Here is a 144,179-nt window from a genome sequence, read left to right as displayed (position 1 = left end):
GTTCTATTAGTCCATCTATACTAACCTCCAGCAGGTTGCAAATTCAATATAATTTTTTTCTGCCTCTAGCTCTGAAAAAATATTTTGGCTTCTAGCAGTGTGTGGGACTTGTTCTATTAGTCCATCTATACTAACCTCCATCAGTTTGCAAATTCAATATAATTTTTTTCTGCATCTAGCTCTGAAAAAATATTTCGGCTTGTAGCAGTGTGTGGGACTTGTTCTATTAGTCCATCTATACTAACCTCCAGCAGGTTGCAAATTCAATATAATTTTTTTCTGCATCTAGCTCTGAAAATATATTTTGGCTTCTAGCAGTGTGTGGGACTTGTTCTATTAGTCCATCTATGCTAACGTCCAGCAGATTGCAAATTCAATATAATTTTTTTCTGCATCTGGCTCTGAAAAAATATTTCGGCTTGGGCTTGTAGCAGTGTGTGGGACTTGTTCTATTAGTCCATCTATACTAACCTCCACCAGGTTGCAAATTCAAAATAATTTTTATCTGCATCTAGCTCTGAAAAAATATTTGGGCTTCGGCTTGTAGCAGTGTGTGGGACTTGTGCTATTAGTCAATCTATACTAACCTCCACCAGGTTGCAAATTCAAAATAATTTTTATCAGCATCTAGCTCTGAAAAAATATTTGGGCTTCGGCTTGTAGCAGTGTGTGGGACTTGTTCTATTAGTCCATCTATACTAATCTCCACCAGGTTGCAAATTCAAAATAATTTTTAGCTGCATCTTGCCTGTAAACTAATTTTGGGCATATTAGCTGTGTGTGGTACTCATTCTATTAGGCCATCTATACTAAGCTCCACCAGCTTTCAAATTACTAATAATTTTTAGCTGCATCTTGCCTGGAAAATAATTTTGGGCATAGTAGCAGTGTGTGGTACTCATTGTATTAGGCCATCTATACCAAGCTCCACCAGCTTTGAAATTAATAATAATTTTTAGCTGCATCTAGCCCGGAAAATTTTTTTTCTTCCCAATAGTGGTAGCAATAGAAATATGGGGCGCTCTCCTGGCTAACAAAAATATACGCTTCCTAACAAAAAACACCAGCCTAGCGCACTGCATTAATAAGATGGCATCATCGTCTCTCCCGTCTACGCCGGCTAGCATTCCTGTGCCTAAAACACAATGCATGGGTCCGCGCTAGCCACGATGCTGAGGGGTCTAAAGCTGCTGCTAACGCTTTATCACAATTCAATTGGCAGATTTTCACAGAGCTCCTGCCCAACGCCCACCCATCGGGCAACAGTTGCCCACCCTCCCTATGGGATCTAGTGGCGCATAGTTGATGCCATTAATCAGAGCGTCAGTTGCCCCGTTGACGTGGCAAGCATACGGTAAGGCATGGGAAGAGTGGACACGACTAGTAGCAGGCAGACGGGTTGACCAATGTGAACAAGCCAGATTACAAGTCACCATAGAATTTCTCCACCAGCTAATGATGAGGGGTATATCAGGGGCGTCAGCGCAGCGGTGTCTGACCGGAGTAGCATTTCACTTCCAACTACTGAATTGGGGACATGTGACAAAGAGTTTCATCATCAGACAATCCATAAAAGGGTGGAAAAGGGGTCAGCCAAGTCAGGAGTGTAGACGTCCCGTCCCGTGTCACTAAAACTGATTTCTCACATCATATCCCTAACACCATTAACATGACACTCACAATTTGAAGCAACACTACTGTCTACTGCATTTGCGATCGCCTTCTTCGGGGCGCTATGCATAAGCGAATTAGTCCCTCAATCCAAAATTACCACCAGTGGAGGCTTATTACACCAGGACGTAGTCATAGCCAATAATGCAATACGTCTACGCATACGCCTATCGAAAACGGTTCCAGCGGGCAGGGGCACTTGGGTACTTCTACAACCCACAAACGGTACACTGAGTCGGGTAACAATAGTAAAAACATATATAACCATCAGATCACAAAGTAATTTCTTCCTATCACACATTGATGGAACACCATTATCAAGATACCAGTTCCTAGCTATATTTAATAAATGCATAACATCGGCAGGGAACCACCCCAAAGATTACGGGACACACTCATTCCACATAGACGAGGCCACGGAAGCAGCAAGAGCAGGTCTGTCAGAAACGGAAGTTCAGAGGATAGGGAGATGGCGATCCACATGTTTGGTAAGATACATAAGACCGGACTTGTTATCCTAACGTGGTTTGTTTCTTTTACAGGTGACGCTAAGCCAACAGTGTGGGTGATAGGCCACTCGCATATATATTGGGCAGAAAAAAGGGCGAATGTCCGCCCAGGCGGGAGGAAATTAGAGTTTCATAACACATATTTCAACTGGAGAGGTATTAGAGGCCTGCTATGGCCACAGGTACTAATGGAGGTAATCAAGGTAGGGAGAGAGGCAAGAGGTCCGGTCATCTTAGTTATACAGGCCCGGGGAAATTACCAAGGTCATCACAAGAGTGCATAACTAATGGCAATAATGAAACTAGACACTGAGCGCTTCAGAGAATTTTTCACAAAACTAACTATAGTATGGTCAGAGATTGTGCCGATAGCGGTATGGCAAGGTGCGCGAGACATCACGGCCATCGAACGGACAAGGCGGGTAATAAATATTCGGATGACAAAATTTAGAAGAGACAGAGGCGGTGTAGTGATACAACACCGACAACTGGAGGGAGATAACTCAGGCCTCATACGGCCCGACGGTGTTCACTTAATGGATATTGGACTGGACATATTCCTGTCAGGACTGCAGGACGGAGTGGAACAAGCGTTAAGAGTGATTGATGGGGGTCAGAGTCCTGCATACGAGTACGCATGATCCTCCGTGGCCTAGAAATAGAAAGGACATGTTGGAGAGTTACACTTGTTGGCCAACTTGCCGGTGTGGAGACCCAGGGCATGCTGCAACAAGCTGAATTATTTTAGAAATAAAATGCCTTTCTAATGGAATGAGTATAAAGAGTTAATAAAGCTGTGACCGATCCTCACCCATCCAGTTGTAAGAGTTACATTATTGTATTGTCAAGGAAAGGGGGGCGGTAGGGGGGCTGAGCGTCTGGGTTTGGTTGGGGGTCCCCACAGTCTGCCTAGGCTAGATGCATTTAAAAATTCTTATTAGATACACAGGCGGTGCAGCTTGCTACGCAGCTGGGCTACAACGCCCAAAGTATTGCCTAGGCTAGATGCAGTTAAAAATTCTACGCTGACTAGCAGACACTGAAGCTTTGGAGCAGACCTCTGAGTAAACAGCTCTTCAGACTCAACCATCTGTGTTACCCCAAGCCATAGTGTATGTAGTTTCTTACAGTTAAAAGGGGGGGGAGCGACCCAACCCACCTGGAATTGACGATGCCAACGTCACGTAAAACACAGCAAGGGGACTCCAAAAAGAGTCTCCAGTTTTTCCAAAAATTGTGGCACAGACACCACTTAAGTGGCATCAATTGCCCAAGAGTTGCTTAAAACGGTTGGTGAGGTGATTTTACCAAATCCTCAAGCTTTTAGTCTCCCCAGGATGACACAGGGGTAGAAAAGTCCTTGCGGATCCATGATTTGTTCATGTTTATGAACGTGAGTCTGTCTACATTCTCAGTGGAAAGCCGCGTGCGCTTATCTGTCAGCACACCACCAGCAGCGCTGAACACACATTCAGAGAGAACGCTGGCTGCAGGGCATGACAAGATCTCCAAGGCGTGAGTGGCGAGCTCCGGCCATTTTTCCTGATTGGAAGCCCAAAATGAGCAAGGGTCCAGTGACACAGTCATAGCTTCGATGTTCACTTGGAGATACTCCTGTACCATCCTCTCTAGGCGTTGACTATGTGTCAGACTTCTTGTCTCCTGTGGCCTTGCAAAGGATGGTCTAAAAAAAGTGGTGAAACGATTCCACAAAATTGCTGTTACCAGCAGATACTGTGTTACTGTTATGGTTTGAGTGATGAAGACTCGACAGTCCCGCGGTTTGCAAGTTAGAACTGTGAGATTCACTACGTGCACCACTGGTGTTTTGTGGAAAAGCACATGTAAGATTCTGCAACAGCCTCTGCAGATACTCCTGCATGCGTGAATCCCTTTCTATGGCAGGAATTATTTCGGCAAATTTACTTTTGTACCGGGGATCTAAGAGTGTGGCAACCCAGTAGTCGGGATTACTTCGAATTCTGACAATCCGAGGGTCATGTTGCAGGTAGTGCAGCAAGAAGGCACTCATGTGTCTTGCGCATCTAGGAGGATGTTGTGTGCATCAAGTCCTTGTTGTGTTGGTAGTGAGGTAAGAATCATGCTTCCTTCCTCTGCCCTCTCCCCCCAACCTCGCACAACAGAAATGTGATCAAGGTCTCCCTCATCTGATGAGTCTTACATGCCCATCGCCAGTTCGTCCTCCACTTCTTCCTCGGCTCCTGCACCTTCCTCAACAGTTTAGCTGCTACCATGCGCCCTGGGTAATCCCTCTCCCCCACCCTCCCATGCCTGCCGCCTTGGTGCTGCCGACCGTCTGGACTTTGGAGATGTTATCCCTTCCGCATATGACTCCTCCTCTACTTCCTCCACCTCCTCTTGTCCCACCACCTGACTCTGAATTCTGTTTAACGTGTGCTCCAGCATGTAAATCACAAAAATAGTCATGCTGATAATGGCATAGTCGTCAGCACTAAACATCTTCTTCGCCATTTCAAAACTGTGCAGAAGGGTGTGTGGTGCCCCTGAGGGTTCAGTCGCCACAGAGGTACTGCATCTCACTCTCAGGTAAGGAAGGAGTATGTCTCGGGACCCTAACACCTGCATCCAACACATACCCGCAGTGGGGGTAGGGCGAGATTGCTCCTAAGAGAAAGCACAGTCCCAGGTCCCTAGCTGGTGGGAGGGTCCTATGTAGTGGGTGTGGGTGGAGAAAGCAGGTTAGGGGAGCACATGACAGGGAGAGTATAAATAGGAAGCCATCTTAGAAAGAGCAAGCTAGTCAGAGGAGGAGAAGTGACAGGAGCAGAGGCTCTGCATGAGCTCTGCTCCAGAGGCGGGCCTAGCCTGGGAGGCCCAGGACTGAAGGAGAGAAGAGAGGAGTGGGAGCAGGAAGGCTCCAGGAACCGAAGGGACCCTAGGGGTACGGGCCGTGCAGAAGGCCACCCGTACGCCCGCTGCTACCAGGAGGTAGAGGGGTCAGGCCAGATAAGGGGAACCGGTACCTCAACTAGCGGAGAAACAGCAAGGCTCAACTAGAAACCGGAGGCTGCAGCATTTCATGTACTGCAGGCCAAAGTCCACACCAGTCTCACTAAGAAGGTAGCCACATAGGACCCAGGAGATGGAACACACGTCGCCCGCCAAGGCCCGAGGGTACCGGATAGAAGTGTCACTGGGTGTGAGGTGCAGGGAGAAGGCCAGAGAAAGGACACACAGAAGGGGGTCCTGCTAAGTACTCTGGAGCTATCTGGGGGTGGACTGAGCCCCTCACTGAGTACACACAGCACGACGGGGAGATTGCTCTGGTACCTGTAATCTGGACTGCAACAACTGTGAGTAAAGATCTTGGGACTGCATCACACGGACTCTGTGTTCATTACTGACTCCCTGCACTACAACCACCATCATCCACCCACACTGCCCTGAAGCTACACTCTTCCTGTGGGGAGTAATAATACCATTGCTGAAAAACCACCAACTTCAGAGGACTGTTCCGCAGCGGCGGGCCCCTTTGGCCGCACTCCACAGGTGGCGTAGTCGGACATTATAAAACCCATATATACAAATTACCCTTGGATTGACCGCCCTGGGTCACGGACCGGGTCACCGCCACAGTGACTACAACCCCCAGCGTCTACCGGCCCGGCTCCGGGGCCCCACGGCCCAGGGGGCGCGTCAACTTTATAGGTCCCTGATCTGAGACCACTCCTGCAGCGTGATTTGCCCCACCTCTGGATCTCGTTGGCCCAGGCTATACGCCAGAACATATTGCACCAGGGCTTATCGGTGCTGCCACAGTCGCTGCAACATGTGCAGAGTTGAATTCCACCGTGTCGGCACATCGCATTTCAGCCGGTGAACTGGCAGGCCCAACGACTTCTGTAGAGATGTAAGTCATTGAGCTGCGGGATGCGAACGGCGGAAGTGAGCACACAGCGACCGTGCCCTCTGCAGAAGGCCATCTATTCCGGGATAGTGGGCTTAAAATTGCTGGACAACCAGGTTCAACACGTGAGCCATACAAGGCACGTGTGTGACATTGCCCCGGCGAAGGGCCGCACCCAGGTTTGCAGCATTGTCGCACACGGCCTTCCCTGGTTGCAGGTCCAGTGGAGACAACCATTCATGAAACTGGGTCTCCAGAGCTGACCACAACTCCTCAGCTGTGTGACTCACATTTCCCAGACATTTCAAAGTAAACACCGCCTGATGCCGTTGAGCCCTGCTGCCAGCATAGTAAGGAGGTGTGCAGGATTCCTTCTGCACAGTTAGAAAGCGGGTGGCATTACCAGACAGGCTTTGGGTGCAGGTGGAGGACCGAGAGGAGGTTGAGGAGGTAGAAGCAGTGGAGGAACTTCGAGATAAAGAGGATTGACGGACAACTCGTGTGGACAACAAGACTTGGACAGCAGCCCCTTGTCCTGCTGTCACCATAGTTACCCAGTGCCCAGTCAGTGACATGTAACGCCCCTGTCCATGCCTACTCGTCCAAGTGTCTGTGGTGAAATGCACCCTGTCACACACAGAATTTCTCAAAGAAGCGGTGATGTTGTGTGCGACATGCTGGTGTAGCGCAGGCACAGCTTTCTTTGAGAAGTAGTGCCGACTGGGCATCTGGTACTGGGGCACTGCGACGGACATAAGGTCTCGAAAATCCTCTGTGTCCACCAGGCGGAAAGGCAGCATTTCTGTAGCCAAGAGCTTGCAGATGGTGAAATTCAACCTCTTAGCTTTCTCATGGCTAGGAGGAAATGGTCTTTTACTTGTCCACATCTGAGGGACCGAGGGCTGGCTGTTGTGTTTAGACGGGGTTGAGTAGGGTGTCCCCGGCAAACTGCGGGTCTGTGAGGAAGATGCAAAGGTGGTGCTCTCGATGTCGGAGAGCGCTCAACACCAGCAGGTGTTTTCACTTCCAAATGAACTGACGACCTGCCAATCACACTGGCTGTTGCGGGTAAAGAGGTGTCAGGTCTGCATCCAAAAACATGTGTGACTGCTGTCCCCCCAGTCACAGAGGATGAAGAAGCTGCGGATGCACAAGATGGGGCAGACGGTGGTTGGCCCGGCCCGCTAGGCCTCATTGTAGCACAGTGAGCTTCCCACTGTAACTTATGCTTCATATCCATGTGACGGTTCATGCATGAAGTACTCAAACTATGGATTTTTTGGCCTCTACTTAGCTTTTGGTGACAAATGTTACAGATAACATGAGTTGGGTCATCCTTATCGACCTCAAAAAATGCCCAGGCTATGCAAGGCTTAGAGCCCATGCGACCCAAAGAGCCACCACGACTTGTGGTCAGAGGCAGAGTTGTGGTTGAGGATGCAGTTGTTGACGTGCTTCCAGTACTCCGTCTCTGTCCAGGAAGGCGCAACCAAACCTCGTCGTCAATAGCATCCTCCTCCACCTCCTCTGCTGACCTCATCGACTGGCTGACTGTGGGTTCACAGTAAGTGGAATCTCCAACCTCGTCATCATCACCCTGTGTGTTCTCACACCCGTTGTCCTCAGAGCCAACCTCTTCCTGCCCTGACCGAAAAGTCAAGTTGTCGCTCCAATCAGGTATGTGAGTCTCATCATCGTCTTCCTGATTGTCTCCACCAACAGGAGTTACAGTTTTGGAACGAGGGTCTACATTATGCTCAGAACCTTTTTCATCTGGGCCTGGATCCGACTCATAAACATTCTGGGCATCAGTGCAGATCATTTCCTCGTCTGGATTCACAGATGCTCTGGAGAAGACCTCTGATTCCCAGGCTATAGTATGAGTAAACAGCTCTGCAGATTCAACCATCTGTGTTACCCCATACTCAGACGGGCAGCTGGAGACTTGGGAGCTGTGAGGAAGCAAGTGCGATTGGGGCAACGCCTCTGAGGACTGGAGTATTTGTGATGTTGAAGTTGAGGTGGAGGAGAGCCAACTTGAAGGAGCACTTGATATCCATTGAAGCACCTGCTGTTTTTGTGCCTCATCTGGAATTTGTAGCGATGGGCGTGTCCGTAAGAAAGGGATCGTATAACATTGTCCATGAAAAGAAGTAGACATCTTAGTTTGGCTGGAAGATGATCTTTCTTCTGCAGATGTTACTCCCCCCCCACCGCGGGGGGGGCTCGACCTACCAACGGACAGGCACCAGTATTGGGAGAGGGGGCTCGCCGTCAGGGTCCACCGCGGCTCTGGCACAAACCCGGCGACACGGAGGTCGCATGGGCAGGAACGGACTGGCCGTGTCGGCTTCGCACTCCAGCGTAGTCCCTCTGCCCGCTCGCGCCTGTAACCTCAAAGGGATGCGCAAGCTGCTTTTCTTCCCAGGGCTGTTCCCCGCCCAGCAGGAACGTGGGCGAGCTCAGGTCGGCCTTCCACTGTACTCCCTTATCTCCCTCGCCCTCTTTCCTTCTTCCGTTCTCCATCTAACCACTCGGCTCTGTGGTGTCCGCTCTCCCTCCAGCTCTCTCCTTCTCACAGGTGGACTACCGCGTGTATTCACACTGTGGCAAATCTTTTGGGCCCAGGAATAAGAAGTTGTCGAGGTAATGGATAATATGTGCCCCCTTAGAAACGTCCATTACAACCCATTTGAGGAAGCAACTAAACGCCTCAAATAGTGAACAGGATCTGGAGCACCCCATGGGCAAACAGCGATCTATATAGTATGCTCCTTCCCAGAAGCAGCCCAATAGGTGAACACTATTCGGAGGCACAGGTAGTAAGTAACCGGAACGCCGCATCAATGTCTGTTTTGGCCATTAGGGTGACCCTTCCCAACTTCTTGATCCGCCTGATTGCCTTGCCAAAGGATGTACAGTATATACTACTGTACTTGGTTCCGCGTCGATGTTGTCGTTTACTGACCTGCCCCTTGAATATGACAAATGGTGGATTAGTCCGAATGTATTGGGTTCCGTTTTTGGCACACCTCACAACGGGGATACCACTACGTCTTGTAAGGAAAGTGTTCTGAATGGAACCGCCATTCTACCTAAAGATATTTCATTTTTTAATTTTTTTGTCACGACGTCTGGGTGTTGGTAGGCTGATTTTAGATTTTTACTCCAGCCTTTATTGACTTTAGAAGGGCATGACATGCCTATATCTGTGTCTCCCCCTCCTTTTACTCCTCCACCTCACTTTTCCATGTGTTAGTTGTCTTCTGAGCAGTTTGTCAGCTTTTGGACACCTTTGAAGGTGTTTTCTATGTGTTTCTATGTGTTTTTGTTTGCCTGCCATTGGTTTTAACGGTGTTCGAAGGTGTTCGATGAACAGTTCGACGAACAGTTCGGCGAACATACGGGTGTTCGACGAACCGAACCGAACTCGAACACTACGGGGGTGGCTCAACACTAGTCCCAACCCCATTTATAAGGCAAGAAATCCCACTTATTAAACCTGACAGGGCACACCTGTGAAGTGAAAACCATTTCCGGTGACTACCTCTTGAAGCTCATCAAGAGAATGCCAAGAGTGTGCAAAGTAGTCATCAAAGCCAAAGGTGGCTACTTTGAAGAACCTAGAATATAAGACATATTTTCAGTTGTTTCACACTTTTTTGTTAAGTATATAATTCCACATGTGTTAATTCCTAGTTTTGATGCCTTCAGTGTGAATGTAGAATTTTCATAGTCATGAAAATACAGAAAAATCTTTAAATGAGAAGGTGTGTCGAAAGTTTTGGTCTGTACTGTATATTTGTACACCGTTTTTGAAGGAACTCAGCAGGTAGATTGTTCCAAACATCTTGGAGAACTAACCACAGATCTGTGGAAGTAAGTTTGTACAAATTCTTCTGTCTTGTCATGTAATCCCAGACAGACTTGATGATGAGATCAGGGTTTTGTGAGTACATATCACATGCCCACTAAGCTTCTTTTTTACTCAGCATAAACTGCCCTGTGGTGCATGTTTTAAATTCGCCACATGTCAATTTCTCTTGCGAGTTCACTGATTTTTTTGTGCAGATTTTACCCATAGACTTGCACTAGATGAGAAAAATCAGCAGGTAAAAAATGCACATGCATTTTTAGTGCGCTTCCCGCAGTGGAAATGCATCAAAGGCTCATTTAATCCGCACATAGGATCATAGAATCATAGAATGTTAGAGTTGGAAGGGACCTCCAGGGTCATCGTGTCCAACCTCCTGCTCAAAGCAGGATTCGCTAAATCATCTCAGAAAGATGTTGGTCCAGCCTCAGTTTGAACACTTCCATTGAAGGAGAACTCACCACCTCTCATGGCATCCTGTTCCACTCACTTATCACTCTTACTGTCAAAAAGTTTTTGCTAATATCTAAACTGTATGTTCTCCCTTTCAGTTTCTTCCATTGCTTCTCTTGTTTCCATGTGCAAATGAGAATAAGGATGATCACTCTATACTGTGACATCCCTTCAGATATTTGTAGACAGCTATTAAGTCTCCTCTTAGGTTTTTTTTTTGTAAGCTAAACATTCCAAGATCCTTTAACTGTTCCTCGTGGCACATAGTTTGCAGTTTGCTCACCATCCTGGTAGCTCTTCTGTGAACTTGCTCAAATTTTTTTATGTCTTTTTTAAAATGTGTTGCTCAGAACTGGACACAGTATTCCAGATGACGTCTGACCCAAAGAGGAGTAGAGGTGGATAATTACTTTATGTGATCTAGACTATTTGCTTCTCTTAATACAACCCAGATCTGTGTTTGCCTTTTTTTGCTGCTGCATCACACTGCTGACTCATGTGCAATCTGTGATCTATTAGTATACCCAAGTCTTTTTCACATGTGCTGTTGCTTATTTCTATTCCTCCCATTCTATTTTTCTTGCCCAGATGTAGAATCTTGCATTTCTCCTTGTTAAATACCATTCTATTATCTGCCCATTGTTCAAGCTTATGTGGATCCTTCTGAATTATTTTCTGTCTTCTCTAGTGTTAGCTATCCCTCCTAGCTTTGCGTCATCTGCAAATTGGATTAGTTTACCTTCAGTTCCCTTATCTAGATCATTTATAATAATGTTGAACAAGACTGGGGCCAGGACACAGCCTTGTGGTACCCAACTTGAAACACTCTTCCAATTGGATGTGCAATCATTTATTACCACTCTTTCAGTACAATCACTGAGACAGATATGAATCCACCTAACAGTAGCCTTTTCAATCCCATACTTGGTAATTTTTTCAATAAGGATAGTATGAGATTCTTTATCAAATGCTTGGCTGAAGTTGAGATATACTATATCTACCACATTTCCCTGATCCACCCAGTCAGTGATTCCATCATAGAAGGAAATTTGCTTAGTCTGGCATGACTTGTTTGCTACAATCTCATGCTGGCTCTGGTTAATTACTATATTCTTATCCAAATACTTACATACATGTTGTTTAATAATTTGTTCAAAGATCTTTCCTGGTACTGAAGTAAGACTCACTGGCCTGTAATTTCCTGGCTCCATCTTCTTTCTTTTTTGAAAATAGGGACAACATTTGTCCTTCTCCAATCTTCTGGGACTTCTTCTGTTCTCCAGGAATTTTCAAAGATTCTGGCTAGTGGTTCTGCAATTTCCTTTGCTTTCTCTTTCAGTTCCCTAGGATGTAATTCATCTGGACCAGGAGATTTAAATTCATTTAAATTAGCAAAGTGTTCCCTCACCATCTCTCTGTTTATAGATAGTGTGGATTATTTTATTCCTTCTATAGTACAGTGAAGATCAGTTGATGTTACATTTGCTTTCTTAGAGAACACAGATGTAAAATAGTAATTTAAAAGTTTTGACCACGTCATCCTTTTCATCCTGTAAAAATCCTATGACATCTTTGACTTATCTTTTTCTTTTGACATTCCCCCAAAATACTTTTTTATTGCTTTTGGTCTCCCTTGCAAGCCTTACTTCATTACGGGCTTTAGCTCTTCTAATGCTTGCCCTGCATTTCCTGCAGACAGCATTATATTCTTCTTTATCTTTGCTCCCCTTTCCATTTGTTATATATATTTTTTCCTTTTTAGAAAGTGTATAAGTTGTGTGTTCATCCATCCTGTTCTCTTTAAATGCTTCCAATTCTTCCTTCTTCTTGGGATTGTTACTGATTGTGCACTGAGAATTCCATTTAGCAAAATCTCCCATCCTTCTTGGACATTTTTGTCCTTTAGACCATCAAGCCATTGGACCTTCCCTGCCCTTTTTCTGAGTTCATTAAAATCTGCGTTTCTGAAGTCCAACCTTAAAGTCTGAGTCCTCACAGGTCTTCCTGCTCTTGTAATCCAAAAAATTTGAGGATAGCATGATCGCTGCCTCCTAAATTCCTAGCCATCTTTACTTCTTCAACCATTTCCTCCCTGTTGATAAGAATTAGGTCCAAGATGGCAGATCCTCTTTTTCTCTATTCTCCCTTTTGAAAGATAAAGTTGTCAGTGAGAGAAGATAAGAATTTTCTGGACCCATTACTGTTGCCTGAGAGATTCCCAATAAATATCTGGATAGTTAAATTCTCCCATGATCACTATGTTGTACTTTTTTGAGAACAAAGACATGTGATGTAAAAGGAGTTCATCCATATCTTCAGTCTGTTCATGTGGTCTATAATAAACACCTACAATAGTGTCCTTTATGTTCTTCTCTCCTCATATTCTTACCCAAACATTTTCTACAGTGCTACCATTCTCTGAAGCTTGGATCTCTGTGAAGATATACGCTTTTTTAACATACAATGCAACACTTCCTCCCCTCTTGTTAAGCCTGTTTATTATAAATAAGTTGCAGCCTTCAAGGTTTGTATTCCAATCAGATCTCTGTTCCTGTGTTAGCAGCTCCAATTCTCCTTGTTTGTTTCCCATGTTCTGTTCATTTGTATAGACACATTTCAGTTTGTAGTCGGTTTCTCTTGCTCCTCTATTTTCATTCAGAATGTGTTGTCTTTGTTTCTTATTTCCACTTCTAATATCAAATACCTTTTCCTGGCCGTATATTTCTCATCCTGCATTGAATTAGTTTAAAACTCTCCTGATGAGTGTAGCAAAGCGTCTATTAAATATGCATTTCCTTTTTTTCGTAAGATGCAACACATCTCTAGCAAAGAGTCCATCATACAGGTCATTCACTCCATGGACAAAAACCCCAAAATATTGCTGATGACACCATCAATGTAGCCAATGTTTCACCTGTACAATCCTGTTCAATCTCCTTGTTCCATGTCCATTCACTGTGAGGATGGATGAGAAGACGAACTGGGCTCCAAATTCCTTCACTTTCCTGCCTAGGTTTTCAAAGTCTCTGCATATAGTTTCCAGGTAATTTTTGCTGTGTCATTTGTTCTTATGTGTATTAGCAGGCATGGGTAGTCGTCTGTAGCACTGAAGAGTCTTCATACCCTATCAGACTCATCTTTGATTAGGGCACCTGGAAGACAGCACACTTCTCGTGATATGATGTCCGGTTGGCAGATAGCGAATTTTGTTCCTCTCAGAAAGGAATACTCCAAGACCACCACTCTCCTTTTCTTCTTCACCACAGCGTTACTTTTTCTCTCTTCAAGAGGCTTCTGATTGCTTACTGGAATGTTCTTTGTAGGTAAAGCACTTTTTTGATGTACATCTTCGTAGTTGTCCTGCGTGAGAGCCTGGTAGCGGTTCTTCAGCGATAAGGGTGCTGACTGCCTCCTCATCATTCTGCTTCTTTGTGTCACATGCTTCTGCAGGTACATTGAAAGGTGCTTCTGACGCACCCCCTGGGCCGTGTGGGCACGTGTGTGGGATACCCGGAGCCGGGTCTCTGGGGGTTGTAGTCTCCGTGGTGGTGACCCGGTCACGTGGCTCAGGGTGGTCAAACCAGTGGCAGTCTATTTGTAAGGTTTTAAGTTAATTGTCCGACTACGCCACCCGTGGATTGCGGTCAGGGTGTACCGCCGCTGCGAGGCAGACCGCTGAGGCTGGTGTTGTATGCGCAGCAGAGAATGGGATGACTCCCCACGGGAGGAGTATAGCCTCAGGGCAATGAGTGTGGATGATGGGAGTGATGGTGCATGAGCGCAACAGGAACGACTCAGAGTCTTTGCAGTGCAGTTCAGGGTCTTTACTGATGATAATAAGGCAGACCCTCCCGGGAGTATTGGCTAGAATAAGAGGCCTGGTCAGTCTGTGAGCAAACAGGAGTTCCCCTGACCAGGTGGAGTTGTAGGCCTCCCCGTCTGTCTGCACTCTTCCTGGCCACCTTGCTATAAGCGGGTGATAGTAGCCCACATCCCTGAGTGTACCGTGTAGTGCTCACCCATATGGCTGGTGACTTGGGGCCTTCTGTTAGCCTCCGCTCCTCGATGGCGGTGCTGGTCCCTTGCTTGTGACTGAGCCTCCAGGCTTCTATGGCCAGAGGACCTGGAATCCCCTGCCGGCTGGGTTCTGCTGTTGTACTTAGAGATCCTTACAGCCTCGGACTCCGGTGTCTGGTACTTAGATTCTTCTGCCAGGGCGAGCTCTGCTTAGCTCCAGCCCCTGGCACTCAGCTCCTGCTCCTACAGAGCTCCTGCTGTTTCTTTCCCTGTGTCTGCTTGTTCTCCCCTAACCCCGCCCCAGACCCAGTTTATAAGGGCAGATTCCTCCCCTCCCAGGACTGGGCAGCAGGTGTTGCATGCTTAAGGGCTCCTGACCAGGAAACCTCCCACTTGCTCTCAGACGTAATATTTCTATTACTGTGGTAACCAGACCCCTGGGGTGCCACATTCCCCCCTAGTAAATTTTAGTACTCCGTGACTAAACACATTTTTAAAACATAATATAACAGGGTATAAACAACAACAGGAAAAAGTACATTTTGTCTTTAAGGTCACGGCATTTCCGTAACCATGTGTCCATATCACCCAAGGTGAAGTTTTTAGAACAGAGTAGGGGACCTGTCTAAAGCAAACCCTAAACGTTGGCCCTGGGCGTGGCTGCAAGCCTGAGGCTAGCTACTTTGGGCCACAAGGAGGCCACGCCAGACAGGTTTTTCTTCCGTGGCCGTTTTCGCAAGAAGCACCAAGTGTAACTATCTATAATGTAGTTCCGGTTACTCAGCGTCCATAACCTGTCAGTCCAAATAAACCTGAAGGGTAACTAGAGAAACATAATTAATAAACAGGCAACAAACATAAACCATTTTCAACATTTGCAGTTTACAGGTAAATTCACATTACAGTTTAGATTCTCCAGCGAGCGGGCATCTGTCCTCTAGTGCTCCTGGTGGATCTAGGTAACCCACTATCTGGTTCTGCACTACAGGGTGTAGGAGGTGTTGTTGGTAGGCCTGGCAGCTTTCTGCGTACTCTTTGGCTTACTAGGGGCACAGCAGGCTCACTACTAGCAGAGGGTTGATTCTCCTGGGCTGCTGGTATGGATTCTTCTGCCTCTTGGGCCGACAATGGCTGTGATTTCTCCTCCATCCTTACTGATTATGCAGACTTTTGGATTATCATTAGTGTTGAGCGATACCTTCCGATATCAGGAAATATCGTATCGGATTGGATCGGGCCGATAACCAAAACGTATCGGATATCGCCGATTCCGATACCGGAAACCAATGCAAGTCAATGGGACACAAATATCGGAATGAAAATAAACCCTTTCTTTCCTTGTAGGTTAATTCTACATGAAGTAAAACAACTAAGAATAATGTAGAATGTATTACGCGAAAAGCCGGCAATTCATTAGCGGCATACACAGGTACCCGACAATTTACAAAAGAAAGAATAGAGCTTCACACATAGATTAGATAGATAGAAACATGTCAGTCACATATATATGAAGTACAGTGACAGTGTTGCTTACTGTACTTGTCATTTAGTGTAAAGGATTTATTAAAAAAAATAATAGTGTTTTCATGCACCGTCTCTTTAAAAAAGCGGGCCGGCAATTCAGCAGCGGTACCCGACAATTTACAACAGAAAGAATAGAGTATCACACATAGATTAGATAGATAGAAACATGTCAGTCACATATATATGAAGTACAGTGACAGTGTTGATTACTGTACTTGTCATTTAGTGTAAAGGATTTATTAAAAAAAATAATAGTGTTTTCATGCACCGTCTCTTTAAAAAAGCCGGCTGGCAATTCAGCAGCGGTACCCGACAATTTAGAATAGAAGAAATAGAAAATCACACATAGATTAGATAGATAAAAACATGTCAGTCACATATATATGAAGTACAGTGATAGTGTTGATTACTGTACTTGTCATTTAGTGTTAAAATAAAGAATTTATTTTAAAAAAAATTGGCGTGGGGTTCCCCGTAATTTTAGGCTCTAGCAGAGGTTAAGCAGACGGCTGGGGCAGATGTTTGAAGCCTGGGAAGGGGGTAATACCCACGGAGCTTCCCAGGCTACTAATATCAGCCCCCAGCTGAATACCTAGCCTTTACTAGCTATTAAAATGGGGGACCCCCCCCAAAAAATGGCGTGGGGTCCCCCCTAATTTAATAGCTAGCAAAGGCTAGGCAGACAGCTGGGGGCTGATTTTAATAGCCCAGGAAGGGTTCCATGAATATTGGCCCCCTCCCAGGCTAGAAACACCAGCCGTCAGCCACCCCAGAAATGGCGCATCCATAGGATGCGCCAATTCTGGCACTTAGCCTCGCTCTTCCCACTGCCCTGTAGCGGTGGCAGTGGGGTAATAGGGTTGGGGTTGATGTCAGCTTATAATGCCAGCTGACATCAAGCCCAGGTTAGTAATGGAGAGGCGTCTATAAGACACCCCCATTACTAACCCCATAGTCAAAGTTAAAAAAAAACACAAACACTGTCAGTGACGTGCATGAGGTTAGCTGAGTTCATTGGACATGAGTTCACCTCATGCACGTCACTGACAGCGTGGGAGAATTCTCACGCTGAAGCGCTGAGTGCAGGAGAATTTTCCCACGCTGTCAGTGACGTGCATGAGGTGAGCCGAGTTCATTGGACATGACCTCGGCTCATCTTTATGCCGTCACAGCGAGACACTGAGGAGCGCAAGCATGCCTGCGCTTCTCAGTGTCTGTGGGATGACAGGCTGGATGGCAGCGTTCTGCTGCGGTCCAGCCTGTCATCTCGATGTAGCAGAGCTGAAGCTGTCGTGGGAACCATGGAAAGGTAAGGATGAGGTTGCTTTATTATTTTTATTTTATGGCAGGAGATCGTTGGCTTCAGCTGGAATGGGCGTGATGGTAAGTATGGTTTAATTTAGAACAATAAAGAATTGTGTGTTTATTTCAATTAAGGGACTTTTTTCTGGGTGTTGTGTTTTTTTTAAATTCTTTACTAGAAATTCATGGTGGTCATGTCTAATATTGGCGTGACCCCATGAATTTCGGGCTTAGGGCCAGCTGATAATGCCAAGCTGGCCCTAACTCCTTTATTACCCAGTGAGGCACCGCACCAGGGCCCTGGATGAGTTGGGGACAGCGCCAGAAGATGGCGCTTCTATGAACGCGCCATTTTCCGGGGTGGTTGCGGACTGCAATTTGCAGCGGAGGTGGCCCAGAAAGCTTGGGCCTCCCAGCACTGCGGATTACAGCCCCCAGCTGCCTAGTTGTACCTGGCTGGACACAAAAAGAGGGCGAAGCCCCACGTCAATTTTTTTTTAATTATTTCATTACATAATTAAAAAAAGGGCTTCCCTATATTGTTGTGTCCAGCCAGGTACAAATAGGCAGCTGGTGGTTGGGGGCAGCCCGTTCCTGCCTGCTGTACCTGGCTGGACACAAATATAGTGCGAAGCCCCACGTCAATTTTTTTAAATTATTTCATGAAATAATTAAAAAAAAAGGGCTTCCCTATATTGTTGTGTCCGGCCAGGTACAAATAGGCAGCTGGGAGTTGGGGGCAGCCCGTTCCTGGATGCTGTACCTGGCTGGCATACAAAAATATGGCAAAGCCCACGTCAAAATTTTTGGGAAAAATTAATTAAAAAATAAATAATAATTTAGGGACTGCATCTTTATTAACCCCTCAAGTGTCATTTAGTGTTAATATAAAGGATTTATTGAAAATAAAATTGGCGTGGGATCCCCCATAATTTTAGTCTCTAGCGGAGGTTAAGCAGACGGCTGGGGCAGATGTTTGAAGCCTGGGAAGGGGGTAATACACACGGAGCTTCCCAGGCTACTAATATCAGCCCCCAGCTGAATACCTAGCCTTTACTAGCTATTAAAATGGGAGACCCCCCAAAAAAATGACGTGGGGTCCCCCCTATTTTAATAGCTAGCAAAGGCTAGGCAGACAGCTAGGGGCTGATATTAATAACCCAGGAAGGGTACCATGAATATTGGCCCCCTCCCAGGCTAGAAACACCAGCCGTCAGCCGCCCCAGAAATGGCGCATCCATAGGATGCGCCAATTCTGGCACTTAGCCTCGCTCTTCCACGCTGCCCTGGTGCGGTGGCAGGGGGTAATAGGGTTGGGGTTCATGTCAGTGCCAGCTGCCATGAAGCCCAGGTTAGTAATGAGGGGCGTCTATAAGACACCCCCATTACTAACCTACAAAGAGTTAAAAATAAAAAACACACACTACACCCAGAAAAAAAAAAATGTATTTGAAATAAAACACAACATTTTATTTAATTCTTAGTTTACTAAAAAAAAAAAAAGTTACCTGTCCACGTTCCTGCGCTGATCTCCCATGCACAGCTGTCACATCTGGAGATGGTGACAGCTGTGCATGGCTGCTGTAAGTTCACACTGCCGGGAACACGTCCGCTCCCGGCAGCGGGAGCCACTGACTGAGGTCACCGGAGTGCATTCAGTCAGCCCAGCTCCGGAGACCTCCTTTACGGCACTGCTGTACCGTGGGAATTTCTCACGGTACAGCGGGGCCGTAAAGCAGCTAACCGGAGCAGCGCTGCCTGTTCTCCGGCGAACCCGCTTATGCAATGACGGGGCTGCTTTACGGCCCCGTCATTCTAGCGGCGGCGGCGGTTCAGAGCGGTCACATTCTATGTGGCTGCTCTAAACTGGAGATCTTCGTGGGAGACTCGTGGACTACTACGGAGGGGTAAGGATAAGGTTGTGGTTTATTATTTTACATTTTATTACAGGAGATCGATGGCTTCGGGGAATTAGGTGTCTAGGTGAGTATAGGTGTAGTTTTTTATTTTTTACTTTATTTTAGGTGGCGATCGGCGGGGACAGGTAATGTATAAACTAATTTATTTTTGGTAACCACTGGCCACCAATGACATGTATTTAAAATTTATTGGGGACCAAAAACAAAAAAAAATATGGGGGCCTAAATAAAACATGTATAGGGGCAAAAATATAAACCTATGGGGGCCAAAATAACATATGGGGCAGTTTAAATAGCAGGATCAGGCTGATGGGAACTACTGCTCCCATCAAGCTGATCCTGCTGGCACGAGTGGACGGGGGACAGACATAGGCCGATGGGAGTAGTAGTGTCACATCGGCCTATATCTGCCTGCACGCACACACCCGCAGACATCGCACACACACCGCACACACACCGCACACACCCGCACACATCGCACACACCCGTAGACACCGCACACACACCGCGCACACCCGCACAGACACCCACACACACCAATCATGACCGGTCTGGGAGGTGAGGCTGACCTGTGCGGCTGTGGGAAAGTTCATGTGAGTTCATGCAATGCAGTCAAGCATGAACTCACATGAACCCTCTGAGGGCACCGCGGCTACTTCAAATGAACAGCTGATCAGCATCACCTGATACCTCAGCTGTTCATTTGAAATAACCGGCGGGAAAGCGCAGCACAGAACGGGAAATCCGGCGGTGAAGTCTTTTCACTGCCAGCTTCCCCGCCCGGGTCCTTCGCTCCCCGCTCCTTGGTGCTGCGCTCCCTGCCCGGTCCTAATTTCCGATCGGGATGGGAGGTGGCGGGGGGAGCGGAGGATCGGGGTGGGAGGCTGCGGGGAAGCAGTATGGGGCTGTGTGATTGTTTAAAAGCCGGCGGCTTTTTACCGCCCGCCGGCTTTTAAATAATCAGGAGAATTCTCCCACGCTGGGATGGCATTCTGATGACAGGCTGGATCGCAGCTGAGCGCTGCCATCCAGCTTGTCATCCTTCAGAGACACTGCAGAGCGCAGGCATTATGAGAACTTCCGATTCCGGTATTCGATATTCTAAAAGTATCGGAATTAAGTATCGGAATTCCGATACCGCGAATATCGGCCGATACCCGATATTTCAGTATCGGAATGCTCAACACTAATTATCATGGCTTGAGGGCAGTACTGTGTACGGGTCCTTCTCCCACTGGTCGTCCAACTTGTGGAGCCGCCTCTTTCTCTTCAAGACCTGCTCTCCAGGTACTAGGGGAACAGCGGGAGCATGCTGGTTATAAGTCTTCTCTTGCCTTTCTCTTGCTTGAGACAGACTCCGCTCGACGCTCTCCTGTACTTTCCGATACTGCTGCTGCCATTCTGTATCCCAGTCTGCCGCTGGCGAGGTGTCCTCAGGTGTCAGGACTCCCATATCCAGGTCAATAGGCAGCTTACCAGGTCTTGCTCTCATTAGGTAAGCCGGGGTACAGTTGGTGGAACCTACAGGGATGTGATTATATAAGTCCACCAGATCAGGCAGTTTTTCAGGCCAGAGACTGCATTCTTCCAGGGGCAACGTTTTTAGCAAGTCTATCACCACCTGGTTCATTTTCTCACATAGTCCGTTGGTCTGAGGGTGATAGGGCGTTGTTCTTATCTTCCTGCAGCCATACAGATTGCAGAACTCTTGGAAGACCTCCGCTTCGAAGGCTGGTCCTTGGTCCGTCAGCACTTGCTCCGGATACCCGTGTGGACGGCAGCAGTGCTGCTGGAAGGCTCTAGCTGCTGTTTGAGCCGTTAAGTCCTTGACAGGGACCACCACCAGGAACCGGGAGTAGTGATCTACGATTGTGAGGGCGTAGACGTACCCAGATTTGCTTGGAGCCAGTTTCACATGGTAGAGAGCTACCAGCTCCAGTGGCTGCCTGGTGATGATGGGCTGCAGAGGAGTCTTCTGGCTGGCACGGTCCTTCTTTCTTAGTTTGCACGGGCCACAGTCCCTGCACCACCTCTCGATAGCTCGTCTCATGCCTACCCAGTAGAACCGTCCACGCAACAGGAACTCCAGCTTCTTCCATCCGAAGTGTCCTGCTCCGTCGTGGTATGCCTCCAGAACCATAGCCGCATCTCGTCTTGGGACCACTACCTGCCAGGTCAGCTCATGTGTTCGAGAGTTGACCATTCTCCGGCACAGCTTCTCCTTGTAAAGAAACAGCTTACTTTTCTCTTTCCACAGTTGCTTGGTCTCCTCCGGAGTGTCTGGATCAAGACGGGCATCAGCCTGTGTCAGCATTTCCTTCACCAGACGGACTGCGGGATCACTGTCTTGTGTCTCCGCCCAGCTGTAGTGGGGTAAGGGATTGAACGTAGCAGAGCGCCTGTCCCTTACACGGTGGGAATACAGGGTAATCCCATGAGGGTGGAACACAGGGAGTTCGACTTCTTCCAGTTCTTCTGGATCTTCCCCTACGTCCGGTAAGTTTGGCATTCTGGACAGGGCATCCGCGTTGGCATTTGAGCGTCCCGCCCGGTATTTGATGGTGAATTCATAGTTGCACAGGCGGGCCATCCATCTCTGCTCCAGGGCACCAAGTCTTGCAGTGTCCAGGTGTGTCAACGGGTTGTTATCCGTGTACACGGTGAACTTGGAAGAGGCAAGGTAATGCTTGAAACGTTCGGTCACTGCCCACACCACTGCCAGGAACTCTAGCTTGAATGAGCTATAATTCTCAGGGTTTCTCTCCATGGGCCGTAGTTTTCGGCTGGCGTAAGCGATTACCCATTCTTTCCCCTGCTGGATCTGGGACAGTACGGCTCCTAGCCCGATGTTGCTCGAGTTCGTGTGGAGGATAAAGGGCTGGCCGTAGTCAGGGTACGCCAGGATTTCATCCCCCGTGAGGGCCATCTTCAGCTGGCGGAAGGACTCCTCTTCCAGCTTTTCCCACTTGAAGGGCGGCTTCTGGTTTTTGGCCTTCCTGGATTGACCTATCAGGAGGTCCTGCATAGGAGCTGCCATTTTGGTGAAACCGGGAATGAATCTTCGGTAGTAGCCTACCAACCCGAGGAACTGCCGCACTTCCTTTATGCTGGAGGGTCTTGGCCAGTCTTTAATCACGGTGATCTTATCGGGGTCGGGAGCCACTCCGTCAGCACTCACCACGTGTCCCAGGTACTGTACCTTTGGTTTCAGCAGGTGACACTTGGAGGGTTTCACCTTTAGGCCGTAGCTTGCCAGGGCGTCAAACACTTCTGCCAGGTGTTTCAGATGGTCCTCGTAGGTTTTGGAATAAACGATGAGATCGTCCAGGTATAACAGGACCGTCTCGAAATTCCGGTGTCCCAGACAGCATTACATCAACCGCTGGAAGGTTCCTGGTGCGTTGCAGAGCCCGAACGGCATACAGTTGAATTCGCTGAGACCCATCGGGGTGGTGAATGCAGTCTTCTCCTTGTCCGCCTCTGCTACCGGAACCTGCCAGTACCCGCTAGTAAGATCCAAAGTGGAGAAGAAGTTAGCAGATTTTAATGCAGCTAAAGATTCTTCTATTCTAGGTAACGGGTACGCATCTTTGTGTGTGATACGGTTGACCTTTCTGTAGTCTACACACATTCTCATTGTGTTGTCCTTCTTTTTCACTAGAACTAGTGGAGCTGCCCAGGGGCTACAGCTGTCCCTGATTACCCCAGCCTCCTTCATGTCCCACAACATCCCCTTTGCATGCTGATAGTGGGCAGGGGGTACAGGTCGGTATCTTTCCTTTATGGGTGGATGGTCTCCTGTGGGGATGTGATGTTCTACCCCCTTTACTCGCCCGAAGTCTAGCGGGTGTTTACTAAAGACTCTTTCGTACTCCTGAACCACCCGGTAGACTCCCTGTTTTTGGTGTGAGGGAGTGGAGTCAGTACCCAAATGCAGTTGCTGACACCAGTCCTCCATTTGTTTCTTAGAGCCGTTACCTTCCTCTGGTTGAGATGGAGGCAAGGGTTCTACGGCCTTCACAGAATTTTGGTTTATGGTGAACAATATGGCTAGCGTGGCATACCGGGGCAGGTGTACTTCTCTCTCCCCGATATTTACGATGCGGACAGGTACCCTCCCATGGCGTACATCGACCACTCCCCGTGCTGTCAAAATGGTGGGCCTACTGTCTGAGTAGACGGGCTCTACCATTGCTTGGTAGTCTCTACCTCTTAGACCAATAGCTGCCCGGCACCATATCATCATCTCACTTTTCGGGGGCATGGCAATAGGGAACGGGTCACTCACACATTCTCACGCTACCAATCTCACCAACAGATAATTCCACCTGTTGCCGTTTCATCAGTGCCCGGATCTCTTTTTGGAGGACACGCTGCTGGCTGGAACTGGCGTTCATGGCAACCTGCTGTAAAATGAGAATTATCTCTGCAAGACAATTTTCAATCACGTTAGTACCCAAGGTTATTTTAGGGTGACTCTCACGACGGTCAATGTCCACAATGATCAGTCCTTGTGCCGCTAGTTCGACTTTACCGATCTTAATGGTCACCTCTATGAATCCCACCTGCGGCACGGGCTGACCATTGCTGGCGATGATACTCAGGTCGTCATCTGGGTAGCGGGTTATGTCCGAGTCATTCCAGTACCGCTTAAACAGCACGTACGGGATGGTAGTCATCTGTGACCCAGTGTCTAGTAGGGCACTCATAGGAATGCCATCCAGTACCACAGGCAAGACTGGACGTCCCCCTATATATTTATCACGCCACTTTGAAGGGCCTGATGATCTTATGCCTGGGGGTTGGCCCTCTGCCCCAGGTCATGCCCGTTTAAATGACAGTACCTTGCCATATGTCCGGGTTGATTGCAGCAGCGGCAGATGGGTTGTCCGTCCTCGTTGGATCTGTCGCTGGGTCTTCTTCTGGACGATGGGATCCTGCTCTGTTGGTACCACGGGACGTCCTCCGGACTGGTGGCCAGCTTGATCCTACCTGGAGGAGAGACCTGTAAAGACTGCACAGTTCGGGTTAGCGCGGCCACGCTTTTAGTTAGCTTTTGGACCTGATGGTGCAGGTCTGTAGCCGGGTTGTTGTCCAAAGCCTGCGCACCAGCTCCTATAGGCTCTGCAGACAAGGGCGCCGCCTCCTGGTGATAGGTAATAGCAGGGCGCCGGTGGGTTACAGCACTACCCGTTGCCGGTTCTCTGAGCACCCGGATGGCCCTGTCTTTTAACTTTGCAAAGTCTAAACCAGTGTTCTGCAAGGCCATTGCACGTAACTGGGTTCGGTGGGCGTTGGACAGCAGACCCTCAATGAATTGCTCAGTTAATACTTCATCTGCATTCCGCACACTGTCAGGGTCTGCCTGTTTAATGGCTCCCAGGGCCTCTTGCAAACTCAAAGCATAGTCTCTTATACTGTCTTGGGCCCGCTGCTTGCACCCATAAAATCTAATTTTGATCTCGGCTGAGGTGCGGGTATCAAAAGTGTCCTTCAGCCGGGCTAAGCTCTCCTTTACGGTCTCCTTGTCCCGGACTGACCAGGACTTTACTTCGCGTTGGGCTGCGCCGGTGAGCTGGCCTATTAATATGCTCACTTTCTGGCCCTCCGTCAGGGGGTATACCTTAAATAGGCTGTACAGTCTCTCTTTAAAGTCGCTTAGGGTATGCGACTCCCCTGAGTATTGGGGCAGCCAGGCCGCTCCGGGGATGTAAGGCATTGTAAATGGCATTACTGCGGCGGTGGCCGCGCTGGTGGTAGAGGGTCCCTCCGTGTCCGTCATCTTCCTCCCCCCTAGTTAAGTGTGGCCTACCTTCCGACGATCCTCTTCTGTAGGCCGCGGCTCCGCTGGTGCGGCTCCGGACGAGGACCTTGCGTTGCGTACTGGTGACGTCAGCGTCGCTCTCTCTCCCTTCCAGGACCTTGCGCAGCGTCGGTGCGTAGGGCGGAGCTTCAGGTCTCGCGCGCTTTCGGCGTCCACGCCCCTCTTCTTCCCGCGTGGCGTCCCGAAGATGGCACCCGATGGTGGGAAAACGACTGCGTATGGCGGGAAAACAGCTGCGGATGGCGGGAAAACGGCTGAAGATCGCGGGAAACTTCACCACGGCAGGTATGACAGGCTTTTAAAGGCGCGCAGTACCCGGTGGTTGCGGGCTAGAAATCCTGCCGACTACGCCAAAGTTGACGCATCCCCTGGGCCGTGTGGGCACGTGTGTGGGATACCCGGAGCCGGGTCTCCGGGGTTATAGTCTCCGTGGCGGTGACCCGGTCCCGTGGCTCAGGGTGGTCAAACCAGTGGCAGTCTATTTGTAAGGTTTTAGGTTAATTGTCCGACTACGCCACCCGTGGATTGCAGTCAGGGTGTACCGCCGCTGAGGCTGGTGTTGTATGCGCAACAGAGAATGGGATGACTCCCCACGGGAGGAGTATAGCCTTAGGGCAATGAGTGTGAATGATGGGAGTAATGGTGCACGAGCGCAACAGGAACGACTCAGAGTCTTTGCAGTGCAGTTCAGGGTCTTTACTGATGATAATAAGGCAGACCCTCCCGGGAGTACTGGCTAGCATAAGAGGCCTGGTCAGTCTGTGAGCAAACAGGAGTTCCCCTGACCAAGTGGAGTTGTAGGCCTCCCCGTCTGTCTGCACTCTTCCTGGCTACTTTGCTATAAGCGGGTGATAGTAGCCCACGTCCCTGAGTGTACCGTGTAGTGCTCACCCGTATGGCTGGTGACTTGGGGCCTTCTGTTAGCCTCCACTCCTCGATGGCGGTGCTGGTCCCTTGCTTGTGACTGAGCCTCCGGGCTTCTATGGCCAGAGGACCTGGAATCCCCTGCCGGCTGGGTTCTGCTGTTGGACTTAGAGATCCTTACAGCCTCGGACTCCGGTGTCCGGTACTTAGATTCTTCTGCCAGGGCGAGCTCTGCTTAGCTCCAACCCCTGGCACTCAGCTCCTGCTCCTACAGAGCTCCTGCTGTTTCTTTCCCTGTGTCTGCTTGTTCTCCCCTAACCCCGCCCCAGACCTAGTTTATAAGGGCAGATTCCTCCCCTCCCAGGACTGGCAGGAGGTGTTGCATGCTTAAGGGCTCCTGACCAGGAAAACTCCCACTTGCTTTCAGACGTAATATTTCTATTACTGTGGTAACCAGACCCCTGGGGTGCCACATTTTTCTTCGAACATTCTGAATAGTTATGTCTAATCTGTCATTAGCTTCTGTTGTTGAATTGTTGTAAAGACTCACAGCGACTCTTCACTCTTCCAAGAATGCACCGGAAATATGCAAATTACCTTCCTCGAGCTTCAATTCCTGGTTTGTCGATTTCCTTCAAGCAGCTCGATTCAGCTACACCCAAAGATCTTCAGACGCACAGCGACTCTTCACTCTTCCCAGATTGCACGTGACATATGAAAATTACCTTCCTCGAGCTTCAATTCCTGACTGTATCAAAGTCAAAGCCAAATTCCACAACATATTAAAAACAAAGCAGCTTTGTTTAAAACATGACACATCAATCAAAGACAAACAATGCAGCGTCTTTTTCCGCAACTTTAAATTCCATTCTTACTTCATTCTCTTCTACCAATAAAGATATCTCGCACTTGCGCAGTGGGATCACTGGCTGTTCAACAGGGTACAATGAGGCGCGCCTGCTCAGCTTTCCGATTCCACTGCACAGCCGCAAGACTACGAGAACTACGCGATGACAGAAAGACGTCATCTACGTACATGCACTTATAAGAGGCGGCGTTTGAAGAGACTGGGGGTGGCATTTGAAGGGACCAGAGCGACATTGATCACAATGTAGAGACACCCATCGGACCGGACCAGACCGTGCAATTTACATACAGCGCGGGACAAGTATAAAACACTTTTTCTGAGGTATAAAGGGGCACATCTGAGGATATTAAGGGGTTGCAGGAACCTCATTCTTATGATCTTAAAGGTGATGGGCAGGGTTTATAAGGCAAAAAACTTTTGACAGGTTCCCTTTAATAGTCACTCATAGAAAAACACACACATTCCCACATGTAGACACTACACTCATACATACAATAACAACAAATATAGAAACACATACACACACTATATACTATACATACAATTGTTATTTTGTCCCTCTTGTCATATTTTAAAGTGGTAACCTCCCTTAGTATGCCTGGAGGAAAGGCAGTACAGCAGCCATGGATTTCTTGCCGGTTTCCTCCACTGGGTTTTTCCTGTCCTGAGTTTTTTTTAGATACCAAAGGCCCAAAACTGGATAGTACAGCGATTTGACCCGTGGAACTGCGAAACCACACTGGGATGTTGGGCCTACACAAGACTATTTTCAACAGACATATTTTTGTGTCACAACAGTCAGGAGACACTACTGTTTTTACGGAAAAAACTACCAAAAGCTGAATAATAGAGATTTTTTACCGTGGGATGGCAAAACCACAGTTATTGTTTACTGGGGTATACCACACTTTTTTAAATAGAGATATTTGCGGCTGAACAGTGAGCGACACACTCAAACTGTTTTTTTTTTTTTGATACAAATGGCCCAAAATGGATAATACAGAGGTTTGAACCATGGAAGTGCAAAACAACACTTCTGTTTCTCTAGCCTACACCAGACTATTTTCAACAGTTATATTTGTGTCTGAAAAATCAGAGACACGCTTTTTTTTTGGGGGGGGACACACACCAAAAGGTTAATAAGACGGGTATTTGTACAGTGTGAAGGAGGAAAATAAAAGGAGGATTTAGATGAAAAAAAAGGATTTTTCCTGGCCCCCGACACCTGGTGCTAAGTCCAGCAATTTGAGCAACAGGAGCACACAGGACTGTAATGCAACGTTTGCTGGTATAACCACTGTGTCTCCTATACAGCCTGCCTGCCTGGTATCTGGGATGGATATTAGTCCTGAAAAGGACTGTTTGTTTGTTCTGGCAGCCTTTACAGACCCTACACTAACTATTTCGCAGTTTATATCTCTCCCTAAATCAGCAGCGCTGTCCCTACACTGTCTAATCCGGAGCGACTGTGTCCAAGATGGCGGTGCCCGGTTTTAAATACTCGAGGTGACGCTGTGCGGCCAGCCAATCACTGTAATGCCCACAACCAACATGGCTGCAGCATTACAGTGACTGGCTGGCAATCCCTGCATGTTCATTTTTTCTCTGTAAAGAGCGCCAAACATGCAGGTCGGAGACCCGAGCTCCCGCCCGAGTAACCCGGAAATGATCGGTGCTCGCCGAACATCCCGAGTAGCGTGATGCTCGGGCGAGTACCGAGCAGTGTTGAGCATGCTCGCTCAACACTACTATTAAATAACAATCATAAGATGACCGCTGTCACTCAATGCAAAATATATTCAAAACTTATGAACGGGGAAGCACCTAGTAAGAATTACAAACATTATGATGGAGACAGGTCTCCTACAGAAATATCTGGAAAAAGATGAGTATAAATATAATATTAATTAAACATTCCATACAAAAACACACTGTCTCTTATTTACATGTATATTTAGCATTAGAGTTCAATCAAAAGATTTGCAGGACGATGGCTTAGTGGTCAAATCAGTAGTCCATGGCGGCTGCATCAGAGGACTGTAAAGCTCCTTCTACTGACAGCCTCCTTGGCCCCTCTTCTGCTTAGTAGGCCTCCTCGATGTCATGCATGTCACATAGTGATGTCCTGGGGTCTACTAATCAGAAGAGGTGCCAGAGATGCTGTAAGAAGTAGGAGATTCACAGTATTCTGGTTCGGCTGCCATGGAGTAATGACTCAGCCGCTGAACCAGGATCCTGCTAATCTTTTTCCGCAACTTTAAATTCCATTCTTACTTCATTCTCTTCTACCAATAAAGATGTCTCGCACTTGCGCAGTGGGATCACTGGCTGTTCAACAGGGTACAATGAGGCGCGCCTGCTCAGCTTTCCGATTCCACTGCACAGCCGCAAGACTACGGGAACTACTCGATGACAGAGAGACGTCATCTACGTACATGTGTAGCACCCTGAGGACTCGGCTGCTACAGGGGTATTGCACCTCAACCCAGAGGTGTGATATTCCACTCCCGGGTAAGGATGGAGTGTGGAACTGAGCTCAGTAGGCTGCATGCACTACATACATCCCATTTCCGGGGGACAGATCAATGTTACTCCCACTAGAGAAATATGTGCAGGTACGACAGTGTCTGTCCCTGGCTGGAGTGGGAGGGGGGTGGAACATCCCAGTAGTGTAGGGGCAGATAGGGGGAGCAGTCTGGGTAATGCTAGGAGCTCATTGGGTGCTGGTCACCTGAGCTCACACATAGAGGGAGTATATAAGGTGGGAACCATCTTAGAACAGGGTCTTTTGTAGAGGTTTGGTCAGACAGACAACAGCCAGTCTTTTGCAGAGGCAGAGGAAGAAAGCAGAGGAGAAGAGCAGCCCCAGGCCAAGAGAGAGAGAGGAGAAAGAAGGACCCAGAGGGGGAGAAGAGGGAACCCCAAGAGCCCAAATACAACCAGAAGGGTGAAGGGTTGGCACAAGGGTACCGGATCCCAAGCTGGTGGAGGGCACTAATCCTCAGCCAGAGACCGGAGGTCGTGGGCAGGATCTGCCACGACCCCTCACTAAATCCACCCGGAAGGCAAACCGAGCATAGGGTCAGGGAACCCAGAGACAAGGGTTTTACCAACAAGAGGCCCGAGGGAGCCGGACATAGGTGGATCCCTGGTGGGGAAGGCCAGAGAGAAGGAACGTCAGAAAGGGAGCTCAGGACCACGCTCCAGAATTACTTGGGAGTTGGCCGAGTCCAGGACCTGGTGGACGCAGCACGGCTCGGGCGGTCACTCAAGGCAGGAGTGACCAGCACAACAGCAGTAAGTAAAAACCCTGAACTGCACAGCCCGACTCTGAGTCTCATTACCATCCTCACTGCACCTCCACAACCACCATCCTCTACAACTGACCCCCTGAGGCTATACCCCTCCCGTTGGGGGTTATACTACCAGAGCTGCACACACACCACCAGCCTCAGCGGACCCTGCTGTAGCGGCGGCCGTATGGACCGCAAATCAACGGGTGGCGTAGTCGACATAAAAGAACATCTAGTAACATCTGTAAGGACTGCCACACACTGAGCTTGACACCCTGGGCACGGACCGGGTCACCGCCACTCGGAGACTACAACCCCCACCTGATCCGGCTCCGGGTTACCCCCCAAACAGCACTGGCCCAGGGGGCGCGTCAACTTTGGCGTAGTCGGCAGGATCACGAGCCCGCAACAACCGGGTACTGCGTGCCTGAAGAAAAGTACACCGTTACCTCAAAAAGAAGTCTCCCGCCGGTTCCGGAGGGTCCCCGCCATCGGGCCCCATCACAAGTTGTTTCCCGCCGGTTGCCCGCCATTTGCAGCTTTTTCCCGCCATCCATGGAGTTTCCCGCCACTGGGAGACGATTCCCGCCATTTCCGAAGATTTCCCGCCTTGGAAGAGCGCACGCCATTATGGGCGTGCCAGAGGGTGGCAAGAGGCCACCTCCCATCGTGGGCCAGGTCGAAGAATGGCGCCAAAAGCGGAATCCGCGCCCACCAACAGAGACTGTGATGCTGGAAGTGTCCATCAGCGTGAAAGAACTGCCCCTGGAACTGACAATCACCAAGTTGCCCCGGGACCACCCTCAATGTGGGCGGAGACAGAACAAAAGAGCAAAGATGGGTGCCGCCTGGAGCAGTCTGGAGAGAGCGCACCCGGAGACAAGACGTCTGGAGAAGAGTCCAGAGAAAACACACCCGGAGATGGAAGGAGAGACAGGCAGCACCGACCCAGTGGTCAGGAGCCTGCTACAAGCCACAACCCCACTAGGCCTAGTGGAGGTCCTGGCACAGCTCCCCCGAGACCGGGAGTGTGCACAGACCGCGCTGGAGGGCCTCGCACGGAGGATGGCCCAGGTGCAGCGAGAGACATTGGCGGAGTGGAGCCGAGAGATGGCCCAGCAGACCGAAACCCGTCAGCGGAGCACGCCACCCGAGACGAGGAGACAGACCGCCTCTGAGGATGGTGCAGGAGGACTCAAGGCCGGAGACGGCGCCGAGAAGGGAGCTGAACGAACGGAGGCAGGTAAAGGGGACGTCTCTACCCCGAGCCGGGAAACCGCGTGCCTGCCCCAGCTCCCCGTCGCAGAGCCCGAAGTTCCCCCTGCCGTGCCCTTCGCTGCATCGTCACCGCCGCAGACTAGGCCTCAACCGGAAACCGCGGCCGCGATCCCTGTGACGTCACGCGCTTCGACCCTGAGCGCAGCCAAGCAGTAGACACCACTGGCCTGGTCGCAAGGCCTAGTACACCCGGGCGCCGCAATTCCAACAGCGCCCCCTACCTCCGCGGAGCCACCGGCCTGGTCGCAGGGCCGAGTAACCACGGGCGCCGCCGTTCTTACGGTGCCCTTTTCCTTTAGGGTGCCCCAAGCCTGGTCGCAAGGCCTGGTCAACCCGGGCACCGCTACCACCACAGCGCCCATAACATCTAGAGTGCCGCACCTGGGTGAAGACCTGTTCGCCCAGCATACGTGCCCGGATGGGCAGCCCTTCATATGGCCCCAGGAGTACTATGAATTGGGACTCCAAAGGGCGAGGCCCCTGTGTGAGCCCCTGATTCTGGCTCCGAAGCCCGCTAGGAGGACCCAGCCCCCGCTAGAGGAGGCACAGTTTGAGTGGGACCCCACCGGAGAAGACCTCATGGGGTTCACTCAGGAGACTCGGGCAGCCGCAGCGGAGCGTGCAGAGTGCTGCCGGCAGCAGCTCGAAGTCTTCGAGAGGGAGCGGAGAGAGAGACGGGTCCGGGAACAGCAAGCACAGATAAGGAGCGCGGAGCAGAAGAGCCGGACCAGGAGAGACCCCCGTGCAGCGCATGGTCCCCGTACCACCGGGACTGTGATTAAGTTCAACCTACAGCATGGGTGGGGCTTTATTAGAGACCATTATACCCCCGGCGACGTCTTTGTCACCCGCAGAGACGTAGAAAGCCATCTGCCGGAGGGACACAGAGGTTGTGACCTTTATGTAGGGGACGAGGTCACCTTCACCCGGCACAAGTGTGCCAAAGGACCCTACGCCCTCCATGTACATCGCCTGACGGAGGAGGAGCTGCGGTGTGAGGAGGAGCAAGAGGACCCGGACGGGTCTGAAACCAACCAACAAGAAAAAGCAGGAGGACGCCGTCATTGAAGTACGGTAGAGAGAGACTGTAAATAGTTGCCCGTAGGGGTACCAGAACTGTTACTGTTATAGTCCCCGTTGGGACCAGCAAATTGAACTGTTACCCGTGTGTCCCTATTTCCATTACCTGGCCGAGGACTGAGAGCGGACATTTTCCCCCTTGTATATAGTTGCGCCTCCTAAGGCGCCCCCTTCTGGTTTTATAAAGGAACTGTTTTCTTCTAAAGACTGTCGCACCTTACCCGGTCACAAGTTGCACAGTGGCCGGAGGAACAAGAAAGTTTATGATGAGAAAGTGATTGCTGCTAATGTATATATATAATGTTTGATATGTTTTATATGTTGATGTTTTATGAAAAAAAAAAAGAAAATTGTATGTTTTGATGTTTTATTCTCTTACAGCCCGAGGACGTGCTGTGGTTTACCAGGGGGGAATGTAGCACCCTGAGGACTCGGCTGCTACAGGGGTATTGCACCTCAACCCAGAGGTGTGATATTCCACTCCCGGGTAAGGATGGAGTGTGGAACTGAGCTCAGTAGGCTGCATGCACTACATACATCCCATTTCCGGGGGACAGATCAATGGTACTCCCACTAGAGAAATGTGCAGGTACGACAGTGTCTGTCCCTGGCTGGAGTGGGAGGGGGGTGGAACATCCCAGTAGTGTAGGGGCAGATAGGGGGAGCAGTCTGGGTAATGCTTGGAGCTCATTGGGTGCTGGTCACCTGAGCTCACACATAGAGGGAGTATATAAGGTGGGAACCATCTTAGAACAGGGTCTTTTGTAGAGGTTTGGTCAGACAGATAACAGCCAGTCTTTTGCAGAGGCAGAGGAAGAAAGCAGAGGAGAAGAGCAGCCCCAGGCCAAGAGAGAGAGAGGAGAAAGAAGGACCCAGAGGGGGAGAAGAGGGAACCCCAAGAGCCCAAATACAACCAGAAGGGTGAAGGGTTGGCACAAGGGTACCGGATCCCAAGCTGGTGGAGGGCACTAATCCTCAGCCAGAGACCGGAGGTCGTGGGCAGGATCTGCCACGACCCCTCACTAAATCCACCTGGAAGGCAAACCGAGCATAGGGTCAGGGAACCCAGAGACAAGGGTTTTACCAACAAGAGGCCCGAGGGAGCGGGACATAGGTGGATCCCTGGTGGGGAAGGCCAGAGAGAAGGAACGTCAGAAAGGGAGCTCAGGACCACGCTCCAGAATTACTTGGGGGTTGGCCGAGTCCAGGACCTGGTGGACGCAGCACGGCTCGGGCGGTCACTCAAGGCCGGAGTGACCAGCACAACAGCAGTAAGTAAAAACCCTGAACTGCACAGCCCGACTCTGAGTCTCATTACCATCCTCACTGCACCTCCACAACCACCATCCTCTACAACTGACCCCCTGAGGCTATACCCCTCCCGTTGGGGGTTATACTACCAGAGCTGCACACACACCACCAGCCTCAGCGGACCCTGCTGTAGCGGCGGCCGTATGGACCGCAAATCAACGGGTGGCGTAGTCGACATAAAAGAACATCTAGTAACATCTGTAAGGACTGCCACACACTGAGCTTGACACCCTGGGCACGGACCGGGTCACCGCCACTCGGAGACTACAACCCCCACCTGATCCGGCTCCGGGTTACCCCCCAAACAGCACTGGCCCAGGGGGCGCGTCACATGCACTTATAAGAGGCGGCGTTTGAAGAGACGGGGGGTGGCATTTGAAGGGACCAGAGCGACATTGATCACAATGTAGAGACACCCATCGGACCGGACCAGACCGTGAAATTTACATACAGCGCGGGGCAAGTATAAAACACTTTTTCTGAGGTATAAAGGGGCACATCTGAGGATATTAAGGGGTTGCAGGAACCTCATTCTTATGATCTTAAAGGTGATGGGCAGGGTTTATAAGGCAAAAAACTTTTGACAGGTTCCCTTTAATAGTCACTCATAGAAAAACACACACATTCCCACATGTACCACTGTATGTAGACACTACACTCATACATACAATAACAACAAATATAGAAACACATACGCACACTATATACTATACACACAATTGTTATTTTGTCACTCTTGTCATATTTTATAGTGGTAACCTCCCTTAGCATGCCTGGAGGAAGGGCAGTACAGCAGCCATGGATTTCTTGCTGGTTTCCTCCACTGTGTTTTTCCTGTCCTGAGTGTTGCTGCACGCACTTCCTGAATGATAGGAGGTAACCAGCACATATAAAATATATAACAAACTTCACATTTTTTTAAATCTCTGTGAAGTGTCTGAGTATTTCATACCTTTATGTATGGAAGCAGAGTTAAGTCTTAGATGTGAGACTTGATTAAAATGGTGCATCTACTTTTTTTCCCTGAATAATAATCCAGAGAAGTTTGGTACTTAAATCGAGCAGGTCAGACCCACAGATGGGATCGACTTGAGTACCGAGTATAATGGAAGTCAATGGGAAACTCGAGCATTTCCCTGAAAGATCCTACAGGAGGGCTGGGGTAGCAGGAAAATCTCTGAAATGGATGGAAACAGCGCTCAAATGGAATGGGAACAGCATAGGGAAAACACCTGGGCACATCCCTGACTCCCAGGTCGCTGTTGGGAACAATGTTGTATGAGTATTACTCCACTTTTATGGACTGACAATAAAACATATAAAACCAAAGCTAAAGTGTATTTTACAGGAAAAAATGATAGGAAACATTCTTTCCTGCATAATTGCGTGACACCCCAGGGGTCTGGTTGCCACAGTAATAGAGATATTATGTCTGAGAGCAAGTGGGAGGTTTCTCTGGTCAGGATCCCTAAGCATGCTACACGGTCCGCCCAGACCTGGGAGGGGAGGAATCTGCCCTTATAAACTGGGTCTGGGGCGGGATTAGACAGAGTCAGAGCCTGGAGTTCAGTTCCAGACACAGGGAAAGTGAGAACAGGAGCTCTGTAGGAGCAGTAGCTGAAGTCCAGGGGCTGGAGCTGAGCAGAGCTCGCCCTGGACGAAGACACTAAAACCGGACACAGGAGTCCGAGGCTGTGGGGACTGATATACACCCAGCAGCAGAAACCAGCCGGCAGGGGATTCCAGGTCCTCTGGCCATAGAAGCCCGGAGGCTCAGTCACAAAGAAGGGACCAGCGCCGCCATCCAGGAGCGGAGGCTAACAGAAGGCCCCAAGTCACCAGCCATACGGGTGAGCACCACACGGTATACTCAGGGACGTGGGCTACTTGTAACCGCTGACAGCAAGGTAGCCAGGAAGAGTGCAGATAAACGGGGAGGCCTACAACTCCACCTGGCCAGGGGAACTCCTGCTTGCTCGCAGACTGACCAGGCCCCTTATACTAGCCAGTACTCCCGGGGAGGGTCTGCCTTGTACCATCAGTAAAGACCCTAAACTGCACCTCCCGTCTCTGTGATTCCTTGCCGCTCCTGCACCATTAGCACTGGGACCCTCAGACCATCACTCCCATCATCTTCCACATTAGCTGCCCTGAGGCAATACTTCTCCCGTGGGGAGTCATCCCATACTCGGCTGCGCAAACAACATCAGCCTCAGCGGTCTGCAGCGCAGCGGCGGTCCCCACTGACCGCAATCCACAGGTGGCGTAGTCGGACACTTATTACAATACAAATAGACTGCTACTGGTTTGATCACCCTGGGCACGGACCGGGTCACCGCCACGGAGAACTACAACCCCTAGCGATCCGGCTCCGGGTATTCCCCCTGCACAGCAGCACAGCATAGGCCCAGGGGGCGAGTCAACTTTGGCGTAGTCGGCAGGATTTCGTGCCCGCAACCACTGGGTACTGCGTGCCTGAAAAAGAGACTTTTATACTTACCTGTGGTGAAGTTTCCTGCCGTCCGGAGTCGTTTCCCGCCATCCGGAGCCGATTCCCGCCATTAGACGCCATCTTGGACCGTTTCCCGCCATCTTCTGCCTTCTTCCCGCCATCCGCAGCTGCTTCCCGCCTTCGGACGCCATCTTTGGAACGCCGAGCAGGAAGAAGAGGGGCGTGGACGCCGAAAGCGCGCGAAACCCGAAGCTCCGCCCCACGCTCCGCCCCACACAGTGACGCTGCGCAAGGTCCTGGAAGGGAGGAAGAGCGACGCTGACGTCATCGGAGCGCTACGCCAGGTCCTCAACCCTGACGATCGACTGCGGAGCCGCGGCCTACGGAAGAAGAGCATCGCAAGGTAGGCCACGGTCCACTAGGGGGGAGGAGGATGCCGGATACCGAGGGGAGCTCCACTGCCACAGCCACCGCCAGCGCAACCGCTGCAGCAGTTATGCCATTCACCATGCCGTATATCCCGGGGGCAACCTGGCTACCCTAGTACTCAGGGGAGTCACATACTCTAAATGACTTTAGAGAAAGACTGGATAGCCTCTTCCAGGTGTACCCCCTCCCAGAAGAGCAAAAAGTGAGCATCCTGGTGGCCCAATTAATCGGGGCAGCCCAAAGGGAGGTAAAGTCCTGGCCACCTGGGAGGAAGAGGACTGTCAGAGACATACTAACCCGGCTGAAAGACACATTTGACACCCGCACCTCAGCCGAAATAAAACTAAGATTTTATGGGTGCAAACAACGGGCACATGAGAGTATAAGAGACTATGCTCTAAACCTACAAGAGGCCCTGAGAGCCATTAAGCAGGCAGACCCTGACAGTGTGGGAAATGAAGATAAGCTGTTGACTGAACAATTTATTGAGGGTCTACTGTGCAATGCCCACCGAACCCAGTTGTGGGCAATGGCCTTACAGGACCCTGACCTGGACTTTGCACAGTTCAAGGACAGAGCCATCCGGGTGCTCCGAGAACCGGCACCAGGTGGCGCTGTGACCCACAGGCGCCCTGCTATCACTTACCACCAGGAGACGGCGCCCTCGTCTGCAGGGCCTGTGGGAGCTGATGCGCAGGCTTTAAACAGTGACCTGGCTACAGACCTGCACCATCAGGTCCAAGAGCTGACTAAGAGCGTTGCCGCGCTAACCAGAACTGTGCAGTCTTTACAGGTCTCTTCTCCAGGAAAGATCCAGCTGGCATCCGGACCGGAGGACGTCCCGTGGCGCCGACTGAGGAGGACCCCACCGGCCAGAGGAAGACCCAGCGACAGATACAACGAGGACGGACGACCCATCTGCCGCCGCTGCAATCAACCCGGACATGTGGCAAGGTACTGTCATTTAAACGGGCACAACCTGGGGTAGAGGGCCAACCCCCAGGCATAAGACCATCAGGCCCATCAAACTGGCGTGATAAATACGTAGGGGGACGTCCAATCTTGCCTGTGGTACTGGATGGCATTCCTATGAGTGCCCTACTAGACACTGGGTCACAGGTGACCACCATCCCGTACGTGCTCTTTAAGCAGTACTGGAATGACTCGGACATAACCCGCTACCCAGATGACGACCTGAGTATCATCGCCAGCAATGGTCAGCCCGTGCCGCAGGTGGGATTCAAAGAGGTGACCATTAAGATCGGTAAAGTCGAACTGGCGGCACAAGGACTGATTATAGTGGACATAGACCGTCATGAGAGTCACCCTAGAATAACCTTGGGAACTAATGTGATTGAAAATTGTCTTGCAGAGGTGATTCTCATTTTACAGCAGGTTGCCAAGAACGCCAGTTCCGGCCAGCAGCGTGTGCTCCAAAAAGAGATCCGGGCACTGATGAAGCGGCAACAGGTGGAACTATCTGGTGGTGAGATAGGTAGCGTGAGAATGTGTGACCTGTTCCCTATTGCCATGCCCCCAAAAAGTGAGATGACAATTTGGTGCCGGGCAGCTATTGGTCTAAGAGGTAGAGACTACCAAGCAATGGTAGAACCCGTCTACTCAGACAGTAGGCCCACCATTTTGACAGCACGGGGGGTGGTCGATGTACGCCATGGGAGGGTGCCCGTTCGCATCATAAATATCGGGGAGAGAGAAGTACACCTGCCCCGGTATGCCACGCTTGCCAAATTGTTCACCATAAACCAGAATTCTGTACAGGCCGTGGAACCCTTGCCTCCATCTCAACCAGAGGAAGGTAACGGCTCTAAGAAACCAATGGAGGACTGGTGTCAGCAACTGCATTTGGGTACTGACTCCACTCCCTCACACCAGAAACAGGGAGTCTATCGGGTGGTTCGAGAGTACGAGAGAGTGTTTATTAAATACCCGCTAGACTTCGGGCAAGTAAAGGGGGTAGAACACCACATCCCCACGGGAGACCATCCTCCCATAAAGGAGAGATACCGACCCGTACCCCCGGCACACTACCAGCACGCCAAAGGGATGCTTAGAGACATGAAGGAGGCTGGGGTAATCAGGGACAGGTGTAGCCCCTGGGCAGCTCCACTAGTCTTAGTGAAAAAGAAAGACAACACCATGAGAATGTGTGTAGACTACAGGAAGGTCAACCGTATCACACACAAAGATGCGTACCCGTTACCAAGGATAGAAGAGTCCTTAGCTGCATTAAAATCTGCTAACTTCTTCTCTACTTTGGATCTCACTAGCGGGTACTGGCAGGTTCCTGTAGCAGAGGCGGACCGGGAGAAGACCGCATTCACCACCCCGATGGGTCTCAGCGAATTTAACTGTATGCCGTTCGGGCTCTGCAATGCACCAGGAACCTTCCAACGGTTGATGGAATGCTGTCTGGGACACCGGAACTTCGAGACGGTCCTGTTATACCTGGACGATGTCATCGTCTATTCCAAGACCTACGAGGACCACCTGAAACACCTGGCAGAAGTGTTTGAAGCTCTGGCAAATTACGGCCTAAAGGTGAAACCCTCCAAGTGTCACCTCCTGAAACCAAAGGTGCAGTACCTGGGACACGTGGTGAGTGCTGACGGAGTGGCTCCCGACCCTGATAAGATCACCGTGATTAAGGACTGGCCAAGACCCTCCAGCATAAAGGAAGTGCGGCAGTTCCTCGGGTTGGTAGGCTACTACCGAAGATTCATTCCCGGTTTCACCAAAATGGCAGCCCCTATGCAGGACCTCCTGATAGGTCAATCTCGGAAAGCCAAAAACCAGAAGCCGCCCTTTAGGTGGGAAAAGCTGGAAGAGGAGTCCTTCTGCCAGCTGAAGATGGCCCTCACGGGGGATGAAATCCTGGCATATCCAGACTACAGCCAGCCCTTTATCCTCCACACGGACGCAAGCAACATCGGGCTAGGAGCCGTACTGTCCCAGATCCAGCAAGGGAAAGAACGGGTAATCGCTTACGCCAGCCGAAAGCTACGGCCCACGGAGAGGAACCCTGAGAATTATAGCTCATTCAAGCTGGAGTTCCTGGCAGTAGTGTGGGCAGTGACCGAACGCTTCAAGCATTACCTTGCCTCCTCCAAATTCACCGTGTACACGGATAACAACCCGTTGACACACCTGGACACTGCAAGGCTCGGTGCCCTGGAACAGAGATGGATGGCCCGCCTGTCCAACTTTGAATTCACCATCAAATACCGGGCAGGACGCTCAAATGCCAACGCGGATGCCCTGTCTAGAATGCCGAACTTACCGGACGTAGGGGAAGATCCAGAAGATCTGGAAGAAGTTGAGCTCCCTGCGTTCCACCGTCATGGGATTACCCTGTATTCCCACCGTGTGAAGGACAGGCGCTCCGTGACGTTCAATCCCTTGCCCCACTACAACTGTGCGGAGACGCAAGACAGTGATCCCGCAGTCCGTTCGGTGAAGGAAATGCTGACCCAGGCCGTTGCCCGTCTTGACCCAGACGCTCCGGAGGAGACCAAGCAACTGTGGAAGGAGAAAAGTAAGCTGTTCCTCTACAGGGAGAAGCTGTGCCGGAGAATGGTTAACTCTCGAACACATGAGTTGACCTGGCAGGTAGTGGTCCCAAGACGAGACGCGGCTATGGTTCTGGAGGCATACCACAACGGAGCAGGGCATTTCGGATGGAAGAAGCTGGAGTTCTTGTTGCGTGAACGGTTCTACTGGGTAGGCATGAGAGGAGCCATCGAGAGGTGGTGCAGAGACTGTGGCCCGTGCCACCTGAGAAGAAAAGACCGAGCCAGCCAGAAGACTCCCCTGCAGCCCATCATCACCAGACAGCCACTGGAACTGGTAGCCCTGGACCATGTGAAACTGGGTATGTCTACGCCCTCACAATCGTAGATCATTACTCCCGGTTCCTGGTGGTGGTCCCGGTCAAGGACTTAACGGCTCAAACCGCAGCTAGAGCCTTCCAGCAGCACTTCTGCCGTCCACACGGGTACCCGGACCAAGTGTTGACAGACCAAGGACCAGCCTTCGAAGCGGAGGTCTTCCAGGAGTTCTGCAACCTGTATGGCTGCAAGAAGATAAGAACAACGCCCTATCACCCTCAAACCAATGGACTCTGCGAGAAGATGAACCAGGTGGTGATAGATCTGCTAAAAACATTGCCCCTGGAAGAACGCAGTCTGTGGCCTGAGAAACTGCCCGATCTGGTGGACCTGTATAACCACATCCCTGTAGGTTCCACCAACTGTACCCCGGCTTACCTAATGAGAGCAAGACCTGGTAAGCTGCCTATTGACCTGGATATGGGAGTCCTGACGCCTGAGGACACCTCGCCAGAGGCAGACTGGGATACAGAACGGCAGCAGCAGTATCGGAAAGTACAGGAGAGCGTCGAGCGAAGTCTGTCTCAAGCTAGAGAAAGGCAAGAGAAGGCTTATAACCAGTATGCTCCCGCTGTTCCCCTGGTACCTGGAGAGCAGGTCTTGAAGAGGAAGAGGCGGCTCCACAAGTTGGACGACCAGTGGGAGAAGGACCCGTACACTGTACTGCCATCAAGCCATGAGAACCCAAAAATCTGCGTAATTAGTAAGGATGGAGGAGAAACCACAGCCATTGTCTCCAGAGACCACCTGAAGAAGTGTCCCGAGCAGCTGCAAAGCCCTGAAGAAGATCAAGAAAACCCTCAACCCGCAGAGGAAAGGGAAGAAATGATCAGTACCGTACTCGGAGACTTTCCCCGGTCTTGGACACAAGTAAACGGCGCTGTCGTGGTACCCGTCCTCACCTTTCTCCAGCCAGCCCCGCAAGTGCCTACAGAGGAACCAGTAGAGCTGGAAGAGCAGCCGGCCCAAGAGGCAGAAGAGTCCACACCAGCAGTACATGAGGATCAACCCTCTGCTAGTAGTGAGCCTGCCGTGCCCCTAGTGAGCCAAAGAGTGCGCAGACAGCTGCCCAGCTTACCCATAACACCTCCTACACCCTGTAGTGCAGGACCAGTTAGTGAGCTCCTTAGGTCCACTAGAGTCACTAGAGGTCAGATGCCCACTCGCTGGAGAATCTAAACCAATGCACTGTAAAGTTGACTGTTTATTGAAAAATGTTTATGGTTTATGTTTGTTGCCTGTTACTAATTATGTTTCTCAGTTACCCTGCAGATTTATTTGGACTAACAGGTTATGGACACTGGATAACCGGAACAGTTTTGTAGATAGTTGCACCTTGGTGCCTCTTGCGAAGACGGTCGCAGAAGAGAAAACCTGTCTGGCGTGGCCTACTTGCGGTCCAAAGTAGTTAGCTCTACCCTTGCAGCCACGCCCAAGGGCAACGCAAGGGGTTTGCTTTGGACAGGTCCCCTATTCTGTGCCAAGACTTCGCCTTGTTGGGTGACATGGACACCCCCTTTGTTTCATAAACTTCACCTTGGGTGATATGGACACCCGGTCACGGAAACGCCGTGACCTCTACAGACTAAAGCTTCTTGTAAATATGTTGTCTTATTATTGTTACACCCTGTATTTATGTTTCTTTAAAAATGTGTTTAGTCCCGGAGTACTAAAATTTACTAGGGGGGAATGTGACACCCCAGGGGTCTGGTTGCCACAGTAATAGAGATATTATGTCTGAGAGCAAGTGGGAGGTTTCTCTGGTCAGGATCCCTAAGCATGCAACACGGTCCGCCCAGACCTGGGAGGGGAGGAATCTGTCCTTATAAACTGGGTCTGGGGCGGGATTAGACAGAGTCAGAGCCTGGAGTTCAGTTCCAGACACAGGGAAAGTGAGAACAGGAGCTCTGTAGGAGCAGTAGCTGAAGTCCAGGGGCTGGAGCTGAGCAGAGCTCGCCCTGGACGAAGACACTAAAACCGGACACAGGAGTCCGAGGTTGTGGGGACTGATATACACCCAGAAGCAGAAACCAGCCGGCAGGGGATTCCAGGTCCTCTGGTCATAGAAGCCCGGAGGCTCAGTCACAAAGAAGGGACCAGCGCCGCCATCCAGGAGCGGAGGCTAACAGAAGGCCCCAAGTCACCAGCCATACGGGTGAGCACCACACGGTATACTCAGGGACGTGGGCTACTTGTAACCGCTGACAGCAAGGTAGCCAGGAAGAGTGCAGATAAACTGGGAGGCCTACAACTCCACCTGGCCAGGGGAACTCCTGCTTGCTCGCAGACTGACCAGGCCCCTTATACTAGCCAGTACTCCCGGGAGGGTCTGCCTTGTACCATCAGTAAAGACCCTAAACTGCACCTCCCGTCTCTGTGATTCCTTGCCGCTCCTGCACCATTAGCACTGGGACCCTCAGACCATCACTCCCATCATCTTCCACATTAGCTGCCCTGAGGCAATACTTCTCCTGTGGGGAGTCATCCCATACTCGGCTGCGCAAACAACATCAGCCTCAGCGGTCTGCAGCGCAGCGGCGGTCCCCACTGACCGCAATCCACGGGTGGCGTAGTCGGACACTTATTACAATACAAATAGACTGCCACTGGTTTGACCACCCTGGGCACGGACCGGGTCACCGCCACGGAGAACTACAACCCCTAGCGATCCGGCTCCGGGGAATTCCCCCTGCACAGCAGCACAGCATAGGCCCAGGGGGCGAGTCAACTTTATATCAGGCAAAATTAAAAAGAGAAAGAAAATGTATTTTCCATCCATTAATAGCCGGGCCATCTCTCACTATATTTCCCTGTCACTTATGACTACAGTAGATGACATAGTAGAGAGGTTGTTCCTCTGGTTGTTGCTTAATAATTAGGACCTTTTTCATATTTTTTGTCTGGGTGTTTTACACCCATCGGTAGTCACTGGTAAATGTAATTTTAAAATTTTACTACCTTATCTGGGCATGTGCTGTGTGTGACATGGTCAGACACATCTTGTTTAATTTATGAAGGAGGGACTCTGAAACTCACAAAGCCAATGTGGACAATGCAAGAACTGCCAAAAATTATAAGGAAGAGGGATTCCGATACACTCTGCATTAGACATAAAGGAGGGCCTCGTACACATTCTGTTAAAATTGTTAGGTAGTGGGACTCCTAGACTCATAAAGCCTATGCACTAAGTAGAAGACCCCTAGAAGACACTTAGAGGAGAGCATCAGAAAAGATTTTTTTCCCATTTTTGAGGAGTGGGACTCCTAGATTAGCAAAGCCTGCGCATTATGTGCAAGGGCTGAAAAGCATTTACCCCTGGTGGGTATACATGTATATATGTAAGAGAATTGTATAGGTAGGGCTTATACACATCCTGTAAAAATTATGAAGGAGGGCATCATGCACACCCAGGAGAAATTAAGAGCGAGGGTTGCATGATGACCATCTAAAAATTATGAGTGAATGCCACCTGATGATCCTTTAAAAATTTTGAGTGAGTGCCACCTGATGACCCTCTAAAAATTTTGAATGAGGAACACCTGATGACCCTCTAAAAATATTGAGTGAGGGCCGCATGATGACCCTCTAAAAATTTGGAGCGAGAGATGCATGATCACCCTCTAAAAATTATGAACGAGGTCCACATGATGACCCTCTAAAAATTTGGAGAGAGGGTCTCATGCCTTGCACATTTTAAATTAGGTATATAATATACACTACCGTTCAAAAGTTTGGGGTCACCCAGACAATTTTTTTTTTCCATGAAAACTCATACTTTTATTTATCAAATGAGTTGCAAAATGATTAGAAAATATAGTCCAGAGATTGACAAGGTTAGAAATAATGATTTTTATTAGAAAGAATTATTTTCTCCTTCAAACTTTGCTTTCGTCAAAGAATGCTCCCTTTGCAGCAATTACAGCATTGCAGACCTTTGGCATTCTAGCTGTTAATTTGCTGAGGTAATCTTGAGAAATTTCATCCCATGCTTCCTGAAGCCCCTCCCACAAGTTGGATTGGCTTGATGGGCACTTTTTGCAAACCGTACGGTTAAGCTGCTCTCACAACAGCTCAATGGGGTTGAGATGTCGTGACTGCGCTGGCCACTCCATTACAGATAGAATACCAGCCACCTGCTTCTTCCCTAAATAGTTCATACATAATTTGGAGGTGTGCTTTGGGTCATTGTCCTGTTATAGGAGGAAATTGATTCCAATCAAGCGCTGTCCACAGGGTATGTCATGGCGTTGCAAAATGGAGTGATAGCCTCCCTTATTTAAAATCCCATTTACCTTGTACAAATCTCCCACTTTACCAGCACCAAAGCAACCCCAGACCATCACATTACCTCCACCATGCTTGACAGATGGTGTCAGGCACTCTTCCAGCATCTTTTCAGTTGTTCTGCGTCTCACAAATGTTCTTCTGTGTGATCCAAACACCTCAAACTTTGATTCCTCTGTCCATAAAACTTTTTCCAATCTTCCTCTGTCCAATGTCTGTGTTCTTTTTCCCATATTAATCCTTTCCTTTTATTAGCCAGTCTCAGATATGGCTTTTTCTTTGCCACTTTGCCATGAAGGCCAGCATCCCGGAGTCGCCTCTTCTCTGTAGACGTTGACACTGGCGTTTTGCGTGTACTATTTAATGAAGCTGTCAGTTGAGGAGCTGTGAGGCAACGATTTCTCAAACTACAGACTCTAATGTACTTGTGTTGTTGCTCAATTGTGCAGTGGGGCCTCCCACTTCTCTTTCTATTCTGGTTAGAGCCTTTTTGTGCTCTCCTCTGAAGGGAGTATTACACACCGTTGTAGGAAATCTTCAGTTTCTTGGCAATTTCTCACATGGAATATCCTCCATTTCTAAGAACAAGAAGAGACTGTCGAATTTCACATGAAAGTTCTCTTTTTCTGGCCATTTTGAGAGTTTCATAGAACAAGCAAATGTAATGCTCCAGATTCTCAACTAGCTCAAAGGAAGGTCAATTTTATAGCTTCTCAAATCAGCCAAACTGTTTTCAGCTGGGCTAAGATACTTGTGCAAGGGTTTTCTATGGTTTTCTAAACTTCCATTACCCTTCTTACACAGTTAGCAAACACAATGTACCATTAAAACTCTGGAGTGGTGGTTGTTGGAAATGGGCCTTTATACACCTATGTAGATATTGCAATAAAAACAAGACATTTGCAGCTAGAATAGTCACTTACCACACTAACAATGTATAGAGTGTATTTCTGATTCCTTTAATGTTAGCTTCATTGAAAAAAAATTTGCTTTTCTTTCAAAAATAATGAAATTTCTAAATGACCCCAAACTTTTGAATGGTAATGTATTATTATTATTTATTGTTATAGCGCCATTTATTCCATGGCGCTTTACATGTGAAAAAGGGGTATACATACAAAAACAATTACAATAATCTTGAACAAAGCATGATGGCGACTGGAAGAGGAGGAGCAAGGACTCTGCCCGCGAGTGCTCACAGTCTACAAGGGATGGGTGAGGTTAGAGCTGGTCGTGCAGTGGTATGGTTGGGCTAGGGTTACTGTAGGTTGCAGTGTTGTCGGAAGAGGTGGGTCTTCAGGTTCCTTTTGAATGTTTTCACGGTAGGCGAGAGTCTGATATGTTGGGGCAGAGAGTTCCAGAGTAGGTGGGATGCATGGGGAAAATCTTGTATGCGATTGTGGGAAGAGGAGATAAGAGGCAAGTAGAGAAGGAGATCTTGTGAGGATCAGAGGCTGCATGCAGGTATGTATCGGGAGACTAGGTCACAGATGTATGGAGTTGACAGGTTGTGGATGGCTTTGTATGCCATGGCTAGGGTTTTGAACTGGAGTCTCTAGACAATGGGGAGCCAGTGAAGAGATTGACAGAGAGGAGAGGCGGGGTAATAGCAGGGGGACAGGTGTATTAGTCGGGCAGCAGAGTTTAGAATAGATTGGAGGGGTGCGAGAGTGTTGGAAAGGAGGCCACAGAGCAGGAGGTTGCAGTAGTCGAGGCGGGAGATGATGAGGGCATGCACTAGTATTTTTGCAGATTCGTGGTTGAGGAATGTGCGGATCTGGGAGATATTTTTGAGTTGGAGTCGGCAGGAAGTGGAAAGGACTTGGATATGTGGTTTGAAGGAGAGATCAGAGTCCAGGGTTACCCCAAGGCAGCGAGCTTGCGGGACTGGCGAGAGTGAACAGCCATTGACATTTATAGATAGGTCAGGTGGGGGGGGGTGAATGAGATGGTAGAAAGATGATGAATTCATTTTTATCCATGTTAAGTTTTAAAAATCTAGCAGAGAAGAAGGATGAAATAGCAGATAGACATTGTGGGATTTTGGTTAGTAGGGGAGAGATATCGGGTCCGGAGAGGTAGATTTGTGTGTCATCAGGATAGAGGTGATAATGAAAGCCGTGAGACTCTATGAGCTGTCCCAGGCCAAAGGTGTAGATGGAGAAGAGTAGGGGTCCTAGAACTGAACCTTGGGAGACACCAACAGATAGGGGGCGAGATGATGTTGATGTTGTTGCATTGCACAAGATCGCCCTCCATGAAGAAGTATTGGACAAGATTTTTTCTTTATCATGGTTGTGGAACAAAGAAATACGAACATCGGCCTCTAGGAGATTCCACTGCTGTAGCCTGGAGCAGAGCAGATCTTAGCAGGGATCGTTGCTGCATCGCTGTGTGGTCGCTGGTGAGATGTCAAACAGTCAGATTTTCCCAATGACGCAGCAACAATACGGCGATCCGTAGCGACCTATATAACGATGCAACGATGCAACGCAAATGCACACCTATGTGTCTCAGTTCTGAGTCCCCAACGAGGTCGTTGGTAAGGTGTCAAACACACCGATGCATGCTACCCAGCGGGACCTCAACGATCAGAAAATGGTCCAGGCCATTTCCACAAGACCAGCGATCTCACAGCAGGGGCCTGGTCGCTGCTACGTGTCAAACGTAGCGAGATCGCTGCTGACGTCGCTGTTGCATCACAAAACTTGTGACTCAGCAGCGATCTCGCTTAGTGTGACAGGGGCTTTAGGCAGATCCAAATCTCTGACAATATTGTTCTGTTCACCTTGTGTTATGAGGTGTGGTTCAGTTGAGGTTGCTGACAGATAGTCTGGGTCATGAGAGGAAGATTCTTCATGACACAAGCGCCCTCTTCTTCCTCACTTGACTGGACAGAAAATGTTTCTGGTGCTTTTGGAACCAGCAGTTCTTCTGTATGTGGTACTGGGTGTATTGCAGATGGAATGTTTGGATACTGTAAAGTCCACTTCTTCTTTGAAACTTATTTCCTAATGGGGGGCACCATGCAGAAATAACAATTGATAGTTTAATCGGTTGACTCTCTCCAGAGCATTGGGACTGCAATAGGCAAGATTGCCTCTTCTCACGCAACCACTGGGTAAGATGTGATGCACATGTATTGCAGCATATGTGTGGAGCCCAACTCTTGTACTGATTTCCTATTCTGCAACCAAAATACAGGTTGTAGGCTTCACTTATCACGGTAGTCAAGTTTTGCCTTTGTGGCGCAAAAGTGACTTTTCCGCATATGTAGCAAAAACTATCCACTTTGTTAATGCAAGAAGGAGGCATATTGGGGAAAACATATAGAAACATATCAGTATGCTAAGAAAGTAAGCTAAGAAATCCTAAAAGTAGGTGATGCCACTGTAATTAGGATTACAACATCAGAGATGAGTTGGCATTTTTTGATTGGTCACCCTAAGATGATAGAATTCTGAAGGCTCAATAGACTAAATACATGATGAAATAGACTAGCTACTAACAATGCTATAAGGATGATGAAATAATAAAGACACAATTTTTCTATAAGCCTGCATGAAAGGTGTCATAAGTAATTACAATTTCCTCTGGATCTTGAAAATTATATCCAATCAGCAAATTTTATTAGTTTTCAGCACCACAAAAATAGTTGAGTTCAACTGTTTTTGTCTGTGAACCAATTTGGCTGTAGAAAAGTGCAATAATAAAAAAATACACATATTTGGTATCGCTGCTTTCGTAAAAGTCAAATCTATAAAAATATAAAGTAACTTAACCCGATTGGTAAACTGTGCATTGATAAAAAAAATCGAAACGCCAGGATTACATTTTTTTTGGCTGCTGCAACACTGCAATAAAATGCAATAAGAGGGGATCAAAACACTGTAGCTACTTCAAAATAATATCACTAAAAGCATCAGCTCAGATCACAAAAAATAAGCCGTCATATAGCTCCACCACCCGAAAATTGAAAACGTTACTGGTCTTGGAAAATGACAACAGAAGTGATTTTTTTTTTAATTTCCGTTTTTTTTTTCACCACTTAAATAAAAATGAAAACAATACATGTTTGGTATCTGCATAATCGTAGTGACCTGGACAATCATATTGCCAGGTCACTTTTATCGTATAGTAAACATGGTAAATAAAAAACTTGAAAAACAATTGCAGAATTGCGCTTTTTTGCTATTTTGCCACACTTGGAATTAGTTTTTCTCTTTCCAGTACATCACATGATAAAATGATTGGTGTCATTCAAAATTACAATTTTTCCCCCAAAAACAAGCCCTTATATTGCCATGTGGACAGAACAATAAAAAACTTATAGCTCTTGGAAGAAGAGGAGGAAAAAACAAAAGTGCAAAAATAGAAAATCGCCTTTCAGGAAGGGGTTAACACAAACACAGTCGTAGTCATTTCAAAGTGACCTCCACATACAGTATATAGCTATGAGTAAACATATGGCATCCATTCTTCACGGCTGTTGTTCACTTACAAACACCCACACTACTTATTCATTAAGACTGACGCTTCGTTTAATTGTCTTCATGAGGGGTGTCCGAGAATAAGATGTGCTAAAATTCTGTAAGAGGCGCATCTTATCAGTGGCCTGCACCTCTGTACGCCTCGCCAGAAATATTACGCCAGTCAAAGACTAGAGAAACATTTCTGGCATAAGAAGCACAGACAATTTTCATGAATTTGATGGACTGGCGTAGCCTCAACTCTTCCCATCTCGACTCCACAGTTACTTGCTGGCTGAAATTGGCGTGGAAGCACCCAAAGTAAAAAAAAATTGCACATTTCAGGTTGTCTTACCACAGTTTTGAATCAGAGCCTATCTTTTCATTTCAGTTGAAGTGTTTCTTTACTTTTTCTCTCTATTTCTATTGCTAAGCTGTGAGGTGTGACATACTTTGACAATACAGATGTTGTGCTGCATTCCCTGCTTTGGCTTTTATATAGGCTATCGTAGGCTGTACTCTAGTACGTGATAATAGCAGGTAGAGATTGCTTCGTGCAACCCCAGTCCATGGTCTATGACAGTGCTCTATGGCTAGGGACAGGAGCTATGCAAATTTCCTAAGCTTCCAGGTTCCCTGGTGTGGTGTTTAATTGGGCCGCCTAGTGTAGCATCATGAGAGCTGTGAAAATCATAAGGTGAGCATGAGATCCTAGAGAATAAGGAATACTAGAGATTAGCAAAATGACTCTCAGGGCCCTGTTCTAAAGGCCATGCTGGTAGTTTGTGACAGCTCAACCAGAGCACTGCATATTTCCTACTACCTGCTAGTATCCTAGACACTTCTTATGATTAGTAAGTCAGTGACGTAATAACGTAATCATGGCGTTGCAAGAACCAGCTAATTAGAAGAGGTGTCCAGGATACTGGCAGGTAGTAGGAAGTTCACAGAGTCACGGACTACTAATGTGGGTACTAGACTAAAGTTCTGCAAATCATTTTGCTCATTTTGCTCAACTCTGGAAAATATTTTAACTGGTCCATAAATTTTATCAGTAATTCTGCTACACTTATTCTAGTTTTTGGGCAGCAGCCTCCCTTTGTGCTATATGAAATATAGTCCTTGAGTTGTCCTGTTCAATCAGTTTGGTGTAATATTCTTCTTTCTAGTTGTATCTGTATCTAGAAGAGCTAGTTGACAATCAATATGACTGCCATCACTGTCGACTCAAGAGACGATACTCTACTTTTTGAAACTCCTGAATAACACATTTGCTTACTAGCGCAGTATTAGATGACTTTTGGCAAATAACTGCATAATAAGACAGATCTGTCATTGTGGAGTTTGGGAGAACTTGTTGACAGCACTTGAAACAGATATCACTGCAGCAGTGCTTGGCTGTCGATCAGCTAATTTTTAAACATACCTGTCACCAGGACTGGCCCCTCTACATTACTGTGTCTTACCGATGTCCTAATAATGCTTAAGTAATGTGTACAATTTTCACCACTAAACAGAGTGCGAAGCTGTCAATTATTGGTGTGGAAGGTATTTTACACCTTGCAGTTATGGACCTGTTTTATATTTATTATTTGCCAAAGGCAATAAAATCCCTATGCTAATGACTGTGATTTAAAAATTAGCTTTTATTCTATATAAAGTACTTAAGGAAATTTCTAAACTCTATATTAAAAACACAGATAGCGATTTTTGGCTTGCTGAGGGTATGTACTCTCTCTCTCTGTTGGCAGTTAGCAAACTTCTGAATGCTTCCCAGCAAAGTTATTAGAGTCACATGTCTAATTGCTACACACATTACGTCTGCAGTCCATCATCATAATAGATAGCATCATAACTCTGACCCACAATCACATTTGCTGATTAAAAAGTGAATAAACTCATAGCCTCCGAGACCCCAACTTGTTTCACCAATCTGGCAACATCAGGGGAATGAGGCTGTAATGTCATATACACTGCTCAAAAAAATAAAGGGAACACTCAAATGACACATCCTAGATCTGAATGAATGAAATATTCTCATTGAATACTTTGTTCTGTACAAATTTGAATGTGCTGACAATAAAATCACACAAAAATCATCAATGGAAATCAAATTTATTAACCAATGGAGGCCTGGATTTGGAGTCACCCCCAAAATTAAAGTGGAAAAACACACTACTGGCTGATCCAACTTTGATGTAATGTCCTTAAAACAAGTCAAAATGAGGCTCAGTATTGTGTGTGGCCTCCACGTGCCTGTATGACCTCCCTACAATGCCTAGGCATGCTCCTGATGAGGTTGCGGATGGTCTCCTGTGGGATCTCCTCGCAGACCTGGACTAAAGCATCCGCCAACTCCTGGACAGTCTGTGGTGCAACGTGATGTTGGTGGATGCAGCGAGACATGATGTCCCAGATGTGCTCAATTGGATTCAGGTCTGGGGAACGGGCGGGCCAGTCCATAGCTTCAATGCCTTCATCTTGCAGGAACTGCTGACACACTCCAGCCACATGAGGTGTGGCATTGTCCTGCATTAGGAAGAACCCAGGGCCAACCGCACCAGCATATGGTCTCACAAGGGGTCTGAGGATCTCATCTCGGTACCTAATGGCAGTCAGGCTACCTCTGGCGAGCACATGGAGGGCTGTGCAGCCCTCCAAAGAAATGCCACCCCACACCATTACTGACCCACTGCCAAATCGGTCATGCTGAAGGATGTTGAAGGCAGAAGATCGCTCTCCACAGCGTCTCCAGACTCTTGTCACGTCTGTCACATGTGCTCAGTGTGAACCTGCTTTCATCTGTGAAGAGCACAGGGCGCCAGTGGCGACTTTGCCTATCCTGGTGTTCTGTGGCAAATGCCAAGCGTCCTGCACGGTGTTGGGCTGTGAGCACAACCCCCATCTGTGGACGTCGGGCCCTCATACCACCCTCATGGAGTCGGTTTCTAACCATTTGTGCAGACACATGCGCATTTGTTGCCTGCTGGAGGTCATTTTGCAGGGCTCTGGCAGAGCTCCTCCTGTTCCTCCTTGCACAAAGGCGGAGGTAGCGGTCCTGCTGTTGGGTTGTTGCCCTCTTACGACCCCCTCCACGTCTCCTGGTGTACTGACCTGTCTCCTGGTAGCGCCTCCAGCCTCTGGACACTACACTGACAGACACAGCAAACCTTCTTGCCACAGCTCGCATTGATGTGCCATCCTGGATGAGCTGCACTACCTGAGCAACTTCTGTGGGTTGTAGAGTCCATCTCATGCTACCATGAGTGTGAAAGCACAACCAACATTCAAAAGTGACCAAAACATCAGTCAGAAAGCATTGGTACTGAGATGTGGTCTGAGGTCCCCACCTGCAGAACCACTCCTTTATTTAGGGTGTCTTGATAATTGCCAATAATTTCCATCTATTGTCTATTCCATTTGCACAACAGCATGTGAAATTGATTGTCAATCAGTGTTGCTTCCTAAGTGGACAGTTTGATTTCACAGAAGTTTGATTTACTTGGAGTTATATTCTGTTGTTCAAGTGTTCCCTTTATTTTTTTGAGCAGTGTATATCCAGGCCATCAATAGAAAATGTTAGAAAGTTTAAGATTGTGTTCGCACTCCTGTTAAACCCTTCCATTGTCCTGTCTCATTACAGGAAAGGAACAATGGAAATCAGCTGAGGACGGGTTCATCGTAAAACACACCCGAGCAAAGCCCGACTGACTATAATAAGCTCCATCAACTTTCTGTCAAGATTGCTATCATATTTCAAATCTAAGTTATTTTTCTTATAAATTCCCGATCAGACCAGTTTATCACTTTTCCTCTCTACCCTCGGGCCAAGGCATGTCACATCTTTGAACTTCACAATGTGCCGTTGACCGAGGGCACAAAGGAACATGTTAAAATGGGCTTCCTTCATAGTTCACTCTGTAAAGGACTTTCCCGTTCAATCTCCTATATATCATTTTATTAATATAATCTCAGTTGCTGCTCTGGTCTGTGTTTACCGGCTGCAGCAGTTACTTCATTTTTGTAGCTCATGTGACTGCGACAACCAATTAGTTCAACGGCTCATGCTGACATAACCGGAATCAGTGCTCAATAAATCCGTCAGCTCACCATGCAGAATAAAAAGCACATACATTGCTCTATTGGGGGAAAAATAAAAACGTAACGGTCTTGAAAAATGGCGACACAAATAAAATATTTTCTTTTACAAAATTCAGGGTTTTTTAAGCTCTTAAATAAAAAATAATCTATGCAACTTTAGTATCAACATAGTTGTACTGATCTGTAGAATTATGTTTCCAGGTAATTTTTTACCATACAGAGAATACCGTCAAAACACCTCCAACCCCAAAAATAATAGCAGAATTGTGTTACCAAGCACGCAAGAAGGTGTGTTCGAATAATTGGCCCCGCAATGAAATACGAAGCACCTGTATTTGGTTTGAACAGTCAGTCATTCTGTGCTAACGTACAAATAAAGCTGCACTTTGTAGTGCTATAGCACGTCCTGGACCCTGTGTTGTTCAACATCTTTATCAATAATTTAGATGAAGGATTTGAGGGTAAATTGGTTAAATTTGCTGATGACACAAAGCTTGGAGGGATAGCTAACAATAGAAAAGAGAGAGAGAGAGGATTCAAAAAGATCTAAACAATCTGAGCAGCAACTAACAGTATGGTTTTTAACAAGGGGAAATACAAAGTCCTACATCTGGGCAAGAAAAATTAAAAAAGCATATACAGAATGGGAGGAATAGGGCTAAGCAACAGCACATGTGAAAAAGACTTGGGTATACTAATAGATCACAGACTGAACATGAGTCAACAGTGTGATGCAGCAGCAAAAAAGGCAAACACAATTCTAGGTTGCATTAACAGAAGCATACAGTCTAGATCATGTGGAATAATTTCCCCCCTCTACTTCTCTTTGTTCAGACCTCATCTAGAATACTGTGTCCAGTTCTGGGCACCACATCTTAAAAAAGAAACTGGAGTAAGTTCAGAGAATAACGACCAAAATGGTGACCGGTCTGCAAACAGTGATATATGAGCAATGGTTAGAGGATTTGGGAATGCTTAGCTTGCAAAAGAGAAGAGTGAGAGGAGACTTAATAGCTGTCTACAAATATCTCAAGGGCTGTCACATTGTAGAGGGGTCAGCTTTATTCTCATTTGCACAAAGACAGACTAGAAGCAATGGGATGAAACTGAATGGGAGAAGATACAGATTAGATATTAGAAAAAACTTTTTGACAGTGAGGGTGATTAATGAGTGGAACAGGCTGCCACGAGAGATGGTGAGTTCTCCTTCAATGGAAGTCTTCAAACAGAGGATGGACAGACATCTGTCTGAGATGGTTTAGTGAATCTTGCATTGAGCAGGGGGTTGGACTAGATGTCCCTGGAGGTCCCCTCCAACTCTAACATTCTATGATTCTATGTCATTCTGTGATGACAGAGTCCCTTTAAGAAAAACATAATTTCTTCTAGGTATATTTGTACACCGTTTTTGAAGGAGCTCAGCAGGTAGATTGTTCCAAACATCTTGGAGAACTAACCACAGATCTGTGGAAGTAAATTTGTACAAATTCTTCTGTCTCGTCATGTAATCCCAGACAGACTTGATGATGTTGAGATCAGGGTTTTGTGAGTACATATCACATGCCCACTAAGCTTCTTTTTTACTCAGCATAAACTGCCCTGTGGTGCATGTTTTAAATTCGCCACATGTCAATTTCTCTTGCGAGTTCACTGATTTTTTTGTGTAGATTTTACCCATAGACTTGCACTAAATGAGAAAAATCAGCAGGTAAAAAATGCACATGCATTTTTAGTGCGCTTCCCGCAGTGGAAATGCATCAAAGGCTCATTTAATCCGCACATAGGATCATAGAATCATAGAATGTTAGAGTTGGAAGGGACCTCCAGGGTCATCGTGTCCAACCTCCTGCTCAAAGCAGGATTCGCTAAATCATCTCAGAAAGATGTTGGTCCAGCCTCTGTTTGAACACTTCCATTGAAGGAGAACTCACAACCTCTCATGGCATCCTGTTCCACTCACTTATCACTCTTACTGTCAAAAAGTTTTTGCTAATATCTAAACTGTATGTTCTCCCTTTCAGTTTCTTCCATTGCTTCTCTTGTTTCCATGTGCAAATGAGAATAAGGATGATCACTCTATACTGTGACATCCCTTCAGATATTTGTAGACAGCTATTAAGTCTCCTCTTAGGTTTTTTTTTGTAAGCTAAACATTCCAAGATCCTTTAACTGTTCCTCGTGGCACATAGTTTGCAGTTTGCTCACCATCCTGGTAGCTCTTCTGTGAACTTGCTCAAATTTTATTATGTCTTTTTTAAAATGTGTTGCTCAGAACTGGACACAGTATTCCAGATGAGGTATGACCCAAAGAGGAGTAGAGGTGGATAATTACTTTATGTGATCTAAACTCTTTGCTTCTCTTAATACATCCCAGATCTGTGTTTGCCTTTTTTTGCTGCTGCATCACACTGCTGACTCATGTGCAATCTGTGATCTATTAGTATACCCAAGTCTTTTTCACATGTGCTGTTGCTTATTTCTATTCCTCCCATTCTATTTTTCTTGCCCAGATGTAGAATCTTGCATTTCTCCCTGTTAAATACCATTCTATTAGCTGCCCATTGTTCAAGCTTATGTGGATCCTTCTGAATTCTTTTCTGTCTTCTCTAATGTTAGCTATCCCTCCTAGCTTTGCGTCATCTGCAAATTGGATTAGTTTACCTTCAGTTCCCTTATCTAGATCATTTATAAAAATGTTGAACAAGACTGAGGCCAGGACACAGCCTTGTGGTACCCCACTTGAAACACTCTTCCAATTGGATTTGCAATCATTTATTACCACTCTTTGAGTACAATCACTGAGACAGATATGAATCCACCTAACAGTAGCCTTTTCAATCCCATACTTGGTAATTTTTTCAGTAAGGATAGTATGAGATTCTTTATAAAATGCTTGGCTGAAGTCGAGATATACTATATCTACCACATTTCCCTGATCCACCCAGTCAGTGATTCCATCATAGAAGGAAATTAGCTTAGTCTGGCATGACTTGTTTGCTACAATCTCATGCTGTCTCTGGTTAATTACTATATTCTTATCCAAATACTTACATACATGTTGTTTAATAATTTGTTCAAAGATATTTCCTGGTATTGAAGTAAGACTCACTGGCCTGTAATTTCCTGGCTCCATCTTCTTTCTTTTTTGAAAATAGGGACAACATTTGTCCTTCTCCAATCTTCTGGGACTTCTTCTGTTCTCCAGGAATTTTCAAAGATTCTGGCTAGTGGTTCTGCAATTTCCTCTGCTATCTCTTTCAGTACCCTAGGATGTAATTCATCTGGACCAGGAGATTTAAATTAATTTAAATTAGCAAAGTGTTCCGTCACCATCTCTCTGTTTATAGATAGTGTGGATTATTTTATTCCTTCTCTAGTACAGTGAAGATCAGTTGATGTTACATTTGCTTTCTTAGAGAACACAGATGTAAAATAGTAATTTAAAAGTTTTGACCATGTCACCCTTTTCATCCTGTAAAAATCCTATGACATCTTTGACTTATCTTTTTCTTTTGACATTCCCCCAAAATACTTTTTTTTATTGCTTTTGGTCTCCCTTGCAAGCCTTACTTCATTACGGGCTTTAGCTCTTCTAATGCTTGCCCTGCATTACCTGCAGACAGCATTATATTCTTCTTTATCTATGCTCCCCTTTCCATTTGTTATATTTTTTTTTCCTTTTTAGCAAGTGTATAAGTTCTGTGTTCATCCATCCTGTTCTCTTTAAATGCTTCCAATTCTTCCTTCTTCTTGGGATTGTTATTGATTGTGCAGTGAGAATTCCATTTAGCAAAATCTCCCATCCTTCTTGGACAGTTTTGTCCTTTAGACCATCAAGCCATTGGACCTTCCCTGCCCTTTTTAAAATCTGAGTTTCTGAAGTCCAACCTTAAAGTCTGAGTCCTCACAAGTCTTCCTCCTCTTGTAATCCAAAAAATTTGAGGATAGCATGATCGCTGCCTCCTAAATTCCTAGCCATCTTTACTTCTTCAACCATTTCCTCCCTGTTGATAAGAATTAGGTCCAAGATGGCAGATCCTCTTTTTCTCTATTCTCCCTTTTGAAAGATAAAGTTGTCAGTGAGAGAAGATAAGAATTTTCTGGACCCATTACTGTTGCATCTTTGATTAGGGCACCTGGAAGACAGCACACTTCTCGTGATGTGATGTCCAGTTGGCAGATAGCGACTTTTGTTCCTCTCAGGAAGGAATCCCCCAAGACCACCACTCTCCTTTTCTTCTTCACCACAGCGCTACTTTTTCTCTCTTCAAGAGGCTTCTGATTGCTTACTGGAATGTTCTTTGTAGGTAAAGCACTTTTTTGATGTACATCTTCGTAGTTGTCCTGCGTGAGAGCCTGGTAGCGGTTCTTCATCGATATGGGTGCTGACTGCCTCCTCATCCTTCTGCTTCTTTGTGTCACATGCTTCTGCAGGTACATTGAAAGGTGCTTCTCTACGAACATTCTGAATAGTTATTTCTACTCTGTCATTAGCTTCTGCAGGAACGCTGAAAAGTTCTTCTCTTGCAACATTCGAAAGAGATTCTTCTGCTATGTCAAGGAAATCCTCATCTTCTTTGATGAGCTTCCGTGTAGCTATTCTCTCTTGAAGACTTTGCACCTTTTGCTCTGACAGAGTCACAAGCTTGCATTTCTGGCACGTAAAGTTTGTTTTTACCTCTGGCAAGTCTGTAAACATATAGCACACATTGCAGCACACCACGTGGGTAATCTCCTTCTCCATGTTGAACAAAATAAATTGTTGTTGAATTGTTGTAAAGACTCACAGCAACTCTTCACTCTTCCCAGAATGCACCGGAAATATGCAAATTATCTTCCTCCAGCTTCAATTCCTGGTTTGTCGATTTCCTTCAAGCTGCTTGATTCAGCTACACCCAAAGATCTTCAGACGCACAGCGACTCTTCACTCTTCCCAGAATGCACTGGAAATATGCAAATTACCTTCCTCGAGCTACAATTCCTGGTTTGTCGATTTCCTTCAAGCAGCTCGATTCAGCTACACCCAAAGATCTTCAGACGCACAGCGACTCTTCACTCTTCCCAGATTGCACGGGACATATGCAAATTACCTTCCTCGAGCTACAATTCCTGACTGTATCAAAGTCAAAGCCAAATTCCACAACATATTAAAAACAAAGCAGCTTTGTTTAAAACATGACACATCAATCAAAGACAAACAATGCAGCGTCAAGAACGCTATAAAAAAGGAAGCAACCTAATTTACTTAATAGGTAAAGAAATGCTGCCAAACATCTGCAACATCAAAAACTCACCAAAATCTCATTTTGGGAACATAGCCTTAGCCTTCATTCACACTTCTGTGAAGTTTCTTTTAGTGTTTTTGGTCAGTGTGTCAGTTTTTACCATCAGAGTGTGGTCTGAGTTACATCAGTTTTCCACAGATGGAAATAGAAAAAAAAAGAAATTAAAATCCTTATTGTAAGGCCACGGCCCCACTATCAGTATTTGGTCAGTATTTTCCACTCCTGAGAAAAAATACTGACCGAATACTGACCAAATACTGATAGTGGGGCCGTGGCCTAAGGATGAGTGGGTGTCCTAGAGGTCAGAACCCCACCTATCAGGTTATGGAATGTTCTAATGATATGGAATTATTATCAATTGCCACTAGGAAGGTTAGGGCCCAAAAACTGAAGAAAATGACAGAGACGCAAATTGCATAACTAAACAGGCACCTACACCTCTGGATCTGTAGCAAGAAGTGGATGGATGTTTCCACTTTACTGCTGTACTATTTTGGATCATTGGCAAAGAGAACAGATGCTGTAATGTAAAAAATCTAAATAACGACTAAAAACTTAAAAAACCCTGTCATAGTGTGTCATACAACCTATATCCAGATATTTGTTGAGGCACGTATGCTATTGCATTGCCCGCTGAGTCATTTTCTCTGGGAGGATGAGGACATCTGTGCAAACTTGGTCAAAGGGTTGAAATCCACAATAATTCTCTGAAAAAATAAAGGAATAGATTGGCACAGATCCGGAGGAGATGGAGAAAGTAATTTCTCCATCTCCTCCATTGCCGGGTCTGTGGTAATCGCACTGCACTGAGATGATATTCGAGTGCAGTTCGATGTTTAGCACGTACCCATAGACTTGTAGGGGTGAGTACGATTCAATTATTGAATGCTCTAGCATCATGCTGCAATTGTTCTCCGAATCGGCATGAGAAACTAATGGCAGATCTGACCTGCCCCATAGAATATCACTGGTCCGAGTGCTATACTATGTTTTATCGCACAGCACTCGGCAGTGTTATGCGCTTGTGTGAGTGAGCGCTTAGATGGAGAAATTGTGCAGCTGACTCAGGACTCAGGCAATAAGAGCGATTCCTCGCCCGGTCCTAGTGATCGTGTGATCGCCGGGTGTCAGGATGGAGCAGGGGCTGCCGGGTCTGATCCACATCAGCTATGGAGGTGCCAACAGGAGGCGGAATTTGCCCTATGTGGCTTATATGGCTGCTCCAGTTACTGAGCAAATCAGCAAGAACAAGATGTGTTAATGTTTCCTGACTTATTCTACCACCTTATGGGGGCACAATGTGTGAAATAGGTAAAACGTAAAGAAAAGGCAATAAATAAAACAATATTCAAAAAGAGGCAAGCCACTACTAGTGCAAACCATTGTTTTAACCCCCCATATGTCCGATATATACAATTATTTGTAATGTATTGGGGGTAACACAATATAAAATGTTGTTTTTTCAGTCTTTGTGGTCATAAAAAAAAATAGAAAAAAATATGTAAAACAAACATGTATTTCCTTTTTCAATTAATATTTTCACTTATATTTTAAAAAATAAAAAAACATAAATATAAAAATGCCATAAATGATAGGCCTAAAGAATTAAGAATTGAAGAGGAAGCAAATATGTTGTTAATAACCGAACAAGAAAATCATTTTGAGAAAGCTCAAATTGAAAAAAGAAATGTACCTGGTCATGATTGGGGTTTAATTGGTTAAATAATGAGTCTCTTCACATATTGACTTTACAGGAAGCAAGAAAGCAAATGACAATTATTCTTACTCCATATACACTGAAGGCTCCATCATATGTATACATCACACATCTCACATCACATGACTTTAGTGTCACCATTATTCACTGCTGCCGTTTTCCAAACATCAAATAATTTGGGAGGACGTCAGAAAAGAGCAAGCTGAGGTTTTATTACAAGTGTAAAATCCCATTCACTGATAAAACCTAAAGCAAAAAGTCTATAAATGTACGACATATTGTATTACAATCATGGAAACAACATGGCTGCTTTTCCAAATAACACTAACAAGACTAAGGATGAAAACTATAAAGATGGATAATAAAGTAATACACTGTATCTCCTTATAATATTATTAGATTGCGCTTTCCCTTTAAATCTATCACCGCATCATCATGGCATATGCCGCAACCAACAACCAATCGCATTGCAGGATTTCAATTTAAAGCAAGAAAAAACCTGTCAGTTGGTGCCAGTCTGCGATAGCTCTATTAGAGATAGGACCGGCTCCTTATTGATCGATAGAAGCGACTCTTTTTTGGATTTATACCCGGATTATTACCTGCTGATTGATTTACACCCGGATTGTTACCTGCGGATTTATTTACACCCGGATTGTTACCTGCGGATTGATTTACACCCGGATTGTTACCTGCGGATTGATTTACACCCGGATTATTACCTGCTGATTGATTTACACCCGGATTGTTACCTGCGGATTGATTTACACCCGGATTGTTACCTGCGGATTGATTGACAGCCGCTGCCTGCCGCTCTACAGAGGTGAGTATCACTGTGTGATGAAGAAGCTGCAGATTTATGTCATCCCGGATTCTGACAGTTGGGATCTATATTATCAGAAAACTGAAATTAATTGGATATAAAAAAGCAAATGATTTCCCCATAAAAACCTAAATATAGATAACGGGGTGATTATGGATAAATAGGGTAAGAATTGGTGACTTTAAATAAATATAAAATTGTGGATAATGATGTGTAAATATTAATCTGTAAACCACTGGGCCACATATTTCTCCAAGATATCGCCAGATCTAATATATAGAAGTGCATGGTCATTATTAGCCTGTATATCATAGTTATATCACACTATAGTGGAGATATGGAGAATATTGCACTGGATCATCAGTTACTATACAGGGAGGTACCGGATATATACAGAGGTTTATATGGCGGATCACACTACAGTCAGTACAATGTAGATGATTTTTTCTTATCATAAGACATAAAATCAATCTGTGTAGACATATACAAGCGGTGAAAAGTTTTTTCCTTTATAAGTAGAAAATAGGGTTTGCTTTGTTTTCTAGATACAGCGCCACTTCTGTCATTGGGTCATGTTGGGTATTACAACTAAGCACTAATTGAGTCAGTGAAGCTGCAATAGTGCAGCACATGTAATGGAGTTAATCTATGGGTTACACATTAGGTTGTCAGTAGAACTCTATGGGTATGTAGAGATGTTGAATATGACATGTTCAGTCTGCATCAAAAACCTGTCTGTTGGCAAGAAAAATCCTACATAAAAAGCTTGTATTTTTGCATGTTTTTGTGAGCTATCTTGATGCATTTTTTATGTGTTTTTTTCCCCATTCATCAAAGTGGGTGATAACCTCTGAAAGAACTGACATGCTGCAGATCTGAAACTGCTTCAAGTCTGCAAGGAAAAAAATAAGCAGCGTGTGCACGAGATTTCAGACATCTCATAGACTTTACTAGAACAGCAAAATGCTGCGTTTTTCTTAGGAAAAATGTGCCAAAAATTTCACATGTGAACATACCCTAATAGGGGGTCTTTAAAAAAAGTTATGCCTCACATATTCATGTTTTAACCTTTTCTGTATGTTTCCAGGAAGAAGAGGAAGGATGGCCATGAGGAAGCGGAAGAGAGAACTGATCGCCCAGTATGAAGAGGAGTGGTAAGTAGATGAGGTTACATCACTGCAGCCATCACCCTCCATACACCAGCAGATCCATAGTGACCATTACATCTCACCGCTACACAGATTTACACCATTTACAGCACAGAACTAATATCAGATCCTCCATGAGGAGATCACCCATCAGGATGTAAGTGCTGGACTGCTGGTACGGAAACGCTCACACTCGCTTTTCTGATGGATATTTTGGATACAACAGATCACTATGGAATTAGAGAAGTAGTCGCCACTATTTGTGAATCACGGGTTCCCATACAATTTTACATTTGTTGCATTGCACAAATCGCACAGCAGGGGGCGTATATTTGCAGCTGCTACATTTTTGTAAAGACTTGATCCTGACTGATCAGTCAACACAAACTGCTATCAATGTGCATCAGGAATTAAAGACCCCCTGTAATGAAGCACAAGTGTGAATGAGCCCAAAATACATAGAAATCAATGAGAAATTCCCACTAAAATATCTATTTCTTCTATCACAGTTCACAGTCTGCCGCCCAGGAAGCGGCCAAGAGGAAGAAGACAGAAGATGACATCCCGCAGCCAGAAGAGCGGGCAGCTTTCTTCACACTCCTTGGTAAGACTCATTGCACCTTCCACGGATTCCAGATGCAAAGTATTAGATTATATTACATGAATTTTAATATTAATCTAAATGTTACAGAAACATGTAGGGCAGATTGTTCTCCATCAGCCTCTTATAATTACACCTAGTATAAGACAGACATACAGCAGACAGGACCGGACACTATGTTGGGTCATATTAGATCAGATTAGATTACTCCACATCCTACCGATCTACAATACAATCATTTGGCTTTTATTGGGTATGTGCTTTTCTAGAGAATTCTAGCTCAGTAGACTGATATTCTGCTGCCAGCGGAGACATCTGATACCAAAGAAATAAATGACTTTAATGTCATAGCCCCAATAATGAGGTCAATGAGTCCAATACATCATTGCATGTTTACGTTTATGTGGCTTTTTCAGGTGTTTTAGACAGATTCATGAAATGTGACTTTCTGATACAACTCTACTCTACTTGTTTTCTGGAGGGATTTTATGTACGCTAGTTATTTTGATGCATTTTATTTTACTTTTTGCAAAGCATGCAACTTTTCTTGCTAAAAAATTGCAAAACCAGTTAAAGACAAAAAAAGACAAGTTTGGATTTTATGCAAAATTCATGAATAAAATGTGCTATTTTGCTGAAAACTGCGAATAAAAAACATAAAGTAACCTAAAAAACCCACAAATGATGAATCAGGCTTAGTGTTCTTCAGGAGTGACTCTTCACTGTTCTGAACCGCTCACTTTCCTCCTCTGGGACTTAGTATAATGATATCTCATAGAGGTTTGATAGCATGTCCACTTATTGTATTTTAAAAGGGTTAATCATTACTTAAATAGTGATGGCAAATCATTCATCACTATCTGATCAGTGGGTGTCGGGTGTTGAATCTCCACCAATCTGATATTGATGATGAGCTATCCTGAGCATAAGCCATCATTAATTAAATGCTCTATAACCCCTTTTATTTAGGATCGGTGGCATTACAAAGGTTTTGATTAAAGAGTTAATGGTGAAATAATCTTGTTTTTCTCATATTTGTAGAAGAAGAATACATCAGGTGTTTTCTAGCCAGAGACAGCTGTCTTAAGATTTCGGACAAGGTATTATTAGTATTGAGGGATAGAAAATCATCCAAATTTGAGAAGATTCATCATAAAGAAATAAAGGGCTTATTCTTATGTAATAGTGGACAGATACTAACAAACCTAGGAATACACTGATATATGTTCTGAATTATATAGACCCTCTAACTCTGCTTCTCATCCCTCTAGTATCTCCTCGCCATGGTCATCGCTTACTTTAGGAGAGCAGGACTGCGAACTTCAGAATACAGAACCTTCTTCTTTCCAGCTCTGTGAGTCTCTTTTATTATTACACATTTATGTATATAAATAACTTTTTTTTATGTTATTGTAAAAACAAAATATCTCTTCTACCACTCAGCTAAATACATGATAATTGCACTTGTTGCTTTTTATTTTTCTGCATTTTCTTCTGAAGAGTACTATCATTTATTTGGTCTCATTCCTCTTCCCTCCAGGTTTTTAGCCATCCAGTTTGAAGAGGACGTGCCATATCAACGGGAGATCTACCGCTGGGCCCTCGGATGGACGTGGAGTATGAAGAAGGACCGTCTACTACACTCACGCGACGTGCTGCTCTCCAGGATGGGATTTCGGGCCTGGGTGGATCGGACCACCTGTGATCTGGTTAGCAATATGCAGCAAGAGTAATTTAAAGCTGATATGTAACCAGATATCACAATAAAAACAGTATACTGTATACAAATAAATCACTTACATCTGATGGGGCTGTTGTACTTACTTTTAAACTTCACATAAAAATGGTGGTTTAATCCTGATATTTGATTGAGCATTTTATGAGTACAGTAATAGCCTGACTAATGAAATGCTTGTTTAAATATTAAGCAGGAAAACTTTAATAAGTTAAAAAGTCATTCTGATGGATTTTTAAAGTCATAACACCAGCATCATCCGGTCTAAAATATAAGCAAATTGGATTATGATTAATGGTGACATACTGCCTTTACGCTTTGATTATAATCATTTATTTCATTTTAGATCATGGCACAAGACCCTGACCATTGGGCATGGAAGAGAGAAAGAAACGTCCATCACAGCTGGGCAGTGCGCTGGTTCAGGAGGAATAATGCCCCATCCTGCTCTCTCTGTAACATCATTCCATGCAAGGAGGATGAGAACATCTAATGCCGGACAGACACAAGGGAGGAAACCGAAACAGCAGATCCATGCTCATCTCTGGTAAGAGTAATGTTGGTCTGGCAAAAGGGTTTAAGGATATAAATGTAAAGTTCAAATCTAAAAGAAATTTCTCCCAAGTGATAATTTATTCTGGATGAATATTGGTAAGAAGAATATTCCTCTTACAATGTGGAAAATGAACTATCAGTACGTTTTGTAAAATAAAACCCACTGTCTTATTCTTAGTAATGAGAAATTCATAAAGTAGGACTTGAATGATAACATCAATATGCTTATAATGTTTTCCTCTATTAATTTTTTATAACAATTAGATGTACTGCTGCCAGGATGGGGAACATAACCGCCGGACGGGGAACATAGCTTCTGGACCTACAAGGAGAAGAATATTGCCGGACTGGGAACAAAGCTGCTGGATCTCCAAGGAGAACATTGCTGGACGAGGAACATAGCTGCTGGATCTGCAAGGAGAACATTGCCGGACTGGGAACAAAGCTGCTGGATCTCCAAGGAGAACATTGCTGGACGAGGAACATAGCTGCTGGTCTCCAAGGAGAACATTGCCGGATGGGGAACATAGCTGCTGGATCTGCAAGGAGAACATTGCCGGACGGGGAATATAGCTGCTGGATCTACAAGAAGAACACTGCAAAATGGGGAAATAGCTGCTGGACCTCCAAGGAGAAGAACATTGCCAGATGCGGAACATAGCTGCTGGACCTACAAGGAGAAGAACATCTAGATGACGTGATGGATGAAGAACTGGAGAAAGAAGAGAAGTATTCTTAAAGGGAACCTGACACCACTTTTGTCAAGTGTCAGCTAAAACTTATCTTAATCAGTGCCTGTGCTCCTTCCATAAATGGTTTTATAACCCCCTGACTCCCCCTGTATAACCCGCAAAAACCTTTTGAAGTTCTCCCACACTGTATGTTAATCCTGTTGGCCCAGTCCGATAGGTGTCCTTTTTGGGCTCTTTATTCCTCCTCCGAGCTTCTGCTCACCGTCCTCCTGCTTTGATCACCGTGGACGGTGAGCAGCAGCCTGGAGGAGGAATATAGAACCCAAAAAGGACACCAATCGGACTGGGCCGACAGGATTAACATACAGTGTGAGAGAACTTCAAAAGGTTTTTTCGGGTTATACATGGGGAGTCAGGGGGTTATAAAACCATTTATGGAAGGAGCACAGGCACTGATTAACATAATAGTTTTAGCTGACACATGACAAAACTGGTGACAGGTTCCCTTTAATAATCACATACAGAAAATGCACACCCCACTGTACACAGACAACACGCACACAGACATACAATATTCTGAACACACACTATATACTGTACTCACAATTGTTATTTTGTCACACTTGTTATATTTTATAGTGGTAACCTCTCTTAGTATGCCCGGAGGAAGGGCAGTACAGCAGCCATGGATTCCCTACAGGTTTCCTCCACTGGGGGTTTTTCCTGTCCTGAGTGTTGCGTACACTCTCCGTGAGTGATGGGAGGTAACCAGCACATATAAAATATATAATAAACTTCTCATGATTTTAACTCTCCATGATGTGTCTGAGTCTTTATTTTATACTTTTGTGTGTAGAGTCAAAAGATTTATACACCTAAAAATATAGTTGAGCTGAGAAGTGAGACTTGATTCCAGTTGCTTTGGCACCCTTGAAATTGTCCCAGAAAATAAAGTATTTCTCCCAGAAAATTATTGCAATTACACATGTTTTGTTATACACATGTTTATTTCATATGTGTGTATTGGAACAACACAAAAAACAGAGAAAAAGGGAAAATTGGACATAATTTCACAGAAAACGCCAAAAATGGGTCGGACAAAATTGTTGGCACCCTCAACTTAATATTTGGTTGCACACCCTTTGAAATAAATAACTTCAATCAATCGCTTCCTATAAACATCAGCAAGCTTCTTACACCTCTCAACTGGAATATTGGACCACTTTTCTTTTGAAAACTGCTCCAGATGTGTCATATTTGAAGGGTGCAATATTAAGATCTCTCCACATGTGTTCAATGGGATTTAGATATATATTCATTGGTGGCCACTTGAGAGCTCTCCAGGGCTTTGTTTCCATCCATTTCTGGGTGTTTCTTGAAGTAAGGAGTCATTGTCCTGCTGGAGGACCCATGACCTGGGATGCGAACACAGCTTTGTGACACTGGGCACTACATTGCGACCCAAAATCCTTTGGTAATCTTCAGATTTCATGATGCCTTGCACACAGTCAAGGCAGTCAGTGTCAGAGGCAGGAAAACAACCCTAAAACATCTTTGAACCTCCACTATATTTGACTGTAGGTACTGTGTTCTTTTCTTTGCAGGTCTCATTCTATTTTTAGCAAACAGTAGAATGATGTGCTTTACCTTAAAGCTCTATCTTGGTCTTATCTGTCCAAAAGACACTTTCCCTGAAGGATTTTGGCTTACTCATGTACATTTTGGCAAACAGCAGTCTAACTTTTTCATGCCTCTTTGTCCGCAGTGGGGTCCTCCTGGGTCTCCTGCCATAGCATTTCATTTCATTTCATTCAAATATCGACAGATAGTTTGCATTGACACTGATACACCTAAACCTGCAGGACAGCTTGAATTTCTTTGGAACAACTTGATTGGGGCTGCTTATCTACCACCTGGACTATCCTGGTTTGCAACCGTTCATTATCTTTTCTCTGCCGTCCACATCCAGGGAGATTAGCCACAGTGCCATGGGTTGTAAACTTCTTGATTGTGTTGCGCACCATGCAGGAGTCTAGGAGATGTGGTCAGACACTGACTGCAGCCTTTCCAATGTCCAGGGGCTGCTGTGTTTGCGGTGTGTAAATGTCGTGCTCAGACACTTACATAATTGCAAATAAATGGCAGCCCTCAGCAACTGGAGAAAAAGTGAATAAGAAAAAAATGTTACAACGCAACGTTTCATTTTGTATTAAAAATAATTAATTGTATAATCACTAATTATTACTATAAAAATAAAAATCAGGACATGTTCCCTTTAAGTACTGTATACCTACCACCGAAGTCAAAAACAAACATCAGTGTCATAATAGTTGTACTGTGCATGGCCAGAGATAAAGCAATCATGTGTTCTGATTGTTATATAACAATCATAAGATGACCGCTGTCACTCAATGCAGAATATATTCAAAACTTATGAACGGGGAAGCACCTAGTAAGAATTACAAACATTATGATGGAGACAGGTCTCCTACAGAAATATACGGAAAAAGATGAGTATAAATATAATATTAATTAAACATTCCATACAAAAACACACTGTCTCTTATTTACATGTATATTTAGCATTAGAGTTCAATCAAAAGATTTGCAGGACGATGGCTTAGTGGTCAAGTCAGTAGTCCATGGCGGCTGCATCAGAGGACTGTAAAGCTCCTTCTACTGACAGCCTCCTTGGCCCCTCTTCTGCTTAGTAGGCCTCCTCGATGTCATGCATGTCACATAGTGATGTCCTGGGGTCTACTAATCAGAAGAGGTGCCAGAGATGCTGTAAGAAGTAGGAGATTCACAGTATTCTGGTTCGGCTGCCATGGAGTAATGACTCAGCCGCTGAACCAGGATCCTGCTAATCTTTTTCCGCAACTTTAAATTCCATTCTTACTTCATTCTCTTCTACCAATAAAGATGTCTCGCACTTGCGCAGTGGGATCACTGGCTGTTCAACAGGGTACAATGAGGCGCGCCTGCTCAGCTTTCCGATTCCACTGCACAGCCGCAAGACTACGGGAACTACTCGATGACAGAGAGACGTCATCTACGTACATGCACTTATAAGAGGCGGCGTTTGAAGAGACGGGGGGTGGCATTTGAAGGGACCAGAGCGACATTGATCACAATGTAGAGACACCCATCGGACCGGACCAGACCGTGAAATTTACATACAGCGCGGGGCAAGTATAAAACACTTTTTCTGAGGTATAAAGGGGCACATCTGAGGATATTAAGGGGTTGCAGGAACCTCATTCTTATGACCTTAAAGGTGATGGGCAGGGTTTATAAGGCAAAAAACTTTTGACAGGTTCCCTTTAATAGTCACTCATAGAAAAACACACACATTCCCACATGTACCACTGTATGTAGACACTACACTCATACATACAATAACAACAAATATAGAAACACATACACACACTATATCCTATACACACAATTGTTATTTTGTCACTCTTGTCATATTTTATAGTGGTAACCTCCCTTAGCATGCCTGGAGGAAGGGCAGTACAGCAGCCATGGATTTCTTACAGGTTTCCTCCACTGTGTTTTTCCTGTCCTGAGTGTTGCTGCACGCACTTCATGAGTGATAGGAGGTAACCAGCACATATAAAATATATAACAAACTTCACATTTTTTTAAATCTCTGTGAAGTGTCTGAGTATTTCATACCTTTATGTATGGAAGCAAAGTTAAGTCTTAGATGTGAGACTTGATTAAAATGGTGCATCTACTTTTTTCCCTGAATAATAATCCAGAGAAGTTTGGTACTTAAATCGAGCAGGTCAGATCCACATATGGGATCGACTTGAGTACCGAGTATAATGGAAGTCAATGGGAAACTCGAGCATTTCCCTGAAAGACCCTAACAGGAGGGCTGGGGTAGCAGGAAAATCTCTGAAATGGATGGAAACAGCGCTCAAATGGAATGAGAACAGCATAGGGAAGACACCTGGGCAAATCCCTGACTCCCAGGTCGCTGTTGGGAACAATGTTGTCTGAGTATTCCTCCACTTTTATGGACTGACAATAAAACATATAAAACCAAAGCTAAAGTGTATTTTACAGGAAAAAATGATAGGAAACATTCTTTCCTGTATAATTGTATATGAGGCAAAATTAAAAAGAGAAAGAAAATGTATTTTCCATCCCTTAATAGCCGGGCCATCTCTCACTATATTTCCCTGTCACTTATGACTACAGTAGATGACATAGTAGAGAGGTTGTTCCTCTGGTTGTTGCTTAATAATTAGGACCTTTTTCATATTTTTTGTCTGGGTGTTTTACACCCATCGGTAGTCACTGGTAAATGTAATTTTACTACCTTATCTGGGCATGTGCTGTGTGTGACATGGTCAGACACATCTTGTTTAATTTATGAAGGAGGGACTCTGAAACTCACAAAGCCAATGTGGACAATGCAAGAACTGCCAAAAATTAGAAGGAAGAGAGATTCCGATACACTCTGCATTAGACATAAAGGAGGGCCTCGTACACATTCTGTTAAAATTGTTAGGTAGTGGGACTCCTAGACTCATAAAGCCTATGCACTAAGTGGAAGACCTCTAGAAGACACTTAGAGGAGAGCATCAGAAAAGATTTTTTTCCCATTTTTGAGGAGTGGGACTCCTAGATTAGTAAAGCCTACGCATTATGTGCAAGGGCTGAAAAGCATTTACCCCTGGTGGGTATACATATATATATGTAAGAGAATTGCATAGGTAGGGCTTATACACATCCTGTAAAAATTATGAAGGAGGGCATCATGCACACCCGGGAGAAATTAAGAGCGAGGGTTGCATGATGACCATCTAAAAATTATGAGTGAGGGCCGCCTGATGATCCTTTAAAAATTTTGAGTGAGTGCCACCTGATGACCCTCTAAAAATTTTGAATGAGCAACACCTGATGACCCTCTAAAAATATTGAGTGAGGGCCGCATGATGACCCTCTAAAAATTTGGAGCGAGGGCTGCAGGATGAGCCTCTAAAAATTTGGAGCGAGAGATGCATGATCACCCTCTAAAAATTATGAACGAGGTCCACATGATGACCCTCTAAAAATTTGGAGAGAGGGTCTCATGCCTTGCGCATTTTAAATTAGGTATATAATATACACCACCGTTCAAAAGTTTGGGGTCACCCAGACAATTTTTTTTTTCCATGAAAACTCATACTTTTATTTATCAAATGAGTTGCAAAATGATTAGAAAATATAGTCCAGAGATTGACAAGGTTAGAAATAATGATTTTTATTAGAAAGAATTATTTTCTCCTTCAAACTTTGCTTTCGTCAAAGAATGCTCCCTTTGCAGCAATTACAGCATTGCAGACCTTTGGCATTCTAGCTGTTAATTTGCTGAGGTAATCTTGAGAAATTTCATCCCATGCTTCCTGAAGCCCCTCCCACAAGTTGGATTGACTTGATGGGCACTTTTTGCGTACCGTACGGTCAAGCTGCTCTCACAACAGCTCAATGGGGTTGAGATCTGGTGATTGCGCTGGCCGGAGTGGATAGATAGAATACCAGATGCCTGCTTCTTCCCTAAATAGTTGTGTGCTTTGGGTCATTGTCGTGTTATAGGATGAAATTGGTTCCAATCAAGCGCTGTCCACAGGGTAGCTAACCACTGCGCCACTGTGCCGCCCTATATGGCATGGCGTTGCAAAAGGGAGTGATAGCCTACCTTATTCAAAATCCCATTTACCTTGTACAAATCTCCCACTTTACCAGCACCAAAGGAACCCCAGACCATCACATTACCTCCACCATGCTTGACAGATGGTGTCAGGCACTCTTCCAGCATCTTTTCAGTTCTGCGTCTCACAAATGTTCTTCTGTGTGATCCAAACACCTCAAACTTTGATTCCTCTGTCCATAAAACTTTTTCCAAACTTCCTCTGTCCAATGTCTGTGTTCTTTTTCCCATATTAATCCTTTCCTTTTATTAGCCAGTCTCAGATATGGCTTTTTCTTTGCCACTTTGCCCTGAAGGCCAGCATCCCGGAGTCGCCTCTTCACTGTAGACGTTGACACTGGCATTTTGCGTGTACTATTTAATGAAGCTGTCAGTTGAGGAGCTGTGAGGCAACGATTTCTCAAACTAGAGACTCTAATGTACTTGTGTTGTTGCTCAATTGTGCAGTGGGGCCTCCCACTTCTCTTTCTACTCTGGTTAGAGCCTTTTTGTGCTCTCCTCTGATGGGAGTAGTACACACCGTTGTAGGAAATCTTCAGTTTCTTGGCAACTTCTCACATGGAATAGCCTTCATTTCTAAGAACAAGAATAGACTGTCGAATTTCACATGAAAGTTGTCTTTTTCTAGCCATTTTGAGAGTTTCATAGAACAAACAAATGTAATGCTCCAGATTCTCAAATAGCTCAAAGGAAGGTCAATTTTATAGCTTCTCAAATCAGCCAAACTGTTTTCAGCTGGGCTAAGATACTTGTGCAAGGGTTTTCTAGGGTTTTCTAAACATCCATTAGCCTTCTTACACAGTTAGCAAACACAATGTACCATTAAAACACTGGAGTGGTGGTTGTTGGAAATGGGCCTTTATACACCTATGTAGATATTGCAATAAAAACAAGACATTCGCAGCTAGAATAGTCATTTACCACATTAACAATGTATAGAGGGTCTTTCTGATTCATTTAATGTTAGCTTCATTGAAAAAAAATGTGCTTTTCTTTCAAAAATAATGAAATTTCTAAATGACCCCAAACTTTTGAATGGTAATGTATTATTATTATTTATTGTTATAGCGCCATTTATTCCATGGCGCTTTACATGTGAAAAAGGGGTATACATACAAAAACAATTACAATAATCTTGAACAAAGCATGACGGCGACTGGTACAGGAGGAGCAAGGGCCCTGCCCGCGAGGGCTCACAGTCTACAAGGGATGGGTGAGGATACAGTAGGTGAAGGTAGAGCTGGTCATGCAGCGGTATGGTGGGGCGAGGGTTACTGCAGGTTGTAGTCTTGTCGGAAGAGGTGGGTCTTCAGGTTCCTTTTGAAGGTTTTCACGGTAGGCGAGAGTCTGATATGTTGGGGTAGAGGAGAGGCGGGGGAATAGCGGGGGGGCAGGTGTATTAGTCGGGCAGCAGAGTTTAGGATAGATTGGAGGGGTGCGAGAGTGTTGGAAGGGAGGCCACAGAGGAGGAGGTTGCAGTAGTCGAGGCGGGAGATGATGAGGGCATGCACTAGTTTTTTGCAGATTCGTGGTTGAGGAATGTGCGGATCTGGGAGATATTTTTGAGTTGGAGTCGGCAGGAAGTGGAAAGTGCTTGGATATGTGGTTTGAAGGAGAGATCAGAGTCCTGGGTTACCCCAAGGCAGCGAGCTTGCGGGACTGGACTGGCGAGAGTGAACAGCCATTGACATTTATAGATAGGTCAGGTGGGGGGGGATGAATGAGATGGTAGAAAGATGATGAATTCATTTTTATCCATGTTAAGTTTTAAAAATCTAGCAGAGAAGAAGGATGAAATAGCGGATAGACATTGTGGGATTTTGGTTAGTAGGGGAGAGATATCGGGTCCGGAAAGGTAGATTTGTGTGTCATCAGGATAGAGGTGATACTGAAAGCCGTGAGACTCTATGAGCTGTCCCAGGCCAAAGGTGTAGATGGAGAAGAGTAGGGGTCCTAGAACTGAACCTTCGGAGACACCAACAGATAGGGGGCGAGATGATGTTGATGTTGATGTTGTTGCATGGCACAAGATCGCCCTCCATGAAGAAGTATTGGACAAGATCTTTTCTTTATCATGGTTGTGGAACAAAGAAATACGAACATCGGCCTCTAGGAGATTCCACTGCTGTAGCCTGGAGCAGAGCAGATCTTAGCAGGGATCGTTGCTGCATCGCTGTGTGGTCGCTGGTGAGATGTCAAACAGTCAGATCTTCCCAACGATGCAGCAACGATACGGCGATACGTAGCGACCTATATAACGATGCAACGATGCAACGCAAATGCACACCTATGTGTCTCAGTTCTGAGTCCCCAACGAGGTCGTTGGTAAGGTGTCAAACACACCGATGCATGCTACCCAGCGGGACCTCAACGATCAGAAAATGGTCCAGGCCATTTCGACACGACCAGCGATTTCACAGCAGGGGCCTGGTCGCTGCTACGTGTCAAACGTAGCGAGATCGCTGCTGAGGTCGCTGTTGCGTCACAAAACTTGTGACTCAGCAGCGATCTCGCTAGCGATCTCGCTTAGTGTGACAGGGGCTTTAGGCAGATCCAAATCTCTGACAATATTGTTCAGTTCACCTTGTGTTATGAGGTGTGGTTCAGTTGAGGTTGCTGACAGATAGTCTGGGTCATGAGAGGAAGATGCTTCATGACACAAGCACCCTCTTCTTCCTCACTTGACTGGACAGAAAATGTTTCTGGTGCTTTTGGAACCAGCAGTTCTTCTGTATGTGGTGCTGGGTGTATTGCAGATGGAATGTTTGGATACTGTAAAGTCCACTTCTTCTTTGAAACTTATTTCCTAATGGGGGGCACCATGCAGAAATAACAATTGATAGTGTAATCGGTTGACTCTCTCCAGAGCATTGGGACTGCAATAGGCAAGATTTCCTCTTCTCAAGCAACCACTGGGTAAGATGTGATGCACATGTATTGCAGCATATGTGTGGAGCTCAACTCTTGTCCTGATTTCCTATTCTGCAGCCAAAATGCAGGTTGTAGGCTTCACTTATCACGGTAGTCAAGTTTTGCCTTTGTGGCGCAAAAGTGACTTTTCCGCATATGTAGCAAAAACTATCCACTTTGTTAATGTAAGAAGGAGGCATATCGGAGAAAACATATAGAAACATGTCAGTATGCTAAGAAAGTAAGCTAAGAAATCCTAAAAGTAGGTGATGCCACTGTAATTAGGATTACAACATCAGAGATGAGTTGGCATTTTTTGATTGGTCACCCTAAGATGATAGAATTCTGAAGGCTCAATAGACTAAATACATGATGAAATAGACTAGCTACTAACAATGCTATAATGATGATGAAATAATAAAGACACAATTTTTCTATAAGCCTGCATGAAAGGTGTCATAAGTAATTACAATTTCCTCTGGATCTTGAAAATTATATCCAATCAGCAAATTTTATTAGTTTTCAGCACCACAAAAATAGTTGAGTTCAACTGTTTTTGTCTGTGAACCAATTTGGCTGTAGAGAAGTGCAATAATAAAAAAATACACATATTTGGTATCTCTGCTTTCGTAAAAGTCAAATCTATAAAAATATAAAGTAACTTAACCCGATTGGTAAACTGTGTAATGCTAAAAAAATCGAAACGCCAGGATTACATTTGTTTTGGCTGCTGCAAGACTGGAATAAAATGCAATAAGAGGGGATCAAAACACTGTAGCTACTTCAAAATAATATCACTAAAAACATCAGCTCAGATCACAAAAAATAAGCCGTCATATAGCTCCACCGCCCGAAAATTGAAAACGTTACTGGTCTTGGAAAATGACAACACAAGTGAATTTTTTTTCAATTTCCGTTTTTTTTTTTACCACTTAAATAAAAATGAAAACAATACATGTTTGGTATCTGCATAATCGTAGTGACCTGGACAATCATATTGCCAGGTCACTTTTATCGTATAGTGAACATGGTAAATAAAAAACTTGAAAAACAATTGCAGAATTGCGCTTTTTTGCTATTTTGCCACACTTGGAATTAGTTTTTCTCTTTCCAGTACATCACATGATAATATGAATGGTGTCATTCAAAATTACAATTTGTCCCCCAAAAACAAGCCCTTATATTGCAATGTGGACAGAACAATAAAAAACTTATAGCTCTTGGAAGAAGAGGAGGAAAAAACAAAAGTGCAAAAATGGAAAAATCGCCTTTCAGGAAGGGGTTAACACAAACACAGTCGTAGTCATTTCAAAGTGACCTCCACATACAGTATATAGCTATGAGTAAACATATGGCATCCATTCTTCATGGCTGTTGTTCACATACAAACACCCACACTACTTATTCATTAAGACTGACGCTTCGTTCAATTGTGTTCATGAGGGGTGTCCGAGAATAAGATGTGCTAAAATTCTGTAAGAGGCGCATCTTATCAGTGGCCTGTACCTCTGTACGCCTCGCCAGAAATATTACACCAGTCAAAGACTAGAGAAACATTTCTGGCATAAAAAGCACAGACAATTTTCATGAATTTGATGGACTGGCGTAGCCACAACTCTTCCCATCTCGACTCCACAGTTACTTGCTGGCTGAAATTGGCGTGGAAGCACCCAAAGTAAAAAAAAATTGCACATTTCAGGTTGTCTTACCACAGTTTTGAATCAGAGCCTATCTTTTCATTTCAGTTGGAGTGTTTCTTTACTTTTTCTCCCTATTTCTATTGCTAAGCTGTGAGGTGTGACATACTTTGACAATACAGATGTTGTGCTGCATTCCCTGCTTTGGCTTTTATATAGGCTATCGTAGGCTGTGCTCTAGTACGTGATAATAGCAGGTAGAGATCGCTTCGTGCAACCCCAGTCCATGGTCTATGACAGTGCTCTCTGGCTGTGGACAGGAGCTATGCGAATTTCCTAAGCTTCCAGGTTCCCTGGTGTGGTGTTTAATTGGGCAGCCTAGTGTAGCATCATGAGAGCTGTGAAAATCATAAGGTAAGCTTGAGATCCTAGAGGATAAGGAATACTAGAGATTAGCAAAATGACTCTCAGGGCCCTGGTCTAAAGGCCATGCTGGTAGTTTGTGACAGCTCAACCAGAGCACTGCATATTTCCTACTACCTGCTAGTATCCTAGACACTTCTTATGATTAGTAAGTCAGTGACGTAATAACGTAATCATGGCGTTGCAAGAACCAGCTAATTAGAAGAGGTGTCCAGGATACTGGCAGGTAGTAGGAAGTTCACAGAGTCACGGACTACTAATGTGGGTACTAGACTAAGGTTCTGCAAATCATTTTGCTCATTTTGCTCAACTCTGGAAAATATCTTAACTTGTCCATAAATTTTATCAGTAATTCTGCTACAGTTATTCTGTTTTTTTTGGCAGCAGCCTCCCTTTGTGCTATATGAAATATAGTCCTTGCGTTGTCCTGTTCAATCAGTTTGGTGTAATATTCTTCTTTCTAGTTGTATCTGTATCTAGAAGAGCTAGCTGACAATCAATATGACTGCCATCATTGTCGACTCAAGAGACGATACTCTACTTTTTGAAACTCCTGAATAACACATTTGCTTACTAGCGCAGTATTAGATGACTTTTGGCAAATAACTGCATAATAAGACAGATCTGTCATTGTGGAGTTTGGGAGAACTTGTTGACAGCACTTGAAACAGATATCACTGCAGCAGCGCTTGGCTGTCGATCAGCTAATTTTTAAACATACCTGTCACCAGGACTGGCCCCTCTACATTACTGTGTCTTACCGATGTCCTAATAATGCTTAAGTAATGTGTACAATTTTCACCACTAAACAGAGTGCGAAGCTGTCAATTATTGGTGTGGAAGGTATTTTACACCTTGCAGTTATGGACCTGTTTTATATTTATTATTTGCCAAAGGCAATAAAATCCCTATGCTAATGACTGTGATTTAAAAATTACCTTTTATTCTATATAAAGTACTTAAGGAAATTTCTAAACTCTATATTAAAAACACAGATAGCGATTTTTGGCTTGCTGAGGGTATGTACTCTCTGTCTCTGTTAGCAGTTAGCAAACTTCTGAATGCTTCCCAGCAAAGTTATTAGAGTCACATATCTAATTGCTACACACATTACGTCTGCAGTCCATCATCATAATAGATAGCATCATAACTCTGACCCACAATCACATTTGCTGATTAAAAAGTGAATAAGCTCATAGCCTCCGAGTCCCCAACATGTTTCACCAATCTGGCATCATCAGGGGAATGAGGCTATTATGTCATATACACTGCTCAAAAAAATAAAGGGAACACTCAAATGACACATCCTAGATCTGAATGAATGAAATATTCTCATTGAATACTTTGTTCTGTACAAAGTTGAATGTGCTGACAACAAAATCACACAAAAATCATCAATGGAAATCAAATTTATTAACCAATGGAGGTCTGGATTTGGAGTCACCCCCAAAATTAAAGTGGAAAAACACACTACAGGCTGATCCAACTTTGATGTAATGTCCTTAAAACAAGTCAAATTGAGGCTCAGTATTATGTGTGGCCTCCACGTGCCTGTATGACCTCCCTACAACGCCTGGGCATGCTCCTGATGAGGTTGCGGATGGTCTCCTGTGGGATCTCCTTGCAGACCTGGACTAAAGCATCCGCCAACTCCTGGACAGTCTGTGGTGCAACGTCATATTGGTGGATGGAGTAAGACATGATGTCCCAGATGTGCTCAATCAGATTCAGGTCTGCAGCACAGGCGGGCCAGTCCATAGCTTCAATGCCTTCATCTTGCAGGACCTGCTGACACACTCCAGCCACATGAGGTCTGGCATTGTCCTGCATTAGGAAGAACCCAGGGCCAATCGCACCAGCATATGGTCTCACAAGGGGTCTGAGGATCTCATCTCGGTACCTAATGGCAGTCAGGCTACCTCTGGCGAGCACATGGAGGGCTGTGCAGCCCTCCAAAGATATGCCACCCCACACCATTACTGACCCACTGCCCAACCGGTCATGCTGAAGGATGTTTCAGGCAGCAGATCGCTCTCCACGGCGTCTCCAGACTCTGTATCATGTGCTCAGTGTGAATCTGCTATCATCTGTGAAGAGCACAGGGCGCCAGTGGCAACTTTGCCAATCCTGGTGTTCTGTGGCAAATGTTAAGCGTCCTGCACGGTGTTGGGCTGTGAGCACAACCCCCATCTGTGGACGTCGGGCCCTCATACCACCCTCATGGAGTCGGTTTCTAACCATTTGTGCAGACACATGCGCATTTGTTGCCTGCTGGAGGTCATTTTGCAGGGCTCTGGCAGAGCTCCTCCTGTTCCTCCTTGCACAAAGGCGGAGGTAGCGGTCCTGCTGTTGGGTTGTTGCCCTCTTACGACCCCCTCCACGTCTCCTGGTGTACTGACCTGTCTCCTGGTAGCGCCTCCAGCCTCTGGACACTACACTGACAGACACAGCAAACCTTCTTGCCACAGCTCGCATTGATGTGCCATCCTGGATGAGCTGCACTACCTGAGCAACTTCTGTGGGTTGTAGAGTCCATCTCATGCTACCATGAGTGTGAAAGCACAACCAACATTCAAAAGTGACCAAAACATCAGTCAGAAAGCATTGGTACTGAGATGTGGTCTGAGGTCCCCACCTGCAGAACCACTCCTTTATTTAGGGTGTCTTGATAATTGCCAATAATTTCAATCTATTGTCTATTCCATTTGCACAACAGCATGTGAAATTGATTGTCAATCAGTGTTGCTTCCTAAGTGGACAGTTTGATTTCACAGAAGTTTGATTTACTTGGAGTTATATTCTGTTGTTCAAGTGTTCCCTTTATTTTTTTGAGCAGTGTATATCCAGGCCATCAATAGAAAATGTTAGAAAGTTTAAGATTGTGTTCGCACTCCTGTTAAACCCTTCCATTGTCCTGTCTCATTACAGGAAAGGAACAATGGAATTCAGCTGAGGACGGGTTCATCATAAAACACACCCGAGCAAAGCCCGACTGACTATAATAAGCTCCATCAACTTTCTGTCAAGATTGCTATCATATTTCAAATCTAAGTTATGTTTCTTATAAATTCCCGATCAGACCAGTTTATCACCGTTCCTCTCTACCCTCGGGCCAAGGCATGTCACATCTTTGAACTTCACAATGTGCCGTGGACCGAGGGCACAGAGGAACATCTTAAAATGGGCTTCCTTCATAGTTCACTCTGTAAAGGACTTTCCCGTTCAATCTCCTATATATCATTTTATTAATATAATCTCAGTTGCTGCTCTGGTCTGTGTTTACCGGCTGCAGCGGTTACTTCATTTTTGTAGCTCATGTGACTGCGACAACCAATTAGTTCAACGGCTCATGCTGACATAACCGGAATCAGTGCTCAATAAATCCGTCAGCTCACCATGCAGAATAAAAAGCACATACATTGCCCTATTGGGGGAAAAATAAAAACGTAACGGTCTTGAAAAATGGCAACACAAATCAAAAATATTTTCTTTTACAAAATTCAGTTTTTTTTAAGCTCTTAAATAAAAATAAATCTATGCAACTTTAGTATCAACATAGTTGTACTGATCTGTAGAATTATGTTTCCAGGTCATTTTTACCATACAGAGAATACTGTCAAAACACCTCCAACCTCAAAAATAATAGCAGAATTGTGTTACCAAGCATGCAAGAAGGTGTTTTTGAATTATTGGCCCCGCAATGAAATACGGAGCACCTGTATTTGGTTTGAACAGTCAGTCATTCTGTGCTAACTTACAAATAAAGCTGCACTTTGTAGTGCTATAGCACGTCCTGGACCCTGTGTTGTTCAACATCTTTATCAATAATTTAGATGAAGGATTTGAGGGTAAACTGGTTAAATTTGCTGATGACACAAAGCTTGGAGGGATAGCTAATACTAGAGAAGAGAGAGAGAGAGGATTCAAAAAGATCTAAACAATCTGAGCAGCAATTAACAGAATGGTTTTTAACAAGGGAAATACAAAGTCCTACATCTGGGCAAGAAAAATTAAAAAAGCATATACAGAATGGGAGGAATAGGGCTAAGCAACAGCACATGTGAAAAAGACTTGGGTATACTAATAGATCACAGACTGAACATGAGTCAACAGTGTGATGCAGCAGCAAAAAAGGCAAACACAATTCTAGGTTGCATTAACAGAAGCATACAGTCTAGATCATGTGGAATAATTGTCCCCCTCTACTTCTCTTTGTTCAGACGTCATCTAGAATACTGTGTCCAGTTCTGGGCACCACATCTTAAAAAAGACATGAAGAAACTGAAGCAAGTTCAGAGATTAACGACCAAAATGGTGAGCGGTCTGCAAACAATGTCCTATGAGCAATGGTTAGAGGATTTGGGAATGCTTAGCTTGCAAAAGAGAAGAGTGAGAGGAGACTTAATAGCTGTCTACAAATATCTCAAGGGCTGTCACATGGTAGAGGGGTCAGCTTTATTCTCATTTGCACAAAGACAGACTAGAAGCAATGGGATGAAACTGAATGGGAGAAGATACAGATTAGATATTAGAAAAAACTTTTTGACAGTGAGGGTGATTAATGAGTGGAACAGGCTGCCACGAGAGATGGTGAGTTCTCCTTCAAAGGAAGTCTTCAAACAGAGGCTGGACAGGCATCTGTCTGAGATGGTTTAGTGAATCTTGCATTGAGCAGGGGGTTGGACTAGATGACCCTGGAGGTCCCCTCCAACTCTAACATTCTATGATTCTATGTCATTCTGTGATGACAGAGTCCCTTTAAGAAAAACATAATTTCTTCTAGGTACAGTACAGACCAAAAGTTTGGACACACCTTCTCATTTAAAGATTTTTCTGTATTTTCATGACTATGAAAATTGTACATTCACACTGAAGGCATCAAAACTATGAATTAACACGTGGAATTATATACTTAACAAAAAAGTGTGAAACAACTGAAAATATGTCTTATATTCTAGGTTCTTCAAAGTAGCCACCTTTTGCTTTGATGACTGCTTTGCACATTCTTGACATTCTCTTGATGAGCTTCAAGAGGTAGTCACCAGAAATGGTCTTCCAACAATCTTGAAGGAGTTCCCAGAGATGCTTAGCACTTGTTGGCCCTTTTGCCTTCACTCTGCGTTCCAGCTCACCCCAAACCATCTCGATTGGGTTCAGGTCTGGTGACTGTGGAGGCCAGGTCATCTGGCGTAGCACCCCATCACTCTCCTGCTTGGTCAAATAGCCCTTACACAGCCTGGAGGTGTGTTTGGGGTCATTGTCCTGTTGAAAAATAAATGATGGTCCAACTAAACGCAAACCGGATGGAATAGCATGCCGCTGCAAGATGCTGTGGTAGCCATGCTGGTTCAGTATGATTTCAATTTTGAATAAATCCCTAACAGTGTCACCAACAAAGCACCCCCACACCATTACACCTCCTCCTCCATGCTTCACGGTGGGAACCAGGCATGTAGAGTCCATCCGTTCACCTTTTCTGCGTCGCACAAAGACACGGTGGTTGGAACCAAAGATCTCAAATTTGGACTCATCAGACCAAAGCTCAGATTTCCACTGGTCTAATGTCCATTCCTTGTGTTCTTTAGCCCAAACAAGTCTCTTCTGCTTGTTGCCTGTCCTTAGCAGTGGTTTCCTAGCAGCTATTTTACCATGAAGGCCTGTTGCACAAAGTCTCCTCTTAACAGTTGTTGAAGAGATGTGTCTGCTGCTAGATCTCTGTGTGGCATTGACCTGGTCTCTAATCTGAGCTGCTGTTAACTTGCGATTTCTGAGGCTGGTGACTCGGATAAACTTATCCTCAGAAGCAGAGGTGACTCTTGGTCTTCCTTTCCTGGGGCGGTCCTCATGTGAGCCAGTTTCTTTGTAGCGCTTGATGGTTTTTGCAACTGCACTTGGGGACACTTTCAAAGTTTTCCCAATTTTTCGCACTGACTGACCTTCATTTCTTAAAGTAATGATAGCCACTCGTTTTTCTTTACTTAGCTGCTTTTTTCTTGCCATAATACAAATTCTAACAGTCTATTCAGTAGGACTATCATCTGTGTTTCCACCTGACTTCTGCACAACACAACTGATGGTCCCAACTAGAGATGAGCGGTGTTCGACTCGAACTGTTCGCCAATCTCAAATTCGAGCTGTTTTGGGCGGTGTTCGAGCCGTTCGGCGAACACGAACGATTTGAAAAAAATTCGGCTGTTCGAGGTTATGTTCGATAACAGTTCATGCACCAAAATCATAACTGGATTTTTTCTCAGTAATGCTGAAAATTAATGTTAATACACAGTTTGAGTGTACCGCGGGGCGGGGATAGGGGCAGGGGATGGATCTCTGCAGAAATAATGAAGATCTCCATTTTTTTTTCTCTTTCCCGCATTTACAGTGGGGAGGTGCAATCTGTCAGCCTATCAGCAGCGCACACACGGAGCGAACTGCTTTTTTTCACACAAGCAAGGGCATGTGTCATTATCAGTGTATGTCACATGTCCTTGCCCTATAAGACCCAGCCATTTTCCCCGTCGCCACCATTTTCTCACTGCTGCAGCTGCGTGTTAAACGGCACTGCTGTTGCTGTGTGCGCTATACTTTGTTAATTTCAAGCCAATTTTCGCACAACTCTACAGAGAGCTTGGGAGTAGGGAATAGTTGTGATTGCAGTCCTTTTAAGGACTAGGCTACATCATTTCCTACGACTTTTATCAGGCAAGTCTGTGCTCTTAAATAGATAGGTTGGGAGTAAAGACTAATTGTAATTGCAGTCCTTTTCAGGGCTAGGTTACATCAGTTCCTATCACTTTTATCAGGCAGGTCTGTGCTCTTAAATAGATAGGTTGGGAGTAAAGACTAATTGTAATTGCAGTCCTTTAGAGGGCTAGGTTACATCAGTTCCTATCACTTTTTGCAAGGCAGGTCTGTGCCAGTGCTGTGCAAGTTTTTTTCACAGCATTTGGCTAAATCTAGCAAAGCTAATCCTTTTTGTCCTCTTGCAGTGTGTGTTAGTCAGTGGAGAAGCCTATCTGTGTTGCAAGCTACACCACCTGTGTATAGAATACAAATTTTTTTACTGCACTTAGTGAAGTAAAACCTTTTGGGCATAGCATCATTCTATTAGTCCATCTATACTAACCTCCATTAGGTTGCAAATTCAATATAATTTTTTTCTGCATCTAGCTCTGAAAAACTATTTTGGCTTCTAGCAGTGTGTGGGACTTGTTCTATTAGTCCATCTATACTAACCTCCATCAGGTTGCAAATTCAATATAATTTTTTTCTGCATCTAGCTCTGAAAAAATATTTCGGCTTCTAGCAGTGTGTGGGACTTGTTCTATTAGTCCATCTATACTAACCTCCAGCAGGTTGCAAATTCAAAATAATTTTTATCTGCATCTAGCTCTGAAAAAATATTTGGGCCTTGGCTTGTAGCAGTGTGTGGGACTTGTTCTATTAGTCCATCTATACTAACCTCCACCAGGTTGCAAATTCAATCTAATTTTTTTCTGCATCTAGGTCTGAAAAAATATTTTGGCTTGTAGCAGTGTGTGGGACTTGTTCTATTAGTCCATCTATACTAACCTCCATCAGGTTGCAAATTCAATATAATTTTTTTCTGCATCTAGCTCTGAAATAATATTTCGTCTTCTAGCAGTGTGTGGGACTAGTTCTATTAGTCCATCTATACTAACCTGCAGCAGGTTGCAAATTCAATAAAAAATTTTTCTGCCTCTAGCTCTGAAAAAATATTTCGGCTTCTAGCAGTGTGTGGGACTTGTTCTATTAGTCCATCTATACTAACCTCCATCAGGTTGCAAATTCAATATAATTTTTTTCTGCATCTATCTCTGAAAAAATATTTCGGCTTCTAGCAGTGTGTGGGACTTGTTCTATTAGTCCATCTATACTAACCTCCACCAGGTTGCAAATTCAATATCATTTTTTTCTGCATCTAGCTCTGAAAAAATATTTCGGCTTCTAGCAGTGTGTGGGACTTGTTCTATTAGTCCATCTATACTAACCTCCAGCAGGTTGCAAATTCAATATAATTTTTTTCTGCATCTAGGTCTGAAAAAATATTTCGGCTTGTAGCAGTGTGTGAGACTTGTTCTATTAGTCCATCTATACTAACCTCCAGCAGGTTGCAAATTCAATATAATTTTTTTCTGCATCTAGCTCTGAAAAAATATTTTGGCTTCTAGCAGTGTGTGGGACTTGTTCTATTAGTCCATCTATGCTAACCTCCAGCAGATTGCAAATTCAATATAATTTTTTTCTGCATCTGGCTCTGAAAAAATATTTCGGCTTGGGCTTGTAGCAGTGTGTGGGACTTGTTCTATTAGTCCATCTATACTAACCTCCACCAGGTTGCAAATTCAAAATATTTTTTATCTGCATCTAGCTCTGAAAAAATATTTGGGCTTCGGCTTGTAGCAGTGTGTGGGACTTGTGCTATTAGTCAATCTATACTAACCTCCACCAGGTTGCAAATTCAAAATAATTTTTATCAGCATCTAGCTCTGAAAAAATATTTGGGCTTCGGCTTGTAGCAGTGTGTGGGACTTGTTCTATTAGTCCATCTATACTAATCTCCACCAGGTTGCAAATTCAAAATAATTTTTAGCTGCATCTTGCCTGTAAACTAATTTTGGGCATATTAGCTGTGTGTGGTACTCATTCTATTAGGCCATCTATACTAAGCTCCACCAGCTTTCAAATTACTAATAATTTTTAGCTGCATCTTGCCTGGAAAATAATTTTGGGCATAGTAGCAGTGTGTGGTACTCATTGTATTAGGCCATCTATACCAAGCTCCACCAGCTTTGAAATTAATAATAATTTTTAGCTGCATCTAGCCCGGAAAATTTTTTTTCTTCCCAATAGTGGTAGCAATAGAAATATGGGGCGCTCTCCTGGCTAACAAAAATATACGCTTCATAACAAAAAACACCAGCCTAGCGCACTGCATTAATAAGATGGCATCATCGTCTCTCCCGTCTACGCCGGCTAGCATTCCTGGGCCTAAAACACAATGCATGGGTCCGCGCTAGCCACGATGATGAGGGGTCTAAAGCTGCTGCTAATGCTTTATCACAATTCAATTGGCAGATTTTCACAGAGCTCCTGCCCAACGCCCACCCATCGGGCAACAGTTGCCCACCCTCCCTATGGGATCTAGTGGCGCATAGTTGATGCCATTAATCAGAGCGTCAGTTGCCCCGTTGACGTGGCAAGCATACGGTAAGGCATGGGAAGAGTGGACACGACTAGTAGCAGGCAGACGGGTTGACCAATGTGAACAAGCCAGATTACAAGTCACCATAGAATTTCTCCACCAGCTAATGATGAGGGGTATATCAGGGGCGTCAGCGCAGCGGTGTCTGACCGGAGTAGCATTTCACTTCCAACTACTGAATTGGGGACATGTGACAAAGAGTTTCATCATCAGACAATCCATAAAAGGGTGGAAAAGGGGTCAGCCAAGTCAGGAGTGTAGACGTCCCGTCCCGTGTCACTAAAACTGATTTCTCACATCATATCCCTAACACCATTAACATGACACTCACAATTTGAAGCAACACTACTGTCTACTGCATTTGCGATCGCCTTCTTCGGGGCGCTATGCATAAGCGAATTAGTCCCTCAATCCAAAATTACCACCAGTGGAGGCTTATTACACCAGGACGTAGTCATAGCCAATAATGCAATACGTCTACGCATACGCCTATCGAAAACGGTTCCAGCGGGCAGGGGCACTTGGGTACTTCTACAACCCACAAACGGTACACTGAGTCGGGTAACAATAGTAAAAACATATATAACCATCAGATCACAAAGTAATTTCTTCCTATCACACATTGATGGAACACCATTATCAAGATACCAGTTCCTAGCTATATTTAATAAATGCATAACATTGGCAGGGAACCACCCCAAAGATTACGGGACACACTCATTCCACATAGACGAGGCCACGGAAGCAGCAAGAGCAGGTCTGTCAGAAACGGAAGTTCAGAGGATAGGGAGATGGCGATCCACATGTTTGGTGAGATACATAAGACCGGACTTGTTATCCTAACGTGGTTTGTTTCTTTTACAGGTGACGCTAATCCAACAGTGTGGGTATAGGCCACTCGCATATATATTGGGCAGAAAAAAGGGCGAATGTCCGCCCAGGCGGGAGGAAATTAGAGTTTCATAACACATATTTCAACTGGAGAGGTATTAGAGGCCTGCTATGGCCACAGGTACTAATGGAGGTAATCAAGGTAGGGAGAGAGGCAAGAGGTCCGGTCATCTTAGTTATACAGGCCCGGGGAAATTACCAAGGTCATCACAAGAGTGCATAACTAATGGCAATAATGAAACTAGACACTGAGCGCTTCAAAGAATTTTTCACAAAACTAACTATAGTATGGTCAGAGATTGTGCCGATAGCGGTATGGCAAGGTGCGCGAGACATCACGGCCATCGAACGGACAAGGCGGGTAATAAATATTCGGATGACAAAATTTAGAAGAGACAGAGGCGGTGTAGTGATACAACACCGACAACTGGAGGGAGATAACTCAGGCCTCATACGGCCCGACGGTGTTCACTTAATGGATATTGGACTGGACATATTCCTGTCAGGACTGCAGGACGGAGTGGAACAAGCGTTAAGAGTGATTGATGGGGGTCAGAGTCCTGCATACGAGTACGCAGGATCCTCCGTGGCCTGGAAATAGAAAGGACATGTTGGAGAGTTACACTTGTTGGCCAACTTGCCGGTGTGGAGACCCAGGGCATGCTGCAACAAGCTGAATTATTTTAGAAATAAAATGCCTTTCTAATGGAATGAGTATAAAGAGTTAATAAAGCTGTGACCGATCCTCACCCATCTAGTTGTAAGAGTTACATTATTGTATTGTCAAGGAAAGGGGGGCGGTAGGGGGGCTGAGCGTCTGGGTTTGGTTGGGGGTCCCCACAGTCTGCCTAGGCTAGATGCATTTAAAAATTCTTATTAGATACACAGGCGGTGCAGCTTGCTACGCAGCTGGGCTACTACGCCCAAAGTATTGCCTAGGCTAGATGCAGTTAAAAATTCTACGCTGACTAGCAGACACTGAAGCTTTGGAGCAGACCTCTGAGTAAACAGCTCTTCAGACTCAACCATCTGTGTTACCCCAAGCCATAGTGTATGTAGTTTCTTACAGTTAAAAGGGGGGGGAGCGACCCAACCCAGCTGGAATTGACGATGCCAACGTCACGTAAAACACAGCAAGGGGACTCCAAAAAGAGTCTCCAGTTTTTCCAAAAATTGTGGCACAGACACCACTTAAGTGGCATCAATTGCCCAAGAGTTGCTTAAAACGGTTGGTGAGGTGATTTTACCAAATCCTCAAGCTTTTAGTCTCCCCAGGATGACACAGGGGTAGAAAAGTCCTTGCGGATCCATGATTTGTTCATGTTTATGAACGTGAGTCTGTCTACATTCTCAGTGGAAAGCCGCGTGCGCTTATCTGTCAGCACACCACCAGCAGCGCTGAACACACATTCAGAGAGAACGCTGGCTGCAGGGCATGACAAGATCTCCAAGGCGTGAGTGGCGAGCTCCGGCCATTTTTCCTGATTGGAAGCCCAAAATGAGCAAGGGTCCAGTGACACAGTCATAGCTTCGATGTTCACTTGGAGATACTCCTGTACCATCCTCTCTAGGCGTTGACTATGTGTCAGACTTCTTGTCTCCTGTGGCCTTCAAAGGATGGTCTAAAAAAAGTGGTGAAACGATTCCACAAAATTGCTGTTACCAGCAGATACTGTGTTACTGTTACGGTTTGAGTGATGAAGACTCGACAGTCCCACGGTTTGCAAGTTAGAACTGTGAGATTCACTACGTGCACCACTGGTGTTTTGTGGAAAAGCACATGTAAGATTCTGCAACAGCCTCTGCAGATACTCCTGCATGCGTGAATCCCTTTCTATGGCAGGAATTATTTCGGCAAATTTACTTTTGTACCGGGGATCTAAGAGTGTGGCCACCCAGTAGTCGGGATTACTTCGAATTCTGACAATCCGAGGGTCATGTTGCAGGTAGTGCAGCAAGAAGGCACTCATGTGTCTTGCGCATCTAGGAGGATGTTGTGTGCATCAAGTCCTTGTTGTGTTGGTAGTGAGGTAAGAATCATGCTTCCTTCCTCTGCCCTCTCCCCCCAACCTCGCACAACAGAAATGTGATCAAGGTCTCCCTCATCTGATGAGTCTTACATGCCCATCGCCAGTTCGTCCTCCACTTCTTCCTCGGCTCCTGCACCTTCCTCAACAGTTTAGCTGCTACCATGCGCCCTGGGTAATCCCTCTCCCCCACCCTCCCATGCCTGCCGCCTTGGTGCTGCCGACCGTCTGGACTTTGGAGATGTTATCCCTTCCGCATATGACTCCTCCTCTACTTCCTCCACCTCCTCTTGTCCCACCACCTGACTCTGAATTCTGTTTAACGTGTGCTCCAGCATGTACATCACAAAAATAGTCATGCTGATAATGGCATAGTCGTCAGCACTAAACATCTTCGTCGCCATTTCAAAACTGTGCAGAAGGGTGTGTGGTGCCCCTGAGGGTTCAGTCGCCACAGAGGTACTGCATCTCACTCTCAGGTAAGGAAGGAGTATGTCTCGGGACCCTAACACCTGCATCCAACACATACCCACAGTGGGGGTAGGGCGAGATTGCTCCTAAGGGAGAGCACAGTCCCAGGTCCCTAGCTGGTGGGAGGGTCCTATGTAGTGGGTGTGGGTGGAGAAAGCAGTTAGGGGAGCACATGACAGGGAGAGTATAAATAGGAAGCCATCTTAGAAAGAGCAAGCCAGTCAGAGGAGGAGAAGTGACAGGAGCAGAGGCTCTGCATGAGCTCTGCTCCAGAGGCGGGCCTAGCCTGGGAGGCCCCGTACTGAATGAGAGAAGAGAGGAGTGGGAGCAGGAAGGCTCCAGGAACCGAAGGGACCCTAGTGGTACGGGCCGTGCAGAAGGCCACCCGTATGCCCGCTGCTACCAGGAGGTAGAGGGGTCAGGCCAGATAAGGGAAACCGGTACCTCAACTAGCGGAGAAACAGCAAGGCTCAACTAGAAACCGGAGGCTGCAGCATTTCATGTACTGCAGGCCAAAGTCCACACCAGTCTCACTAAGAAGGTAGCCACATAGGACCCAGGAGATGGAACACACGTCGCCCGCCAAGGCCCGAGGGTACCGGTTAGAAGTGTCACTGGGTGTGAGGTGCAGGGAGAAGGCCAGAGAAAGGACACACAGAAGGGGGTCCTGCTAAGTACTCTGGAGCTATCTGGGGGTGGACTGAGCCCCTCACTGAGTACACACAGCACAACGGGGAGATTGCTCTGGTACCTGCAATCTGGACTGCAACAACTGTGAGTAAAGATCTTGGGACTGCATCACACGGACTCTGTGTTCATTACTGACTCCCTGCACTACAACCACCATCATCCACCCAGACTGCCCTGAAGCTACACTCTTCCTGTGGGGAGTAATAATACCATTGCTGAAAAACCACCAACTTCAGAGGACTGTTCCGCAGCGGCGGGCCCCTTTGGCCGCACTCCACAGGTGGCGTAGTCGGACATTATAAAACCCATATATACAAATTACCCTTGGATTGACCGCCCTGGGTCACGGACCGGGTCACCGCCACAGTGACTACAACCCCCAGCGTCTACCGGCCCGGCTCCGGGGCCCCACGGCCCAGGGGGCACGTCAACTTTATAGGTCCCTGATCTGAGACCACTCCTGCAGCGTGATTTGCCCCACCTCTGGATCTCGTTGGCCCAGGCTATACGCCAGAACATATTGCACCAGGGCTTATCGGTGCTGCCACAGTCGCTGCAACATGTGCAGAGTTGAATTCCACCGTGTCGGCACATCGCATTTCAGCCGGTGAACTGGCAGGCCCAACGACTTCTGTAGAGATGTAAGTCATTGAGCTGCGGAATGCGAACGGCGGAAGTGAGCACACAGCGACCGTGCCCTCTGCAGAAGGCCATCTATTCCGGGATAGTGGGCTTAAAATTGCTGGACAACCAGGTTCAACACGTGAGCCATACAAGGCACGTGTGTGACATTGCCCCGGAGAAGGGCCGCACCCAGGTTTGCAGCATTGTCGCACACGGCCTTCCCTGGTTGCAGGTCCAGTGGAGACAACCATTCATGAAACTGGGTCTCCAGAGCTGACCACAACTCCTCAGCTGTGTGACTCACATTTCCCAGACATTTCAAAGTAAACACCGCCTGATGCCGTTGAGCCCTGCTGCCAGCATAGTAAGGAGGTGTGCAGGATTCCTTCTGCACAGTTAGAAAGCGGGTGGCATTACCAGACAGGCTTTGGGTGCAGGTGGAGGACCGAGAGGAGGTTGAGGAGGTAGAAGCAGTGGAGGAACTTCGAGATAAAGAGGATTGACGGACAACTCGTGTGGACAGCAAGACTTGGACAGCAGCCCCTTGTCCTGCTGTCACCATAGTTACCCAGTGCCCAGTCAGTGACATGTAACGCCCCTGTCCATGCCTACTCGTCCAAGTGTCTGTGGTGAAATGCACCCTATGACACACAGAATTTCTCAAAGAAGTGGTGATGTTGTGTGCGACATGCTGGTGTAGCGCAGGCACAGCTTTCTTTGAGAAGTAGTGCCGACTGGGCATCTGGTACTGGGGCACTGCGACGGACATATGGTCTCGAAAATCCTCTGTGTCCACCAGGCGGAAATGCAGCATTTCTGTAGCAAAGAGCTTGCAGATGGTGAAATTCAACCTCTTAGCTTTCTCATGGCTAGGAGGAAATGGTCTTTTACTTGTCCACATCTGAGGGACCGAGGGCTGGCTGTTGTGTTTAGACGGGGTTGAGTAGGGTGTCCCCGGCAAACTGCGGGTCTGTGAGGAAGATGCAAAGGTGGTGCTCTCGATGTCGGAGAGCGCTCAACAACAGCAGGTGTTTCCACTTCCAAATGAACTGACGACCTGCCAATCACACTGGCTGTTGTGGGTAAAGAGGTGGCAGGTCTGCATCCAAAAACATGTGTGACTGCTGTCCCCCCAGTCACAGAGGATGAAGAAGCTGCGGATGCACAAGATGGGGCAGACGGTGGTTGGCCCGGCCCGCTAGGCCTCATTGTAGCACAGTGAGCTTCCCACTGTAACTTATGCTTCATATCCATGTGACGGTTCATGCATGAAGTACTCAAACTATGGATTTTTTGGCCTCTACTTAGCTTTTGGTGACAAATGTTACAGATAACATGAGTTGGGTCATCCTTATTGACCTCAAAAAATGCCCAGGCTATGCAAGGCTTAGAGCCCATGCGACCCAAAGAGCCACCACGACTTGTGGTCAGAGGCAGAGTTGTGGTTGAGGATGCAGTTGTTGACGTGCTTCCAGTACTCCGTCTCTGTCCAGGAAGGCGCAACCAAACCTCGTCGTCAATAGCATCCTCCTCCACCTCCTCTGCTGACCTCATCGACTGGCTGACTGTGGGTTCACAGTAAGTGGAATCTCCAACCTCGTCATCATCACCCTGTGTGTTCTCACACCCGTTGTCCTCAGAGCCAACCTCTTCCTGCCCTGACCGAAAAGTCAAGTTGTCGCTCCAATCAGGTATGTGAGTCTCATCATCGTCTTCCTGATTGTCTCCACCAACAGGAGTTACAGTTTGGGAACGAGGGTCTACATTATGCTCAGAACCTTTTTCATCTGGGCCTGGATCCGACTCATAAACATTCTGGGCATCAGTGCAGATCATTTCCTCGTCTGGATTCACAGAAGCTCTGGAGAAGACCTCTGATTCCCAGGCTGTAGTATGAGTAAACAGCTCTGCAGATTCAACCATCTGTGTTACCCCATACTCAGACGGGCAGCTGGAGACTTGGGAGCTGTGAGGAAGCAAGTGCGATTGGGGCAACGCCTCTGAGGACTGGAGTATTTGTGATGTTGAAGTTGAGGTGGAGGAGAGCCAACTTGAAGGAGCACTTGATATCCATTGAAGCACCTGCTGTTTTTGTGCCTCATCTGGAATTTGTAGCGATGGGCGTGTCCGTAAGAAAGGGATCGTATAACATTGTCCACGAAAAGAAGTAGACATCTTAGTTTGGCTGGAAGATGATCTTTCTTCTGCAGATGTTACTCCCCCCCCCACCGTGGGGGGGGCACGACCTACCAGCGGACAGGCACCAGTATTGGGAGAGGGGGCTCGCCGTCAGGGTCCACCGCGGCTCTGGCACAAACCCGGCGACACGGAGGTCGCATGGGCAGGAACGGACTGGCCGTGTCGGCTTCGCACTCCAGCGTAGTCCCTCTGCCCGCTCGCGCCCGTAACCTCAAAGGGATGCGCAAGCGGCTTTTCTTCCCAGGGCTGTTCCCCGCCCAGCAGGAACGTGGGCGAGCTCAGGTCGGCCTTCCACTGTACTCCCTTACCTCCCTCGCCCTCTTTCCTTCCTCCGTTCTCCATCTAACCACTCGGCTCTGTGGTGTCCGCTCTCCCTCCAGCTCTCTCCTTCTCACAGGTGGACTACCGCGTGTATTCACACTGTGGCAAATCTTTTGGGCCCAGGAATAAGAAGTTGTCGAGGTAATGGATAATATGTGCCCCCTTAGAAACGTCCATTAAAACCCATTTGAGGAAGCAACTAAACGCCTCAAATAGTGAACAGGATCTGGAGCACCCCATGGGCAAACAGCGATCTATATAGTATGCTCCTTCCCAGAAGCAGCCCAATAGGTGAACACTATTCGGAAACACAGGTAGTAAGTAACCGGAACGCCGCATCAATGTCTGTTTTGGCCATTAGGGTGACCCTTCCCAACTTCTTGATCCGCCTGATTGCCTTGCCAAAGGATGTACAGTATATACTACTGTACTTGGTTCCGCGTCGATGTTGTCGTTTACTGACCTGCCCCTTGGATATGACAAATGGTGGATTAGTCCGAATGTATTGGGTTCCGTTTTTGGCACACCTCACAACGGGGATACCACTACGTCTTGTAAGGAAAGTGTTCTGAATGGAACCGCCATTCTACCTAAAGATATTTCTTTTTTTCATTTTCTTGTCACGACGTCTGTGTGTTGGTAGGCTGATTTTAGATTTTTACTCCAGCCTTTCTTGATTTTAGAAGGGCATGACATGCCTATATCTGTGTCTCCCCCTCCTCTTACTCCTCCACCTCTTTTCTTTTCGCATGACTATATGTACTTGTCACTTTTCCATGTGTTAGTTGTGTCTTCTGAGCAGTTTGTCAGCTTTTGGACACCTTTGAAGGTGTTTTCTATGTGTTTCTATGTGTTTTTGTTTGCCTGCCATTGGTTTTAACGGTGTTCGAAGGTGTTCGACGAACAGTTCGACGAACAGTTCGGCGAACATACGGGTGTTCGACGAACCGAACCGAACTCGAACACTACGGGGGTGGCTCAACACTAGTCCCAACCCCATTTATAAGGCAAGAAATCCCACTTATTAAACCTGACAGGGCACACCTGTGAAGTGAAAACCATTTCCGGTGACTACCTCTTGAAGCTCATCAAGAGAATGCCAAGAGTGTGCAAAGTAGTCATCAAAGCCAAAGGTGGCTACTTTGAAGAACCTAGAATATAAGACATATTTTCAGTTGTTTCACACTTTTTTGTTAAGTATATAATTCCACATGTGTTAATTCCTAGTTTTGATGCCTTCAGTGTGAATGTACAATTTTCATATTCATGAAAATACAGAAAAATCTTTAAATGAGAAGGTGTGTCCAAAGTTTTGGTCTGTACTGTATATTTGTACACCGTTTTTGAAGGAACTAAGCAGGTAGATTGTTCCAAACATCTTGGAGAACTAACCACAGATCTGTGGAAGTAAGTTTGTACAAATTCTTCTGTCTTGTCATGTAATCCCAGACAGACTTGATGATGAGATCAGGGTTTTGTGAGTACATATCACATGCCCACTAAGCTTCTTTTTTACTCAGCACAAACTGCCCTGTGGTGCATGTTTTAAATTCGCCACATGTCAATTTCTCTTGCGAGTTCACTGATTTTTTTGTGCAGATTTTACCCATAGACTTGCACTAGATGAGAAAAATCAGCAGGTAAAAAATGCACATGCATTTTTAGTGCGCTTCCCGCAGTGGAAATGCATCAAAGGCTCATTTAATCCGCACATAGGATCATAGAATCATAGAATGTTAGAGTTGGAAGGGACCTCCAGGGTCATCGTGTCCAACCTCCTGCTCAAAGCAGGATTCGCTAAATCATCTCAGAAAGATGTTGGTCCAGCCTCTGTTTGAACACTTCCATTGAAGGAGAACTCACCACCTCTCATGGCATCCTGTTCCACTCACTTATCACTCTTACTGTCAAAAAGTTTTTGCTAATATCTAAACTGTATGTTCTCCCTTTCAGTTTCTTCCATTGCTTCTCTTGTTTCCATGTGCAAATGAGAATAAGGATGATCACTCTATACTGTGACATCCCTTCAGATATTTGTAGACAGCTATTAAGTCTCCTCTTAGGTTTTTTTTTTGTAAGCTAAACATTCCAAGATCCTTTAACTGTTCCTCGTGGCACATAGTTTGCAGTTTGCTCACCATCCTGGTAGCTCTTCTGTGAACTTGCTCAAATTTTTTTATGTCTTTTTTAAAATGTGTTGCTCAGAACTGGACACAGTATTCCAGATGAGGTCTGACCCAAAGAGGAGTAGAGGTGGATAATTACTTTATGTGATCTAGACTATTTGCTTCTCTTAATACAACCCAGATCTGTGTTTGCCTTTTTTTGCTGCTGCATCACACTGCTGACTCATGTGCAATCTGTGATCTATTAGTATACCCAAGTCTTTTTCACATGTGCTGTTGCTTATTTCTATTCCTCCTATTCTATTTTTCTTGCCCAGATGTAGAATCTAGCATTTCTCCTTGTTAAATACCATTCTATTAGCTGCCCATTGTTCAAGCTTATGTGGATCCTTCTGAATTCTTTTCTGTCTTCTCTAGTGTTAGCTATCCCTCCTAGCTTTGCGTCATCTGCAAATTGGATTAGTTTACCTTCAGTTCCCTTATCTAGATCATTTATAATAATGTTGAACAAGACTGGGGCCAGGACACAGCCTTGTGGTACACCACTTGAAACACTCTTCCAATTGGATGTGCAATCATTTATTACCACTCTTTCAGTACAATCACTGAGACAGATATGAATCCACCTAACAGTAGCCTTTTCAATCCCATACTTGGTAATTTTTTCAATAAGGATAGTATGAGATTCTTTATCAAATGCTTGGCTGAAGTTGATATATACTATATCTACCACATTTCCCTGATCCACCCAGTCAGTGATTCCATCATAGAAGGAAATTTGCTTAGTCTGGCATGACTTATTTGCTACAATCTCATGCTGGCTCTGGTTAATTACTATATTCTTATCCAAATATTTACATACATGTTGTTTAATAATTTGTTCAAAGATCTTTCCTGGTACTGAAGTAAGACTCACTGGCCTGTAATTTCCTGGCTCCATCTTCTTTCTTTTTTGAAAATAGGGACAACATTTGTCCTTCTCCAATCTTCTGGGACTTCTTCTGTTCTCCAGGAATTTTCAAAGATTCTGGCTAGTGGTTCTGCAATTTCCTTTGCTATCTCTTTCAGTACCCTAGGATGTAATTCATCTGGACCAGGAGATTTAAATTCATTTAAATTAGCAAAGTGTTCCCTCACCATCTCTCTGTTTATAGATAGTGTGGATTATTTTATTCCTTCTATAGTACAGTGAAGATCAGTTGATGTTACATTTGCTTTCTTAGAGAACACAGATGTAAAATAGTAATTTAAAAGTTTTGACCACGTCATCCTTTTCATCCTGTAAAAATCCTATGACATCTTTGACTTATCTTTTTCTTTTGACATTCCCCCAAAATACTTTTTTATTGCTTTTGGTCTCCCTTGCAAGCCTTACTTCATTACGGGCTTTAGCTCTTCTAATGCTTGCCCTGCATTTGCTGCAGACAGCATTATATTCTTCTTTATCTTTGCTCCCCTTTCCATTTGTTATATATATTTTTTCCTTTTTAGAAAGTGTATAAGTTGTGTGTTCATCCATCCTGTTCTCTTTAAATGCTTCCAATTCTTCCTTCTTCTTGGGATTGTTACTGATTGTGCACTGAGAATTCCATTTAGCAAAATCTCCCATCCTTGTTGGACATTTTTGTCCTTTAGACCATCAAGCCATTGGACCTTCCCTGCCCTTTTTCTGAGTTCATTTAAATCTGCGTTTCTGAAGTCCAACCTTAAAGTCTGAGTCCTCACAGGTCTTCCTGCTCTTGTAATCCAAAAAATTTGAGGATAGCATGATCGCTGCCTCCTAAATTCCTAGCCATCTTTACTTCTTCAATCATTTCCTCCCTGTTGATAAGAATTAGGTCCAAGATGGCAGATCCTCTTTTTCTCTATTCTCCCTTTTGAAAGATAAAGTTGTCAGTGAGAGAAGATAAGAATTTTCTGGACCCATTACTGTTGCCTGAGAGATTCCCAATAAATATCTGGATAGTTAAATTCTCCCATGATCACTATGTCGTACTTTTTTGAGAACAAAGACATGTGATGTAAAAGGAGTTCATCCATATCTTCAGTCTGTTCATGTGGTCTATAGTAAACACCTACAATAGTGTCCTTTATGTTCTTCTCTCCTCATATTCTTACCCAAACAGTTTCTACAGAGCTACCATTCTCTGAAACTTGGATCTCTGTGAAGATATACGCTTTTTTAACATACAATGCAACACCTCCTCCCCTCTTGCTAAGCCTGTTTATTATAAATAAGTTGCAGCCTTCAAGGTTTGTATTCCAATCAGATCTCTGTTCCTGTGTTAGCAGCTCCAATTCTCCTTGTTTGTTTCCCATGTTCTGTTCATTTGTATAGACACATTTCAGTTTGTAGTCGGTTTCTCTTGCTCCTCTATTTTCATTCAGAATGTGTTGTCTTTGTTTCTTATTTCCACTTCTAATATCAAATACCTTTTCCTGGCCGTATATTTCTCATCCTGCATTGAATTAGTTTAAAACTCTCCTGATGAGTGCAGCAAAGCGTCTATTAAATATGCATTTTCCTTTTTTTCGTAAGATGCAACACATCTCTAGCAAAGAGTCCATCATACAGGTCATTCACTCCATGGACAAAAACCCCAAAATATTGCTGATGACACCATCAATGTAGCCAATGTTTCAACTGTACAATCCTGTTCAATCTCCTTGTTCCATGTCCATTCACTGTGAGGATGGATGAGAAGACGAACTGGGCTCCAAATTCCTTCACTTTCCTGCCTAGGTTTTCAAAGTCTCTGCATATAGTTTCCAGGTAATTTTTGCTGTGTCATTTGTTCTTATGTGTATTAGCAGGCATGGGTAGTCGTCTGTAGCACTGAAGAGTCTTCATACCCTATCAGACTCATCTTTGATTAGGGCACCTGGAAGACAGCACACTTCTCGTGATATGATGTCCGGTTGGCAGATAGCGAATTTTGTTCCTCTCAGAAAGGAATCCTCCAAGACCACCACTCTCCTTTTCTTCTTCACCACAGCGTTACTTTTTCTCTCTTCAAGAGGCTTCTGATTGCTTACTGGAATGTTCTTTGTAGGTAAAGCACTTATTTGATGTACAACTTCGTAGTTGTCCTGCGTGAGAGCCTGGTAGCGGTTCTTCAGCGTTATGGGTGCTGACTGCCTCCTCATCATTCTGCTTCTTTGTGTCACATGCTTCTGCAGGTACATTGAAAGGTGCTTCTGACGCACCCCCTGGGCCGTGTGGGCACGTGTGTTGGATACCCGGAGCCGGGTCTCTGGGGGTTGTAGTCTCCGTGGTGGTGACCCGGTCCCGTGGCTCAGGGTGGTCAAACCAGTGGCAGTCTATTTGTAAGGTTTTAAGTTAATTGTCCGACTACGCCACCCGTGGATTGCGGTCAGGGTGTACCGCCGCTGCGAGGCAGACCGCTGAGGCTGGTGTTGTATGCGCAGCAGAGAATGGGATGACTCCCCACGGGAGGAGTATAGCCTCAGGGCAATGAGTGTGGATGATGGGAGTGATGGTGCATGAGCGCAACAGGAACGACTCAGAGTCTTTGCAGTGCAGTTCAGGGTCTTTACTGATGATAATAAGGCAGACCCTCCCAGGAGTATTGGCTAGAATAAGAGGCCTGGTCAGTCTGTGAGCAAACAGGAGTTCCCCTGACCACGTGGAGTTGTAGGCCTCCCCGTTTGTCTGCACTCTTCCTGGCTACCTTGCTATAAGCGGGTGATAGTAGCCCACATCCTTGAGTGTACCGTGTAGTGCTCACCCATATGGCTGGTGACTTGGGGCCTTCTGTTAGCCTCCGCTCCTCGATGGCGGTGCTGGTCCCTTGCTTGTGACTGAGCCTCCGGGCTTCTATGGCCAGAGGACCTGGAATCCCCTGCCGGCTGGGTTCTGCTGTTGTACTTAGAGGTCCTTACAGCCTCGGACTCCGGTGTCTGGTACTTAGATTCTTCTGCCAGGGCGAGCTCTGCTTAGTTCCAGCCCCTGGCACTCAGCTCCTGCTCCTACAGAGCTCCTGCTGTTTCTTTCCCTGTGTCTGTTTGTTCTCCCCCAACCCCGCCCCAGACCCAGTTTATAAGGGCAGATTCCTCCCCTCCCAGGACTGGGCAGCAGGTGTTGCATGCTTAAGGGCTCCTGACCAGGAAACCTCCCACTTGTTCTCAGACGTAATATTTCTATTACTGTGGTAACCAGACCCCTGGGGTGCCACATTCCCCCCTAGTAAATTTTAGTACTCCGTGACTAAACACATTTTTAAAACATAATATAACAGGGTATAAACAACAACAGGAAAAAGTACATTTTGTCTTTAAGGTCACGGCATTTCCGTAACCATGTGTCCATATCACCCAAGGTGAAGTTTTTAGAACAGAGTAGGGGACCTGTCCAAAGCAAACCCTAAACGTTGGCCCTGGGCGTGGCTGCAAGGCTGAGGCTAGCTACTTTGGGCCACAAGGAGGCCACGCCAGACAGGTTTTTCTTCCGTGGCCGTTTTCGCAAGAAGCACCAAATGTAACTATCTATAATGTAGTTCCGGTTACTCAGCGTCCATAACCTGTCAGTCCAAATAAACCTGAAGGGTAACTAGAGAAACATAATTAATAAACAGGCAACAAACATAAACCGTTTTCAACATTTGCAGTTTACAGGTAAATTCACATTACAGTTTAGATTCTCCAGCGAGCGGGCATCTGTCCTCTAGTGCTCCTGGTGGATCTAGGTAACCCACTATCTGGTTCTGCACTACAGGGTGTAGGAGGTGTTGTTGGTAGGCCTGGCAGCTTTCTGCGTACTCTTTGGCTTACTAGGGGCACAGCAGGCTCACTACTAGCAGAGGGTTGATTCTCCTGGGCTGCTGGTATGGATTCTTCTGCCTCTTGGGCCGACAATGGCTGTGATTTCTCCTCCATCCTTACTGATTATGCAGACTTTTGGATTATCATTAGTGTTGAGCGATACCTTCCGATATCAGGAAATATCGTATCGGATTGGATCGGGCCGATACCCAAAACGTATCGGATATCGCCGATTCCGATACCGGAAACCAATGCCAGTCAATGGGACACAAATATCGGAATGAAAATAAACCCTTTCTTTCCTTGTAGGTTAATTCTACATGAAGTAAAACAACTAAGAATAATGTAGAATGTATTACGCGAAAAGCCGGCAATTCATCAGCGGCATACACGGGTACCCGACAATTTACAAAAGAAAGAATAGAGCTTCACACATAGATTAGATAGATAGAAACATGTCAGTCACATATATATGAAGTACAGTGACAGTGTTGCTTACTGTACTTGTCATTTAGTGTAAAGGATTTATTAAAAAAAATAATAGTGTTTTCATGCACCGTCTCTTTAAAAAAGCCGGCCGGCAATTCAGCAGCGGTACCCGACAATTTACAACAGAAAGAATAGAGTATCACACATAGATTAGATAGATAGAAACATGTCAGTCACATATATATGAAGTACAGTGACAGTGTTGATTACTGTACTTGTCATTTAGTGTAAAGGATTTATTAAAAAAAATAATAGTGTTTTCATGCACCGTCTCTTTAAAAAAGCCGGCTGGCAATTCAGCAGCGGTACCCGACAATTTAGAATAGAAGAAATAGAGAATCACACATAGATTAGATAGATAGAAACATGTCAGTCACATATATATGAAGTACAGTGATAGTGTTGATTACTGTACTTGTCATTTAGTGTTAAAATAAAGAATTTATTTAAAAAAAAATTGGCGTGGGGTTCCCCGTAATTTTAGGCTCTAGCAGAGGTTAAGCAGACGGCTGGGGCAGATGTTTGAAGCCTGGGAAGGGGGTAATACCCACGGAGCTTCCCAGGCTACTAATATCAGCCCCCAGCTGAATACCTAGCCTTTAATGGCTATTAAAATGGGGGACCCCCCCCAAAAAATGGCGTGGGGTCCCCCCTAATTTAGTAGCTAGCAAAGGCTAGGCAGACAGCTGGGGGCTGATTTTAATAGCCCAGGAAGGGTTCCATGAATATTGGCCCCCTCCCAGGCTAGAAACACCAGCCGTCAGCCACCCCAGAAATGGCGCATCCATAGGATGCCCCAATTCTGGCACTTAGCCTCGCTCTTCCCACTGCCCTGTAGCGGTGGCAGTGGGGTAATAGGGTTGGGGTTGATGTCAGCTTATAATGCCAGCTGACATCAAGCCCAGGTTAGTAATGAAGAGGCGTCTATAAGACACCCCCATTACTAACCCCATAGTCAAAGTTAAAAAAAAACACAAACACTGTCAGTGACGTGCATGAGGTTAGCTGAGTTCATTGGACATGAGTTCACCTCATGCACGTCACTGACAGCGTGGGAGAATTCTCACGCTGAAGCGCTGAGTGCAGGAGAATTTTCCCACGCTGTCAGTGACGTGCATGAGGTGAGCCGAGTTCATTGGACATGACCTCGGCTCATCTTTATGCCGTCACAGCGAGACACTGAGGAGCGCAAGCATGCCTGCGCTTCTCAGTGTCTGTGGGATGACAGGCTGGATGGCAGCGTTCTGCTGCGGTAAAGCCTGTCATCTCGATGTAGCAGAGCTGAAGCTGTCGTGGGAACCATGGAAAGGTAAGGATGAGGTTGCTTTATTATTTTTATTTTATGGCAGGAGATCGTTGGCTTCAGCTGGAATGGGCGTGATGGTAAGTATGGTTTAATTTAGAACAATAAAGAATTGTGTGTTTATTTCAATTAAGGGACTTTTTTCTGGGTGTTGTGTTTTTTTTAAATACTTTACTAGAAATTCATGGTGGTCATGTCTAATATTGGCGTGACCCCATGAATTTCGGGCTTAGGGCCAGCTGATAATGCCAAGCTGGCCCTAACTCCTTTATTACCCAGTGAGCCACCGCACCAGGGCCCTGGATGAGTTGGGTACAGCGCCAGAAGATGGCGCTTCTATGAACGCGCCATTTTCCGGGGTGGCTGCGGACTGCAATTTGCAGCGGGGGTGGCCCAGAAAGCTTGGGCCTCCCAGCACTGCGGATTCCAGCCCCCAGCTGCCTAGTTGTACCTGGCTGGACACAAAAACAGGGCGAAGCCCCACGTCAATTTTTTTTTAATTATTTCATTACATAATTAAAAAAAAGGGCTTCCCTATATTGTTGTGTCCAGCCAGGTACAAATAGGCAGCTGGTGGTTGGGGGCAGCCCGTTCCTGCCTGCTGTACCTGGCTGGACACAAATATAGTGCGAAGCCCCACGTCAATTTTTTTAAATTATTTCATGAAATAATTAAAAAAAAAGGGCTTCCCTATATTGTTGTGTCCGGCCAGGTACAAATAGGCAGCTGGGAGTTGGGGGCAGCCCGTTCCTGGATGCTGTACCTGGCTGGCATACAAAAATATGGCAAAGCCCACGTCAAAATTTTTGGGAAAAATTAATTAAAAAATAAATAATAATTTAGGGACTGCATCTTTATTAACCCCTCAAGTGTCATTTAGTGTTAAAATAAAGGATTTATTAAAAATAAAATTGGCGTGGGATCCCCCATAATTTTAGTCTCTAGCGGAGGTTAAGCAGACGGCTGGGGCAGATGTTTGAAGCCTGGGAAGGGGGTAATACCCACGGAGCTTCCCAGGCTACTAATATCAGCCCCCAGCTGAATACCTAGCCTTTACTAGCTATTAAAATGGGAGACCCCCCAAAAAAATGACGTGGGGTCCCCCCTATTTTAATAGCTAGCAAAGGCTAGGCAGACAGCTAGGGGCTGATATTAATAACCCAGGAAGGGTGCCATGAATATTGGCCCCCTCCCAGGCTAGAAACACCAGCCGTCAGCCGCCCCAGAAATGGCGCATCCATAGGATGCGCCAATTCTGGCACTTAGCCTCGCTCTTCCACGCTGCCCTGGTGCAGTGGCAGGGGGTAATAGGGTTGGGGTTCATGTCAGTGCCAGCTGCCATGAAGCCCAGGTTAGTAATGAGGGGCGTCTATAAGACACCCCCATTACTAACCTACAAAGAGTTAAAAATAAAAAACACACACTACACCCAGAAAGAAAAAAATTATTTGAAATAAAACACAACATTTTATTTAATTCTTAGTTTACTAAAAAAAAAAAAAGTTACCTGTCCACGTTCCTGCGCTGATCTCCCATGCACAGCTGTCACATCTGGAGATGGTGACAGCTGTGCATGGCTGCTGTAAGTTCACACTGCCGGGAACACGTCCGCTCCCGGCAGCGGGAGCCACTGACTGAGGTCACCGGAGTGCATTCAGTCAGCCCAGCTCCGGAGACCTCCTTTACGGCACTGCTGTACCGTGGGAATTTCTCACGGTATAGCGGGGCCGTAAAGCAGCTAACCGGAGCAGCGCTGCCAGAACTCCGGCGAACCCGCTTATGCAATGACGGGGCTGCTTTACGGCCCCGTCATTCTAGCGGCGGCGGCGGTTCAGAGCGGTCACATTCTATGTGGCTGCTCTAAACTGGAGATCTTCGTGGGAGACTCGTGGACTACTACGGAGGGGTAAGGATAAGGTTGTGGTTTATTATTTTACATTTTATTACAGGAGATCGATGGCTTCGGGGAATTAGGTGTCTAGGTGAGTATAGGTGTAGTTTTTTATTTTTTACTTTATTTTAGGTGGCGATCGGCGGGGACAGGTAATGTATAAACTAATTTATTTTTGGTAACCACTGGCCACCAATGACATGTATTTAAAATTTATTGGGGACCAAAAACAAAAAAAAATATGGGGGCCTAAATAAAACATGTATAGGGGCAAAAATATAAACCTATGGGGGCCAAAATAACATATGGGGCAGTTTAAATAGCAGGATCAGGCTGATGGGAACTACTGCTCCCATCAAGCTGATCCTGCTGGCACGAGTGGACGGGGGACAGACATAGGCCAATGGGAGTAGTAGTGTCACATCGGCCTATGTCTGCCTGCACGCACACACCCGCAGACATCGCACACACACCGCACACACACCGCACACACCCGCACACATCGCACACACCCGCAGACACCGCACACACACCGCGCACACCCGAACAGACACCCACACACACCAATCATGACCGGTCTGGGAGGTGAGGCTGACCTGTGCGGCTGTGGGAAAGTTCATGTGAGTTCATGCAATGCAGTCAAGCATGAACTCACATGAACCCTCTGAGGGCACCGCGGCTACTTCAAATGAACAGCTGATCAGCATCACCTGATACCTCAGCTGTTCATTTGAAATAACCGGCGGGAAAGCGCAGCACAGAACGGGAAATCCGGCGGTGAAGTCTTTTCACTGCCAGCTTCCCCGCCCGGGTCCTTCGCTCCCCGCTCCTTGGTGCTGCGCTCCCTGCCCGGTCCTAATTTCCGATCGGGATGGGAGGTGGCAGGGGGAGTGGAGGATCGGGGTGGGAGGCTGCGGGGAAGCAGTATGGGGCTGTGTGATTGTTTAAAAGCCGGCGGCTTTTTACCGCCCGCCGGCTTTTAAATAATCAGGAGAATTCTCCCACGCTGGGATGGCATTCTGATGACAGGCTGGATCGCAGCTGAGCGCTGCCATCCAGCTTGCCATCCAGCAGGCATTATGAGAACTTCCGATTCCGGTGTTCGATATTCTAAAAGTATCGGAATTAAGTATCGGAATTCCGATACCGCGAATATCGGCCGATACCCGATATTTCAGTATCGGAATGCTCAACACTAATTATCATTGCTTGAGGGCAGTACTGTGTACGGGTCCTTCTCCCACTGGTCGTCCAACTTGTGGAGCCGCCTCTTTCTCTTCAAGACCTGCTCTCCAGGTACTAGGGGAACAGCGGGAGCATGCTGGTTATAAGTCTTCTCTTGCCTTTCTCTTGCTTGAGACAGACTCCGCTCGACGCTCTCCTGTACTTTCCGATACTGCTGCTGCCATTCTGTATCCCAGTCTGCCTCTGGCGAGGTGTCCTCAGGTGTCAGGACTCCCATATCCAGGTCAATAGGCAGCTTACCAGGTCTTGCTCTCATTAGGTAAGTTGGTGGAACCTACAGGGATGTGATTATATAAGTCCACCAGATCAGGCAGTTTTTCAGGCCAGAGACTGCGTTCTTCCAGGGGCAACGTTTTTAGCAAGTCTATCACCACCTGGTTCATTTTCTCACATAGTCCGTTGGTCTGAGGGTGATAGGGCGTTGTTCTTATCTTCCTGCAGCCATACAGATTGCAGAACTCTTGGAAGACCTCCGCTTCGAAGGCTGGTCCTTGGTCCGTCAGCACTTGCTCCGGATACCCGTGTGGACGGCAGCAGTGCTGCTGGAAGGCTCTAGCTGCTGTTTGACAGGAACCACCACCAGGAACCGGCAGTAGTGATCTACGATTGTGAGGGCGTAGACGTACCCAGATTTGCTTGGAGCCAGTTTCACATGGTCCAGAGCTACCAGCTCCAGTGGCTGCCTGGTGATGATGGGCTGCAGAGGAGTCTTCTGGCTGGCAAGGTCCTTCCTTCTTAGGTTGCACAGGCCACAGTCCCTGCACCACCTCTCGATAGCTCCTCTCATGCCTACCCAGTAGAACCGTCCACGCAACAGGAACTCCAGCTTCTTCCATCCGAAGTGTCCTGCTCCGTCGTGGTATGCCTCCAGAACCATAGCCGCATCTCGTCTTGGGACCACTACCTGCCAGGTCAGCTCATGTGTTCGAGAGTTGACCATTCTCCGGCACAGCTTCTCCTTGTAAAGAAACAGCTTACTTTTCTCTTTCCACGGTTGCTTGGTCTCCTCCGGAGTGTCTGGGTCAAGACGGGCATCAGCCTGTGTCAGCATTTCCTTCACCAGACGGACTGCGGGATCACTGTCTTGTGTCTCCGCCCAGCTGTAGTGGGGTAAGGGATTGAACGTAGCAGAGCGCCTGTCCCTTACACGGTGGGAATACAGGGTAATCCCATGAGGGTGGAACACAGGGAGTTCGACTTCTTCCAGTTCTTCTGGATCTTCCCCTACGTCCGGTAAGTTTGGCATTCTGGACAGGGCATCCGCGTTGGCATTTGAGCGTCCCGCCCGGTATTTGATGGTGAATTCATAGTTGGACAGGCGGGCCATCCATCTCTGCTCCAGGGCACCAAGTCTTGCAGTGTCCAGGTGTGTCAACGGGTTGTTATCCGTGTACACGGTGAACTTGGAAGAGGCAAGGTAATACTTGAAACGTTCGGTCACTGCCCACACCACTGCCAGGAACTCTAGCTTGAATGAGCTATAATTCTCAGGGTTTCTCTCCATGGGCCGTAGTTTTCGGCTGGCGTAAGCGATTACCCATTCTTTCCCCTGCTGGATCTGGGACAGTACGGCTCCTAGCCCGATGTTGCTCGCGTCCGTGTGGAGGATAAAGGGCTGGCCGTAGTCAGGGTACGCCAGGATTTCATCCCCCGTGAGGGCCATCTTCAGCTGGCGGAAGGACTCCTCTTCCAGCTTTTCCCACCTGAAGGGCGGCTTCTGGTTTTTGGTCTTCCTGGATTGACCTATCAGGAGGTCCTGCATAGGAGCTGCCATTTTGGTGAAACCGGGAATGAATCTTCGGTAGTAGCCTACCAACCCGAGGAACTGCCGCACTTCCTTTATGCTGGAGGGTCTTGGCCAGTCTTTAATCACGGTGATCTTATCGGGGTCGGGAGCCACTCCGTCAGCACTCACCACGTGTCCCAGGTACTGTACCTTTGGTTTCAGCAGGTGACACTTGGAGGGTTTCACCTTTAGGCCGTAGCTTGCCAGGGCGTCAAACACTTCTGCCAGGTGTTTCAGATGGTCCTCGTAGGTTTTGGAATAAACGATGAGATCGTCCAGGTATAACAGGACCGTCTCGAAATTCCGGTGTCCCAGACAGCATTACATCAACCGCTGGAAGGTTCCTGGTGCGTTGCAGAGCCCGAACGGCATACAGTTGAATTCGCTGAGACCCATCGGGGTGGTGAATGCAGTCTTCTCCTTGTCCGCCTCTGCTACCGGAACCTGCCAGTACCCGCTAGTAAGATCCAAAGTGGAGAAGAAGTTAGCAGATTTTAATGCAGCTAAAGATTCTTCTATTCTAGGTAACGGGTACGCATCTTTGTGTGTGATACGGTTGACCTTTCTGTAGTCTACACACATTCTCATTGTGTTGTCCTTCTTTTTCACTAGAACTAGTGGAGCTGCCCAGGGGCTACAGCTGTCCCTGATTACCCCAGCCTCCTTCATGTCCCACAACATCCCCTTTGCATGCTGATAGTGGGCAGGGGGTACAGGTCGGTATCTTTCCTTTATGGGTGGATGGTCTCCTGTGGGGATGTGATGTTCTACCCCCTTTACTCGCCCGAAGTCTAGCGGGTGTTTACTAAAGACTCTTTCGTACTCCTGAACCACCCGGTAGACTCCCTGTTTTTGGTGTGAGGGAGTGGAGTCAGTACCCAAATGCAGTTGCTGACACCAGTCCTCCATTTGTTTCTTAGAGCCGTTACCTTCCTCTGGTTGAGATGGAGGCAAGGGTTCTACGGCCTTCACAGAATTTTGGTTTATGGTGAACAATATGGCTAGCGTGGCATACTGGGGCAGGTGTACTTCTCTCTCCCCGATATTTACGATGCGGACAGGTACCCTCCCATGGCGTACATCGACCACTCCCCGTGCTGTCAAAATGGTGGGCCTACTGTCTGAGTAGACGGGCTCTACCATTGCTTGGTAGTCTCTACCTCTTAGACCAATAGCTGCCCGGCACCATATCATCATCTCACTTTTCGGGGGCATGGCAATAGGGAACGGGTCACTCACACATTCTCACGCTACCAATCTCACCAACAGATAATTCCACCTGTTGCCGTTTCATCAGTGCCCGGATCTCTTTTTGGAGGACACGCTGCTGGCTGGAACTGGCGTTCATGGCAACCTGCTGTAAAATGAGAATTATCTCTGCAAGACAATTTTCAATCACGTTAGTACCCAAGGTTATTTTAGGGTGACTCTCACGACGGTCAATGTCCACAATGATCAGTCCTTGTGCCGCTAGTTCGACTTTACCGATCTTAATGGTCACCTCTTTGAATCCCACCTGCGGCACGGGCTGACCATTGCTGGCGATGATACTCAGGTCGTGATCTGGGTAGCGGGTTATGTCCGAGTCATTCCAGTACCGCTTAAAGAGCACGTACGGGATCGTAGTCATCTGTGACCCAGTGTCTAGTAGGGCACTCATAGGAATGCCATCCAGTACCACAGGCAAGACTGGACGTCCCCCTATATATTTATCACGCCACTTTGAAGGGCCTGATGATCTTATGCCTGGGGGTTGGCCCTCTGCCCCAGGTCGTGCCCGTTTAAATGACAGTACCTTGCCATATGTCCGGGTTGATTGCAGCAGCGGCAGATGGGTTGTCCGTCCTCGTTGGATCTGTCGCTGGGTCTTCTTCTGGACGATGGGATCCTGCTCTGTTGATACCACGGGACGTCCTCCGGACTGGTGGCCAGCTTGATCCTACCTGGAGGAGAGACCTGTAAAGACTGCACAGTTCGGGTTAGCGCGGCCACGCTTTTAGTTAGCTCTTGGACCTGATGGTGCAGGTCTGTAGCCGGGTTGTTGTCCAAAGCCTGCGCACCAGCTCCTATAGGCTCTGCAGACAAGGGCGCCGCCTCCTGGTGATAGGTAATAGCAGGGCGCCGGTGGGTTACAGCACTACCCGTTGCCGGTTCTCTGAGCACCCGGATGGCCCTGTCTTTTAACATTGCAAAGTCTAAACCAGGGTTCTGCAAGGCCATTGCACGTAACTGGGTTCGGTGGGCGTTGGACAGCAGACCCTCAATGAATTGCTCAGTTAATACTTCATCTGCATTCCGCACACTGTCAGGGTCTGCCTGTTTAATGGCTCCCAGGGCTCTTGCAAACTCAAAGCATAGTCTCTTATACTGTCTTGGGCCCGCTGCTTGCACCCATAAAATCTAATTTTGATCTCGGCTGAGGTGCGGGTATCAAAAGTGTCCTTCAGCCGGGCTAAGCTCTCCTTTACGGTCTCCTTGTCCCGGACTGACCAGGACTTTACTTCGCGTTGGGCTGCGCCGGTTAGCTGGCCTATTAATATGCTCACTTTCTGGCCCTCCGTCAGGGGGTATACCTTAAATAGGCTGTACAGTCTCTCTTTAAAGTCGCTTAGGGTATGCGACTCCCCTGAGTATTGGGGCAGCCAGGCCGCTCCGGGGATGTAAGGCATTGTAAATGGCATTACTGCGGCGGTGGCCGCGCTGGTGGTAGAGGGTCCCTCCGTGTCCGTCATCTTCCTCCCCCCTAGTTAAGTGTGGCCTACCTTCCGACGATCCTCTTCTGTAGGCCGCGGCTCCGCTGGTGCGGCTCCGGACGAGGACCTTGCGTTGCGTCCTGGTGACGTCAGCGTCGCTCTCTCTCCCTTCCAGGACCTTGCGCAGCGTCGGTGCGTAGGGCGGAGCTTCAGGTCTTGCGCGCTTTCGGCGTCCACGCCCCTCTTCTTCCCGCGTGGCGTCCCGAAGATGGCACCCGATGGTGGGAAAACGACTGCGGATGGCGGGAAAACAGCTGCGGATGGTGGGAAAACGGCTGAAGATCGCAGGAAACTTCACCACGGCAGGTATGACAGGCTTTTAAAGGCGCGCAGTACCCGGTGGTTGCGGGCTAGAAATCCTGCCAACTACGCCAAAGTTGACGCATCCCCTGGGCCGTGTGGGTACGTGTGTGGGATACCCGGAGCCGGGTCTCCGGGGTTGTAGTCTCCGGGGCGGTGACCCGGTCCCGTGGCTCAGGGTGGTCAAACCAGTGGCAGTCTATTTGTAAGGTTTTAGGCTAATTGTCCGACTACGCCACCAGTGGATTGCAGTCAGGGTGTACCGCCGCTGAGGCTGGTGTTGTATGCGCAACAGAGAATGGGATGACTCCCCACGGGAGGAGTATAGCCTTAGGGCAATGAGTGTGAATGATGGGAGTAATGGTGCACGAGCGCAACAGGAACGACTCAGAGTCTTTGCAGTGCAGTTCAGGGTCTTTACTGATGATAATAAGGCAGACCCTCCCGGGAGTACTGGCTAGCATAAGAGGCCTGGTCAGTCTGTGAGCAAACAGGAGTTCCCCTGACCAGGTGGAGTTGTAGGCCTCCCCGTCTGTCTGCACTCTTCCTGGCTACTTTGCTATAAGCGGGTGATAGTAGCCCACGTCCCTGAGTGTACCGTGTAGTGCTCACCCGTATGGCTGGTGACTTGGGGCCTTCTGTTAGCCTCCACTCCTCGATGGCGGTGCTGATCCTTTGCTTGTGACTGAGCCTCCGGGCTTCTATGGCCAGAGGACCTGGAATCCCCTGCCGGCTGGGTTCTGCTGTTGGACTTAGAGATCCTTACAGCCTCGGACTCCGGTGTCCGGTACTTAGATTCTTCTGCCATGGCGAGCTCTGCTTAGCTCCAACCCCTGGCACTCAGCTCCTGCTCCTACAGAGCTCCTGCTGTTTCTTTCCCTGTGTCTGCTTGTTCTCCCCTAACCCCGCCCCAGACCTAGTTTATAAGGGCAGATTCCTCCCCTCCCAGGACTGGCAGGAGGTGTTGCATGCTTAAGGGCTCCTGACCAGGAAACCTCTCACTTGCTTTCAGACGTAATATTTCTATTACTGTGGTAACCAGACCCCTGGGGTGCCACACTTCTCTTCGAACATTCTGAATAGTTATGTCTAATCTGTCATTAGCTTCTGTTGTTGAATTGTTGTAAAGACTCACAGCGACTCTTCACTCTTCCAAGAATGCACCGGAAATATGCAAATTACCTTCCTCGAGCTTCAATTCCTGGTTTGTCGATTTCCTTCAAGCAGCTCGATTCAGCTACACCCAAAGATCTTCAGACGCACAGCGACTCTTCACTCTTCCCAGATTGCACGTGACATATGAAAATTACCTTCCTCGAGCTTCAATTCCTGACTGTATCAAAGTCAAAGCCAAATTCCACAACATATTAAAAACAAAGCAGCTTTGTTTAAAACATGACACATCAATCAAAGACAAACAATGCAGCGTCTTTTTCCGCAACTTTAAATTCCATTCTTACTTCATTCTCTTCTATCAATAAAGATGTCTCGCACTTGCGCAGTGGGATCACTGGCTGTTCAACAGGGTACAATGAGGCGCGCCTGCTCAGCTTTCCGATTCCACTGCACAGCCGCAAGACTACGGGAACTACGCGATGACAGAGAGACGTCATCTACGTACATGCACTTATAAGAGGCGGCGTTTGAAGAGACTGGGGGTGGCATTTGAAGGGACCAGAGCGACATTGATCACAATGTAGAGACACCCATCGGACCGGACCAGACCGTGCAATTTACATACAGCGCGGGACAAGTATAAAACACTTTTTCTGAGGTATAAAGGGGCACATCTGAGGATATTAAGGGGTTGCAGGAACCTCATTCTTATGATCTTAAAGGTGATGGGCAGGGTTTATAAGGCAAAAAACTTTTGACAGGTTCCCTTTAATAGTCACTCATAGAAAAACACACACATTCCCACATGTACCACTGTATGTAGACACTACACTCATACATACAATAACAACAAATATAGAAACACATACACACACTATATACTATACATACAATTGTTATTTTGTCCCTCTTGTCATATTTTATAGTGGTAACCTCCCTTAGTATGCCTGGAGGAAAGGCAGTACAGCAGCCATGGATTTCTTGCCGGTTTCCTCCACTGGGTTTTTCCTGTCCTGAGTTTTTTTTAGATACCAAAGGCCCAAAACTGGATAGTACAGCGATTTGACCCGTGGAACTGCGAAACCACACTGGGATGTTGGGCCTACACAAGACTATTTTCAACAGATATATTTTTGTGTCACAACAGTCAGGAGACACTACTGTTTTTACGGAAAAAACGACCAAAAGCTGAATAATAGAGATTTTTTACCGTGGGATGGCAAAACCACAGTTATTGTTTACTGGGGTATACCACACTTTTTTAAATAGAGATATTTGCGGCTGAACAGTGAGCGACACACTCAAACTGTTTTTTTTTTTTTGATACAAATGGCCCAAAATGGATAATACAGAGGTTTGAACCATGGAAGTGCAAAACAACACTTCTGTTTCTCTAGCCTACACCAGACTATTTTCAACAGTTATATTTGTGTCTGAAAAATCAGAGACACGCTTTTTTTTGGGGGGGGGGGACACACACCAAAAGGTTAATAAGACGGGTATTTGTACAGTGTGAAGGAGGAAAATAAAAGGAGGATTTAGATGAAAAAAAAAGGATTTTTCCTGGCCCCCGACACCTGGTGCTAAGTCCAGCAATTTGAGCAACAGGAGCACACAGGACTGTAATGCAGCGTTTGCTGGTATAACCACTGTGTCTCCTATACAGCCTGCCTGCCTGGTATCTGGGATGGATATTAGTCCTGAAAAGGACTGTTTGTTTGTTCTGGCAGCCTTTACAGACCCTACACTAACTATTTCGCAGTTTATATCTCTCCCTAAATCAGCAGCGCTGTCCCTACACTGTCTAATCCGGAGCGACTGTGTCCAAGATGGCGGCGCCCGGTTTTAAATACTCGAGGTGACGCTGTGCGGCCAGCCAATCACTGTAATGCCCACAACCAACATGGCTGCAGCATTACAGTAACTGGCTGGCAATCCCTGCATGTTCATTTTTTCTCTGTAAAGAGCGCCAAACATGCAGGTCGGAGACCCGAGCTCCCGCCCGAGTAACCCGGAAATGCTCGGTGCTCGCCGAACATCCCGAGTAGCGTGATGCTCGGGCGAGTACCGAGCAGTGTTGAGCATGCTCGCTCAACACTATTAAATAACAATCATAAGATGACCGCTGTCACTCAATGCAAAATATATTCAAAACTTATGAACGGGGAAGCACCTAGTAAGAATTACAAACATTATGATGGAGACAGGTCTCCTACAGAAATATCTGGAAAAAGATGAGTATAAATATAATATTAATTAAACATTCCATACAAAAACACACTGTCTCTTATTCACATGTATATTTAGCATTAGAGTTCAATCAAAAGATTTGCAGGACGATGGCTTAGTGGTCAAATCAGTAGTCCATGGCGGCTGCATCAGAGGACTGTAAAGCTCCTTCTACTTACAGCCTCCTTGGCCCCTCTTCTGCTTAGTAGGCCTCCTCGATGTCATGCATGTCACATAGTGATGTCCTGGGGTCTACTAATCAGAAGAGGTGCCAGAGATGCTGTAAGAAGTAGGAGATTCACAGTATTCTGGTTCGGCTGCCATGGAGTAATGACTCAGCCGCTGAACCAGGATCCTGCTAATCTTTTTCCGCAACTTTAAATTCCATTCTTACTTCATTCTCTTCTACCAATAAAGATGTCTCGCACTTGCGCAGTGGGATCACTGGCTGTTCAACAGGGTACAATGATGTGCTCCTGCTCAGCTTTCCGATTCCACTGCACAGCCGCAAGACTACGGGAACTACGCGATGACAGAGAGACGTCATCTACGTACATGCACTTATAAGAGGCGGCGTTTGAAGAGACGGGGGGTGGCATTTGAAGGGACCAGAGCGACATTGATCACAATGTAGAGACACCCATCGGACCGGACCAGACCGTGAAATTTACATACAGCGCGGGGCAAGTATAAAACACTTTTTCTGAGGTATAAAGGGGCACATCTGAGGATATTAAGGGGTTGCAGGAACCTCATTCTTATGATCTTAAAGGTGATAGGCAGGGTTTATAAGGCAAAAAACTTTTGACAGGTTCCCTTTAATAGTCACTCATAGAAAAACACACACATTCCCACATGTACCACTGTATGTAGACACTACACTCATACATACAATAACAACAAATATAGAAACACATACACACACTATATACTATAAACACAATTGTTATTTTGTCACTCTTGTCATATTTTATAGTGGTAACCTCCCTTAGCATGCCTGGAGGAAGGGCAGTACAGCAGCCATGGATTTCTTGCTGGTTTCCTCCACTGTGTTTTTCCTGTCCTGAGTGTTGCTGCACGCACTTCATGAATGATAGGAGGTAACCAGCACATATAAAATATATAACAAACTTCACATTTTTTTAAATCTCTGTGAAGTGTCTGAGTATTTCATACCTTTATGTATGGAAGCAGAGTTAAGTCTTAGATGTGAGACTTGATTAAAATGGTGCATCTACTTTTTTTCCCTGAATAATAATCCAGAGAAGTTTGGTACTTAAATCGAGCAGGTCAGACCCACAGATGGGATCGACTTGAGTACCGAGTATAATGGAAGTCAATGGGAAACTCGAGCATTTCCCTGAAAGATCCTACAGGAGGGCTGGGGTAGCAGGAACATCTCTGAAATGGATGGAAACAGCGCTCAAATGGAATGGGAACAGCATAGGGAAGACACCTGGGCACATCCCTGACTCCCAGGTCGCTATTGGGAACAATGTTGTCTGAGTATTACTCCACTTTTATGGACTGACAATAAAACATATAAAACCAAAGCTAAAGTGTATTTTACAGGAAAAAATGATAGGAAACATTCTTTCCTGTATAATTGTGTGACACCCCAGGGGTCTGGTTGCCACAGTAATAGAGATATTATGTCTGAGAGCAAGTGGGAGGTTTCTCTGGTCAGGATCCCTAAGCATGCAACACGGTCCTCCCAGACCTGGGAGGGGAGGAATCTGCCCTTATAAACTTGGTCTGGGGCGGGATTAGACAGAGTCAGAGCCTGGAGTTCAGTTCCAGACACAGGGAAAGTGAGAACAGGAGCTCTGTAGGAGCAGTAGCTGAAGTCCAGGGGCTGGAGCTGAGCAGAGCTCGCACTGGACCAAGACACTAAAACCGGACACAGGAGTCCGAGGCTGTGGGGACTGATATACACCCAGCAGCAGAAACCAGCCGGCAGGGGATTCCAGGTCCTCTGGCCATAGAAGCCCGGAGGCTCAGTCACAAAGAAGGGACCAGCGCCGCCATCCAGGAGCAGAGGCTAACAGAAGGCCCCAAGTCACCAGCCATACGGGTGAGCACCACACGGTATACTCAGGGACGTGGGCTACTTGTAACCGCTGACAGCAAGGTAGCCAGGAAGAGTGCAGATAAACGGGGAGGCCTACAACTCCACCTGGCCAGGGGAACTCCTGCTTGCTCGCAGACTGACCAGGCCCCTTATACTAGCCAGTACTCCCGGGAGGGTCTGCCTTGTACCATCAGTAAAGACCCTAAACTGCACCTCCCGTCTCTGTGATTCCTTGCCGCTCCTGCACCATTAGCACTGGGACCCTCAGACCATCACTCCCATCATCTTCCACATTAGCTGCCCTGAGGCAATACTTCTCCCGTGGGGAGTCATCCCATACTCGTCTGCGCAAACAACATCAGCCTCAGCGGTCTGCAGCGCAGCGGCGGTCCCCACTGACCGCAATCCACGGGTGGCGTAGTCGGACACTTATTACAATACAAATAGACTGCAACTGGTTTGACCACCCTGGGCACGGACCGGGTCACCGCCACGGAGAACTACAACCCCTAGCGATCCGGCTCCGGGTATTCCCCCTGCACAGCAGCACAGCATAGGCCCAGGGGGCGAGTCAACTTTATATCAGGCAAAATTAAAAAGAGAAAGAAAATGTATTTTCCATCCATGAATAGCCGGGCCATCTCTCACTATATTTCCCTGTCACTTATGACTACAGTAGATGGCATAGTAGAGAGGTTGTTCCTCTGGTTGTTGCTTAATAATTAGGACCTTTTTCATATTTTTTGTCTGGGTGTTTTACACCCATCGGTAGTCACTGGTAAATGTAATTTTAAAATTTTACTACCTTATCTGGGCATGTGCTGTGTGTGACATGGTCAGACACATCTTGTTTAATTTATGAAGGAGGGACTCTGAAACTCACAAAGCCAATGTGGACAATGCAAGAACTGCCAAAAATTATAAGGAAGAGGGATTCCGATACACTCTGCATTAGACATAAAGGAGGGCCTCGTACTCATTCTGTTAAAATTGTTAGGTAGTGGGACTCCTAGACTCATAAAGCCTATGCACTAAGTAGAAGACCCCTAGAAGACACTTAGAGGAGAGCATCAGAAAAGATTTTTTTCCCATTTTTGAGGAGTGGGACTCCTAGATTAGCAAAGCCTGCGCATTATGTGCAAGGGCTGAAAAGCATTTACCCCTGGTGGGTATACATGTATATATGTAAGAGAATTGTATAGGTAGGGCTTATACACATCCTGTAAAAATTATGAAGGAGGGCATCATGCACACCCAGGAGAAATTAAGAGCGAGGGTTGCATGATGACCATCTAAAAATTATGAGTGAGGGCCACCTGATGATCCTTTAAAAATTTTGAGTGAGTGCCACCTGATGACCCTCTAAAAATTTTGAATGAGGAACACCTGATGACCCTCTAAAAATATTGAGTGAGGGCCGCATGATGACCCTCTAAAAATTTGGAGCGAGGGCTGCAGGATGAGCCTCTAAAAATTTGGAGCGAGAGCTGCCTGATCACCCTCTAAAAATTATGAACGAGGTCCACATGATGACCCTCTAAAAATTTGGAGAGAGGGTCTCATGCCTTGCGCATTTTAAATTAGTTATGTAATATACACTACCGTTCAAAAGTTTGGGGTCACCCAGACAATTTTTTTTTTCCATGAAAACTCATACTTTTATTTATCAAATGAGTTGCAAAATGATTAGAAAATATAGTCCAGAGATTGACAAGGTTAGAAATAATGATTTTTATTAGAAAGAATTATTTTCTCCTTCAAACTTTGCTTTCGTCAAAGAATGCTCCCTTTGCAGCAATTACAGCATTGCAGACCTTTGGCATTCTAGCTGTTAGGGTATGTGCACACGATGCAGAAATGAAGCAGAAAATTTCTGCATCATTTCTGCATCTCCCTGGCAGAAAAAACGCATGCAGATTGTGCATGCGTTTTTCCTGCAGAATACATGCGGATCCACATGCAGATTCACATGCGTTTCCGCATGCAGATTGACAAGCGCTTTCCAGGCGATGTTAGCATCACCTGGAAAGTGCTTGATAACTAGGTCACACTTTATAAATCCATGCAAACAGCATGGATTTATACAGTGTGAACCGAGAGAGTGTATATACTTACTTCCGATGGCCCGCGCTGTCCTGCTCAATCTGTTCTCCCTCGCCGGCAACTTTGAATTGAAAGACCTGCCGACGTCAGCGTCACGTGACCCGTCACATGACTCTGACGTCACCGCAGGTCCTACAACTCACTGCAAGTGCCGGGAACCAAGCGGGAGCGCTGCGCGGGCCGACAGAAGGTAAGAATACATTTATTTTTTATTTTATTCTTCTTTTTACAGCTTTTTTAATGGTACCTGGGTGTGGATGAGACTCTCCTCTCCTCCACACCCGGGTACCATCCGCACATTAGAATGCACCAATTACGCAAGTACAAATGCTGTCTTGCGGAATTGGCGCGTTCTAATGCAAGTCAATGGCGGCGAAATCGCCGCGTTTCCGCAAAATTAATTGACATGCTGCGGATTTTTGACCGCAGCGTTAACGCTGCGGAAAAATCCACATCATGGGCACAGCTCATGCGGATTTCCATTGGGGAACATTGCTTCCCTTCTACCATGCGTTTTTCATGCGTTTCCGCGGCGTTTACGCAACTGCAAAAACGCCGCGGAAACGCATGAAATACGCATCGTGTGAACACAGCCTTAATTTGCTGAGGTAATCTTGAGAAATTTCATCCCATGCTTCCTGAAGCCCCTCCCACAAGTTGGATTGGCTTGATGGACACTTTTTGCAAACCGTACGGTTAAGCTGCTCTCACAACAGCTCAATGGGGTTGAGATGTGGTGACTGCGCTGGCCACTCCATTACAGATAGAATACCAGCCGCCTGCTTCTTCCCTAAATAGTTCATACATAATTTGGAGGTGTGCTTTGGGTCATTGTCCTGTTATAGGAGGAAATTGATTCCAATCAAGCGCTGTCCACAGGGTATGTCATGGCGTTGCAAAATGGAGTGATAGCCTCCCTTATTTAAAATCCCATTTACCTTGTACAAATCTCCCACTTTACCAGCACCAAAGCAAACCCAGATCATCACATTACCTCCACCATGCTTGACAGATGGTGTCAGGCACTCTTCCAGCATCTTTTCAGTTGTTCTGCGTCTCACAAATGTTCTTCTGTGTGATCCAAACACCTCAAACTTTGATTCCTCTGTCCATAAAACTTTTTCCAATCTTCCTCTGTCCAATGTCTGTGTTCTTTTTCCCATATTAATCCTTTCCTTTTATTAGCCAGTCTCAGATATGGCTTTTTCTTTGCCACTTTGCCCTGAAGGCCAGCATCCCGGAGTCGCCTCTTCTCTGTAGACGTTGACACTGGCGTTTTGCGTGTACTATTTAATGAAGCTGTCAGTTGAGGAGCTGTGAGGCAACGATTTCTCAAACTACAGACTCTAATGTACTTGTGTTGTTGCTAAATTGTGCAGTGGGGCCTCCCACTTCTCTTTCTATTCTGGTTAGAGCCTTTTTGTGCTCTCCTCTGAAGGGAGTAGTACACACCGTTGTAGGAAATCTTCAGTTTCTTGGCAATTTCTCACATGGAATATCCTCCATTTCTAAGAACAAGAAGAGACTGTCGAATTTCACATGAAAGTTCTCTTTTTCTGGCCATTTTGAGAGTTTCATAGAACAAGCAAATGTAATGCTCCAGATTCTCAACTAGCTCAAAGGAAGGTCAATTTTATAGCTTCTCAAATCAGCCAAACTGTTTTCAGCTGGGCTAAGATACTTGTGCAAGGGTTTTCTAGGGTTTTCTAAACTTCCATTACCCTTCTTACACAGTTAGCAAACACAATGTACCATTAAAACTCTGGAGTGGTGGTTGTTGGAAATGGGCCTTTATACACCTATGTAGATATTGCAATAAAAACAAGACATTTGCAGCTAGAATAGTCACTTACCACACTAACAATGTATAGAGTGTATTTCTGATTCCTTTAATGTTAGCTTCATTGAAAAAAAATTTGCTTTTCTTTCAAAAATAATGAAATTTCTAAATGACCCCAAACTTTTGAATGGTAATGTATTATTATTATTTATTGTTATAGCGCCATTTATTCCATGGCGCTTTACATGTGAAAAAGGGGTATACATACAAAAACAATTACAATAATCTTGAACAAAGCATGATGGCGACTGGAAGAGGAGGAGCAAGGACCCTGCCCGCGAGTGCTCACAGTCTACAAGGGATGGGTGAGGTTAGAGCTGGTCGTGCAGTGGTATGGTTGTGCTAGGGTTACTGTAGGTTGCAGTCTTGTCGGAAGAGGTGGGTCTTCAGGTTCCTTTTGAATGTTTTCACGGTAGGCGAGAGTCTGATATGTTGGGGTAGAGAGTTCCAGAGTAGGTGGGATGCATGGGGAAAATCTTGTATGCGATTGTGGGAAGAGGAGATAAGAGGCGAGTAGAGAAGGAGATCTTGTGAGGATCAGAGGTTGCATGCAGGTATGTATCGGGAGACTAGGTCACAGATGTATGGAGTTGACAGGTTGTGGATGGCTTTGTATGCCATGGTTAGGGTTTTGAACTGGAGTCTCCAGACAATGGGGAACCAGTGAAGAGATTGACAGAGAGGAGAGGCGGGGTAATAGCAGGGGGACAGGTGTATTAGTCGGGCAGCAGAGTTTAGGATAGATTGGAGGGGTGCGAGAGTGTTGGAAGAGAGGCCACAGAGCAGGAGGTTGCAGTAGTCGAGGCGGGAGATGATGAGGGCATGCACTAGTATTTTTGCAGATTCGTGGTTGAGGAATGTGCGGATCTGGGAGATATTTTTGAGTTGGAGTCGGCAGGAAGTGGAAAGGGCTTGGATATGTGGTTTGAAGGAGAGATCAGAGTCCAGGGTTACCCCAAGGCAGCGAGCTTGCGGGACTGGCGAGAGTGAACAGCCATTGACATTTATAGATAGGTCAGGTGGGGGGGGGGTGAATGAGATGGTAGAAAGATGATGAATTCATTTTTATCCATGTTAAGTTTTAAAAATCTAGCAGAGAAGAAGGATGAAATAGCAGATAGACATTGTGGGATTTTGGTTAGTAGGGGAGAGATATCGGGTCCGGAGAGGTAGATTTGTGTGTCATCAGGATAGAGGTGATAATGAAAGCCGTGAGACTCAATGAGCTGTCCCAGGCCAAAGGTGTAGATGGAGAAGAGTAGGGGTCCTAGAACTGAACCTTGGGAGACACCAACAGATAGGGGGCGAGATGATGTTGATGTTGTTGCATTGCACAAGATCGCCCTTCATGAAGAAGTATTGGACAAGATTTTTTCTTTATCATGGTTGTGGAACAAAGAAATACGAACATCGGCCTCTAGGAGATTCCACTGCTGTAGCCTGAAGCAGAGCAGATCCTAGCAGGGATCGTTGCTGCATCGCTGTGTGGTCGCTGGTGAGATGTCAAACAGTCAGATTTACCCAATGACGCAGCAACAATACGGCGATCCGTAGCGACCTATATAACGATGCAACGCAAATGCACACCTATGTGTCTCAGTTCTGAGTCCCCAACGAGGTCGTTGGTAAGGTGTCAAACACACCGATGCATGCTACCCAGCGGGACCTCAACGATCAGAAAATGGTCCAGGCCATTTCCACAAGACCAGCGATCTCACAGCAGGGGCCTGGTCGCTGCTACGTGTCAAACGTAGCGAGATCGCTGCTGACGTCGCTGTTGCATCACAAAACTTGTGACTCAGCAGCGATCTCGCTTAGTGTGACAGGGGCTTTAGGCAGATCCAAATCTCTGACAATATTGTTCAGTTCACCTTGTGTTATGAGGTGTGGTTCAGTTGAGGTTGCTGACAGATAGTCTGGGTCATGAGAGGAAGATGCTTCATGACACAAGCACCCTCTTCTTCCTCACTTGACTGGACAGAAAATGTTTCTGGTGCTTTTGGAACCAGCAGTTCTTCTGTATGTGGTACTGGGTGTATTGCAGATGGAATGTTTGGATACTGTAAAGTCCACTTCTTCTTTGAAACTTATTTCCTAATGGGGGGCACCATGCAGAAATAACAATTGATAGTGTAATCGGTTGACTTTCTCCAGAGCATTGGGACTGCAATAGGCAAGATTGCCTCTTCTCACGCAACCACTGGGTAAGATGTGATGCACATATATTGCAGCATATGTGTGGAGCCCAACTCTTGTCCTGATTTCCTATTCTGCAGCCAAAATACAGGTTGTAGGCTTCACTTATCACGGTAGTCAAGTTTTGCCTTTGTGGCGCAAAAGTGACTTTTCCGCATATGTAGCAAAAACTATCCACTTTGTTAATGCAAGAAGGAAGCATATTGGGGAAAACATATAGAAACATATCAGTATGCTAAGAAAGTAAGCTAAGAAATCCTAAAAGTAGGTGATGCCACTGTAATTAGGATTACAACATCAGAGATGAGTTGGCATTTTTTGATTGGTCACCCTAAGATGATAGAATTCTGAAGGCTCAATAGACTAAATACATGATGAAATAGACTAGCTACTAACAATGCTATAAGGATGATGAAATAATAAAGACACAATTTTTCTATAAGCCTGCATGAAAGGTATCATAAGTAATTACAATTTCCTCTGGATCTTGAAAATTATATCCAATCAGCAAATTTTATTAGTTTTCAGCACCACAAAAATAGTTGAGTTCAACTGTTTTTGTCTGTGAACCAATTTGGCTGTAGAAAAGTGCAATAATAAAAAAATACACATATTTGGTATCGCTGCTTTCGTAAAAGTCAAATCTATAAAAATATAAAGTAACTTAACCCGATTGGTAAACTGTGCATTGATAAAAAAAATCGAAACGCCAGGATTAAATTTTTTTTGGCTGCTGCAACACTGCAATAAAATGCAATAAGAGGGGATCAAAACACTGTAGCTACTTCAAAATAATATCACTAAAAGCATCAGCTCAGATCACAAAAAATAAGCCGTCATATAGCTCCACCGCCCGAAAATTGAAAACGTTACTGGTCTTGGAAAATGACAACAGAAGTGATTTTTTTTTTAATTTCCGTTTTTTTTTTCACCACTTAAATAAAAATGAAAACAATACATGTTTGGTATCTGCATAATCGTAGTGACCTGGACAATCATATTGCCAGGTCACTTTTATCGTATAGTGAACATGGTAAATAAAAAACTTGAAAAACAATTGCAGAATTGTGCTTTTTTGCTATTTTGCCACACTTGGAATTAGTTTTTCTCTTTCCAGTACATCACATGATAAAATGAATGGTGTCATTCAAAATTACAATTTTTCCTCCAAAAACAAGCCCTTATATTGCCATGTGGACAGAACAATAAAAAACTTATAGCTCTTGGAAGAAGAGGAGGAAAAAACAAAAGTGCAAAAATGGAAAATCGCCTTTCAGGAAGGGGTTAACACAAACACAGTCATAGTCATTTCAAAGTGACCTCCACATACAGTATATAGCTATGAGTAAACATATGGCATCCATTCTTCACGGCTGTTGTTCACATACAAACACCCACACTACTTATTCATTAAGACTGACGCTTCGTTCAATTGTCTTCATGAGGGGTGTCCGAGAATAAGATGTGCTAAAATTCTGTAAGAGGCGCATCTTATCAGTGGCCTGCACCTCTGTACGCCTCGCCAGAAATATTACGCCAGTCAAAGACTAGAGAAACATTTCTGGCATAAGAAGCACAGACAATTTTCATGAATTTGATGGACTGGCGTAGCCTCAACTCTTCCCATCTCGACTCCACAGTTACTTGCTGGCTGAAATTGGCGTGGAAGCACCCAAAGTAAAAAAAAATTGCACATTTCAGGTTGTCTTACCACAGTTTTGAATCAGAGCCTATCTTTTCATTTCAGTTGAAGTGTTTCTTTACTTTTTCTCTCTATTTCTATTGCTAAGCTGTGAGGTGTGACATACTTTGACAATACAGATGTTGTGCTGCATTCCCTGCTTTGGCTTTTATATAGGCTATTGTAGGCTGTACTCTAGTACGTGATAATAGCAGGTAGAGATTGCTTCGTGCAACCCCAGTCCATGGTCTATGACAGTGCTCTCTGGCTAGTTACAGGAGCTATGCAAATTTCCTAAGCTTCCAGGTTCCCTGGTGTGGTGTTTAATTGGGCCGCCTAGTGTAGCATCATGAGAGCTGTGAAAATCATAAGGTGAGCATGAGATCCTAGAGGATAAGGAATACTAGAGATTAGCAAAATGACTCTCAGGGCCCTGGTCTAAAGGCCATGCTGGTAGTTTGTGACAGCTCAACCAGAGCACTGCATATTTCCTACTACCTGCTAGTATCCTAGACACTTCTTATGATTAGTAAGTCAGTGACGTAATAACGTAATCATGGCGTTGCAAGAACCAGCTAATTAGAAGAGGTGTCCAGGATACTGGCAGGTAGTAGGAAGTTCACAGAGTCACGGACTACTAATGTGGGTACTAGACTAAGGTTCTGCAAATCATTTTGCTCATTTTGCTCAACTCTGGAAAATATCTTAACTGGTCCATAAATTTTATCAGCAATTCTGCTACACTTATTCTAGTTTTTGGGCAGCAGCCTCCCTTTGTGCTATATGAAATATAGTCCTTGAGTTGTCCTGTTCAATCAGTTTGGTGTAATATTCTTCTTTCTAGTTGTATCTGTATCTAGAAGAGCTAGTTGACAATCAATATGACTGCCATCATTGTCGACTCAAGAGACGATACTCTACTTTTTGAAACTCCTGAATAACACATTTGCTTACTAGCACAGTATTACATGACTTTTGGCAAATAACTGCATAATAAGACAGATCTGTCATTGTGGAGTTTGGGAGAACTTGTTGACAGCACTTGAAACAGATATCACTGCAGCAGCGCTTGGCTGTCGATCAGCTAATTTTTAAACATACCTGTCACCAGGACTGGCCCCTCTACATTACTGTGTCTTACCGATGTCCTAATAATGCTTAAGTAATGTGTACAATTTTCACCACTAAACAGAGTGCGAAGCTGTCAATTATTGGTGTGGAAGGTATTTTACACCTTGCAGTTATGGACCTGTTTTATATTTATTATTTGCCAAAGGCAATAAAATCCCTATGCTAATGACTGTGATTTAAAAATTAGCTTTTATTCTATATAAAGTACTTAAGGAAATTTCTAAACTCTATATTAAAAACACAGATATCGATTTTTGGCTTGCTGAGGGTATGTACTCTCTCTCTCTGTTAGCAGTTAGCAAACTTCTGAATGCTTCCCAGCAAAGTTATTAGAGTCACATATCTAATTTCTACACACATTACGTCTGCAGTCCATCATCATAATAGATAGCATCATAACTCTGACCCACAATCACATTTGCTGATTAAAAAGTGAATAAGCTCATAGCCTCCGAGACCCCAACTTGTTTCACCAATCTGGCATCATCAGGGGAATGAGGCTATAATGTCATATACACTGCTCAAAAAAATAAAGGGAACACTCAAATGACACATCCTAGATCTGAATAAATGAAATATTCTCATTGAATACTTTGTTCTGTACAAAGTTGAATGTGCTGACAACAAAATCACACAAAAATCATCAATGGAAATCAAATTTATTAACCAATGGAGGTCTGGATTTGGAGTCACCCCCAAAATTAAAGTGGAAAAACACACTACAGGCTGATCCAACTTTGATGTAATGTCCTTAAAACAAGTCAAAATGAGGCTCAGTATTGTGTGTGGCCTCCACGTGCCTGTATGACCTCCCTACAATGCCTGGGCATGCTCCTGACTAGGTTGCGGATGGTCTCCTGTGGGATCTCCTCGCAGACCTGGACTAAAGCATCCGCCAACTCCTGGACAGTCTGTGGTGCAACGTCACGTTGGTGGATGGAGCGAGACATGATGTCCCAGATGTGCTCAATCAGATTCAGGTCTGCAGCACAGGCGGGCCAGTCCACAGCTTCAATGCCTTCATCTTTCAGGAACTGCTGACACACTCCAGCCACATGAGGTCTGGCATTGTCCTGCATTAGGAAGAAACCAGGGCCAACCGCACCAGCATATGGTCTCACAAGGGGTCTGAGGTTCTCATCTCGGTGCCTAATGGCAGTCAGGCTACCTCTGGCGAGCACATGGAGGGCTGTGCGGCCCTCCAAAGAAATGCCACCCCACACCATTACTAACCCACTGCCAAATCGGTCATGCTGAAGGATGTTGAAGGCAGCAGATCGCTCTCCACGGCATCTCCAGACTCTTGTCACGTCTGTCACATGTGCTCAGTGTAAACTTGCTTTCATCTGTGAAGAGCACAGGGCACCAGTGGCGACTTTGCCAATTCTGGTGTTCTATGGCAAATGCCAAGCGTCCTGCACGGTGTTGGGCTGTGAGCACAACCCCCATCTGTGGACGTCTGGCCCTCATACCACCCTCACGGAGTCGGTTTCTAACCGTTTGTGCAGACACATGCGCATTTGTGGCCTGTTGGAGGTCATTTTGCAGGGCTCTGGCAGAGCTCCTCCTGTTCCTCCTTGCACAAAGGCGGAGGTAGTGGTCCTGCTGTTGGGTTGTTGCCCTCCTACGACCCCCTCCACGTCTCCTGGTGTACTGACCTGTCTCCTGGTAGCGCCTCCAGCCTCTGGACACTACGCTGACAGACCCTGCAAACCTTCTTGCCACAGCTCGCATTGATGTGCCATCCTGGATGAGCTGCACTACCTGAGCAACTTCTGTGGGTTGTAGAGTCCATCTCATGCTACCATGAGTGTGAAAGCACAACCAACATTCAAAAGTGACCAAAACATCAGTCAGAAAGCATTGGTACTGAAATGTGGTCTGTGGTCCCCACCTGCAGAACCACTCCTTTATTTAGGGTGTCTTGATAATTGCCAATAATTTCCATCTATTGTCTATTCCATTTGCACAACAGCATGTGAAATTGATTGTCAATCAGTGTTGCTTCCTAAGTGGACAGTTTGATTTCACAGACGTTTGATTCACTTGGAGTTATATTCTGTTGTTCAAGTGTTCCCTTTATTTTTTTGAGCAGTGTATATCCAGGCCATCAATAGAAAATGTTAGAAAGTTTAAGTTTGTGTTCGCACTCTTGTTAAACCCTTCCATTGTCCTGTCTCATTACAGGAAAGGAACAATGGAAATCAGCTGAGGATGGGTTCATCATAAAACACACCCGAGCAAAGCCCAACTGACTATAATAAGCTCCATCAACTTTCTGTCAAGATTGCTATCATATTTCAAATCTAAGTTATGTTTCTTATAAATTCCCGATCAGACCAGTTTATCACCGTTCCTCTCTACCCTCGGGCCAAGGCATGTCACATCTTTGAACTTCACAATGTGCCGTGGACCGAGGGCACAGAGGAACATCTTAAAATGGGCTTCCTTCATAGTTCACTCTGTAAAGGACTTTCCCGTTCAATCTCCTATATATCATTTTATTAATATAATCTCAGTTGCTGCTCTGGTCTGTGTTTACCGGCTGCAGCGGTTACTTCATTTTTGTAGCTCATGTGACTGCGACAACCAATTAGTTCAACGGCTCATGCTGACATAACCGGAATCAGTGCTCAATAAATCCGTCAGCTCACCATGCAGAATAAAAAGCACTTACATTGCTCTATTGGGGGAAAAATAAAAACGTAACGGTCTTGAAAAATGGCGACACAAATCAAAAATATTTTCTTTTACAAAATTCAGGGTTTTTTAAGCTCTTAAATAAAAAATAATCTATGCAACTTTAGTATCAACATAGTTGTACTGATCTGTAGAATTATGTTTCCAGGTAATTTTTACCATACAGAGAATACCGTCAAAACACCCCAACCCCAAAAATAATAGCAGAATTGTGTTACCAAGCACGCAAGAAGGTGTGTTTGAATTATTGGCCCCGCAATGAAATACGGAGCACCCGTATTTGGTTTGAACAGTCAGTCATTCTGTGCTAACTTACAAATAAAGCTGCACTTTGTAGTGCTATAGCACGTCCTGGACCCTGTGTTGTTCAACATCTTTATCAATAATTTAGATGAAGGATTTGTGGGTAAACTGGTTAAATTTGCTGATGACACAAACTTGGAGGGATAGCTAATACTAGAGAAGAGAGAGAGAGGATTAAAAAAGATCTAAACAATCTGGGCAGCAACTAACTGAATAGTTTTTAACAAGGGGAAATACAAAGTCCTACATCTGGGCAAGAAAAATTAAAAAAGCATATACAGAATGGGAGGAATAGGGCTAAGCAACAGCACATGTGAAAAAGACTTGGGTATACTAATAGATCACAGACTGAACATGAGTCAACAGTGTGATGCTGCAGTAAAAAGGCAAACACAATTCTAGGTTGCATTAACAGAAGCATACAGTCTAGATCATGTGGAATAATTGTCCCCCTCTACTTCTCTTTGTTCAGACGTCATCTAGAATACTGTGTCCAGTACTGGGCACCACATCTTAAAAAAGACATGAAGAAACTGAAGCAAGTTCAGAGATTAACGACCAAAATGGTGACTGGTCTGCAAACAATGTCCTATGAGCAATGGTTAGAGGATTTGGGAATGCTTAGCTTGCAAAAGAGAATAGTGAGATGAGACTTAATAGCTGTCTACAAATATCTCAAGGGCTGTCACATTGTAGAGGGGTCAGCTTTATTCTCATTTGCACAAAGACAGACTAGAAGCAATGGGATGAAACTGAATGGGAGAAGATACAGATTAGATATTAGAAAAAACTTTTTGACAGTGAGGGTGATTAATGAGTGGAACCGGCTGCCACGAGAGATGGTGAGTTCTCCTTCAATGGAAGTCTTCAAACAGAGGCTGGAAAACATCTGTCTGAGATGGTTTAGTGAATCTTGCATTGAGCAGGGGGTTGGACTAGATGACCCTGGAGGTCCCCTCCAACTCTAACATTCTATGATTCTATGTCATTCTGTGATGACAGAGTCCCTTTAAGAAAAACATAATTTCTTCTAGGTACAGTAAAGACCAAAAGTTTGGACACACCTTCTCATTTAAAGATTTTTCTGTATTTTCATGACTATGAAAATTGTACATTCACACTGAAGGCATCAAAACTATGAATTAACACATGGAATTATATACTTAACAAAAAAGTGTGAAACAACTGAAAATATGTCTTATATTATAGGTTCTTCAAAGTAGCCACCTTTTGCTTTGATGACTGCTTTGCACATTCTTGGCATTCTCTTGATGAGCTTCAAGAGGTAGTCACCAGAAATGGTCTTCCAACAATCTTGAAGAAGTTCCCAGAGATGCTTAGCACTTGTTGGCCCTTTTGCCTTCACTCTGCGGTCCAGCTCAGCCCAAACCATCTCGATTGGGTTCAGGTCTGGTGACTGTGGAGGCCAGGTCATCTGGCGTAGCACCCCATCACTCTCCTGCTTGGTCAAATAGCCCTTACACAGCCTGGAGGTGTGTTTGGGGTCATTGTCCTGTTGAAAAATAAATGATGGTCCAACTAAACGCAAACCGGATGGAATAGCATGCCGCTGCAAGATGCTGTGGTAGCCATGCTGGTTCAGTATGCCTTCAATTTTGAATAAATCCCTAACAGTGTCACCAACAAAGCACCCCACACCATCACACCTCCTCCTCCATGCTTCACGGTGGGAACAAGGCATGTAGAGTCCATCCGTTCACCTTTTCTGCGTCGCACAAAGACACGGTGGTTGGAACCAAAGAGCTCAAATTTGGACTCATCAGACCAAAGCTCAGATTTCCACTGGTCTAATGTCCATTCCTTGTTTTTCTTTAGCCCAAACAAGTCTCTTCTGCTTGTTGCCTGTCCTTAGCAGTGGTTTCCTAGCAGATATTTTACCATGAAGGCCTGCTGCACAAAGTCTCCTCTTAACAGTTGTTGAAGAGATGTGTCTGCTGCTAGAACTCTGTGTGGCATTGACCTGGTCTCTAATCTGAGCTGCTGTTAACCTGCGATTTCTGAGGCTGGTGACTCGGATAAACTTATCCTCAGAAGCAGAGGTGACTCTTGGTCTTCCTTTCCTGGGGCGGTCCTCATGTGAGCCAGTTTCTTTGTAGCGCTTGATGGTTTTTGCAACTGCACTTGGGGACACTTTCAAAGTTTTCCCAATTTTTCGCACTGACTGACCTTCATTTCTTAAAGTAATGATAGCCACTCGTTTTTCTTTACTTAGCTGCTTTTTTCTTGCCATAATACAAATTCTAACAGTCTATTCAGTAGGACTATCATCTGTGTATCCACCTGACTTCTGCACAACACAACTGATGGTCCCAACTAGAGATGAGCGGTGTTCGACTCGAACTGTTCGCCAATCTCAAATTCGAGCTGTTTTGGGCGGTGTTCGAGCCGTTCGGCGAACACGAACGATTTGAAAAAAATTCGGCTGTTCGAGGTTATGTTCGATAACTGTTCGTGCACCAAAATCATAACTGGATTTTTTCTCAGTAATGCTGAAAATGAATGTTAATACGCAGTTTGAGTGTACAGCGGGGCGGTGGTAGGGTCAGGGGATGGATCTCTGCAGAAATAATGAAGATCTCCATTTTTTTTTTCTTTCTCGCATTTACAGTGGGGAGGTGCAATCTGTCAGCCTATCAGCAGCGCACACACAGAGCGAACTGCTTTTTTTCACACAAGCAAGGGCATGTGTCATTGACAGTGTATGTCACATGTCCTTGCCCTATAAGACCCAGCCATTTTCCCCGTCGCCACCATTTTCTCACTGCTGCAGCTGCGTGTTAGATGGCACGGCTGTTGCTGTGTGCGCTATACTTTGTTAATTTCAAGCCAATTTTTGCAGAAATCTACAGATAGCTTGGGAGTAGGGAATAGTTGTGATTGCAGTCCTTTTAAGGACTAGGTTACATCATTTCCTACGACTTTTATCAGGCAGGTCTGTGCTCTTAAATAGATAGGTTGGGAGTAAAGACTAATTGTAATTGCAGTCCTTTTCAGGGCTAGGTTACATCAGTTCCTATCACTTTTATCAGGCAGGTCTGTGCTCTTAAATAGATAGGTTGGGAGTAAAGACTAATTTTAATTGCAATCCTTTTCAGGGCTAGGTTACATCAGTTCCTATCACTTTTTGCAAGGCAGGTCTGTGCCAGTGCTGTGCAAGTTTTTTTCACAGCATTTGGCTAAATCTAGCAAAGCTAATCCTTTTTGTCCTCTTGCAGTGTGTGTTAGTCAGTGGAGAAGCCTATCTGTGTTGCAAGCTACACCACCTGTGTATAGAATACAATTTTTTTTTACTGCACCTAGTGAAGTAAAACCTTTTGGGCATAGCATCATTCTATTAGTCCATCTATACTAACCTCCACCAGGTTGCAAATTCAATATAATTTTTTTCTGCATCTAGCTCTGAAAAACTATTTCGGCTTCTAGCAGTGTGTGGGACTTGTTCTATTAGTCCATCTATACTAACCTCCACCAGGTTGCAAATTCAAAATAATTTTTATCTGCATCTAGCTCTGAAAAAATATTTGGGCTTGGGCTTGTAGCAGTGTGTGGAACTTGTTCTATTAGTCCATCTATACTAACCTCCACCAGGTTGCAAATTCAATCTAATTTTTTTCTGCATCTAGCTCTGAAAAAATATTTCGGCTTCTAGCAGTGTGTGGGACTTGTTCTATTAGTCCATCTATACTAACCTCCACCAGGTTGCAAATTCAAAATAATTTTTATCTGCATCTAGCTCTGAAAAAATATTTGGGCTTGGGCTTGTAGCAGTGTGTGGGACTTGTTCTATTAGTCCATCTATACTAACCTCCACCAGGTTGCAAATTCAAAATAATTTTTATCTGCATCTAGCTCTGAAAAAATATTTGGGCTTGGGCTTGTAGCAGTGTGTGGGACTTGTTCTATTAGTCCATCTATGCTAACCTCCACCAGGTTGCAAATTCAAAATAATTATTATCTGCATCTAGCTCTGAAAAAATATTTGGGCTTGGGCTTGTAGCAGTGTGTGGGACTTGTTCTATTAGTCCATCTATACTAACCTCCACCAGGTTGCAAATTCAAAATAATTTTTATCTGCATCTAGCTCTGAAAAAATATTTGGGCTTGGGCTTGTAGCAGTGTGTGGGACTTGTTCTATTAGTCCATCTATACTAACCTCCACCAGGTTGCAAATTCAAAATAATTTTTATCTGCATCTAGCTCTGAAAAAATATTTGGGCTTGGGCTTGTAGCAGTGTGTGGGACTTGTTCTATTAGTCCATCTATACTAACCTCCACCAGGTTGCAAATTCAAAATAATTATTATCTGCATCTAGCTCTGAAAAAATATTTGGGCTTGGGCTTGTAGCAGTGTGTGGGACTTGTTCTATTAGTCCATCTATACTAACCTCCACCAGGTTGCAAATTCAAAATAATTTTTATCTGCATCTAGCTCTGAAAAAATATTTGGGCTTGGGCTTGTAGCAGTGTGTGGAACTTGTTCTATTAGTCCATCTATACTAACCTTCACCAGGTTGCAAATTCAATCTAATTTTTTTCTGCATCTAGCTCTGAAAAAATATTTCGGCTTCTAGCAGTGTGTGGGACTCGTTCTATTAGTCCGTCTATACTAACCTCCACCAGGTTGCAAATTCAAAATAATTTTTATCTGCATCTAGCTCTGAAAAAATATTTGGGCTTCGGCTTGTAGCAGTGTGTGGGACTTGTTCTATTAGTCCATCTATACTAACCTCCACCAGGTTGCAAATTCAAAATAATTTTTATCTGCATCTAGCTCTGAAAAAATATTTGGGCTTGGTCTTGTAGCAGTGTGTGGGACTTGTTCTATTAGTCCATCTATACTAACCTCCACCAGGTTGCAAATTCAAAATAATTTTTATCTGCATCTAGCTCTGAAAAAATATTTGGGCTTGGGCTTGTAGCAGTGTGTGGGACTTGTTCTATTAGTCCATCTATACTAACCTCCACCAGGTTGCAAATTCAAAATAATTTTTATCTGCATCTAGCTCTGAAAAAATATTTGGGCTTGGGCTTGTAGCAGTGTGTGGAACTTGTTCTATTAGTCCATCTATACTAACCTCCACCAGGTTGCAAATTCAATCTAATTTTTTTCTACATCTAGCTCTGAAAAAATATTTCGGCTTCTAGCAGTGTGTGGGACTTGTTCTATTAGTCCATCTATACTAACCTCCACCAGGTTGCAAATTCAAAATAATTTTTATCTGCATCTAGCTCTGAAAAAATATTTGGGCTTCGGCTTGTAGCAGTGTGTGGGACTTGTTCTATTAGTCCATCTATACTAACCTCCACCAGGTTGCAAATTCAAAATAATTTTTATCTGCATCTAGCTCTGAAAAAATGTTTGGGCTTGGGCTTGTAGCAGTGTGTGGGACTTGTTCTATTAGTCCATCTATACTAACCTCCACCAGGTTGCAAATTCAAAATAATTTTTATCTGCATCTAGCTCTGAAAAAATATTTGGGCTTGGGCTTGTAGCAGTGTGTGGGACTTGTTCTATTAGTCCATCTATTCTAACCTCCACCAGGTTGCAAATTCAAAATAATTTTTATCTGCATCTAGCTCTGAAAAAATATTTGGGCTTGGGCTTGTAGCAGTGTGTGGAACTTGTTCTATTAGTCCATCTATACTAACCTTCACCAGGTTGCAAATTCAATCAAATTTTTTTATGCATCTAGCTCTGAAAAAATATTTCGGCTTCTAGCAGTGTGTGGGACTTGTTCTATTAGTCCATCTGTACTAACCTCCACCAGGTTGCAAATTCAAAATAATTTTTATCTGCATCTAGCTCTGAAAAAATATTTGGGCTTCGGCTTGTAGCAGTGTGTGGGACTTGTTCTATTAGTCCATCTATACTAACCTCCACCAGGTTGCAAATTCAAAATAATTTTTATCTGCATCTAGCTCTGAAAAATTATTTGGGCTTGGGCTTGTAGCAGTGTGTGGGACTTGTTCTATTAGTCCATCTATACTAACCTCCACCAGGTTGCAAATTCAAAATAATTTTTATCTGCATCTAGCTCTGAAAAAATATTTGGGCTTGGGCTTGTAGCAGTGTGTGGGACTTGTTCTATTAGTCCATTTATACTAACCTCCACCAGGTTGCAAATTCAAAATAATTTTTATCTGCATCTAGCTCTGAAAAAATATTTGGGCTTGGGCTTGTAGCAGTGTGTGTGACTTGTTCTATTAGTCCATCTATACTAACCTCCACCAGGTTGCAAATTCAAAATAATTTTTATCTGAATCTAGCTCTGAAAAAATATTTGGGCTTGGGCTTGAAGCAGTGTGTGGGACTTGTTCTATTAGTCCATCTATACTAACCTCCACCAGGTTGCAAATTCAAAATAATTTTTATCTGCATCTAGCTCTGAAAAAATATTTGGGCTTGGGCTTGTAGCAGTGTGTGGAACTTGTTCTATTAGTCCATCTATATTAACCTCCACCAGGTTGCAAATTCAATCTAATTTTTTTCTGCATCTAGCTCTGAAAAAATATTTCGGCTTCTAGCAGTGTGTGGGACTTGTTCTATTAGTCCATCTATACTAACCTCCACCAGGTTGCAAATTCAAAATAATTTTTATCTGCATCTAGCTCTGAAAAAATATTTGGGCTTCGGCTTGTAGCAGTGTGTGGGACTTGTTCTATTAGTCCATCTATACTAACCTCCACCAGGTTGCAAATTCAAAATAATTTTTATCTGCATCTAGCTGTGAAAAAATATTTGGGCTTGGGCTTGTAGCAGTGTGTGGGACTTGTTCTATTAGTCCATCTATACTAACCTCCACCAGGTTGCAAATTCAAAATAATTTTTATCTGCATCTAGCTCTGAAAAAATATTTGGGCTTGGGCTTGTAGCAGTGTGTGGGACTTGTTCTATTAGTCCATCTATACTAACCTCCACCAGGTTGCAAATTCAAAATAATTTTTATCTGCATCTAGCTCTGAAAAAATATTTGGGCTTGGGCTTGTAGCAGTGTGTGGGACTTGTTCTATTAGTCCATCTATACTAACCTCCACCAGGTTGCAAATTCAAAATAATTTTTATCTGCATCTAGCTCTGAAAAAATATTTGGGCTTGGGCTTGTAGCAGTGTGTGGGACTTGTTCTATTAGTCCATCTATACTAACCTCCACCAGGTTGCAAATTCAAAATAATTTTTATCTGCATCTAGCTCTGAAAAAATATTTGGGCTTGGGCTTGTAGCAGTGTGTGGGACTTGTTCTATTAGTCCATCTATACTAACCTCCACCAGGTTGCAAATTCAAAATAATTTTTATCTGCATCTAGCTCTGAAAAAATATTTGGGCTTGGGCTTGTAGCAGTGTGTGGGACTTGTTCTATTAGTCCATCTATACTAACCTCCACCAGGTTGCAAATTCAAAATATTTTTTATCTGCATCTAGCTCTGAAAAAATATTTGGGCTTCGGCTTGTAGCAGTGTGTGGGACTTGTTCTATTAGTCCATCTATACTAACCTCCACCAGGTTGCACATTCAAAATAATTTTTAGCTGCATCTTGCCTGTAAACTAATTTTGGGCATATTAGCTGTGTGTGGTACTCATTCTATTAGGCCATCTATACTAAGCTCCACCAACTTTCAAATTACTAATAATTTTTAGCTGCATCTTGCCTGGAAAATAATTTTGGGCATGGTAGCAGTCTGTGGTACTCATTGTATTAAGCCATCTATACCAAGCTCCACCAGCTTTGAAATTAATAATAATTTTTAGCTGCATCTAGCCCGGAAATTTTTTTTTCTTCCCAATAGTGGTAGCAATAGAAATATGGGGCGCGCTCCTGGCTAACAAAAATATACGCTTAATAACAAAAAACACCAGCCTAGCGCAATGCATTAATAAGATTGCATCATTGTGTCTCCCGTCTACGCCGTCTAGCATTCCTGTGCCTAAAACACAAAGCATGGATCCGCGCTAGCCACGATGCTGAGGGGTCTAAAGCTGCTGCTAACGCTTTATCACAATTCAATTGGCAGATTTTCACAGAGCTCCTCCCCAACGCCCACCCATCGGGCAACAGTTGCCCACCCTCCCTATGGGATCTAGTGGCGAATAGTTGATGCCAGTAATCAGAGCGTCAGTTGCCCCGTCTACTATGCAGCACTGACTGAGCGTCTGGAGAGAAGGATTGATTGCCTCTCCAGTTCCCCTGATGAACCCTGGAGAGTACCAGGGAGAAACGCGTTGGGACGAGATATGAGGAATCATCAATGATAAGTGTTGCTCCCTGTCTATTTATATGATATCAGACTGTCTTTGCATTTGGGACATGATATAAGGGACTATCTATGATAAGTGCTAAATCCCTGTATTTTCTGACATAGGATATTAGGAATCACTAATGATTTGTGTTATTTCTTTGATATCTATGAGATGTGACATAATGCATTACCAATGATAAATGCTATTCCTTACTAAATGATATTGAGATTGTTATAATGCATTTAGAATTGGTCATTTGTTTTGTATGTGTTACAGTCTCTATCACATTCTGGCTCTGACAATTTAGAACGACATAGAGCAGGATGCACATGTGATACCGGTCTGTGGGCATTACTTCTGGGGATTAGTCTCATATATAACAGAACCTGCTTTATTAGCTTTGGTTATTTAGTATATGCTGGCTTGTGTATGAATGTAATAAACCAGCTATCTTGAGACAAATTTTACCTTCTAAAAAATTCCCATGACTATTATTATTGTCGCAATATATAGACTTGGGTCTCCTTAAATGCATATCTATGATGAATTGTCGGCTTCTTAATCTGTACGTTCACTTTTCTCTATCTTTTTCTCACGATTGTGGTTTTTTAAATATAAAGATAGAGATTTACCAGGGATATTAGGGACACCGACTTTGAGCGGGGGCGCCACGGAGCAAAAATTGGGGTGCCAACCTCTGCTGTCAGGAAGGGAGAGAATTTAGGGACAAAATAGGGACAGATAGAGCCCGTAATCCTTCCTGACTGATGTGTGACTTATCCCTGTTCCCTGGCATTTTGTCTTGTTTTTGTGTTTGTTGTTATGGTGACTACTGAGTCCTTTTTAGCATATTCGAATAAAAGTTATATTTTAGGGGTCTAATATTCTGTTGGTTGTCTAGTGGCAAGCATACGGTAAGGTATGGGAAGAGTGGACACGACTAGTAGCAGGCAGACGGGTTGACCAATGTGAACAAGCCAGATTACAAGTCACCATAGAATTTCTCCACCAGCTAATGATGAGGGGCATATCAGGGGCGTCAGCGCAGCGGTGTGTGACCGGAGTAGCATTTCACTTCCAACTACTGAATTGGGGAGATGTGACAAAGAGATTCATCATCAGACAATCCATAAAAGGGTGGAAAAGGGGTCAGCCAAGTCAGGAGTGTAGACGTCCCGTCCCGTGTCACTAAAACTGATTTCTCACATCATATCCCTAACACCATTAACATGACACTCACAATTTGAAGCAACACTACTGTCTACTGCATTTGCGATCGCCTTCTTCGTGGCGCTATGCATAAGCGAATTAGTCCCTCAATCCAAAATTACCACCAGTGGAGGCTTATTACACCAGGATGTAGTCATAGCCAATAATGCAATACGTCTACGCATACGCCAATCGAAAACGGTTCCAGCGGGCAGGGGCACTTGGGTACTTCTACAACCCACAAACGGTACACTGAGTCGGGTAACAATAGTAAAAACATATATAACCATCAGATCACAAAGTAATTTCTTCCTTTCACACATTGATGGAACGCCATTATCAAGATACCAGTTCCAAGCTATATTTAATAAATGCTTAGCATCGGCAGGGAACCACTCCAAAGATTACGGGACACACTCATTCCGCATAGGCGAGATGGCGATCCACGTGTTTGGCGAGATACATAAGACCGGACTTGTTATCCTAACGTGGTTTGTTTCTTTTACAGGTGACGCTAAGCCAACAGTGTGGGTGATAGGCCACTCGCATATATATTGGGCAGAAAAAAGGGCGAAAGTGCGCCCAGGCGGGAGGAAATTAGAGTTTCATAGCACATATTTCAACTGGAGAGGTATTAGAGGCCTGCTATGGCCACAGGTACTAATGGAGGTAATCAAGGTAGGGAGAGAGGCAAGAGGTCCGGTCATCTTAGTTATATAGGCCCGGGGAAACGATCTAGGTCATCACAAGAGCGCATAACTAATGGCAATAATGAAACTAGACACTGAGCGCTTCAGAGAATTTTTCACAAAACTAACTATAGTATGGTCAGAGATTGTGCCGATAGCGGTATGGCAAGGTGCGCGAGACATCACGGCCATCGAACGGACAAGGCGGGTAATAAATATTCGGATGGCAAAATTTAGAAGAGACAAAGGCGGTGTAGTGATACAACACCGACAACTGGAGGGAGATAAAGCAGGCCTCATACGGCCCGACGGTGTTCACTCAATGGATATTGGACTGGACATATTCCTGTCAGGACTCCAGGACGGAGTGGAACAAGCGTTAAGAGTGATGGATGGGGGTCAGAGTCCTGCATACGAGTACGCAGGATCCTCCGTGGCCTGGAAATAGAAAGGACATGTTGGAGAGTTACACTTGTTGGCCAACTTGCCGGTGTGGAGACCCAGGGCATGCTGCAACAAGCTGAATTATTTTAGAAATAAAATGCCTTTCTAATGGAATGAGTATAAAGAGTTAATAAAGCTGTGACTGATCCTCACCCATTCAGTTGTAAGAGTTACATTATTGTATTGTCAAGGAAAGGGGGGCGGTAGGGGGGCTGAGCGTCTGGGTTTGGTTGGGGGTCCCCACAGTCTGCCTAGGCTAGATGCATTTAAAAATTCTTATTAGATACACAGGCGGTGCAGCTTGCTTCACAGCTGGGCTACTACGCCCAAAGTATTGCCTAGGCGAGATGCAGTTAAAAATTCTACGCTGACTAGCAGACACTGAAGCTTTGGAGCAGACCTCTGAGTAAACAGCTCTTCAGACTCAACCATCTGTGTTACCCCAAGCCATAGTGTATGTAGTTTCTTACAGTTAAAAGGGCGGGGAGCGACCCAACCCACCTGGAATTGACGATGCCAACGTCACGCAAAACAGAGCAAGGGGACTCCAAAAAGAGTCTCCAGTTTTTCCAAAAATTGTGGCACAGACACCACTTAAGTGGCATCAATTGCCCCAGAGTTGCTTAAAACGGTTGGTGAGGTGATTTTACCAAATCCTCAAGATTTTAGTCTCCCCAGGATGACACAGGGGTAGAAAAGTCCTTGCGAATCCATGATTTGTTCATCTTTATGAACGTGAGTCTGTCTACATTCTCAGTGGACAGCCGCGTGCGCTTATCTGTCAGCACACCACCAGCAGCACTGAACACGCTGGCTGCAGGGCATGACAAGATCTCCAAGGCGTGAGTGGCGAGCTCCGGCCATTTTTCCAGATTGGAAGCCCAAAATGAGCAAGGGTCCAGTGACACAGTCATAGCTTTGATGTTCACTTGGAGATACTCCTGTACCATCCTCTCTAGGTGTTGACTATGTGTCAGACTTCTTGTCTCCTGTGGCCTTGCAAAGGATGGTCTAAAAAAGTGGTGAAACGATTCCACAAAATTGCTGTTACCAGCAGATACTGTGTTACTGTTACGGTTTGAGTGATGAAGACTCAACAGTCCCACGGTTTGCAAGTTAGAACTGTGAGATTCACTACGTGTACCACTGGTGTTTTGTGGAAAAGCGCATGTAAGATTCTGCAACAGCCTCTGCAGATACTCCTGCATGCGTGAATCCCTTTCTATGGCAGAAATTACTTCGGCAAATTTACTTTTGTACCGGGGATCTAAGAGTGTGGCAACCCAGTAGTCGGGATTACTTCGAATTCTGACAATCCGAGGGTCATGTTGCAGGTAGTGCAGCAAGAAGGCACTCATGTGTCTTGCGCATCCAGGAGGATGTTGTGTGCATCAAGTCCTTGTTGTGTTGGTAGCGAGGTAAGAATCATGCTTCCTTCCTCTGCCCTCTCCCCCCAACCTCGCACAACAGAAATGTGATCAAGGTCTCCCTCATCTGATGAGTCTTACATGCCCATCGCCAGTTCGTCCTCCACTTCTTCCTCGGCTCCTGCACCTTCCTCAACAGTTTAGCTGCTACCATGCGCCCTGGGTAATCCCTCTCCCCCAACCTCCCATGCCTGCCGCCTTGGTGCTGCCGACCGTCTGGACCTTGGAGATGTTATCCCTTCCGCATACGACTCCTCCTGTACTTCCTCCACCTCCTCTTGTCCCACCACCTGACTCTGAATTCTGTTTAACGTGTGCTCCAGCATGTAAATCACAAGAATAGTCATGCTGATAATTGGATCGTCGTCAGCACTAAACATCTTCGTCGCCATTTCAAAACTGTGCAGAAGGGTGTGTGGTGCCCCTGAGGGTTCAGTCGCCACAGAGGTACTGCATCTCACCCAGAGGTGTGGTATCTCACCCTCAGGTAAGGAAGGAGTATGGCTCAGGACCCTAACACCTGCATCCAACACATACCCGCAGTGGGGGTAGGGCGAGATTGCTACTAAGGGAGAGCACAGTCCCAGGTCCCTAGCTGGTGGGAGGGTCCTATGTAGTGGGTGTGGGTGGAGAAAGCAGCTTAGGGGAGCACATGACAGGGAGAGTATAAATAGGAAGCCATGTTAGAAAGAGCAAGCCAGTCAGAGGAGGAGAAGTGACAGGAGCAGAGGCTCTGCATGAGCTCTGCTCCGGAGGCGGGCCTAGCCTTGGAGGCCCAGGACTGAAGGAGAGAAGAGAGGAGTGGGAGCAGGAAGGCTCCAGGAACCGAAGGGACCCTCGGCGTACGGGCCGTGCAGAAGGCCACCCGTACGCCCGCTGCTACCAGGAGGTAGAGGGGTCAGGCCAGATAAGGGGAACCAGTCCCTCAACTAGCGAAGAAACAGCAAGGCTCAACTAGAAACCGGAGGCTGCAGCATTTCATGTACTGCAGGCCAAAGTCCACACCAGTCTCACTAAGAAGGTAGCCACATAGGACCCAGGGGACGAAACACACGTCGCCCGCCAAGGTCCGAGGGTACCGGATAGAAGTGTCACTGGGTGTGAGGTGCAGGGAGAAGGCCAGAGAAAGGACACACAGAAGGGGGTCCTGCTAAGTATTCCGGAGCTTTCTGGGGGTGGACTGAGCCCCTCACTGAGTACGCACAGCACGACGGGGAGATTGCTCTGGTACCTGTAATCTGGACTGCAACAACTGTGAGTAAAGATCTTGGAACTGCATCACACGGACTCTGTGTTCAATACTGACTCCCTGCACTACAACCACCATCATCCATCCACACTGCCCTGAAGCTACACTCTTCCTGTGGGGAGTAATAATACCATTGCTGAAAAACCACCAGCTTCAGAGGACTGTTCCGCAGTGGCGGGCCCCTTTGGCTGCACTCCACAGGTGGCGTAGTCGGACATTATAAAACCCATATATACAAATTACCCTTGGATTGACCGCCCTGGGTCACGGACCGAGTCACTGCCACAGTGACTACAACCCCCAGCGTCTACCGGCCCGGCTCCGGGTACCCCACGGTCCAGGGGGCGCGTCAACTTCATAGGTCCCTGATCTGAGACTACTCCTGCAGTGTGATTTGCCCCACCTCTGGATCTCGTTGGCCCAGGCTATACGTCAGAACGTATTGCACCAGGGCTTTTCGGTGCTGGCACAGTCGCTGCAACATGTGCAGAGTTGAATTCCACTGTGTCGGCTCATCGCATTTCAGCTGGTGAACTGGCAGGCCCAACGACTTCTGTAGAGATGTAAGTCATTGAGCTGCGGGATGCGAACGGCGGAAGTGAGCACACAGCAACCGTGCCCTCTGCAGAAGGCCATCTATTCCGGGATAGTGGGCTTAAAATTGCTGGACAACCAGGTTCAACACGTGAGCCATACAAGGCACGTGTGTGACATTGCCCCGGCGAAGGGCCGCACCCAGGTTTGCAGCATTGTCGCACACGGCCTTCCCTGGTTGCAGGTCCAGTGGAGACAACCATTCATGAAACTGGGTCTCCAGAGCTGACCACAACTCCTCAGCTGTGTGACTCACATTTCCCAGACATTTCAAAGTAAACACCGCCTGATGCCGTTGAGCCCTGCTGCCAGCATAGTAAGGAGGTGTGCAGGATTCCTTCTGCACAGTTAGAAAGCGGGTGGCATTACCAGACAGGCTTTGGGTGCAGGTGGAGGACCGAGAGGAGGTTGAGGAGGTAGAAGCAGTGGAGGAACTTCGAGATAAAGAGGATTGACGCACAACTCGTGGGGACGGCAAGACGTGGACAGCAGCCCCTTGTCCTGCTGTCACCATAGTTACCCAGTGCCCAGTCAGCGACATGTAACGCCCCTGTCCATGCCTACTCGTCCAAGTGTCTGTGGTGAAATGCACCCTGTCACACACAGAATTTCTCAAAGAAGCGGTGATGTTGTGTGCGACATGCTGGTGTAGCGCAGGCACAGCTTTCTTTGAGAAGTAGTGCCGACTGGGCATCTGGCACTGGGGCACTGCGACGGACATAAGGTCTCGAAAATCCTCTGTGTCCACCAGGCGGAAAGGCAGTATTTCTGTAGCCAACAGCTTGCAGATGGCGAAATTCAACCTCTTAGCTTTGTCATGGCTGGGATCTGAATTACAGACAAAGGGAGGACAACAACAGGGTACCTCTTGTGGTCACATACAACCCCCACATGAACATCCTTAGGAAAATTGGTGCTGATCTACAACCCATATTCCACAGAGACCACAAACTGAAAGAAATATTCCCAGAACTACCACTTCTCTCCTACAAATTGCCCCCTAACTTAAGGAGTCTCCTTGTCACAAGTGTCCTCTCATCACCATCAGTGACGGGCACATTCCCATGTAAAAACAAAAAATGCAAAACTTGTACCCACATATTACCATCAAATACAGTCTGCATACCTAACACAAATCAGGACTACAAATTCATGGATGTCTTTTCATGTTCATCCTCCAATGTGGTGAACATGATGCAATGTACAAAGTGCCCAGAAGGAGTTTATATTGGAGAAACTATGCAAAGGCTGCAAACCAGAATGAATTTACACAGACACACAATCAAGAATGAACTGGATACACCTGTGGGAAAACATTTCACTGGCCAGGGACACTGTATGAAAGATCTAAAAGTTTTAATACTAAAAGGTCACTTCAAGGGCAACAGAGAAAGAAAAAATTGGGAATTCAAATTTATAAGGATGTTCAATTCACTGACAACAGGACTAAATATAACACCTGGCTTTATGAGTCACTACATGGACACAATTCACACCTCCAGATAATTAAACATTACCAAGGCCTCTCATTTTGCAACAAAAAAACCTAATTAGCTCTCCCTAACTTATCAGTAGGAGGCATCACAACTTACACCTCATGAACAAATGTCTTATAACATCTTTCAAATGCTGTGCCTTTTGTCTTATGAATTCATTTGTAATCTTGCCTGAAGAAGGAGCCTCTGTGCGCTGAAAGCTTGTCTATATATATATATATTTTTTCTGGTTAGCCAATAAAGGTATCACCACAAGAATACTTCTGTCATTTTTGGCATAAAAGTATTTACATCGATTTTTCTGGCTAACACGGTACCACAATTTAACTTTGTATTGTACATCATCATGGCTAGGAGGAAATGGTCTTTTACTTGTCCACATCTGAGGGACCGAGTGCTGGCTGTTGAGTTTAGACGGGGTTGAGTAGGGTGTCCCCGGCAAACTGCGGGTCTGTGAGGAAGATGCAAAGGTGGTGCTCTCGATGTCGGAGAGCGCTCAACACCAGCAGGTGTTTCCACTTCCAAATGAACTGACGACCTGCCAATCACTCTGGCTGTTGCAGGTAAAGAGGTGGCAGGTCTGCATCCAAAAACATGTGTGACTGCTGTCCCCCCAGTCACAGAGGATGAAGAGGCTGCGAATGCACAAGATGGGGCAGACGGTGGTTGGCCCGGCCCGCTAGGCCGCATTGTAGCACAGTGAGCTTCCCACTGTAACTTATGCTTCATATCCATGTGATGGTTCATGCATGAAGTACTCAAACTATGGATTTTTTGGCCTCTACTTAGCTTTTGGTGACAAATGTTACAGATAACATGAGTTGGGTCATCCTTATCGATCTCAAAAAATGCCCAGGCTATGCAAGGCTTAGAGCCCATGCGACCCGAAGAGCCACCACGACTTGTGGTCAGAGGCAGAGTTGTGGTTGAGGATGCAGTTGTTGACTTGCTTCCAGTACTCCGTCTCTGTCCAGGAAGGCGCAACCAAATCTCGTCTTCAATAGCATCCTCCTCCACCTCCTCTGCTGACCTCATCGACTGGCTGACTGTGGGTTCACAGTAAGTGGAATCTCCAACCTCGTCATCATCACCCTGTGTGTTCTCACACCCGTTGTCCTCAGAGCCAACCTCTTCCTGCCCTGACTGAAAAGTCAAGTTGTCGCTCCAATCAGGTATCTGAGTCTCATCATCGTCTTCCTGATTGTCTCCACCAACAGGAGTTACAGTTTGGGAACGAGGGTCTACATTATGCTCAGAATCTTTTTCATCTGGGCCTGGATCCGACTCATAAACATTCTGGGCATCAGTGCAGATCATTTCCTCGTCTGGATTCACAGAAGCTCTGGAGCAGACCTCTGATTCCCAGGCTATAGTATGAGTAAACAGCTCTGCAGACTCAACCATCTGTGTTACCCCATACTCAGACGGGCAGCTGGAGACTTGGGAGCTGTGAGGAAGCAAGTGCGATTGGGGTGACACCTCTGAGGACTGGAGTATTTGTGATGTTGAAGTTGAGGTGGAGGAGAGCCAACTTGAAGGAGCACTTTATATCCATTGAAGCACCTGCTGTTTTTGTGCCTCATCTGGAATTTTGTAGCGATGAGCGTGTCCGTAAGAAAGGGATGGTATAAGATTGTCCACGAAAAGAAGTAGACATCTTAGTTTGGCTGGAAGATGATCTTTCTTCTGCAGATATTACTCCCCCCCACCGCGGGGGGGGCTCGACCTACCAGTGGACAGGCACCAGTATTGGGATAGGGGGCTGGCCGTCA

Source organism: Phyllobates terribilis, unplaced genomic scaffold (assembly GCF_046119375.1).
Source record: "Phyllobates terribilis strain yellow unplaced genomic scaffold, ASM4611937v1 Scaffold_2__4_contigs__length_985480577, whole genome shotgun sequence".
Taxonomy (NCBI): domain Eukaryota; kingdom Metazoa; phylum Chordata; class Amphibia; order Anura; family Dendrobatidae; genus Phyllobates; species Phyllobates terribilis.
The sequence above is the reverse complement of the archived record's forward strand: the minus strand, read 5'-3'. Positions refer to the sequence as shown.